Raw genomic sequence first — 140859 nt, 5'->3', positions numbered from 1 at the left:
TTGGCATTTTTTACTACCAAAACTAGTAGATGTCTCAGTGTCTTAGTCTCACCCCTCTCTCCCTCTGCTCCATTTTGCAGGGCTGCAGTGAAAATCAACTCGTTTAATATATGATGCGAACCCCGATGCTGTAAGCGTGATCTCAAGAGAACAGCCCATAAAGAGATTATTGAGTCTCCGGGGAGACTCTGGGCAGCGTGCAGCAGGTAAAGGATACGGCCTCGCTCTGTGAATAGCAAGGTTAAACCAATGTTATGCCTGCGCCTGTCAGGCAGTCCCATCCAGCCCAGCACTAAGTCAGGTAGGAAACCAAGGGGGGAAAAAGCATGCTAATGAACTCAAGTCTCTTTTTTTATTGCCTCCAGTATCGGTTGCTATTCTTCTAGCGAGAGGAATTCAAGCTATTTGTTCCTGGCTGCCAGACCTTAGCTTCTGGGCTGTTGTCTCTTATTTGTTTTTAGTTGCCTGGCTCCTCACAGTGATCTATTCCTTCCTGCGTATTTCAGCATTCCACCCCATGGGCAACGACCTCCCCTTTGGCACCACAATATTGCATTAGCATACCCCTGGGTTTTCTGTGCTAAGGTTGTTTTAAAAAACATGACACAAGAAAAACAGCAGACTGAAAGGAGTTTCATCCTGTCCTCCTTTCAATGCTGCCTGCTACCGGCTCCTTTCTAGTCAGGCTGCTACTCTTCTTCAGTGCTTGCACTAATCCTCAGCTGTGGCTTAGCTGTTAATTTTCCACTAGCAGCCGTTTTCTGTGAAGTCCAGATAGATGAGATCTACGGCCGTGCCTTTGTCTAGGCAAGTATTTCACCAAAGCAGCAGCATCTGTGCAGAACACAACTAACCTGTTGCAAAACCCACCTTGCATCTGACTTTTTATTGACTTTTTGTCTTCCATCTAGGCCTTCCCTTCACATAAGCTATGCAAAGCTTTAGAGCTTATGTGCTGCCCGTGTCTGTGTATCCATCACATGCTGTTCTTCAGTCTCCTAGTACCAGACCTCTTCCTCCTCCTCTGCTTGTTAGATCCTTTAGAAATTTCTGCTGCCAGACCCTTGTTTTATTCAGACCACTCCCTCTGAATTTTGGTCCGGAGCTTGTCTGGCTGTCCCCTTCACCCAGCTAAGAACACCAGCCTTTCACTGGAAATGTCCACCTCCAAGTTCTCATCCCTATCAACCTTCACACCTCTCCTCTTGTTCCACATCCTCCTCCTCCCTGAGAACTCAACCAACTATTTCTTTCCTTTGAGGTCAACTCTCAGTTTTCTTTTTGATAAACAGAATAATTTGAGTGTTTTGCATGTCTTCTGGAAAGCTTTGGGGGTTTTCCCCCTAGAGCACTGAGATCATTTGGTGCCTTTCTATACCCTCTTCTTCCAGTAATCTTTTCAGAGCATTGTCACCGCACTAGAGGCAGCGAGCTGGGATTTGTCTTGCTAACGTGCATCAAAGGTGTATACAACTCGCTTGCTCATTATTCCCAGAGCGTGCATCTGTTATCACCCTCTTGCTACAGCTTTATGCTGTTATAGTTCATATTCTGTTGTGATCTTCAAAACCCTTTGCAGAGCCTCTGCTTTCCAGACATGGCACCCTAGGAGTGCCTGGCATTCCTTATTCCAGGAACAACTTTTTTGCAGTAAAACGCCACTTCTTATAAGTGGGCTTTGCTCACTGAGCTGTAGAGATTGCTTTGCATGGTTGCCCTGTGCTCCTCATTATTCATCACTTTGAATCTTTTTGTCATTTGTGCACTGTAACAGCCCTGAGATTTGCATTTGCTTCCCAATGATGAAAATACTGGAAAGCGTTAGGCCTCAAGCAGCTCCCCAACAAACCCTGCTAGAAACACTCCCCTCTGAAGATGATTCACTACCGACAATTACTTGTTGAGATCTGTCAGCCAGCTCTTAATCCAGTTAACATGTGGTTCATTGATATTATACACTGCAGATTATTTTTTTAAATCAGAATGTTGTACATTTGAATGTCAAATGCCTTACAACAGTCCTCCCTAAAGCTGACTCGGAGTCAGCTTTTGAGTCGAGTGGTAGGTGTGATACGTGTCAAGTAAATGTGTCATCTCACCAGAGAAAAGCCACAGAACTAGCGGGGCTGGTTGTTGAAACATATTCTTACCCTCTGATTTGCCACCATTTGAGACCCACCATGAAGCTCTCAGGAGCTTCATTCCAATCTCACGGGGCTTGTCACTGCCTTGCCGTGTGCCCCTCGTGTCCTTTGGCGCAGAATGAGCTTTGCTGCCCTCTGAATGAAGCTGTCCCTTTCTGCTGCTTTCCTCTGTGCAGCGTTAGTGTGTGGCCATCTTCAGTCAGGGAGCGTGCCTGATGCTCACGTCTGGGCAGTGCCAGGGGAAAATTGGATGTGCAGCATGTGGTCCTCAGTAGTCTCTGTCTCCAGAGGCAGTTGAACATGTAATTATTCATCTAATGCCCCTGCTCCTTCTGGTGTGTGCAAGGTGGGGGAGTGGAGAGGACACCGAAGAGCACTCAGGCCTACAGGATGATGGTCCCTTATCCCTGGACTAGACATCAGGCTGATGCACCCAACCAAACATTTCTCCTATGAAAAGACTAGCAATGCCACGTGCTTCCCAGGCCCATGGTGAAGCCTGGAGAGACCATGTTCTGCGGGGCTATGGGGGTGCAGGGGTGGCCGAGGGACAGGCGATGCTCTGAGGACCCATCCCCTCCTCTCTGCATCACCATCAGACTTGTAACTACAATGCACTGGGCTTAAGTCAACTGGTAATAGCATATGGTGATAAATAGTAAGAGACAGGAGTTCGTCACAAACAAATGAGCCTCCACTAACCTCATTTTCTTTTTTGACAGGATAACAAGCTTAGAGGATAAATTCTCCCCTGCCAGAATTTTTTTCTTTGCTGCCAGCCACCTCGGCAATTAGCAAAATCCCATCCTTCCTCTTTGCTAACTTCCAGGCTGCTTAAAGCAAAGGCGAGTTCGGACCATTTTCCTCAAGTTTTGGATTCAGCCTCACAAGCTTTTTCCCCGCAGGCTGATGTAGTTGTTCCCCATCCTCCCACCCCCTCCTCTAGGGATGCTCAAGCTTCCCCACCACCCGCAGCGGCCAGGTATGTCAGGTTCTCATACTGGTTACTGGGCTGACTGGGCAAACTTAAGCAAACTCAGCCTGAGGCATGAAATCTCTCTGATTTCTCTTTGGATGCTGTACGGTAAGGTGGGGATGCTGAGCTGAGGACCATGCTAGGGAATCGACTCCCCAAACCTTGCTCAGGCAGAGCTCTGGGGCAACGTGGGGGCAAGACAGCATGGAGACCACGTTGGCTGGAGACCCTGCGGTAGAACCTGGGGGACATCAGCAGCAAGGAGTCTTTTTCTTATGAACCCTTGCTGGGTGTCGGAAGAGACTTCTCCCAGCGAGCTCAGCAGCACTGGTAAGTAAATTTTCAAGAAAATGATGGTGCTTGGGATCTTCATGTATCTGTTGGGTGTCGCTTGGTTTTGAGATAGCTTGTTGGTCTTGGACACTTTGGAAGTGTCTTTCCTACCCCTCTGGAAGCCATGAAGGCTCTCAGCTGTGTGCTGTGCTTCCTGACACAAAGAAGCTTTCTTGGCTCAAAGGAGGTTTTTCTTGGCAGAACTTAGGAGGCTACCAAGAGCCAGAAATATTTAACATACATAGCAAAAAACCCCCAGATTTGCAGAAATCTGGGAAGACCCCTTGGTGGCTAAGGGGTTTGGGATGCTCTGCCTGTGACTTGGACAGGTTTTGGAGTGCCCATATCCAGCACCTCTAAAAAATGCGTCTGTGAGATGCAGAGCAGCAGGTACACTGGTGTAATGCTCCAGTAACGGGCTGTTTAGCAATAGCCTGAAAGGATCTTCTCCTCCAGGCTTCAAGTGCTGGGCATGATGCTTATCTTTGGTGGCCCTAGCCATGGTACCTTTGTGCAAATAAGAGCCAGGACTCTTACCTCCTCTTAGGTGAAAGCACTGTATAAGAGGATATAGTTAAATAATTTAAAAGCGCTTTTCTCTACTAGTTGTCATTGTGTCGCGTCCTTGCAGAGCAGTTGTGGGCGGTGCTAAATGGAGCCCTTTGCCAATTTCTCTCAGCTGGTCAAGGGTCTGAAGAGTGAAATCAGCAGCATTCAAAACGAAGCAAAAGTCTGCCAGCATTAGGTTTTGTTACGAAAGTCAAATTTGCCCATGGTTTATTTTGAGGATTCGTTAAGGTGCGCAACCTAGGCCCAGATCCAAGTGGTGCCGGCGGGATGGAAATCCTCCCCGCGCCACGAAGGCATACATTTCTGGGGCAGCATTTGCAATGCGGTGGTCCCTCTGCATAAGGAAAATAGCTGCCCATTTCAGCGTAGGCTGGCCTACCGCCTGCTTAGAGACTTACACGGCCTGCCTGTCTTTCTCCAGAAGTGCTGAGCATGTACGATTCCCGCAGACTTCTTTGTGGGCAAGCTGTGGGTTTGATGGGTTACACCCATAGTTTTGGGGGATTTTGTTCACATTTAGTGACACCTGAAAAACAGCAGGTGAAAATACAGTTCAATCTTCACCCTGTCTGCGTATTAGCATTTTAACCAAGTTCCCACCGTGCTGGATGAACTGCATCAGAGCGTCTTTCCATACAAGAAACTGCCACTTGAGTGCAACTCTTATGCAAGAACAGATCAATCCACTCCTTTAGATTGCGGTCACTCTGAAGTTGTGGACTTGTCCTGAATACAGAATTCAAAACAAAGCTTGAGAGCTTTGAAAACCTGTGTGGACTGAGAATAAGGTTTGTGCAAACTCCTGCCAAGTGATAAGGCAGCTCCCCCTGGCTCTGAGAACTGAACCTTCCTCCCCAGAGATGCTCAGGTGTGAGGGGAAGATGGTGCTTTGGTGACAATGCTCAGTCCTGCAGCTCTGGGTTAAGTGGAGGCTCTCAGAAAGTGCTGTGCTCAGTGTTTTTCACCCGTGGTTTACCAGTGGGAGGGGAGGCAAATCAACAATTTGCTCAAGAAAATATCTTTACAATTCAGCATATTGGTTATCAGATGTGTAACTAAAAGATGCCGGGTCCACTGCTTGGCAGGTACCTGGGTTTTGCATATCTCAGCTTGGATTCTGGCTCCACTGACACAATGTGGTTTTCCCAAAGCTTTTTCCTGCTGTGTGTTTGCCTTGGGCTTAGATGGGTCACTAGGGCTTCGGATTGCAAAACTCAGATCGGATGCTCCTCTCTTTGTTTTCAGCAACAGGGACAAACTTTGCCCTTTGCAGTGCCTGCAGGGCAGCAAGTAATGAATGTTTATGGGAATATTGGTTAGTTCTGATAATAACCTGCCTGACCTTGCTGGGGAGAATCCCTTCTGCCCTTGCAAGTCAGAAGTGAGTCTCCATCTCTGTAGCTGTGAGTCACCTGCCTTCAAGGCCTTTCACAGCAGAGGGCATGGGGAGATGGTGCAGGCGGGGGTGGCTCTTTCCTGCTCAGAGCTACAAACATGTGAGCTCTGGTGGGCTTGCTTGCTGCTCATGTACTGCTATGAGTACAGACATGACAAGTCCACAGCCTGTTAGCCATAAAAAAATTTGCTTTAAACCAGGTGATTTCCCTGTACAGCTGGGAAAAAGTTGTGCTCTATCCTGCTGAACCACTACCCGAGCACTTGCTTTCAATCATGCTCCTAGCTGGTGCCTATCTTGTTGCTCCTGCTCTCCTGCTCAGCCGAATGCTGCCCCTCTCCCAGCTTCGGTGATGCTGTCCCTGCTGCAGCAAGTAGCCTCTTGTCATCCCTGCAACAGGGAACTGGAGGCTTTCAGCTTCGGGGCACAGGCTCTCCACCCCGGGTCTGAGGGACTGGAGACAGCCCAGCTTCTGTTTCCAAACTCACTGGGCATGCCAGGGGCAGCTTCTGCAGGAGGAGCAGGGAAAGCCATAGGTGACTGGCAAGGGTGTTTAGGCCTTACCAGCATTGGAGGGAGCATAGCACTGGCTGGGAGAAGAAGAGAAATCCAGCATGTGCTTCTTGTTTGTCTCTCAAGGCAGGGCTGCCATCCCACCACCTCTGCTGCCTCTCTGCCTCTTCCATCTTCTGCGTTGAACAGTGCCTGTACATCTGCAGGATGGGTACTGCAACGCGTCTCCACACCTTCAGGGGCTTTTGGGAGGTTCTCATGGAAGGAGAGGGGGTTGCACCTGTAGCCCAGTTTCTCATTCTGAGAAGATGAAGGTCTTATTCTGAGCTGCTGAAGGTCTCCCCGCTGGCAGAGAAAGTAGGAACTGGTTTCACAGGCTGCGTGTGTTCATTTCCCGCTAGCCCCTGGGATTTAATTTTAGGACTCCCTTCAGGTGCCTGGCTTGCCCGTCTGCACAGGACAACATCACACTGCATCAGTAGCTAAGGCAAGATCTGTGACAACAGGCAACAGAGCTGGTGTCTTTTCTCATGGAGTCCCTGCCACTGGGCTATCACAAGCTAATCAGGTGATCAGAGCTGACAGATGAATAAAATATTACCCTCCAAAAATCCTCCCCTTGTCATCTTCGTGCACATCTCGGTGCTCTTTGGGGGTCTGTGCCACCACACGCTGCTTGTGCACGACAGCCTGTATAGCTGAGCATGCTTCTGGTGCGGCTTGTCCTCCTCTGTTCTTCTTGCTGAGCCCTCCCTCCCTGGATCTGATTGACTCGGAGACCGTTGATTGTAAATAAGGTCTGGGGGGAAGGTCTGACGGGCTGTGCTCTGGTTTTCCACAGCAGGCTTTGGGTTCTGCTTGGGAGCCGTTGAGTGCTGTCGCTGCGTTAGATGATGGTCAGTGACAGGAATGCAGTCACCGCTTAATACCCCAAATTGCTGCTTTGAAGTGGGCAGGATTTGGCTTTTGGCCAGATCCCTGTGCTCCTGGCAGAATGATTCATTACCTCGTTCTGGCAAATGTATTTTCATCTGCTAGTTTAAATCTGATTTCTAGTACTCTGTGTGGTTCTCACAGCTGAGGAATTTCCTGCCCTTTATCCGCCTGTTTTCTTCCAATCTAGGCTAAAATCAATACACTTAAATAAATAAAGCCATCGGGCTTGTGAGTACCTCCTGCTGTGTCAGCAACAGAAGTAAAGCTGAGTGACCAAAGATTAGTTAAGCCATTTTCTTCTTCTTTAAGTAAATTTGCTGTTGTTGAAGCACGCCAGACCACAGCAGGGAGAGTTTACCAGCCGGCAGATCCGTGAGCGTGCCTTGGCTTCCCGCTGGTGACAGCTGCCTCTGTGGGGAAGGGTCCCCGTCCTGGTCCATCACCGCCCTTACCCCTTAGGGTTTCATTTGTGCATGGTTTTCTGGGGTGGATGCTTTGTGACGGGGAGGTCCTGACACTGAGTTCAAGAGGATGAAGGCCACAGGGTGTAGCCCTGTTCTTAGAGCGCTTCCCAGGTGTCTCTTTCACTTCGGCTCTTCCCCGGTCTGCTGCTTCTGAGAGAGTTATACTGTGCACGGCAGACTCCTTCCCACAGCTCTTGTCTGTCCTGCAGAGGGGGATGCTGGCAGGAGCATCCTCCACCAGGATTCATGCGTCCCTTTCTTCTGAGGCCAGAGGAAAAGGTGAGGGTGGCATGAAAAAAAGTCTTCTCTTTTCTCCCTAATATGCCAGGAGTTAAACCTGAAGCACTTTGTTCAAGAATCAAGAAGCAGATTTGGGATTTCTGGACCAAGCCTTAGGGTTTCTGCAGCCCTGCTCTTGTGCATGGGGCACAGAGAAATGGGGGTCTTGTTGTTGAGCAATGGGGTACATTCCCTGCCCGGATTCAGTGCACTACCATACCCTGGGCAGGGAAGATCTCCGTGCAGAGGAAGACAGATCCTCTCCTGCCTTCCTGGGCTGAGTCCCCAGTTCTCAGCAAAGCTCAGCAACTCAGCTTTGTGTTCATACAAAGAAGAGCAGTCATGCTTTCGGGCCTCTGAGTGGTGCCAGCTTCCAAATCCCCGTGTAAACTCTGCTCCGAAGGTCCCCCTTGACTTGGGGCAATTGTTCAGAGATGTCTCTGCAGTAGCTGTGATAACATGTTTAGGGATGGAAGGAAACTTCCTTTCTACCATTTTTTGTTCATGCTGGTGGTTTATGGTTTGTTTTTTCAAACAGAAAATTATTTTGAACTAAACTGAAAATGTTAGTGACAAACATCAAACTTTTAAATTCCCCTCCCCGCTCCACCATTTGCTTCTTAGTTTTGTGAGGAAAAACTGTTTCATATATACACATCCCACTTTTTCTGCCCTTATCATTGACCCAGCTCTGTCTGCTACTCGCTCTGGGGGAGCAAGTAGGATGTGTTACGACCCAGCGGCTCAGCACAGGCAGGGGACTGAAGTCGCAGTGCCTTCCCTCCCTCCTTGCCAATAATTGCAGGGCCTGGAGATGGAAGCGATGGGGTGTGCAGCATCAGCCTCTTGGCACAGAGCGAAGCTGGATGCCACATCACTGCTGCGATCTTACAACTCCCTGCCATGATGGTGAGGTTTCCAGAGCCTGTCGTCCCCTGGTCTCTCTGGGCTGGGTTGGGATGCCCTCGGATGCCCGAAGTGGTGAGGGCACTATGCAGGGAGTCATGCTGACTTTGGCAGGGCTGCCCCGGGGAGTTCCTCTGAAGGTGAGTACGGGTATCACAAGCTGTGCCCCGAGCTGGAGAGGCGCAACCAAGTGGAAAGGAGACTGGCTCTGTTTACACACAGATACCTGTGCAGCCAGCAGCGTTAGTGAGAGAAAACAGAAAAGGACATGACAGTTACACTGGGTTTTCATTAAATATTAAATGGAGGGAAGTTTTCCAGAGTGTGTCTGGGCTGTTTTCAATTGTCTGTCTGTTGGCAAGAGAGAGAAGCCAAGTGGGTGAACCCAGGGTCTGGAGGTGCAGGGCTCCCTGCGCAGGAGCCGCCACAATGGGCATTCTTGTGTGCTGGGCTGCCTGCGCAGCTCGGCTTGTTTCACCCAGAGCAGCGAGCATCTCCATGAGCTGTCCCACCACTGGTACGGCCCACAGAGGAGAGTTCACTCTCCCAGGCATCTCCAGTGAGAGATCAGGGAGGGAGACAGCTGAGGTCCTAGGGCCAGAGCATCACTGGCCCAGGCTGGAGCAGCAAGTGCAAGCAGCAGATGGCTCCCAGGTGGCTAGCTGGGGAATTAACCCCTCTTGTGCCCCTTTCTGCCCAGGTTTAACACAGAGGAGACTTCCCGTGCATAGGGAATGTTAAACAACCGCTGTAGCTCCTTTTCTGTGCTTTCCTTCCTCTGCTTTCGCAAGAGCTGTGCAGCCATGACCCAGCCTGGGCACAACCCTCCCATCCCTCCCCATCCCACTGCTCCCCCCCACGTAGCCTTGCCGTTCCTTGTGTAGGAGCTTAGAACGGCAGCAAGAGGAATTCTCCTAACTTGGATTGGGTTAATAAGTTAAAATGCAGAGCCTTAATCCCTGCTGCTAAATCAGAATGTAATTCAGCTTATAACCACAGCCCAATCCATGTGAATTACAATCACTTTAAATACAGCCAGGGCTAGCCGGGATTTAACATCTTCCCAAGAGATCCGGGAAATGAAAACTGGGACACAGCGCTCCTCCGGGTGAACCTGCCATCAGAGGGAGCCAAGGCAGTGGGGCAGAGGGATTTTGTTACCTCCTGGAGAGGGGGACCCTTGGGTGCGACTCTTGGTCAGGGCACATGGCAGGAAGATGCGTGTGAGACTCAGGCAAGAGCTTATCCCCAGGGAGGGGGGCAGAGGCTGCCAGCAAACCCACAGCACTTTTATCTTTAATTTAGGATGTTTATCTCAAGAGATTCTTCAAGCTTTAAGACAAATGTAAGGAGATCTTTGTTTGCCTGGCAGCATCTGGCTTCTGAAAGCAGGCACATACAGCCCGGCAGCAGGGCTGGTAGTGAGGGCTTGTTCTCTGCCTCCTTCCTCCCAGCTTTAACCTCTGTTGGGATGAACTTTGCCCTCCCTGTGCCTGCCCCAAGAAACCACTAGAGCAAACGGTCTTCTTACAGTTTGAATCGACAGTGTGCACCTGGCAAGTGATTCTATAGGTGCCTAGGAAGATCTCTTACTGCTTTCGCTGCTATATTATTCAGTCCCAGCATTCACAGGTTCGTTACTCATTCCCGATGGGGAAAGAACAATTGTTCATTGTGTCCTTGCACTGCCCCAGCCTGGGGAAGCAGAGGTCTGGGAGCCTGCATGGCAGCAGCCAAGTCCTTCTGCGGCCACTGACCCACAAGACTTCCCAGGGAGCCTCAGGCTTTGCAGAAATTGAGGGTCTTGATGGATGGTTTTCCAGGCATTGAACTGGAAAGTCCCTGTGGGAACAGGGCGTTACTCTTGCGGGCTGCCAGGCATAGATACAGAGTTCAAGAAGTCCAAACTAGGTGGGGAGAGGTTAGAAAATAAGCTCTTCTTCCAAGACTGATGCCTATGTTTGGAACTTTTTAGGAAGATTCTGATGGCTTTATTTCACATCACTGTTCTTTGCGATTTCCTTATATTTCCTCTTTTTCCAATGGTGAAAGGCTAGTACTGTTGTGCTAATACCTAGCCAAAACGAGAATTCACACTAATTTCTCAAAGCCTGGCATGTAAAGTGCCTGGTGTACTGGGCTGGAGAGCTCATGAGTTCTCTGTGGGTGTGATGAGGGAATGGAAATGATCTGAGTTCTTGGGTGCTTTCCCATACCCAAGCTAGCCAGTTTTCTATGTTTAGATATGGTTTACTTAGCAGCGCTGGTACAGTAGAGAGGAGGGCAGAGGGTTTTTGAGCACTGGCAGAACGTAACCAGAGTACTGTGAGCTGGGATAGATCAGCAGTGGCATAGCAAGGACCTTGGGTGTCCTCCCTGAATGGCCACAGGGGCTTGCTGAGAGGTGAAAGGAGTGGTGGAAAGGGCTCTGAATGGACCTCAGGGGGTGCAGCCCTTCCTCCCTGATGAGAAGCAGCGTACCCCAAGGACACTGGGAGCCCCCCCAGGCCTTTCTTCCAAAGCTCCTAGTTAAGAGCTCCTGAAGCCTTTCTTCGATGCCATAAAGGGTTAAGGGCTACCAAGTGTGACCTGTGCACAGCAGGAGAAGCTTCAGAAACCTGAGATACCAGAATGAGTGTATAGACAGCAGAGAGAGGAGTCACAGAGCTCTGGATGTTGGAGCAGAGATGCACCTTTGTTCGCCTGACCTGCCCAGACAAGCAGCGGTGGGAGAGGGGTCATAGCACGTAGGTGGCCAGAGCAGAGTGCAGACCAGGGCAGGTGTGAAGGGCTGCTGTGTCCACTCTCTGGAGAGCATCATCTCCCAGTGGGAGCTGTCTGCAGCCACCCACCTGTCTATGCCTTAGCACAGACCCATCCCATCTAGGGAAACATGGCTCTAAGGCCAGCTGCCTCTCAGGCACTGAGATTTTGAGGTCTTAGACCAACAACGCTTTCTGGTGCAGCCCAAGACTGTCCCTGCCCCAGCCAGGGCTGCAACAGCCCAGCCCTGGGGCCCTGGGCTAGAAGAGAGTGAACTTCCCAGCTCCTCAAACAAACCGTGGCTATGGCTCCCATCTACACTGCTCTTGGCTCCTTACAGAAATGCACAGTCAGCTGATGAGTCTCTTGCCAGGATGGCACTGCCTTCATTCCCGAGGCAGGGGGTCACACCGCTTGTTGCTGGGGCTGGCCATCCATGCGCACCGCGTGTCTGGAGGGAAGGTCTCATCCCTCTATGGATGATCCACCAACCGTGCTTTAAAATGAGGGTGATCCCTGGACCTTGTTCTGCGTGAAAAGGCCAAGCGGACCTTGAAACGGGTTACACTGCTTGGTTTTGGCTCATGGTGCTGCCTTTTTTTACACGGGTCCCATCAGCAGGGATGTGTCTGTGGCAGGGCAGGAGGTATGACAAAGACCCAGATGGCAGGCTGATCTGTGCAGCCATCTGTCATCATCACTCCCTGTGACAGCTTAGGGCAGAGGGATGCGATCTCCGTGCTGGGTGGCTTGAACTGACCACACACCCCTCCTGCACGTGAGCCGGCTGCTGTGCTGGGTGCCCACGGTAATTAGGGCAGAGCAGCTCCCCACCTCGGACAAGAAAGCTGTTCTCCCCCAGACCCCCCGCAGCAGGTGACGTCCCCGCAGCCGAGCCAGGAAGCATTGCTGTTCCCACCTTCCAGGCCTGCATGAGGGAGGGCATGCTCGCTCCTCCCAGGGGATGGTGGCATCTCACTCAGTCAAAACATTTGCTTTCAATGGTAATGCTGCCCTGGCTGGAGGTTCACACTTCCTGGGGAGCTCTATCATACGGGTCCTGACAATTATTTCTGTATGAGATTGCTGCTCCTATGCATGCCCAAAGACGCCCAGCTGGAGAACAGCCTACAGCGGCCAAAGAGCAGGTTTGTTTGCTTGTTTTTTATAGATCGTTTTGCTAGGCTGCTCACTTTAAAGTCTCTTCTAGTTAGGCTTCCTCTCTTGGAAAATGTTAGAAGGCACCTTTTCCATCACAAAGCTGCCCAGCCCCACCAGCGGCAGAACTCACAGGCTGGCAGCGGGCAGGCCAGCATCAGAGAGGGCAGGGTACAGCATCCCTGTCACAGAGCATGAAATTATCCCTTATCCCATGTGCTGCCATACGCAAGTGAGTAATGACAAAATAAGGCTTCCAAGTGATTCTAATAGGTAATTACAACATCTGCTCCGTCCTTTACACAGGCTGCAATACTGGGAGGACTAAGCAATTTCATGTGAGTGTCTGGCCCCAGCTGCAGTTTTTCCTGTGCTGGCAGAAACATAAAGGCCACAATGAAGATGCCAAGGAGATCATCCTAAAAGAGAAGGAGGTCAGAGATAGCAGGGCCACTGTGTGTTCATCCCCTCTCCCTACAGTGGAGTGACTGGAGCAGAGGGTAATGCCAGGACAACCTGAACTCATGCTCTTGCCTTCCCCAAAGATGACTTCAGGACCAGCGCTCTCTCATCAGCCATCACAGTGGTCCCTGCTGATACCTAGACAGGGGTAGGTCCAAGAGTGGCACAGGGCTGGCTTTGCTCTCCTCTGCTCTGGATGCACCTCTCAGCTCGGTCACCGCTCAGCACCAAGATGCCATTTGAGAATAACAAATAACCAAAATGCTTTGTCAGCGTGGAAGCCCATCGTGCCAGCAGAGACTGTGTTTGAAATACAGGAGCAGCGCGGTTTTTGCTGAGGACCTCCCCCAGAGACAGGCAGCTCCTGCATTATTAACAACAGTGCTGATGAATCCCTGTTAATGAGACGCGCTCGCTCGCTCAGCCAGCCAGTCAGCCAGCAAAGCGGCCGTGGCTCTGCTGCTCTCAGCCCCACGCTGCAGTGCATGCCTTTGAGAGCAAGAGATGAGTGCTCGGGGGAGCAGCTGGCAAAGCTGTGCTGTAAGGTTTGGCTACTTTCCTTAAAATTTGATCATGTCCTGCCAGACTTGAGCTAGGTAGACATGGAAATCCAGTGCTGGTTCTCTGGTGGCTGTAAAAAGTGAAATAAAAGGCTGCTTTCCCAGTGGTATGGGCTTGTGATTAAAGAAAAAGATCTGTTTCTTGGTGTGTACTCTCTGCTCCAGAGAGCAATGTGAGCTGTATCCTCTATTCTACTCTTAAATGGCTCAACCAGGGGAGCTCCTTGTTCTATGGCTCAACAGATTTTGCTGTTGTGGGGGTTTTTCCGTGTTTTTGGTTGGTTTTTGTTTTTTGTTTTCTTTTTACTTCATCTTACTCCATTTATCAATTCTCCTTTTGGTTTCTGGATGCAATTACTTTCCCACCTCCTAGGATACTTGTAGAATGGTATCTTATATACCCTTAGCTGATGTTTGGCCAGGAAAGTAATCTTAAACTCTTTCAGTTCTTGCTAAGCCTAGTCTTCTCCAAGCTTTCCTAGCGGTATAATACTTTTCTGACAGTATAGCACATTGGATGGTATTTAGCAGCCTGTGTGGATATAGAAAGACTGGTCATCCTATATCATCATCATATAATGCTTCCACAGTCCAGCACATCATTGCCCGTTGCGCTAGCACAGTGCAAGCAGTGTCATTCCCCAGCAGTGCTGCCAAGCCACTTTGCTCTGCACTGCAGACACTCTGATGCTTTCCAGATGTCACAAACAATGTCAAGCTCCTGATGTCATTGCCTTATGCAGAATAAATCTGACAACCTAACATGTTCATGCTACACCTGTCTGTCTCTGGATGGGTTTCTCTGTGAACGGTGTCGACCTCCGATGTTTGTCTGTGCAAGCAGAGGGCAAAGCAACTGCAGGAGCTAAGAGGGATGATTAAGATTGCATAGGAGTAATTAGAGTAGCTTTTGGGGTTTTGTTCTTTTTCTGTTAAAAGCAGAACTTCTTTCCAATCTTGTGAGCAGTCTGTGGATTAAGGACAACGTGGAGCCTGTGGAATTGGGGCAGTGAAGTGAAAGGGGCAGTGCTGGGAGGGCACCAAAGCTCCCAGCAAGGATCTTGCTCCCCCAAAATGACTGACAAATTGGAAAGACTGATGTTACCTCTCCTATACTTCCAGTTTTTAGGGATGTGACAAGAAGGGATGCTAAGGTAGCCTTTAGGCCCTGATTTTGGCAGGAGAGTTTTGCAAATGTCCCTCTTCTCTGCATGTGAAGTGGTGCAGCCTCAGGTAAAACGTTACTGGTGTAGGTGTTAAACAGACCAGAAGTGCAATAACTTAATGCAGAAACAGCATCGCTAATGCTCAGGCTGCGAGAACAGCACTGCACAGACCCTGCCGTGCTCGCCCCCAGCGCACCGCCTGTCCTCCAAGGAGTGGTGAGTGCATCCTCAGAGCAGCCCAGGGACAGGCAGGGACAGTTTCCTTGCAGCATGGGGGGAACAGAGCCTGAAAAGGAGCTGGGAAGTTCCTGAGTGTGGGGTGGGGAGATGGGGGGAAGCAGTCTCCCCCGACCAGGAGACCGGCTTTCCTCCTTGCTTGCAGATACTGCACCTGTAATGATAGTTTGTGCTACGGATTGAAAGCCCTCTGCAGAATGGAAATACCTTGCTAATTGGTGGCAGCAGGTTACGCTATCTAAATTTTGCAAGCCTACTGATTGCACATTAATCATCCTGAAAAGGGAATAGGCTAAAGTGAGATGAGGTGTACCACTCATCCCTGTAGTGCCCCACCAGGCACCTCCTCCAGCACCCCAGCTCTCTAGTTATCATCCCCCCTGTGCTGCAGTCATCCTGGCAGCTTTTTGTCGGTGTGGCAAAGCATCTTGAAAAGCCCCACTGAATTCCTCCTAAAAGCACCGTATCACCAGAGGGAGCGCGAGACGGAGCTGTGCTCAGGAAAGCTGGTGCTGACCACCTGGGTAACCCAGGACATAGCCTCCACCTCTAATTTAGATATTGCTACCCAGCCTTGTGCATCTTGTGCAGTGGGGCCACTGCCTGCCAAGGGTCACTGTCCCTGCATTGTCCTCCCCTTCTTTTGGCCCTATTCCCCATGCTTTGCGCTATGATGGTCCTCCCCATTGGGTCAGGTCATGTTGTGGGAAAGCAACCCTGGTCCCCAGCACATCATCCACGAGGCATGCTGTGAGACCACCCGGGGTTGCCAGGAGGATTTGGGACCCACGAGTCCTGTCAGTGCTGCTGCAGCTGGTTGGGGAGTGAGCTCTGGTTGCACCTCACCGGTGAGGACCACAAGCCTGCCGAAGCAGTGACAGTGCCTTGAAGTGACAGTGCGGAGCCCCTGTTTTCAATTAGCGTTGCTATTTCGGAAGGGAATATCTGCGGCGCGGAGGTAACCCATGGCAACCATCTGCTGAACCGTGTTCCTGCTGCTGGGGCTGGTTGGGGTGGGGGAGTGAGGGTGAGATGGGGGCCAGGGGCAAGGTGGGGGGAACCTCGCAAGTATTGGGCTGACAACATCTCCTCCCTCCTGGTCCCTCTCCTGCCTCCACCAGCGCAGGAGTGGCAGGCGGTGGCTGTGAGCCCCTCCGCATCCCACGCAGCTGGATAATTTATGGGCAGCAGCAGCTCACCGTCGCTTTGTTTGCCATTTGCCTCTAAATATAGCTGTGCTTTAAAGGAGGAAGGCGAGCTCCCACCCGCCCATCTGCCCACATCTCCTGCTCGCTAATGAGGGGTCTCTCCTTGCCGAGGACAGTAGGGGACGACGGGCAGACTGTGTCAGCATGGCAGCGATGAGACCCGAGCCTCCTTGACTGGTGGTTAAACCGCAGCCCAGCCTGGCGACAGTGTCCTGCCCAGCTGAGGCTGGCAGCTTGCCTGGGTGTGCTGAGCCCAACCCCTTCCCAGAGAATCCGGGAAGGGAGGATTTTGTGGGAGGATTCCCACCCTCCCCCTGGCTTTTTTTTTTTTTTTTTTTTTTTTTGTAGCAAAAAGTGCACTAACTGCATTAGTCCTAACAGAGGTGTAACACCAAGACTGGTGTAAGAGATTGCCTGCAGACATCACTTCAGCTAGTTAACATGCTAAAAAAAAAATGTTCTCGTTATACCCCTGCTGCAGATGCCAGCGTCAGCATGGAGCGTGGCTCAGGCCACCCGCCGTGGGCAGGGGTACAGGCTGCAGAGCACCCCGGTGAGGACAGCAGGGTGGGCAGCTCCCAGCTGTGGGATGGGGTGCCCTGCAGCAGCCGTGGGGCCGGGTGAGAAAGCCCAGCCTGGCACTCCTCACCTGCACTCATGCAGGTAAATAAAAGTAGGGCTCACCTTCCCAGGTGACGTGTTACCCTGACCCCTGTGTTACCGGTACCACTGTTGCAAGCCACAATTTTGACTCAGGCTAACACATCAAGGGGTGAACACAACTCCGAGGTGGATGGGAAAGGAAAGGCACTGAAGTGCTGACAAGGCATTATAATAAGTAGCGAGCAGAAATAAGAACCTACTTATGTTTTAAACATAACATTAATTAATAAAGAAAAGGGTACACTGTAGATACTAAAAGCCCTCAGATACTGAGGAGAAAAAAACCCTCTTTCTCTTATAATTTAGGAACTGCCAGACATGGTTCCCTAGACCTGGATAACAGCAGCTACATGTCACATGGGGGGAGAAGACCCCTCTGCAGTGGCACGCAGACCAGCTCTGCCCCACAGAAAAAGAGCTTTCAGAAAATAGTGTGAGGATAAAAGGAAAAGGTCATTTTCAGACTGCACCACTCCATCACATCAACATTAATTCATGTTGGTCCGTTACTTTGGATGTAACCGAATGCAATGAAAAATTACTCCGTCCCAATCTGGCAGTACACTTCAGCAAACCTATCTAATAGGTTTATTATAGTTTATTGAGCAAGTGTTAGCCCAGAGTAGATCAGAACAACTGCCAAAATGCTAAATGGCCTCAGGAATGATGGCATTTTGGGAAGAATTATTGTGGCAGGATGGGTAACTCAGTGTCTAAGGCCCCATGCTACCTCCATCCCTGTCAGAAGAAATAATGGCCAAATTTCCTTCTGAGCCTCATGGCCCATTGGACTAATATATAGGGGCCAGCCTGTCCAGCACATAGAGTACCTTCAGCTCCTCCAGCCTGGAGGATCCTTTACAGTCACTTTTTATGAGCAGGTTAGTCTCAGCATCAGAAGCCATGCTCCTGCCTCTCCTGCTACATGCCAAAGGAAATTCCCTTCTCCCAGTGCAGCAACGAATATTACTGGGCCCCAGTCCTTGCAGGAAGATGTAAAACTTGTGTCCCAGCTCTTGGGAATGCCACAATCAGCTCCGGCTGGGAAAGACTTGGAAAACACTTTGCTCTTCCTGAAAAAAGATCTCTAAGCCCTGAAAAAAAACCCAAACCCAAAGAAAAAAAAAAAAAGGGAGCTGCAGATCTGCTTTACAGAGAAACCACATTTTATTACCAGACAGAGTTAATAGCAAGGTTAGTTTACTATAACCAAAATAAAAGTTCAACACCTGACTACTATCTCTGGAAACAAGGATAGGGAAAGAGAAAACTGCAGAAGGCTCCACCAACATCTGCCTGCAACCTTAACTCCATCCTGCCGGCCATATCCATATTTCTTTGATTCAATGCCCAAACTGAAGGTTTGTTCTAGCAACATTCTCCCTGGCAGAGGGAAGTTTCAAGGAGCCACCCCTCCTTTCCCCACAGTCCATTATTTATGTTCCTATCTTTTCAGAAGAATTGTAGAGTGAAAATAGAGCACTGAAGGGTATCCTGGGGATTTTACAGGGATTCGTGATGTATCAGTGCAGGTCTCCAGAATCCCCTTCTTTTATGCTAAATTAGGGTCTCTCTTTTTAAAGTGGCATTGCTTCAGCCATCTGGCATTTGTGAGACTACTAACGGAGCACTTGCAAGCTTATTTGAAAATGGACCGCTCTGCTGAGAAGACAGACTCTGCACTTCTGATTCCTCAGCCTCTGCTTCCATCTCTTCTCAAAGTCAGTCAGTTGAAGGGTACTCATAAACTTCCACTGCACCATTTTTCAAGTTACTCGGTATATGAGTTCTTCAGCATCCTACATCAGTTTCTCTTTTGGATCTTCTGTTCCTCAGCAGAATTACTTGCAACATGCTCTCTTAAGTGATTTCATAATAACCTGCAGAAAAATCCTGTACTTTTTTTCTGATTCCAGTCCCCCTCCTGCACAATTAATGCACTATTTTTGACACCCACAACCTGAGTTATCCAATGGCACCCCCACAGAGACAGCACCAGACACATTAATTATGCCTCTGACTGATTCAGCCCCTGGCATAGGACCATCTCCCCCTCTCGTCAAGTTACGAGGAACAGAGAGTTCCCTCGCATTGCATCGATGGACCAGCTGTCAGCATCAGCCTGGAGTGAGCTTTAAACTCACAGTCCCTTTCTGTGGCTGTCTCCCTTTCATGAAAGCTCTCATCATCCCACCTTTCCCTCTCCCCTCAGGTCCCATCTTTCTCCCAGCCTTTTCACAGCTCTGAAAGCCACGGTTATTCACAGCTATGCCCCAAGTCTTCTCCAGCAGAGTATGCCAGCATTCAGTTTCCTGAAACCTAGCTGTGATACCCTCCTCCGTGCCCCCACCCCAGCAGGAACGCAGCCCCTTTCTGTGGCGTGGGTACAAACACCACTGCTCTGCATCATGGCTCACACACACCCCACGTTGCATCCCACAGGCAGACAAAGAGGTGGCCCCTAACAACATGCAATGCCACCGTGATGTCAAATAGGACCACGTAATTTTCACCTTCAACGGAAGACCAATGTGTGTTGGTCCGGAGGGCAGAGACAATCTTGGCACAACACCAGTCTGGATCTTCCACCAGCTGAACGCCTGTGCTTTTGGGAAATTCCTCCCTGACGCTCCCAGTGACAGGGACATGGTATGTGTGTGCTACCCAGGAGGATATTTCTCTGCCTTGAGAAGTTTCCACTGGAAATACACCAAGATCAGACATGAGTGTACACTAGAAGAAATGCAGAGGATGGCAGAAGCATATACACAGCTCTATAACAATCCCAGATAATGAACTGGCCAGACAAACTCAAATGAGATTTGTGCTCCATGATGTTTCTAAGGAGTGCTGCTTCTGCTGTTTGCAGAACTGGGGGTGCCAAAATGAGGGGTGTAACTGAACTAGAAGTCTCTGCTTGGTGTGCCAGACCTTGGTGAGTTATTCCAGGGAAGTGAGGGAGAGGGAAGATGGCCAGAAGAAATCAAACATGACCATACTTTTTCCATATATGTGCATAAGCATTAATGTTACTTGAGTGATCTGTTGATAGCACAGGGCCTGATGACTTCTGGTACGACCCTGTGTTAACAATTAAATTAAAGACCTTCCAGCCTTGTCTCGTTATCCCTCACGTTAGCAGCTAAGGGTCTCCTTCCCCTCATCCCCATTTTTGTTTTTTTCCTCTGGGTAAGCAGAGGAATTGCCTTTTCACTTTGTTTTAATTACAGGAGCTGTGTGACCCTTCCTGGAGCAGCTGTCAGGGACCGTACATCTGGAATATCACCAGGCCAGCGGGCTCACAGAAAATATGTAAGTAGGCTACACAGGGGCGGGGAGACCATTAAACACAGCAGGATCCACTTAACAGAGCACCTGTTTGAGGAACACGAAGTGGTGAGAGGATGAGTCGGGCAGACAGGGCAACAACTGTGCAGTTTTACTCTTTCTACCAAACCCTGGCTAGGCTCAAGGAGGAGCGCGTGAAGCTACAGTGAGGGAGGCTGGGAGAGAAGGAGCTGAGGGTGTTTTGATGCTTGCTGAGGCTAGTGCTGCTAACAACTGCTTACCAAATAAATAAATCAGAGAGCTCAGACATGCTCCTGTAGTCGTTGCTCTGGGCTGGCTGGCAGGCTCACGCAGCTAATATCTTTTCTGCTGTTGGTAGAAAGCCTTTGCTCTGCTCCAGCACAGTAACCCCATCCCTTCTGCGTGCAGAGCCCAAAATGTTCTTGGGGTGGAGGAACTCTGCCTGCACGTTCTGCTCCTGCAGATACAGGGTGGCAGTGGCTGTTTGGCCATGTGGCACATCCCTCCCCTCCTGGCTGGGACCTGGTCCTCACAGCCCCGACCACGCTCTGGGCTCTGTGCTCTCTCAGTGTTTCCACTGCTGTGGCCAAACCAACACACTTATTCAAGCAGCCCCATCTGTGTGCCATGCCCAGGGTTGTCACCTGCTCTGTCCCTTGCTGCAGCCACCACAGGAGCCAGGGCTATGTCCCCACCAGCTCTCCTCCTCCAAAGTCCACCAAGAACACCCCCAGGCAGAGGCTGAGGCTTGCCTGGTGGCTAAACCAGCTTAATGCTGCCTCTGAAACCCACCTGGGTTTCGTCTGACCTGGCTGGGACTTTGATCTAGCAGATAAAGACCCCTCAAAAAGCCAGCGGACATTTTTCTGGGGGTTTCTTGTAGTGAAAAAAGTCAAGGAAGGAGCCAAAGAGGTGCCTCTGCCAGGCAAGCTTGGGGGACCTGGACAGGCAACACATAGGGGAGCTCGGGCTGCTGCATGTGCCAGAAACTGCAGCTGCTGCTGGTGGCACGAGGTTAAGAACAGATTTGTGTTTTATCCACGTCATTGTGCCTGCCTGGAGGAGAGTGTCCCCAGGGCAGGGGACAGCAGCAGCGAGGGAAGAACAGCACACTGGTTTTAGACCTAGTCTCCTCTGAGAAGGCTTTCGGGGAGTTCAGGCAGATTTAATCTTTTATCGCAAAATATACTTAAATTCGAAGTTATTAAGGGTAGTGCTTTGACATTGCCCTAAATAGATTAAGGACTGTCTTTATCTTTTGGAGAGAGGTCCCTCTGGCCACCTGGAGAGCATCTCCAGCATTTGACTAGCCAGATAATGTCTTCCTTTTCTTGACCAAGGGTAAAACTCCACTTGGTTATATTTCAGTATGAGGATTTTTTCATCAAACCTTGTATTTATATAATCTGTCTGCTGGAAGATATACCCATATCGAACATCTAAATAGGATTAATGCAGACAGCTTATTACTGGCTCTTGAGGAGCACCAGGAATTATGATTATCAACCATAACAGTGAAGTTGGGGTGTCTGACCCCTACAACTTATCCTTGAAAAATACTACACATCTGAGCCAGTGAAAAGTAATTTCATATTCACTGAATAATAGAGAAAAGTGCAAACTAAAATAGCCAGATCTGAATATCAGAATGTATTTTGGGTTTGTTCTTGGTGACAGGAGGATGAACATAATCATAAGCGAAATAAGTGCTGAGCCATATTTTTAACCCTCTCAGCACTCCAGCAAGACCAAACATAACCGTTTCAAGCTTTCCAAACATAAAAAATTGCCTTTCCACAGAAAGCAATACACTGTTCAGTTTTGGGTCCACCTCCCCTATCGTAAGAGAAATACTCAGTGATGTCTCCTGCCCTTGCATGGGATTTAGCTGCAAAGCCCAGTGAAACCTGTGCAAAAGCTGCCTAGATGGCTCCTGGATGGTTTCCAAAGAGGCAGGTGGGGTGATATGCCCAGGGCTCTCCAGATCAGGCTTACGGCTGGATGTGATGGTCCTGTACGATTTTGTTCTAGGGAACGTAGTGTACAAGGGCATGGTAACAGATATACATTTTTGCACTCCAGATGGATAATTCAAATTAATCCTATGGATACAGTGACTGAAAGTATAGTTCTTGCCTCCTGATGGTCACCAGCAGCCTGTCTGGACAGTGCTGATGAGTCCCATGGGTGTTCTTGATGGGCAGTGTCTCCATCTTTTAAAATCATCCTTACAGACAGGTGATTAGTTCCCTTACTGGCACTTTCACCTACAGAAATGAGAACTGAATGGGCTGGATGATCATTTTGCACAGTAATTTATGCATGTAGTCCAATATAGCTCATATTGAGGATCTATTCCTCTGTTATAACTGGGACAAATTCCATCTCTAGAAGCTCTTCTTCCAAGAGAGGATGAATTATCTAAGCCATCACCTGTCTAACACCATTCAGCTGCTATTTATTTCTGACATGTTCATGTCAGTAGAAGGCTTTCCAACCTCACAGAGATATTGGGAGATTTCATTTATACAATACTGTGAGATTGTCTGATCAAAGGCATACAAGTGGAAATCATTACTGTTATTTTCAGACATGACTTTAATCATAGATTCTCCCTATTCATCGCAATCATTGCAATTGTACATCAGAAGTGGGTTCCCTCACCACCTGGCCACTTGGTGCTCTTCTAATCTCTGCCTATTGCCTGTACAGTGAGATTTCTCCTGCATCCCCCCTCCACCTCTCCGTGACGCAAACCTGTCCGCTAATATCTGCTATGATAGCTTCACTTTATGTGGATTTGTTTCTGCAAACAGAGATGATATTGAACTTTCTGAATCTCTCCCACTAGGAAATGAGGATAATACTTGGAGCTGTCAATGCAGGGACCATTCATGGTGCGTGACAACCTTGTGAAATGACTGAATTATATTCCTATCAGCAGAAAGTATGAAATGAGTTACAGTTACTTAAACAAGGGACTAGAGGAATTTGCACTTCTAACTACAGAAAGGAATAAGCTGGTTAATGCCCTGTCTTCTTGACAATGTACATCTTTTTGTCTTATCATACACTGGGTCCCAGTGTCGTAGTAGCTTCAGGCCAAAAGAACTGAGGTGTCTGCTTTCTGTTGATTCTGTGGGATTTGGGCACCTGATATCATGATAGAGCTGGTCTACAGTCTCTCCCAAAACCAGTCACAGGATCACAGATTGGTCGGGGTGGGAAGGGACCTCTGGAGATCTAGTCCAACCCCCTGCTAAAGCAGGGACACCTGGAGCAGGTTGGACAGTCATGTCCAGGTGGGCTCTGAATGTCTCCAGAGAAGGAGACCCCACAGCCTCCCTGGGCAGCCTGTGCCAGGGTCTGTCACCCTCCGGGTAAAGATGTTCTTCCTCATGTTCAGATGGAGCTTCCTGGGCTGCAGTCTGTGCCCGTTGCCCCTCAGCCTGTCACTGGGCACCACTGAAAAGAGCCTGGCCCCAGCCTCCTGACACTCGCCCCCGAGATGTTTGTGGCCATTGGTAAGATCCCCCTCAGCCTTCTCTGCCCCAGGCTGAACAGCCCCAGCTCCCCCAGCCTTTCCTCATAAGGGAGACGGGCCAGTCCCCTCATCACCTCGGTAGCCCCCGCTGGCCCCTCTCCAGCAGCTCCCCGTCTCTCTCGACCTGGGGAGCCCAGAACCAGACACCGCACTCAACCCCCAGCCCGTGCTGGTGCCTGGGGCTGCTCCTCCCCAGGGGCAGGACCCTGCGCTGGCCTGGGCTGAACTCCATGAGGTTCCTCTCCGCCCGACGCCCCGGCCTGCCCAGGTCTCCCTGAATGGCAGCGCAGCCTCTGGGGTATCGGCCGCTCCTCCCAGCCTGTCCCACCAGCAAAGGTGCTGAGGGTGCCCTCTGCCCCTCCACCCAGGTCGCTGGTGAGTAAGTGGAACAGGACTGGAGCCAGCACTGGCCCTGGGGAACCCCGCGAGCTACAGGCCTCCAGCTGGGCTCTGCGCCGCCGGTCACAGCCCCCTCAGCTCTGCCGTTCAGCCCGTTCTCAGCCCACCTCACTGTCCCCTCAGCCCACCCGCACTGCCTGGGCTGGCCTCTGGGGATGTCATGGGAGACGCTGTGAAGGGCCTTGCTGAGGCCAAGGCAGACAGCACCCACCGCTCGCCCCTCATCTACCCAGCCAGTCGCTCCATCACACAAGGCTATCGGGTTGGTCAGGCAGGGTTTGCCCTTGGTGAGCCCACGTTGACTACTCTTTATAACCTTTTCCTCCACATGCTTTGAGGGGATGGAGATGAGGCTGACGGGCCTGTAGTTTCCTGGATCCTTCTTCTTTACCTTTTGAAGACTAGAATGACAGTGGCTTTCCTCCAGTCCTTGGGCACCTCTCCTGTCCTCCATGACGGTTCAAAGACGATGAAGAGTAGCTTAACAAAGCACATGCACTTCTTTTTTTCTCCCATCTCTGTTTCATCAGTAAAGACTTCACGAAGTGTGGCAGGTGAGGGTGGAGCACCTGCAAAAAGGTCTTGTGAAGGAGGCTCACTAGACTAGTCTGAGATCCCTGTTGGGGATTCTAGACCCACTGGATCCAAGGAAGCCCATCTACTATGCTCCTGGGTTTTGTTTCAGAGGCTGGATCTTTTATTCCCAAAAGGTCACAAGCACACAGGGTGAGGTGGCTTTGCCCAGTAGCTGAGGTCAATACTGCTTGAAAATGGCAATGGAAATCTGGTTTGGTTTTGAGCATAGTGACTTGGGGTGCTGGAAACCATGAGAGTGCCAAGAAAATGGTGTTGCTGGCCGCCTCAAGTGACAGCAAATCCCATGCACCCCGACCAAGGAAGAGCCTTCGTTCCAAGGGCTGAAGCTACTGACTCTGTTTCCATATTTATCTCACTTGGCTTAAATCCCCTGTGTAGTACCTGTTCCTACTTTTATAAAAGCTAAATTGTTTCCCAGTTCCCATGCCAGGGAATCAACAGCTCTGGAGGAGAGAAAGGTGGAGCCTTCCCATCTGCAATCACAAATTCTAGTCTAGGCCCAGGTCATCTGAAAGTTGTCATCACCTAGAATTTCAATCTACTTATATTTGCCCTGCATGATTAAATATTCATGCCAGGATATTCTGCCATGCACGGTGAGAATATTCAATGTAACCTCACTGGAAAGACTGTGTTGCAGATGTAGTCAATGTCCTGCTGCTTTCTGAAATGGATTCTGCATTTGTCAGTTGTCTAGCTTCCCTCTGACGGACATCAGACTAGTCCCACATGTCCACATGATCATCCCATTCTCAGAGACCGACTTTTTTTTACACACAGACACAAAAAAAGCCTTCCTTATCTGGCCTGATAAGGCAAAGGGCATAACACGTAACTCGTTGAATAGCTGCCTCACTCCCAGAGGGGGGTGATCCATTTGAGAACCAAGAAACTGTAGGGGAGCAAACCCTCTGCTAAGGATCACAGCACAGCAGCTTCTAGTGCAAGTAGCTGATGGCTAATTTGTTTGGGACTGGCAGCCTGGTGCTTTCAACAGCCTGAACTTCACTTAAAAAAATTATAGTGATTAAGTAAACACAGCTATAATGGAAATCTTTACTCTGCATATTACAAACCAAAATGGCCATGAAGGGAGCAATTATGAAATCTCAGGACTGTGGTGAAGGGAGGAATCATTTGAGCTGTGCTGTTGTTTGTTTTTGTTCATCATTTATTTCCCCTGGGAAGCTTGGCTCTGAAGCAGTCTCTGCTGCATTGAGAAATTCTTTACATTTTTGTTAACCCAGTTTTCCATCCAGTCTTGAGTAAGATGGGAGGAAATATAAGGGTTTTACATAAAGTCACAAGACGACATGATGGACCACCTTGGGGAAGGATTCCTAGATCCATTTCCGATTCCCATCATAAGCCCACAGCACAAGCTGCACATCAATCGCTCGCTCTCTTTCTCTGTTAGTCTTCGGTGACATGACTGATTTTGCAAAGACTTAAAGAGTGGTGAAGACAACGCAGGAGTAGCAATGTTAAAGCTGTGTTAAGGAGAATTGCAACGACAACTCAGAGACAGTGATCTTGTTCCCCTTCTGGATATATATGATTCATCCTAGTGGATCTTTGGGACTTGCCTGACTCAGGAAAATTATAGCATAAAGCAGCACCAGGCTTTCAGCTTCAGCTGATTGTTGCTGATGTTTGTTCAAGACCAGAGGGCAATTAGCTGGTGGACTGGTCGGCTGTTAGTAGAAAATTGATTGAGAAATGGAGAACGCAGCAGAGAAGCAGCTGGCGAATGATGGGATGAGTGGTAACTCCTAGGTAGCAAAAAGATCGATGCGATCCAAAAACCTGATATACTTCTCAAATGTATATAATACAAGTTCAGGAGCTGCTTCAAGGGCGGAAACCAACTTGGAGACATTTTCCTTGACTGAACAGGCTTAACCAAAGAAAGAGAGTCTAGCATTTCCCTTTGAGCCCTGCTAAAGCTACAGATCTGTCAGCACAAGCGCTCAATGCTACAGCCGAGTGATGTACGGACATGATAGCTATGCAAAGCAACTGGCTGCCAAACCATGATTGTTCAAGATCTCCCTACGAGGACAAACACTTCTGTTAATGGCTGAGCATCTTTCAAGAATGGAGAGCAACCCACATAGGCTTGAAAGAAGGGGACAGAAATGTTTGGTAATTCCTATCACATGGCTGCATATCAGCTAAGGAAGACAACTGCCCTGGTAACCATCCAGACTTTCCCCTGGTGCCATGGTGAGCACATCCCAGAGAGACACTGTGTGAAAGAGAGGACAAATGTTCCCCTACTCAGGCAAAACACACTCAATTTGTGTACAAGGCCTCAGAGCTCAGCTAGCTGGCTGCCAAGGCAGTCTGAAACAGCAGCAGAGTGAGTGGTGTCTAGGGAAGAAGGGACCAAGTTTGGAGGACGAGGGGCTGAGGGCTGAAAGAAGGGACTGAATTCGGAGGGATAGGAATAAGTACAGCAGGATTTTGACAGCAGGCTACAGCGATCGCCTCAGCAAGCCAGCCGAAGCAAGGGAACCTCAGCACACACACACACAAACAAAAGGAACTGTTACTATTACTGCTATTCCAGGGTAATGATCAAACACATACCTGCAGGTTGGACTGAAACCACCTCCTCTGTTCATCCTCACTTCTTCCAGAAGCCAATTAAGTCCTTCCCAAAGAGATGCTACATGAAACAGAGCCTTTTCTGAGATTGGTAATGGTTGTCACCCCAGCAATAATCATAATGAATCACACTCGGGCTCCTGTTGAGCTCGTATTTTCAAAGAGATGTTGGTTCTCGATCCATTCATTAATATTAATTAGCATGGAGTCACGTTTTATTTCACACTTCTGTGTCCAACCTGCAGCATCCTTATGTGTCCTGTGCTAACGAACCAGATGCCATTTATGGCTGGCACAAAATAATTAGTTAATAGTTGAGAAATACGTATCTGAAGTTAGTTAAATATTTATGCCAGACTTTTTCCATCTTGGCTCCCAGCCCTCATCTGGGGGTTGCAGTGCAATTTAGGGAGGATACGAGAAAGTTTTCACAGTTGTATGCAGCAAGCTTTAATTATACATTCTCCATATGGATGCAAATGTTTGATGTTATACAGATGTTGGCAACGAATTGACCATCAGGTACCAGAGTAGAAATAGCAAACTTCAGCAAGCAGATCAAAATCTAATTCCCTTGTTGTGACTGGATGCTGCATAATGTAACAGTCACTCTTTCGCTTCTGATCCAGCCTTTTTTGCTCAGAGACCTCTGCTGCAAAATACTTCCAGGCAAATTAATAGGAAAAATGGCCAGGGCTGGAGAGAGGGCACACATGGCTTGGAAGTAACTGGAAGTCACGTCCTGCATCTTCCCTAGAGCTGATTTCTGGCAGTGGGAGAGGTGTCTGCCTTTCTGAGCCTTCAGATTTTGTTTGTACCGTCCCCAGATCCTCAGGCGTCCCCACGTCTTTTGCTTTGTCCCCTCTCACACAGCCCTGTGTTGTAACGTGCAAGAGCCAGGGCTATGAGCCAGGACCACATTATGAGAAGCAGAATAGCCATGCTCGGGGATGAGATGATAACTCCGAGCTGTTGCGTGGTGTGTTTCTGCCAAGCCGCTCTTGTGCGGTAGGTGTTTGGTACTGTGCTGCGTGAAGCTGTTGGCCAGAGAAGCATGCTGCACTGAAAATTAGCTCCAGCAGAGACACTCACCACCCTGCTCCTGCTGGCCACTGAAGGAGGCTGGGATCACAGAGGCATCATCAGGAAAAGCAAGGACATCCAGTGCTCCTTTGAGTTGTATGGGAGCTGGGACTCCTGGTGTTGGGAGAAATCAAGGAGCATATTCCCCCTTCTGACTCCTGGTGTCATGCGAAGATGTGCCTGTGTGCCCTGTGTGCCTCCTGCCAAAGGAGCAGAGAATGAAGCTGGCAGGCAGGGATGGCACAGGGCTGTTAGCTGGATTTCTCCTTGAGGATATGCACAGAACATCTACTCTGCTTACTAATTTATACATGAATGACATTGATGTATTAGGTCCCACTGAAGGTTGATTTTTGCCTAACGGTACCTCTCCTGTGTCCTGACCTCCCGCTCTTACCAGCATAGAGAGGGTTTGCATTTGCCAGCTCAGACACTCTGAACCCCCAAATTATCTGTAATGTCTTGAGCACATAATTATATTGGGTTAATCACTGTGATACCTAGGCACTTTCACCTTACCGTGCTCTCAGTCAGGCGCAGTCCCTGAACCAGCTTCGGTGGGGATACAGTTCTGCTGAAGCTTTCATTTTCTGGAGCAGGTTTGGGCAGGGAAATGGTGGGGGGAAGGGGTAGTGTTGGCTAATGCTTGGGTTAGAAATAATAAAGTGCTTGTGATTAGTTCTCACATGAGTATCACACCCTTTAATAAGGTAAGATTAGATGGCTGCTTTGTGAGCTGCATCTGGGTCATGCAAAGGAGCAGCGACTCACACCTTCCCTATTTCATCTGCAGCCCTCGTGCTCCTGCCTTTGAGCTTGCCCAGTTTCACAAGTAAGCAGAAACGGGCTTACTCACAAGGTAGATGAAAAGGCTTCTAAGAAATAAGTGGGTACTCCAGTAGGTAGTGTTGTGCTTCACTAAACAGAGCCCTTCCCTTTGACTCAGCCCATGCTTTGGCGATCCAGCATTTACAGGCAGATTTTTTTTTTCTTTGGGCTAAATTATGAAAACCGTGAAGGATTTCTCAAGGTTCGAGTTAAATTGCAGTTTTTGCCATTCCAATCTGCTGTTCCATCTCTGCAGGCAAAAAACAACTGCATTTTCCCTGCCACTCCTTCTGTGCTGTGAAATAGCTGTCATGCTCTACCCCAGAGTTAGCTGCATTGTTGCGGGGGAAGAAATGTTTTTTCTGTCCATGCACGAAAGCGAACAGATAAATCTCTGGAGATGAAGAGGCAGTTATTTTGTCCTAAAGAGTGGGAAGTGGATGGAGGAAACAGAGAGGAGTCTACAGTGAGCTACAGCTTAAGAATCAGTGCAAGTTATTTATTCCTTGCAGAGGCAAAAGAGAGCAGTCCCACAATTTTTCTTCTCCTAGGTCAGGAACACAGGAGTGACACCACAGTAACTCACTTCTTCCCCTCTTGAGAGATGGCTGTAAAGGCAGAGGTTTTAACTTATTGTATTTAATAAGGAGGTGAGAGACAATAAAGCAACAAAATGAAACTTCTGCCCACAACATAGCAGGAAGGGGGAAGAGGCTAGACAGGAGTCCAAATGCCAAGTCTGAAAAGTGGAAAGCAGGAGTATACTGGTTATAAAGCACTTACTCCACAGAGCTGGCCCTCAACACGATGGATGCACTCTCCATGGTCACTTACAGCTAACATCTCTCCCATTAAAGTTTTCTGCCACGGCAGAAGAGCTCTGCTCTTTGCGTTGCAATGCAGAACTGCTGGCGGAAGGAAGGAGGAAACCAAAGCAGTCTTGGCTCAGGTGTGAGGTAGCCCTGCAGGGTTAAGTTCTTCTTGGTTTATAGGTCTTATTATGTCCATCAGTAATTTGCAGAGCCTTGCTTGAAAGGATGCTTATGCTGGAGCACTCACCAGGGCAGGGAAGCGATGCACAGGAAGAGCTCCTTGGGCCTCGAGAGCTATTCTCTGGATAAGGAGGTAGTTAAAGAGTAGGGAGTGGAAAAATCTAGGAATGCTGATAAGGCAGCTACATGCTTTTCCACTGCTCTATAAGCTTTCGTAAAGGTGCAATGTAAGCGTTAGCCACACTGCACACAGCATAAGGGGCCAGGTTCTCGCTTGTGTTGAGGCTGACTAAGGGCCTCTGCAAGTTTCTGCTCTCCATGCTCTATGCTCGAGGGCGGAATAGCTGATCTGCAACACCAGAATGCTAACGAAGAGCCAGGAGGGAGGTTTCCGAGGGGTATGTGCCTTCCCTTCTCTTCTGGAGAGTGTCTCCTTTGTTCTTTGTTAAGGTGGAAAGAAGAAAGCACAGAGGGCCAAAAAAGGGAGGTAAGCAAGCCGCTTTCCAGTGAAAGTTCCCAAGTAAAGGAAAAATCCTCTCTCACAGTCTGGTGAGAATAACACACGGTGCTCTAGTTACTGGGGGCATGGGTGAAGGGAGCTAGTGAGGATGCCAGAAAAAGAGTACAGCAGGCGTCATTGCATGGTGGTGATCTACTTTCAAGTGATACCAGAAAAACCTATTAAATATATAACCTCAGTGCCCAGAAAAATGTGTTAAGAGGTTTATTCATGTAGGAAAAGCTTCATCTTATAAATATAGATAAGGGCTTCTTTTTCCCTTTCTTCTTCTTTTGGTTTTCCTATACAGAAAACATATTTGGACTGTAATTTCCCTTCTGGGAAGCTCTACCTAGTTATGCTGCTTTCTGTCTGGCAGGACCGTGAGGTCCAGGCTGCAAAGGGGATAGCTCAATGTGATGAGTCCTTCCTGACATGTATCCTACTCCATCCTGTTCCAAGCCCCATCCTGCAAAACTTCATGCACGTGCATGTCAAACTACGCGCAGGTAGTTTGATCAAGCAGATGTAGGACTGCTGTGTCCTGAAGGTGGAAGATAGCTTCAGGGTGTACCTGCCATGGGGCCGCTACTGACTGACCTGCGAGGGAGGGAAAGATACGCAAAACGTGGAGCTGTGGATTCCACTCTTGTAGTTTTTTCCTTCTCTCTCTCAGCATAGGTACTTCCATTTCAGGCCCTGCAGAGCACCTCAGCTGGAAATGCTGTGGTGGAGATTAAGTAAACCCGCTATCCTTCAGGTTGCCACCTTCCTTCCTCAGTGAGTCTCTTTGCCTCTTCGAGCAGGTATCACCAGGACCTGTCTCTGCTCCCCAGCCTCATCTACCAACAAACATGCGACCACTACCTTTATGCTGAACATGTCAACCTGTGTCTTGTCTTTACACCCATCTTCTTTAGTCAAAATTAAAATCTAATTCTGTTTCTTTGTTGTTTCTTTATGGATGGCTGTCAAAAGCTCAAGCTCAGCAATGCTAACAGCAGCCCGTTCTTGCCCACAGTCCTCCCCACGGATGCCTTTCACGGTCTCTCCACACCACGCCACATGGCCTGCACTCAGGGCCACCACGTACCTGGTCCTTCCACCCTGTCTGCCTTGCTGTCTTCCCATCCACATGACCTTGGCTTGTATGACATTGCTGATGTGCCATCTTCCCTAGCCATCTGCCCACTGAGCCATTCATCCGGACTCTTGACATCTCACAACGGCTGGTGCCCTTTCCTCCGTCCTCAACAGCAGAACTCTGAAGAGACCCCTCAGAATGATGCTGGACTGGGTCGTCTGCCTTGTGCTTGGCTTTCTGTCTCCCTCTTGTTTGCCTTGACTTCCCATACCTTCACAGCTCTTCAGCTGTTCCTGGGCTGCCCTTTTCCGAATGACTTGGGAGGCATGGAGACCTGTGCCAGCATTCCCTTCACAGTTCTTCAGAGAAACATTGTTGGGTTGTACCTGTACGACCATTCTGGCAAGGGAGGAGCCCGCTGGGGACATGCACAATACTATGTTGTCATCCCTTCTCACACCTCCTCTAAGTTCCCGTCATGTGTGTCTACAAACAAGTAAACTAAATAACTGCAAATGTAGACACTCTTGTGGCTTAATCATGATAAGTAACGTTGTCTCATGGCTTCTTTATGCTCCTCTATCCACATCCATCTGCTGTTGCTTTGCTTACCAGTCGATAACAGTGAATCAAGGTGGTTCCTCTTCCCTTCCCCACGGGGCCCCCAGTCCATGCCCGTTCCTCCCAGGGGCTATGACAGCTTCTAGCACCACCCCATTCCCCAGGCACAGGGCAACTCAGGTCCTGCTGGTACAAGGAAGCTTCCTCTTATGAATGTTAAAGACCATCCCATCCATGTGAGTTGTGAAATAACACAGTGACACCATGCTTGCGTTACAATGGCCGTTTTATTTTACTGCTGAGGTGAAAGCGGAGCTAGCTTGTAATCAGGTTGCAAAACTCCTGCCTTGCTCCTTCTTGGGTGCTGTTGCAGATCTGTATCACGCTTGAAAAAACCTCATTTTGCTCTATTTCTACCAGAGTGCTTTGGGTATTTTTTCTGATTTTTTTGGGGGGAGCATCACGATATCAAATCTGGACTTTCTTGGCTTTGTTGAGGCCTCTGAGGTGGGGTCTGTCTCTGTGTCCATGCAGCCTGGTCCAAGTGCTCATGCAGGTACTGGCAGCTCTTCCTCTTCTGGCAAGGGTGCTTGCCAGAAAATTCATGAAACACTGCAGTGAGCGTTACTTTTTCCTACTGGGGTAGAAACTGAGGCAAAGAGGGGTGCAGTATCTAGCTGTTTATCCTAAAGCAAGCCAAGAAGAAAGCCGAGGTTAGAGCGCAGGAGTTGGGCTTCTTCCCTGCTGCTGGGGCCGGCTGCTGCCATTTCTGTGGCCCTCCCTGGGGTGGGGGCTGGCGCTGGCAGACAAGCAGCAGATGACACTCCTTCCTCAGCTCTGGCCGTCCGTTGCAGCGTTAGCTTTGGCTTGAGATGCCTGTGTGCAGAGGAATTTAAACAGTACTTGAAAGAAAACAAAACAGAGCAAATAGTTCTTCTTGAAAAGCAGCTGGTGAACTCCACTAGCTAGAGCCAGAAGCCTTTTTAGGGCAAGTGAAGGTTCCCCTTCTCCCCTGGGGAAGAAGGCTCTGCTACAGCTTATCTGTCAAGGGAGGTTAGCAAGGGAATCTAGCATATGTTTTACTGGAGCAACGTTTCAGATTTTCAGTTTACAGCCCTGCTCTACATCACATTTCCACGTGGGTGGGATGGACCCAGTGTTGCAGTTGAAAACCTGTCCATGCTGGCTGGCCAGGGTGATTTGGCTGATAGTGAGTCAAAGTCAGCATCCCCTGGGTGTTTGTGAGGGGACCACAATCGGGTCCTGCCTCGGGGGAACCACGACCTCAGTTCTCTGCTCTGTCCCTTGAGCTGTCTTTTCCATTGGTGTAAATTGGGAGTAAGATAATATCCCCAGGATTTGGTAACCATCTGTATCACAGCCAGCTTTAGTCACAGCAGTTGTTTTCGGCAAATTGCTGAGGACAGCAAATCAGCCTGGCAATAAGCATCCTGCAAACCTGTTGCCTCTTCTCCCAGCTTCGCCCTGCTCCCACCTTGTCTCCAGCGACGCAGCCGCTGCCCGGGCAGGAGACAGAGCATGGGAAGGGCAGCAGCAGAAGGCTGCCTGGGCTCCCTCCTCCCCACAGCCAGGGCCTCTGTGAAGAAGTGACAGGGTGCAGGAGGGGGATGACACCAAACAAGCTTTCAGACACTGGAAGTAATTTTCTCCTCACTCTTGAGCAGCAGATATCACATCAGCTGCGTGGCAGAGGAGCTTTTCTCAGCATGCAAGTGAATGGCACTGGGAAGTGAAGAATGGGCACAAAACCGTGCGGCTGTGGACGTTCCATGGGCATGTTGCTGGCAGGCTCAGCCGAGAGGGGTGAGGAAGCCCTGGGGCAGGATGGCTCCTTTGCCTCCCCAGGCACGATGGATGCCTCTGGGGGTGCGAGATATTGTCAGGTGGGCAAGTTGGAACACGGTGAACCAAGGTCACCCCTGCTCCACAGTGAAAACAGTGGCTTTGTACCCAATGCTGTTTCTAATTTGCACAGAATTTAAGGGGTTAAAGAGGAAGGGGAGAGGTATTCCTGGTTCTCCAGGAAAGGCTTTTGACACCATTTTGTTCTGAAGGCATAGGTTTGCTTTTCCAGCTGCAGGCCTGCCTGCTCTATTGTAAGGGCGGCACAGGGATGCTTGGGCAAGCTCCTACCTATAGCTCACCACAAGGAGACCGGGCAGTGCTTGCTCTGCCAGTGCACTCATTTGAAATACCTAGCTGCAGCACTAATGCACAAAACCTGTTGCTTCCCTCAAGAGACTCTGGGAACTGAAAAGTTGGAGGCAACGAGTCATTTGCAGTGTGGCAGAGAAGCCATTCATTGCCTGCTTTTGCTGCAGGCAGGTATCTGGCTGCCTTTGGTGTGTGCTTTCAGTTTGGGTTGGAAGCAAGATAGCAAAGCTTGCCGTGTTTGGGACTAGGGACCCCACGGAGTCGTGCTCCTTGGAGTGGGAATGGAATGCGGAGGGAGAAAGAGAGCAGGCTGGTGGAGGGGATAAATGGGAAAGCAAGTCTTGCAATTTAACATTCAGGTACCTCAGCAGAAGGTGAGACTCCCAGGCTTTCATTCCTGTTGTCGTGAATATTTTAGGGTTTATATAATGATTCTTAAATGTAACATGCAAAACAATCCTGGGAATAAGGGCATGATGTCCTGGGCTTCCCCCTCCTAGATGAGTCCCAAACCATTTGGTTATTACATAAAGGTGACCAATGCCCACAGCAAAATACAAGCAGAATTTCCTCTGCCTTCCAGTATCAGCTGCTATCTTGCTGTCAGACCAATATTGAGAGAGGTATGAATTGGCTTCAATCACAGAAATTAAGGTGTGGACTCTGAAGCCTAATGATTACATATTTCTTCCACAGTAACAATCAAAGTGCTTATCAGAGCTAACTGGATGAAAGAAATGTTTCAAGATAAATGACAGAATGACAGCAGCTGAGAGGCTTTTTTTTTTCCTTGCACAGTCGCTCAGGACTGTTTAGAAAGAATTCAGACACACCCAAGGAGTCTCACGTTGTTAGATCAGGCCAGGAAACAGATTTTCTTTCCTCAAAATGGAAAAATGGAAAAATGTGAAATGCGATCAGAAAAAGAGTGTCTTGTATGGGAGGCTAAAAGTGTATTTGGCAAAGGAGATTTCTTTTTCTCTTTTTACTGCTGAAACACCCGTTTTTTTGCTGGTTGCCATTGAAACAAGTTGATAATGGAAATGTCCATTTGCCCATTTTTCTATGTCACTTTTCTTCCCAGGGGGGAAGGCAAACAAAGATAAACTGCTGCTCCATCAGCAATCATGGGGCTTGGAGTCAACCTCTTACTCACTTGTCTTATTCCGGCACATGCTTAGAGCATAGGGAGGTCTGAGTTAACCTGCAAAACATCACAAAACTGGGACTTGAGCTTGATTTCGGTAGGTGGGATTAGAAAGCAGAAAAACAACGTGTTCATTTCTGTGTGTACTTCAGGCAGAGCCTACAGAAGCTTGGAAGGTCCCAATAGCAGCTGTGGCTCTGGCTGGCCACAGAGCAGAGCCTATAGCAGCTTGCTGAGGAGTACCTGGGGCCTTGCCTGTGTCATCTGTGCCTAATGAGCCCAGTGCTCCTGCCACCGAAGGGCTCTCTGCCCCTGTAATTTGTGCATTGCCCATGTCAGGACAGAGACATTTTACCACTGTGGCACAGGACGATAGTCTCTTAGCCTGCGTTCTGCCTTCCCTTAGCAGATGAGCGATGCAACAGCTGAACTCCATAAAACACAGCGTTTGAGAATTAAATCAGGAGCAAACAAAGCTTTGCATTACTCTATAGCACTTTGATCTCACGGATCCTGAAGTGTGCACCAAGTTGCGCTGTTGCTCCAGCTGCATCTGAGGGGACATGTGGGAGGACTTCTGCAGCTCTCTAGCAGGGGGTCGAAGCCAGAGCTGACCATCAGCCCAGCACTGCAGCACCAGCCCTCTCCCTTGCACCAGCTTTGCCCAGCCCGGGAGCGAGCTGGCAGGGGTGTTGGAGAAGGTGGGAGCACTGTGTCTAGTCAGGTAGTTGCCTTGCCTCTGGCTGTCTTCATCTTCAGGAAACATCTTTTGCTCTGACATACTCCAAAGCTTGAATCTGCCGCATTTTTCTCAGCAAGATGTTTCCCTAATGTCATTTCCCAAGCTGGTAGTGTAATGTTTTTCCTCACAGATAGATCATAACCTCAGGCGGAGTGCAACTTCAGACATGGGTACATTTATGAAAAAATTGGCATACTCTTCTGTCAAGCAACAGTTAAAAGAAAATCTGCAAAGGGATTAGCTGCCATACACTCTGGGGCTTGCTGACAGATGTCCTGAAAATCTGGAAATGTGTCGATCTATCTTTACACAGGGTTGGGTTTTTTTTGTTCTCCCTCCTTCTCCCTCTCCTCGTCCTTCTGCCCAGGGCACACAAATGGGAATTCCTTCATGTCCATGGGGCTGCCTGGGAACTGCCTTGGTGCCATCTGCAGACCGGCATACTGGTCCTGGGATGCAACCTAGGCTGAGCTAGACCCAAAACCTCAGTCTAGTTACAGATGCCAGCTTCCCTGCAACAGCAGCACTGCTGCTTGTGCCAGGGCAGTTAGGATTTTCTCTCTGTTCCAAATGCAACCTCTCAGCTCATTTTAAAGGAACTTAAATGTTGGCCATTAAATATAAATGTCTTCTTTCTCCTCTGGGTGAAACTGATGTTCAAAACTTCACAGTGTAAATAAGGCCTGGAGAAAATGTTTTATGCAATCTTTCCATCAAACTAAATGGCTCTGGCCATTCCTCCCTGCTTTATTGGGAGCTCTAGGTGTGCCTCCTCCCCCTTTCAAAAGTGGTGGAGGAGCTCTGACCTTCCCCCAAGCCCATCTTCAGGCTTGGCGTAGCCACAAGACCCGGAGTTCTGTGGACTGTGTGGCGTGTGATCTCGGGCAAATCACATGGGGTGATTGTTTTTGAAAGTGCTTTCTGTTACTGGATGGTTTGATTCTGCCTGCTCAATTTGAAACGCTCAGGTGGCCTCTGAGAGGAGGGGGGTGCAGATGCACACCTCCCCTCTCCGGACAATCCAGCTTTTTCAGCTGTTCCCCAGCTCTGGCTGGAGTCACTGCCCTCAGGGAGGGAGTCACTCCCACAGCTGCAGTTAAATCTCCCCCTCCTCTTTTTTCCCATCCCTCTTTTCCTCCTGCACAGGAAGGAAATCACTCCCCCTGACTTGCGGAGGAGTCAGGAGCCTCCTGCTTTGCTGAAAACAAGACAGGGGCCTGCCTGGCTCGGTTGGGCCCAGACCCCTCTTTGCTATACTCTGCAACCATTAGCCACGCAGGTCACTGCCTGCTCCAAAATCTAAAGGTTGCAAATCTATTTTGTGCCTCTCTCCCTCCCCTGCCTGCTGATCAGAGGAGTGGGGTAAATACCCACTGGGTCCAGTACTTGGAGGGTGTGCAGCGTTTTGACCTGAAGAAGGACCGGCATTCTTACTGCATAACGTACATATGATGTATTTCTGCCAAACTTCTTTTCTTTGAGGGCTGGACAATAGTCTAACTTCACTCTTCACCTGTGGGTCAAGGGAAGCATGTGCACGTCACACAAGTTGCGTGTTCAGAGTCTGGATGTTGATGTCACCTTGCTTCCCTAGGGCAAAGGATGCAGCGCTCAGTCACAGCTGTTGTATTACAGTCAGCGCCGGCAGCCCAGAGGTTTGGAAGACTCTACCCCGGTGGCCCTTGGTCACACACCAGCACCTGTTGGTTGTGCTTCTCCTGCTAGAAAAGGCAGGGACGATGACGGGAAGCACCCGTGACTTGGTATGAGCAGGAAGCAGCTCAACAAACAGCGGCACACGAGGTGGTTTGCCCCCTGCCCCAAGAGCGAGCTCCCGCTGTCCAGCCTCTATATCTGCCTGCCAAGGCGAGAAACGGGGAAGCAAGCCTCAGCAGACTGCTGGCAGTGACTGAGCAACAAGAAAGGTGGTGGTGTGGGTTGTGACCTAATGTATATATCATCAGCATCGCTTGAGTCACGCCCGTCTGCCTCCAGCTATTACAGCGAGCCCTCTGCCAAAGAGCAACCGCATGGCCTGACCAAAATGATCCGACTGCTGCTGGGGATGGCGCTCCTGAATGACTCAGTTGTGCTGGGAGTACAAGGCAGCCCAGATCTGTCTTCCTGGAAAGCTGCTTCGCAGCACCCTTGTGCTTGAAACAGTTTTGTCTTTGCGGCAATTGTGGCGTTCGTTCCCATTCAGCCACATGAATAAGCCACGTGGATGGACAGACATCCGCAGGGAGTCGGAGTCCCACCGCAGGAGCTCGAAATGCTGGAGTCAAGCCTGAGGGAGGGCTGGATGCCTCCCTAGGTTTGAGAAAGTCTCCCTGCCCGAGCCTCAGTTTCCCCACTGATGCAGGAGTAAGGCCAATGTTTTCCTCAGAAGACCAGAGAGTGTTTGGGAAGTCTCTGAAGAAGGGCACTCGTGAACACCAAGCTATTTTTACTATTGGGGTCAGGGAGGAGAACACGTGCAAAGGTGATGAAGCTTTTGAAACACAGGTTCCCATTAATAGTCTTTAGCACACACAGTTCTTATTATAATCTAATTTGACTGCAATTGGATTAATCTTATAATGCTATAATGTCATTTCCATGGTCTTTTTATATTTTTATTGTTACTATGCATTAATGCAATACCCTGCAAGAGCTCTGAGAAGAGGATGTGAGTTTAGGGAATCTCTGATAACATTTTTGCAGGGCATTTTTATGCTTCTGTTAGACTCGTACACTGTAAAGTCACGCAGTGCCTGGAAACAGCAAGAATGCACCTAAATTCATCTTGAATTATCTTGTGACAGGCTCCACTGGCAAAAGCGATGTATTCAGAGCCAAGAAACCAGCAGTCCGCTCCCGACTTGTCCCTGACCTGCGCCAGGAGCTCACCTGAATCATGTCAGTGTTTTCCTCCCCATGTCTTCAGATGGAGATGGAAATAATTTGTCCATATAGGAATATAGTGGGTCTGTGGTCTATATCCCTTGCCATCTAGAAAAGCCTTATATTACCAAGCTTTAATGCTTCCTTTTTATTGAGCTTATCCTGAAAAAAAGCGTTTCTTCCTGCCTGTGCCCTGCATTTCTTAATTTGCCTTTTTTTTCTTTTGCTATTATTTATTTCTCTAGTTATACATCTTTTGAAGCATTAGAGTAAATGATCTTTATCCTGCATCCATTTAAGGATGCTGGAAGTTTACTTCGAAGTAGCCCCACAGTGCTTGCTCTAAATACTCATGGGCTTGTCTGTGAGGACTTAGAATAAGAGACTGCATGTGAAAAATACTGAGTAAGCTGAGCGATATCACACTGGGTGACGTTTCAGCCCTCAAATCACCTAAGAGAAAAGGCAAATAGACTGGTATTTTCTATCAACTCTTATCATCACCTCTGTTCCTTTTCCAAGTCTCACTTGAAGGCAGTCTTGATGTAATTAAAGCTTAAGGGCCAAAGCGTGAGTTTCATTTTCAGTGCAAATACAACGCTAACCCTTTCTCTCCCACACGTCTCTGGTTATTCTTTGGCTCCTCTGTTCAGGGAGCATGACAAAGCTGCAAATTAAACCTCCCACTCCGAAAATGGCGTGGCTTAACATTATTAGCCTGCAGAAACAGAATTTGCTGGGTCACCAGGAGCTGGCTACCAATGCATCTGCCACGACAGCCACATTGGGAAGCGAGTCCATATGGTAATACAGACAGCTTGTGACTTCTGCTGGGTACAGCTTCTAAGGACTTGGCATCTTCTATTAGACATCCTGGGTTTGTGCTGGTTTCTGCCTTTCTGTGGCACAGAAGAGTTGGGTTCCTACACCTGCACCACCAAGACTGCATTGGGGGCTCTGTGCATAGGCAGAAGGGTCTCCTGAGAAGGGTCCTTGCAGGATCGGAGCACTAGAAGGGTACCTGACTTGCCATTGCTGTCACCCCTGGCCTCTTTTCTTATTTGTCTGAGCAAACAAGCAACTGGGGGTTTCGTTTGCAAGGACATTTGAACACCTGCAGCCTTGAGAAGGGCTTTCTCATTCATCTTTTATTTACAAACAACATCAACCCCAGTCCCCAGCATTGCCATATTTACGCATTTCAGCGTTTCTTGGATGTACTTTTGATGCATTTCTGCCGTTGACACATTGCAGTGCTGATTGCCTGGGCAGCATCCCAAGTGCAGCAGTGCCTGCTCACTGGGGGGGGATCACATCTGGCAACCGGGCATTAACGCCAGCCCTGGATTCGGGTCTCCGTTACAGCGCATCGCAGCGGGACGGTCACGAGTTGGTCAAAACTTGGAAAGCCCGGCTGTTATTTTTGGTTTGCATGGGAACAAAAGCGAGCGTTTATGCCCGTTCCCAAGAAGCCGGGTTCCCAGGAGCGCCCGAGGACTCGCTTCTTCCCTTAAAACAAAGGAACCCGGGCTTATCCCTGCGCTCTTTAACGACCCCGGTTCAGCCGCGGCCCCGCCGCCCCACGGCACAGCCCTTCCCGAGCCGCCCCCGGCCGGGCCGGAGTGTCCCTGCCGCCGCCGCGGCCGCGCAGCGCCCTGCCCGCCGCCCGGGGGCTGCCCGCCCCCCGCGCCTGCTGCCGGGGGGAGCGGGCGGCGGCGGGGCGGGGCGGGCCGGGGGCGGAGTTTGGCGGCGCGGAGGAAGCGCCGGGCACCCCGCGGTGGCGGTGGCGGCGGCAGCGCCAGGCGGGCGGGCGGGCGGGCAGGTGAGGGCGGCGGGCCGCGGCAGGCCGGGGGGCGCGGCGCCCCGTTCCCGTTCACAACTTTTCGGGGTGGGGTCTTTTTGTTGCTGCTCCGTGCCACCCCCCTTCCCCGATTTTTTTTTATTTTTTTTTTTTCCCCCGCTCCGCGGACGAGGCGATTGCTCCCCGTCCTCCTGCCTCACCCCCGGGAGCCGTCGGCGGGGAGCGGAGCGGCGGGGAGGGGAGGCGCGGCGGCCGCCCCGCTGCGGGGGCGATGCCCCCGCCCGCCTTGGCGCCTCCCCGTGCCGGCCCCGCCGCCTTCCCTTTGTGCCGCCGGGCCCGGCGCGACGCCTGCCCCGGGAGCCGGCGCCCCGCGGCGCCCCTCGGCGGGAGGTAAGGGCGGCCGCCGCCCCGCGCCCCGGCAGCCATGCGGACCCTGCGGCCGCAGCTGGCCTCCCTCCTCCTCCTCCTCGGTAAGTGCCGGTGGCCGGCGGGGGCGGGACGGGACCGGGGGTCCGCCGGGCGGGTCGGGACGGGACGGGACCCCCGGCGGGTGCGCTGCCTCCGGGAGGGTCACCCGTGCCGAAATCACCCAGCGCCTTCCCGCGGAGTTCTCGCCGCCCGCACTGTGCCTGCGGTCGGAGGTGGGGGGTGGGATAAATACATACGTATATATACGTACATGTACAATAAAGCAGGGCTCGCTCTCCACCCGCCGTACCCCGGTGACCGTTCTGGCCGAGCCCCGGGGCGCGGCGCGGGCTCCGGCCGGGGCTGGGAGCGGAGGGGACGGGCGGCTCCGCTCTGGGCACCGGCACCAACTTGGGGGGCAGCGGCCGGCGCGGGGCTGCGCCCTGCCGGGGTCGGGGCACGGCTCGGAGGGGAACCGTGAGGGCTGGGAGTTACGGGTGGGTGTTGAGCACAATGAAAGCAAGAGAAAATGCCCGGGGTAAGGTGGGCTGCAGAAACAAAGTCCTCCTCTTGGCTCTCGAAGAGTACGTTGAAACGTAGAGGGGAAGGAGAAATGCATTTTGAATGCTTTGTGCTGTCTCTGCGAACTCCTCCTGTACCCCTTTCCCCTCCTGCCGGCGTTTCATACCCTGCGGACCGTTCGTTCGGCGTGTTTGTGTCCCATCCCGCGAGTGCCTGCCCGGGGGGAAACGTACGCGGTTCTGTAACGTCCTTTGGGACCCCGCTGCTGGGTGAGGGGTGCTGGAGCAATGCAAGATCCCTTACTACGAATTTGGGAAAAGCCGGACACCAGACAATTAGAAAGCCGCTTAGGGTTTTCTTTGAGGCAGCCCGATGTGCCTGGCTTAGTGCTGGTGGAAAATGCAGCGCGGCACCCTCATGCTGCTCTCTGCCCGGGTCTGCACAGGGCAGCCTCGGAGTTGTTTTGATTTGCCTTTTCGTCGGTGAGATTTTCTGCTGGCTTGAATGTTATTGAGGAAAGAAGCAGCAAGGCTGGCATCTTTACTGTCTTGAGAATTGTCACATGCCTGCTCTGCCAATTTGGAAACGTCTTTACTTGAATCAGTTGTGCTTCCATGTCTCTTAATTTGCTTGTGTGTGTGGTTTTTCATGCTCTGTATCTGTCTTTAGGAAACAGAAATGACTCTTTGAAATGGTTTGGGAGGAGGTTCAAACTTAACCAGTAGCTTTCTTCCTTGGGTTCCCTGGAAAAAAAAAAAAAAAACAAACCATCTTAAAGCTAAGTTTATCCAGGGTGACTTTGCTGCGTGAGTACAGGCAGTCTGTTGTAGCCCGCAAGATGGGTGTAGACGAACGGCAGCCTCTTGCTGGCTTGGCTTCACACGCTCCATCTCTCCTGTTGAAGAACAATAACACTATTCTGGATTAACTCTTCCTAATATGGAGCGGGCGAGCTGTCGGTTGCCTGCACGCCACTCGGGAAGCGCACCCGGCTGCTGCGACGGCGTAGCAGCAGAGGGCATCCATCGTCTCGCCGAAGGCTTCCCGCAGCCGTACAGAAGTGGGACCCGCCAAGCCTGCGCTGTACACCCCATGTCGGGGCGAACCGGGTGCCTGGCCGGCTGCCGAGACCGCCCCCGACTCTCCGCTTGCAGGAATTGGCTCTCTGGGTTTGACCTGAAACTGGCTCTTCCACGTGCCTTCACCCTTCCCCAGGGGGGATGAGCTGCGAGGTGTCTTCTGTCACTTGAAGAATCGGTTGCTTTTCAGTGGTCCCCAAATCCCACGGATGTATCTAGTTTGTAAAAATGGTTTGCTGGCCTCCTTGTGTTAAATGTGAGCTGTTTTTAACAGCAGGCAGCGTACCACGTGCATGCTTGGAGTTAGTTTTCTTTTGCTGTTTTTCACCTGGATTTCTTCAAACAGTTCATCTGCGTCTGCCCGTCTGTTGGTTTGTAACAAAACAGGGATGAGTGATCAGTCTGAAAGCCTTGAGTTGCAGAGAAGTGCTTTACGTTGCTGTTAGTAACACCGAGACATCGGTTGACTTAGTGGGGAAGAGGCTGGAATAAAAAGCCTTATTTTGTAACGTAAATCTCTGACTGGCTAGAAGAGGACTGTTGCTTTCCAAACAAGTAATGATAATGCTAGACTATACGGATAAGGTACTATGGCTTGGGTATGCAGAAAAAGAAATACAACTCAATTTTTCCTTACCCTTTTGCAAACTCAGGAGAATCGCTGAAGGAGGAATTGTGGTTATGGAAAGAGCTGGTGGATGATTTAATATAGTATATATCAAGCATTAACTAGCTACCAGAATCCAAGTAACTGCAAACCCAGGGTTTGAAAACCCACATCTGGCATGTGGGTGTAACATTTGTAGATCTCTGCTGTTTTTTCCCTTCTTGCTGCAGTGTGTGTTACAGGGTTCTTTTAAACAAGTGGCACTTCATCACAGCAAGTACAAAATGGGAAAATAGAGCAAGTGCCGTAAATAATACTGATGCAGCGATGAGACCATTAATACTTGTGCCAGCCAGTGCTAATCCTATGTGTAGTTTCAAGATTTACCTTCTTTTTGGCGGGGATGCAAAGTCTGATACTCCCCATATTTATAGTGTAATATATAGGAAACACAATAGGCTTCTGGGGAATGCTGAATTCATTCACGTCGGTGACTGGTTTATGAATAGTTCTGCTTTTGAGTCTCCTGCAGTCTCCAGAATACCACCTGTGAATGCAATTTACAGCTCTTTGTGTTCAAACATTGCATATGTATATATGTACATAGGCTCATTACCCTCTTCCTCTCTCTATTCATGCATAGTAATTGGTGATTTATTTGCGATTCCTAGAGGGGAGTAGAGCCTGGGTGTAAGTTCTTGAAACTGCAGCTCACTTGTAAATGGCACGTCGGAGTGAAATAATGATGCAGAGGTGACTCTTGGAGAAAGAAGGGATGATCATGAAGGCCTGTCTCCTGGAGGGGAAGGGGTGCTGGCTGGGGAACAGCAGTGTGCAGTTGACTGCTGTTGGAGTGCTCTGCTGTCGCACCCTGCTGCTCTCCTGCTGCCTGCCCAGGCACCGGCGCCGAGGGGGTCGGTGGCTGGCGCGCAAGCCTAGGTGCGCTAGAGCTGAAGGCTGCTTGGCTGAAGGGGAGCAGGCGGAGAAAATGGCAGAGTGGATGTTTGCACACACGGGGTTTGGGGTTGTTTTTGTTTACCAAAGCTAGCAGCCCAGGAACGTTGCCGGCGCCTCATCTGCTCCTCGATGCGTTGTTAGCAGCAGTGGCCAAGATCGTGCTTTCTCCATCTGCGTCTGCCCGAAGTCCTCCGCCGCGAGCTTCGTTTTGCCAGCTGATTGTGCTGCTTTCACCCCTGTGTTTGCTGCCTCTGGATCGCTGTGGTGTGTGGTGCTGGACCTAGACTGATCCCGGGTGGGCTGTAGCTCGGCTTCTTTTGGGGAGTGTGTTGGATGGGGTCTCTACAGGTGTCCCTGGCTGTTGCCTCATTTCTCCACGCGGTTCAGCCGGCCCTCTGCGTTTCCTGAGCGTGATGGGAAGTTGCTGCAACCGTTGGTGCCAGGCTGGCAGGCTCTGCTCTTGCACATCCCCAAATGTAGTTTTTCATGGGGTGACTCCCTCCCTGCAGTCTTGGCCAGACCACCTGACATCCTGAGGCTCCTGCAAATCCTGTTTATTTACACAGGAGGTTTTGGTTTATGCGAATGGTCGTCTTTTAGTTGACCTTCCGTCAACTTAGATGTCTTTATTAAAGCAATTTTTATTGTAAATCGAATGTGTACTTGGAACACTTTTACCAGACCCATTATACAAAGTGGAAGGTAGAATAAACAGCGCTGCAGACCACAGGGAGAGGGGTGAGAGAGACCGTGTCATAGGGAGAGCATCACTTCTGTGTTGGGAGGCTTATGGAATTTTTTGGACCAGGAAACCACCTTTTTTTTTTTTTTTTAATTCTTTTAAAGTTCTTGCTTTTGGTCTCTCTTGGCTTCTTTCTTACCCCTACGTAATCAGTCATGGATTCCGCCATTGACCTAAAGGTCATACAGTTTAGTACGAAGCCAGAGATGTTTTAGTTTGTTGGAAGTCAGATGAATTGGAGTGCTGTGACCAGAAAGAGTGCTCCTCGCTGACTGTTAGCAATCTGCAGACCCTGCCCAGGAACTTGCAGCACCGGGAGAATTGCCTCAAAGGAAGGGGGGAAACTTTTCAAGCACAATTGGGTTTTCTTCTTGTTTTTAGGGTTCCTCTGCTTGTGATTTGACGTGTGTACTAGTATCAAGGACATTTAGGCCCTCCAGCCAGTGTCTGGAAAACTGCAGTATTGTGATTTGCCTCTGGCTTTTAAGTTGCTAAATACTCCTTAATGATAACCTGCTAAATGGGTTTTGACTCCATTTTTATATTGGCATCTCTTTCCTAGTCATGTAAAATCCTCTTAAGGAATAGTTTTCTGGTTAAATGTTAGGAGACGTTTAGCATCTGTTTCTTATCAGCTATGGAGAGACTAAAATGGAGCCTTTCCTGACAAAGCGGGTTTTGATCAAATTGCAAGGCAAAGAAATTGGGTCTGCAGCTGCCTTTGGTGGGTCTAGGATGTCTGCATGCATATATGTCATTTCCAGCTCTAACCTGTTGCTCACCTTGTCTCTGTCAGTGTACTAAGAACATGTTTCCAGTGATGTATGTTAGTAAGCTTTTTGTCATTAGAAGGTTTAATTAGCAAATGGCAATGAGACAAGAGGAAATCTTGCCTTTCTAGCTGCTGCAAAAGTCACATTTCAGTAAGTAATTGAAGATGAGCACAAAACCAGATCATCTCAGCTAAGTGATGCAAAGCTTTTCTCAAAAAAGGGAGAGTCTTGGACACTCGGGGCTTCTGCTGTTGCTGCACAGTACTTGCACAAATGCAAAAAAGCAGGGCTGCTCTTTGAAAGGAGTTGTTCCTGCCCAGCATGGGGAGGGAAGGGTGTGGGCCAGGGTGCTCATATGAGGAACTGGTTGGGGGGACTTGCTCGGTCTGGAAACTAACATGGCAAACCCAGTAAGTACATAGAGGGATTGGGGGGCTTGTCTGACTTGCAAGTAGATCCATTTTTCACGTGATCCTCGAGACGTTTATGGGGCCTGTGGAAAGAGGGGTACTGGGGAGGCAGGTAGCTGGAGGGCGTGGGGAGTTCGTTTGGCTGGGTTACCCCAGTCTGCTGTTCATGCACCAGGGCCTTGGTACCATGGGTCCAGGGTGTGCAGCCGGTTGCTCAGCCCTGCCAAACGAGTGAGTTGAACCCAGTGTTTGACCACAGCCACTGTCCTAACTATTACCAGCTTCTGACAGAGGCTGCCCACTCTGCCCTGCATAGCATTTAATCTGCGGTTTCTGCCTGGAGCCATTGCCTGTACACTCCTAAGGCTCCTTCTTGCTGATTTTACTCTGCTGCTGGTGGTTCCTTGGTGTTCCCAGGTCCTTTTCCTGCTCTTGCCGAGCAGTGGTCCTCTGGGAGGGAAGAGCTGGCCCACTGTTAATTGGAGGAGTAGGAAAAAGGTGGGCCAAGGGAAAGTGTAAGGAGAAGGAAGGTGAAGAACCCAGCTGATAAGATAGATGAGAACAGGCTCTGGAGGATGGATCTTACCAAATGCTAGGCCTTCCACCGCACACGCATCTTTTAAAGCATCAAAGACTCCCAAATACCAAAGAAACTGAGATAGTGAGGATCTGTCTGTATTTGTTGTCTTGTTCCTGAGCAGCGTACCTGCCACCCTTCTTGGCTGCCTTCTGCTTTCCTACCGAGCTATTGATTCCATTTGGGACTTGAAAAATTATCTAGCGCCTCTGTCTCTTCTGATCTTGGCAGCCGTAAGAAATCTTTGCCAGTCAGAAAGGACTGACACTGCTGTGGAAGTGCAGGAATAAGGAGATTCCTCTGCAGTTTCTGGCAACAAAGTTGGCCCCGTCAGGGTAGCAGAAACCATCAGGTTCCACAGCATATGCTGCAGAGCCACACGCGCAGCAGCTGCATAGCCATTAGCACCGCCGAGCGTTAAGAGTAATGCCTGTTGGTTGGTGTCCTGGGTTTTGTTGCAAAACAGCTCATTGGGGTCTGAACAAGCTTGGAGGTGATTTTGATGTACAGCTGTGGTGGCACTGCTAATTCTTCGTTTTGTTTGAGCTAGTGGCATAAGTCTGGAGTTGGTGTCATTTGGTGTTCCCTACCCTGTGCAAAAAAGTAGATAGCTTTGCTTCCCAGCAAATGCGTTCTGCTCTGGAGTCACTGTGGTTACAGGGGAATAGTGGAGATTAGGTGATGCATCTAGGCTTTTGGGGGATTTTCTTGTTTGTTTTCTTGGTGATTGTTTTCCCCCTGCTGCTACATCCCTGAGTTCTCTGCCTGAGACACTCTGTCACTTTTATGGCTTTTGGGCTTTTTATGGAAATTGAGAAGCTTGTTAAAGGGAGCTGGGAACACAGGGTGAGGTAGATGTGTTTTTCTATGGAGTCTGTATTGTTAAATGTTTGTTCTGGTTTTGAGAGTATCTTGGCACTGACCCAGGCTGCTGTGTGAAATGGATGGTTTCTGAAGCCTTTGGAGAGGTGGAGTCTTGGAGATGAGATACTGAGCCCCAAAAAAGCAAAAAAGTTTGTCTTTCAGGGAGAGAAGGGCTCTGATCTCTCATTACAGCGTGGATATCAAGTTTTGAATGCTTAGAAAAAGGTTTAGCCTTTCTTGAGGAATCTTTCTATCTCCATTCAACATCATTGAGAGACGCAGGAATCTCCCCAGGTTCCTCCAAACCTCTCTGAAAGTGGAGCTGGGCCTTGAATAAGAGTCACAGGAGAAGGGAGGTGCTTGTTGCCAGAAGTCGTCCAGAAGCTCTTCACTCCAGAAAACCGTAGTGCTGGAATCTGGCACTTATTAACTCGTGTTACCCGGTACCTAGGATCTAGCCAAAGGGCTGTGGCTGGCTGCCAGGCTGAAATTACCAACCTGGGTGTCAGGCCTTGTTGGTTCCTTCTTGCTAGCTTGAAATAGGAGCTCCCAACAAGCATGTGTGCCAGCCCTTCTCCTAGTCATGTTTCTTACAGCTTTGTAAAGTGTTCGAGGTAATTATAGTACTTACTAATATTTATTCTCTTCTAAGCAATTATCTGAATGCATTTATCTCCGGTGTGCTTTCAAAGTACTCTGCCCCCTCTCACAATATCATTTCATCTCCCTGGCTCGGTGCGTTCTGCTCCCTCCCTTCTCATACAATCCTTGGGCCTCAGCTTCCTCCACCTCCTGAATATGCTGTCAAGCTTTGCTTTCCTCTACTGGAGGTTCCCGTACCCTGTCTTCCTACTCTGCTGTCTAATCCCGTTACGGAGGAGGGATGTTTGCTAGGTTTTGGAGGGGATGATTGCTTAACCGCCCTGCCAGGTGCTAAGGCGCTTTGCAATGAAGGGCATAGATACCAAGAGGAACTGGGCTGGCGTCATGCCATCTCCCAGCTTTCTGCTGACTGCTTATGGCCTGCAGACAATATCTTAAGAGCTCCTGCTGAAGGGTTTGACCTTTATGCCTGCAGTGTTATCTGGCGCCTACAGCTGGAGTCACAGCATGCAAATTCCAGTGCTTTCTTCTGACTTGTGATACGATTGTGTAGGCAAGTCACTCCGTCTCTGTTCTTGGCCCCTTGAAGTAGAGAGAGTGGCTTAAAAGGTGTCATGGGATTTTTACTTTTTTTTCTCAAAAAAAAAAAAAAAAAGTGCAGTGTTAAGGCTGAGGTTTTGCTTGCTGTTGTTGAGCGAGCAGGCTGCTTTTTTCTTAATACATGTTGGGAGCGTAGCATGGAAGAGATTGTTATGCCCTGATTGATTTCACTCGTGGTGTTAGGAAAAGAAGAAAATTGATTTGTACTTTGAGCTCTATGGTGTTACCCGCACAAGCTTTCTCGCTTATCGTACACTTATCGTATGTGAATGGGACCAGCCTCTTCTTGCCACCTTGTTAGGCTCGTGGGGCGTAGCCCATGTGACTGTAACTTGGAGCTGTTGTGATTCATTCCAGCCATCAGTGTTACAGCAGCACAGTTAATCTATGGGTCACTGGCATGTAAGGAGCTGTTACGTCTAATCAATCCCATGCCATGAGCTAGCTGGCAGTTAAATCTAATCCAGAGTCTGTAGCTGCCAAATGCTTTAAGTTGCCAAGCTCTTGCTCCTTTCTGCTGTAAATCAGGCAGACTTGAACAAGATCGGCTTCAGGTGCCCTGCCTGTGAGCAGGGATCAGAGTTCAGCCTCAGATGCCTGTATTGCAGAGGGGCAGAGGTTGTCCAGAGTCTGAAGGGCTGCAGGGTGGATGTAAATCTACCTGCTCATCTTCATATGTAGCTATCAAAACGCCTTCCTTCTTCTCATCTTGCATCGCTGTTTCTCCCACCTCCTTCCCCTTGCCTGGATGTAAAGAGTGGTGTTCAGAGGTGGCCTCATGTACTGCCATTGTCATTAGAGCATACAGGGACCCTGCCTGTGTTCTTGCATCTCAGGCAAGGCTTAAACACATGCCTAGTTTTGTTGTCGTCTTTCCACTGCTCTCACACTGCACCCACTCCTCTTGAATTTCCCACTTGTGCACATAGGGTCCCTCTGCAGCTGCAGGTAAACCCCCTTTCCCTCCATAGCAAGAGCTCTCCCATGATGTGCTTGGACATACACCTTCTTCCACCGCTGAAAGTGCAAGAGGTGAGTCTAAAAACCTGCTTCCTCTGCTTTTGTGGGGCAAGTCACGGGACATCATCCCATTTATCTTTTAAATAGAGTAACTTGGCAAAAGGAAAGGATGCAGGCTGCCAGTTGTTATACACATGTGTTTGCCATCTGTTTGCTTTGGCTTGTGTGCTCCCAGGGAGCTTGGCAGGGGACACTTGCTGCCCCGCAACCACCATGCGAAGGAAGGGCAGCGCATAACTGCAGCGGTTATTCAGATTTGTGCTTGGGCTGACCTTTTTTTCAGCCTTCGCAGGGGAGAAGGTGGCAGCAAATGTGTGGTGGGAAGGAGGCTGGTTTCCTTCTGGCAGAGGAAGCCATCTGAGACCACCCTGAGCTGAGTGGGGTGGTGTAGGGTGGGTGAAGGGGTCTGACTCAAAGAGGTCTGTCGCCTCCTCCTGTAGGCATGCCCATGCTGGGCTGGTGTCAGCCCTACTTGTGGCTTTCATCTGGATCAAAAAGCTGTGTAGTTCAGTCTGCCCCTGTCTTTTGGCTGGCTTGTTTTAGGGAGGATGTAGGGATGAGAGGGGTGAGCGCGAGCAAAGATTTACTGTGTGTCAAATACCTAATAGCTGCTCTAGCAGATCCACTGGGATGCGTTACTAAAAGCATCCTAATGGTCTTGATGTAATGGGTTTGAGCCTTGGAAACCCGATTGCTGGGAAGGGCGGCCCAGGTCTTTGTGCTTGGCTCCTGGAGGAGGAGGTCTGGATTCCCAGCAGGTGTCAGGGCAGGCAGCAGGAGCTGGCTCTTTGGGGTGCCAGTCCCTCCGTGAGATGGAGCTGGAGGGGAGCCATGTGCAGCACTTTGGCATGGCAAAGGAATGACTTGGGAGGCTTGGCCAAGCACCAACTACCGCTGTTACCTCGGAAATGTAGATTACCAGTGATTGCAGCTGTGTGGAGGCCAACTAATTCCCTAAAGAGATGTAATCTGAGGAAAGGGTAATTTTCTTTACAGAGACATCTGGGTGTTGGTGGAAGAGAGGGAGATGCACAGAGGAGCGTGGCCGTAGCTGAGGCCAGCAGCCTCTAAGCCTGGCTGCTGGCAGCACTTGTGGGAGGGAGAGGTACTGGGGGATGTGGCTCCCACCCCAGCTGTAGGAGCGGTACCCAGCTCTGCTGCTCCCATATTTTCTAAGCACCACTGTTCCTGGCATCATCCAACCTCCTCCTCCTGGTACTGGCAGTGGCCTGGGAAGGAGGTGGGCTGTTCCTTGCCTGCAAAAATGATGGAAGCAAGGGTCACGTGAGAAGGGGAGGGTTCATCAGTCTTGGAAGATGCCAGTGGAGTCATGAAGACCCCTGAGATAGCAGGGGGTGATAAAGAAGGGGTAGAAATGAGGGCAACAAGAGATAGCAGCAATCCAGTTTTACAGTGGACGGGCAGATGTGCATATATGTTGTCCTGAAAGCGCTGCAGTAGAGGTTCGTTGTAGTTACTGGGGTGATCGGCATCAGTTTCTAAATCCTTCTCTGTATGTGTGATGTGAGTCTTGAGTGTGGGTAGGGTGAAGCGAGGCTTCTGGGGAAGTATGCTAGTGGGAGGCCAAAAATAAATTATCAAAAGAAAGAATTGAGAAATTAACAAAGCTAAACGGATGTATGCAGCTCCAAGAAAAGGGTGTCATGTTTGAAAGCATATTTTTGAAAATCCATTTGCTTAGTCATCTTACAGATAACTTCGCTATTTTTACCTTCTTTGCTCTGATGACACTTTGCTGTCTATATCATGGGTTTAGCATTAGCATTCTTTTCTAGAGTACAGGGAAAAATGTATCTGCTAATTTTGAGTTGGCTTTGTAGAATTGCTCTACCTCTTGGCTGTGAAATAAGTAAAATACTGTTATTAAATTTATTTTAAAGGAGCATAGCTGGCATTATTTCCCTCCTAACCCATTTTTTTTTTAACCCATCTCCCATGTCTGCAATCACATTTGAATAGAGAATATATTCTCCTGCCATTTCAAGTGTAGTAAGTGCCATTCCTTCAACTCCCCCAAACAGAAAAGTAGTGATGTTTGGGTTCAGCACAGTAGTCTACTGGGGAATGAATGCAAGATCAAGGACATTTGCAGATTTTTATGTCTTTGTGTTTGCAGGGGCTGTGGCATTGCTAGCAGGTTGCTCACAAATGGTGGCTTAGATTACCTCTCTTGCAGGCTGTGAAGATTTCATCTTGCCATTCCTATTTGATCTGCAAGTGGTGATGAGAGCTGTATACTCAAATTCAGAATTTCTGAGTAGCAGTCGGCAGTCATTAGGGCAGTGCTTAGACCCCAGAGGCTTTTTCTGTGTTTTCATCCTGTTTCAGTAACTGTGTCTCTTGTTATCTTGTTCCTGAATATTTTCTCTTGTAAGAGGAGACTGTTTGTTGCAACTGTTAAACCTCAAATGTCTTGAATCTCCCTTAGGGAAGAGGAGGAAAAATTGCTGAGGTTTCTGCGTAAGTAGACTATAGAAACACCTACGCGTCTTTCCCAAGTATACAGCCAGGAGGTATTGTTGGTGCTGTCCTAACCAGCCGATGGATGCTGGCTGGTTCAGCCTGTGATTCTTCCCTCTTGCTTGCTCGCTGTGTCGAAGGGGGTTTAGCGAGGGAGCTGGAGTTTCTTTTTTCTGTGACATGTGATGGTACTGGATGCCTCTGGTTGATTTTGTCAGAGCAGTGTAGCTAGGAGGTGTCAAAGGAAATTATGGATGTTTGTTCAGTCTCCTGGCTGGATATAAGCATGCGGGTTTTAGTGAAATGTGCGTTGAATAAACATTGGGTAAATCTCCTAAATGGAAACCGGTGTTGGGAGCTGTGCTTATCTTCATGGCAGGATTTTAAAAAAATGTTTGTAATGAGAAGAGTTTTGCACCCTGTGTTTGGTTCCCATTGGTTCAGTGGTTTGTAATGTTCCTCCTTGTGTTCCCTTTAAAGCCAGCCAGCCAGCCTTAGGAGAGGATTATCCAAGTAAAATTATCCGAAGCCTATGTTGCCATCAGAGTTCCTTCTTTCCCCTTCTTCCGCGGTGCCGGTGGCTAACCTGGGCCCTGGCGTGACCACTGCCATACTAATGTGCTGGGGTCCCCCCGGCCTTGCTGGAGCTCCTCGGTCCCACCTGAGGAGATGGGCTGGGCGAGTGGGCCTGGCTGCAGCAGAGAGCCGGTGGGGCTGGAGCCCCCAGAGCCCCTCGCTGGCAGCCCTGTCCCAGGAGGAGATGACTTTGTGCCTCCCCTGTCACGGCCTGGCCTGAGATGGGGATCTGTGGCAGGGTGTGCCACCATCCCCCCACTCCCGACGCCCCCTCGGGTTGTCCTACCTCCTCATCGGGAGGCCCAGGGGATGCGAATGTGGTGTTCCACACATAGGGCGGCTGTGGTGGGCCTGGGGGCACTGCCCCAGCCTGGGACATGGCTTTGGGCACCGGGGTTGGCTTTTGCGTGCTTTGGGACGTTTACCAGGAGCGGCCCTATTGCAGTGGTGCCCCAGCCTTGCCTTGCCGGCTTGTGCAGGGCATTTAATTGCACCTCTGCGCACGGAGGTGGTATTTCATAGCTGCCACGGGCAGGTGCTTGTGAAGCTGTGCTAGTGGGTGTGTAATGCAACCGGTGTCAACCCTCACCGCTTGCAGTCCGCTGCAGTAAACTGGGGCGGTGGATGGCATCACAGCTCCTTTGGGAGCTCCTCTACCCAGCTTCCCGGCCCTGCCTGCCTCCCTCCCTGCTCCCTGTCTCTATACTGGTCTCCCCCAGCTCCATCAGTCCTCGACAGGTCTGGAGCATGTGTGGCATTTTGGTGTGGTTGGTGTATCTGTTCAACTTGCATCAGTCAGTCGCTGTTAAGGCTTATAATCAGGAGAAAATCTCTGGGGCACAGCTATTTACAGAAAAAAACAAACCACCCTTCCAGACTTGCATCAAACAAGAGTTTTATTCTCATTAATTGAATTCCTCTAGAGCCTGATAACTTGGGCATGTTGAAATCAGATAAATAAAAAGCCTCCCTCCCTGGTAGCTATGTAAGCCTTTCCTTAACTCCCTGATCAGAGGGGACTAGGCTTTGCTAAGTAAGTAGCTGAAGATCAAAACTTCTGTGTACGTCTGCTCATTGGGAAGTGTGGGCAGGAGGATGCTCAGTGTGGTGTATCGGCAGAGGGTTTACCACCCCCACCCCCCCTTCCTTTCTCAGTTAATTGGAAAAGATTTTTTTGTTTAGTGACAAATGCTGTTTAGTCACCCTCAGACACGTAGTCTGTGTCTAGAAACTGGGACTGTGCTTTCTTCCAGACCTTCAGCTAAACCTGCAGCCCTGCAAAGGGGCGAGTCCGCTCTTGCTGAAGTTGCGGTGTCTTGCCTTTGGAGCATCTCTTGGAGCCACGCTGCCCCATCTTGTCACATGGGTGACAAGATGTGTTGCTCTGGGAGGCGGGAGGGCGTTTGGACTTGTGCCTGAGGTGTGGTGTTGCTGAGCTGATGCTGTAACCCTGAAAAAATCCAACTCGCAGCTTTTTCCAGACTCAATACATCAAGTGAGACTTGCAGTCATTAAGGTCATGTCCCTTTCTCCATCACATCTCTTGCGTGTAGTTCTTGTCTCTGTGCCAAGGGCTGGGGCCCCTCTCGTTCAGCAAGTGCTGTTGGTTAGTCCAGGGTTGTTCCACCCTGTGCCTAGATCACCCGTGCCATAGCGAGGTACCTGGCTTGCCAGGCAGGCTTTTGCTTGTCTTGGTTTTCAGCCAACACCCCTCTCCCCCTTTGGGGTCTTTTTGCTTTTCCCCTCCCCTGCCACCCCTGGTGCCACCTTTCTTCTTGCACCCTGGTCTTGGATTTCCTCCCACCCCTCTTCTTTTGTCAGCATTTCTGTCCCATAGCTGTTTACACCACTGATGCAGTGGCATCTGCCCCCACCCCCCCGGGACACTTTTTCCGCCCTCTCTCCCATCTCCTGGCCCCACCATCTGCTGCCTCTGCTCCTGCTGTCGTGCAGTGCCATGAAGCCGGCATGAGCCCTCTGACCGCATCGACCTCCCCGTCTGGGAGTGCTCAGCTCCTTCCCTCTGCCTTGTTCCTATAAACCCTTTAACTTCTGCTTTGCTGAATGCTGCTAAGGGTACTTTCCCTCCCCTCCCAGCCTGGATAGCCCTTTCTCCACCTTCAGATTTGCTCCTCAAACCTTAGTGACTCTGCAAAGAGGACTGGCTTATAAATAAGGGCCTGCCTTTACCTGGGGGGTTGCCCTGTACTCTTTTTCCTTCTCTGTGCTTTTCACAAAGTTAGATTTTTCTAACCTTTTTGCTTGCTTAAGGATCCCAGCTCATTTTCCCTTGTCTCTGCCATTTGCTTTGCTACTCATAGCCTCTCTCCCTCAGTGCAAAGCTGCTTTATCCCCTCCTCCTTCAGCAGCTGCTCTGTCCTCTGCAAGCCCCATGGGATGCTCTGTCTGGAGTTCTTGCCTCCCAGCTCTCCGCCAGTTTAGTCTGTCTCTGTGATTTACTTCGCAGGGGTTTTCTTAATAGAGCCCGCTGCTCTGCGTCTGAGTCGTGATCCAGCGTTACCTTCCTTGTCTTAGCAGTTGCCCTTGCAGTAACTGGGTTTGGTCCCTTTTTGGAATGGTTTCCTTCGTGTCCCATTGTGTTTGTCTTCTCCTGCTTCTCTGACAGAGCCTTTTTTACATCCTTATAAACATACCTTGTCCAGCTTCAGGTTTGGGGTTGGGGTTTTTTTGGTTTTTTTTTGGGGGGGGGGGGTTGTGGTTATTAAAGTGCCTATTCTGTGATGCTGGCCACCTCTTTGTACAGTCCTTGCCTCTTGATTTTATCCACTAATAAAAATTGGACTGGCTTCTCTCTGCTGATGTTACAAGATTGTATTTCTGTTCAAATTAAAATCTTGACCTCCATCTCTGGCACGCACTTGGGCGCATGTGCATGCACCTGAGTCTGCTTAAGAAATGTAAGCTGCAGCACTTCCTATCCATCTCTGCCTCTGAAATTTGTTCGGTTTTTTTGGTTATCTGCTCATACCCCTAAACTCTGAAATTATTTCTTCCTCCTCTCCCTGCCAAATGCAAGATGCTTGTCTTGCCTTTAAAAGCTCTTCTTAGCCTTGTTCTACCTTGTCTTTTCTAGCACTTCATCCCTCTGTGTGGTGTTCGATTCCCAGCCTCTGCCTCTCCTTGGCTTTCCTCAGGCTGGGTTCCCAGGGAGGGGTTATCTGATCGGGCTGCCTCATCTACCGCCCCTTCCTGGATAACCTGGCAGCCCTTTGGCCAATTCCACGCAAATTTGATGGGAGTAGAGAGCTTGGAGATAAACGAGTTCCAGCAAGTCTTGTGAGGACTAGGTAGCTGAGTTCGGGAGGTGGGAGGGGGGTGGCAGGGGACTGACGGAGGCCGTTTTCCTCAGGGGCTGTAGCAGTGCCTCCGAATGGCTGTGCCAGCTGTAGGAGAAGCTCCAGCTGAAGCTTGCGGTCTGGTCATTAGTCTCAGGGACAGCCTCCCTCCTGAAGGCATAGGAAGCTAGGCTTCATTAAGTCTCCTGTTCTTCAGATTGTTTGCTACAAATGGTGGCTTGGCACCCTTTTCTTCTGACTGGGAGGTGCCTGCAGCACTGCTTCACCTGATGCCTTGCCACAAGGCCTGTTAGAGACCCCCCCCATCAGGATCTGCTAGCGGAGAGAGACCACGGCACTTCTCACATGCTGCCTTGCTCTCCCCAGCCCCCCGGCCTCCCCTGACCCATCTGCTGCCTGTCTGAAGGTGCCGTTTCACAGTACCGCTGAGCTGGTGGAATATCCCAGCTGCTTATGAAAAGGGTTGTTTTCCTTCATCCCCAAACCCCAAAGGAAAATGTGTTCTTGTTGTCAGAGTGGAAACAAGTAACTCTTTCCTTGGGTCATTCTTCTTTCGGTGCGTAGGGGGGTCAAGCATGGGGAGAGGAATGCGTATGTTGCCAGGAATAAAGGGAGTGGGAAAGCAAGACTGCTTTTTTTTTTTTTTTCCCATCGCAGCTGGTACCTAGATCAGCTTAAGTGCATTGTGAAAGCACATTTCTAAACTGAATTTCCTGAGATGAGGGTGTTTGTGCTGCTGTTCATTCTGCAGGGGAGTGAGCGCAGTGAGGCTGCTCTGACTAGGTGCTTGGTGCTGAGCTAAGGTAAATAAGAGCCTATAGCGGTGGTGAATGCAGTCCTGTTGAAATGTCCTTCATGGAGCAGTTGAGGTTGGAAGGGACCTCTGGAGGTCACCTGGTCCAAGCCCGCTGCTCAAGCAGGGCCACCTAGAGCAGGTTGCTCCTGACCATGTGCAGACAGCTTTTGAGTATCTCCAAGGACAGAGACTCTACCACCTCTTGCGGTAACCTGTGCCAGTGCTCAGTCACCCTCACAGTTAAAAAAAAAAAAAAAAATTAAAAAAAAATATTAAAAAAATAAAAAGCTTTTATTGTACTTTCCAGCTGGTCAGTCCCCCCTAGCGCATGGGGTTGTGCCTCCCCAGGGAGGGGAATCGTATGTATCTGATTGTCCTTCTTACTCGTTGCTAATAGTAATGCGTTACGTTCCCTCTATGCACACTCATTTATACCTTACTATTACTCTCAGTCTGGGAGGAAGAAACGCAAATGCTTCTGCATCTCTCTTTCTGTTTTTTGTTTTCCTTTCCAAATACCAGGAAGTATCTGTCCTCCCATTTGAAATGGGAGCCTTGGTAATTTCGTGACAACTGCTGATAGTCTCTGTAGCATGTCAAACGAATAAATTACAGTGTAAGGAGACGAAGAGTTCTGACATCTTAATTAGCAGTAAGAGGCAGCAGGTAGCTGAAGAATCTCCCTGGATCTGTGTCTCTTTTTCAAGGATGGTGTCTAACTGAATCACAGAGGTTTTGAGAGGCAGCATCTTGCTGGTGCTTAGTGAACAGAGGAGAAACCAGAAGAATCTGGAGCGGGGTGAGGATAGAAACTGTCTGCTGTTGCATGGCCATGCTTTGTATTCTTGTGGCACTTTATGTTGGGGTGGGAAAATTGTTTTTAGAGAAATGCATGCTTTTAACCAATACATTTGACTTCAGGGATAACTTAATTTGCTGTTTACCTGAAAGCTCTTTCTGCTGAAGAAGAGGTACATGATGGCAGCTTTGCCTTGCAAATTGGATGTTCTCCCATGCTAATGGCCATGGCTGACAGGCGCAAATGTTTCTTCAGCTTGCCAGAAGGAAGCGAGAGAGATTGCTCGTGGCTGCATTCATTTGTAGATATTACACTTCATAACTTCTTGCAGTGCTATTTTTATAGAATGGTGTGCTCAAAAGGGGGAGGGGAGCAGGTGCAGAGCCCATGCCTGAGGGTGCAACTGGGGTGCTGGAGGAACAATGTGCTTTGGGAGGCAGGGAGGGATGTGCGACAGGGCAGTATGGCATCAGCTCTTCAAACCTGTCGGCATCTAACAAATTCTTGTGAAGTCTCTCTCCTTAGAAAACAATTGATTTGGGGTTAAGCAATTCATAGATGGTAACTCAAGAGTGCTAATTTGAGGGTTGAAAAGGAGATGCTCTCGCCCAGCCCAGAAGAAAAAGCATGCAAATGAAGGTCCTAGAGAACGCTGGAGTGCTGAACTCCTAAATGTCATCCTTACCAAAGTAAGGGAAAACCTGTAGTCATTCGGAGGAAGAGGAGAGAAGCCAAATAAGCAACTTTCAGGAGTATGGAAAGATGGGCCTGAACACTGGAGTTTCTCTTTGAAGGTGAAAGGAGGCACTTGGGCATGCTCCCTCCCTCCCATTTGTTTCAAATGCGGAGAGCGAGAAGCTTTGCTTTTCTTAAGGAAAAGCAAATTTTAGGGAAGGCAAGGAGCCAAGCTTCTGTGGATCAGAAGTATTTTGAGAGAACTCTTCATAAAGGCGAAGGAATTCCTTTAGTGACAGGCTGGGTAGTAAATGCTGTTGCCTTTTGACAAGGATAATGTGAAGGTGAGATTTGGGACTCTATACTCTTCTCTCCTGGGAGAATATTTTAAGCATCTGGGATGTTACGAAGTAAACTACAGCAGTAATAGGGGCATTCAGTTGTTTAATATTTGGAGGGAGTGCAGAGCATGCAGGAAAATGAAAAAAGAAGTGACATTAAAACATTATTGACTGTGAAACAAAATGAAGTTTATTATTGTCTGAGAGTGAGTGATCGCGCAGGGAATAACATTTGACAATTCTAAGAGTGAGCCTGGCTGTTGAACATGTAGGACCTGAAGACTAAAGGATGATAATAAAAAGAAATACAGAGGCTGCAGGGCATAATGAACTATGTCAGAAATTTCCTGCCTAGCTTTGTCGCTCAAACAATTTAATTTCCCCTCCTCTTGATAGGTTGGGAACACATACCAGCTAAGAGTTCAGCACTCTGAAATTGTGGTGATGCTTCGTAGCTTTGGTACTAGCATGACAATGCTGAATCTTTTAGAGGTTTGGGAGCAGTACTAGAGACACCAGGGTAAATGGTGTGTCCACACATGTATTTTAAGGGCTAAAAGAACAGAAGAAAAAAACACACATAGGAATCTTGGGAGACTTTGCTTTTTGTGCAAGTCTATACTAAATCTTACAGTGAGTACCTGTGGTTACAGCTTCAAAGCTCAGGCTGGGAAGGCAGTAATGAAGCCATCACTGCTTTTCATTGGAAAATATAAAACTAGGCATCGCCTTGGGCATTCCAGCAGGCCACTGTAAATGCTGCTGTGTGTTGTAGTGCTTAACCAGACCTGGAACCAGCAGTAGTGATGTAAGTCACTAGGGCATGTATTAAGTGGGCTGTAGGAAAGAAGAAACTCCTGAGGATAAGACACGAAGAGCAGTGCAAGTTAGAAGAAGTGCGTGGGCAGACCAACACTTCCTGCCTGCATATTCCCAATATAAGTATAATCTGCCAGGGAGCTTCTGCTTGTGTATTTTTTCCTGTAATGATAAGCGTAATGATGGTATGCTATACGAAGTACACGCTGACCTGAGAGTTGGAAAAGGGCTGGGAAGGTTCCGTTCTGACCTTGGAGGAAAAGAAATAGTTTATCAAACAGATTCACAGGATGGGCTCTATCTTAAGTACAGAAAAGAGAAGAACCTGTGGTGCTACTGGAGCTCTGTGCTGTTCTGTGGGGTTAGTCAAAACTGGTATCTCCTTTGGGAAATACAAGGATCTCGGATTATAAGGGACTCTTTCTCTCAGGATCTTTGCAGGAAAATAGTCAAACTATAATAAGCAGTAGGTGTGTTGCACAAAGATTTTTGAGCCCCCGACAGTTGTTTACCATTATGAATCTGAACCAGCAGGACAGTCAGCTCAGTCTTTCCCTTGTACATCAGCATGTGTTGTTATTCACCTTTTACATCAGGTACACCTTGATCCCCCCAGCTTCTCCAAAGCCTGTGTGAAGTAAGGAGGCTGAGCACCACAAGCTGCCGAGCTCTGGGACCTGTGTGCAGAATGGTTGCCCTGCTGCCCTGCCATCCTCCTTCCTTTTGTTAATGCAGGGTGGTGGTCTTTTCTCTGACCAGAAGTGTGGCTGGCTGACTTCTGGATGCTTGACTCTGTGGTTTTTTGGTAAGGCTATAGCAGATTAAAGAGTAGTTACAGACTTTAGTGCAGCGAAGTAACTTCACGTTGCTTTCTAGTGGGATGATGGAGAACTGTAGAACTGTAAGAACAGGGAGATCTTGTGTCATGCATCCCCTGGGGCAGGTTCGACTCCACCTGTGGTATTCCTGAAGAGGGTAAACGTTTGTCAGAGGGAGCTGTAGCGTGAGAGAGTTCAGTCTCACAAAGCAGTCTCTCTGGTACCTCATTTTCCTTGCTGCTGGGAAGTTAAAAATATACCTAGCCCCCATGTCCAACCTGAATCTCTGTCGTTAAAGTCCAAGCCTATTGTTTCTTGTCTTCTCAGCGTTCAACGTAGATGATGCATTATTCCATCCTCCTGCCAGCATTTTTAGAAATTTAAATGTTGTGGTAATGGAGATGATCCATGGCTCAAGGACAGACCACTCTAAGGTGGCGTTAAAACTAACGTATTCTAACAATGCTTAATTGTAGACACAGAGAAGGAACTGTTAGAGGAATGTGATATCCATGTAGTATGAGGCTTGCTTTAAAAGAAAGGGAAAAAAAAATCACAAGGGTAGATAACACTTAACACTGTGCAGCTGTAGAATACCAATGCCGTACTGTGGAAAGTAAGGAAGTCGTCTGTCAGTATAAGGACCAGATCTGAGAAGAACCAAAGGATGAAAAATGGCTCTGATCTTGGCGAGGGGGTTGGATGTCTGACTGGGTGCATAATTATAGCAGAGGTACAAGACCTCTTTTGCAGTCAGTACTTGGGAAGCAAGTCACAGGCCACAACAATCTATGGTGATTAAAAGAAATGTCACCTCTTTCATATTTATTGAAAACATTTTTCTTAAAAGACAGTAAACATCTGCTGTGGAAGTGAGCGGCTGCGAGATGGAGCAGCTAGCAGAGATGAGTGAAAGCAGTTGTGTTGGAAGAACAAAGAGCTTCATTGGCGGCTCCTGTCTCGTTTGCCCATGCTTTGATATTTCCCCACTGATTGTGATATTTCCATACCAATTATTATATAAATTGTTCCTGGCTGACCTCTCTACTTAGCCATCCTTAGTTGGCTCAGCAGTGGGAGGAATTTGAAGGAGGAATGAATAGCTTTTTGAGTCGGTTCGGGAAGGACAGTCCATGATGCTGAGGTGGTGGGATGGTGGCAGGAATGGAGGAGGAGGAGGAGGACAGGGGATCAGGCACCCTTGGCAGCACAACATCAAAGCAGAAAGGTGGAGGATAGGGACAGAGTCTTTCTGCAGGTGGCTCCAGGCAGCCTTTCAGTACAGTGAACTCTCTTGGCATGACAAAAAATACACCAAGCACAATACTGTATTTTCCCAGAATGAGGCTTTACAGTAATAAGGGGGGTGGTGGTGGGGGGTGGTGGTACCACATGTTTTCTTCTGATAGCATTGTTTTTTTCCATCTGGCAGCAGGTTGCAGTGTACAGAGATTGTCCCTGCTGTGACTCATTTATGCAAAAATTAAGCTCAAACCTAGTTTTTATTTGTGTGCGTTAACAAGAGAGTTCACGGGATAGCAGGTGCATGTTGCTAGAAGATTGTTTCTGTTTGGTCTTGTCTGTTGGGGCAGTCTCCCATAGGGATTACATTCGTCTTCGGCCGATGAAAAGTAAGACAGCTGCCTGGGGAAGTGTTCTTAGTGGTTGGACAACGGTGGGCTTGGAAGAGCCTTCTTGAAATACAGCACTGTTTTGTGGATATCAATCCCTGCTTTTTTTCTCTGGATTCCACAACAGGGCTAAGTAAGGGGCTGGTCTTGGCAAGAGATGCCTGTATGCTCCCCAGGGGACAGAAGGGAGAGAGGAAGGGCCATCCTTTGGGAAGCATCATGCCTAGGGGAGACTGAAAAATTAAGCTGAATTAAGATGGAACATGAGCTTGGAGGATGTTAACTGTCCCTGAGCAACTCGCTGGAAGCAAAGACCTGTGCAGGGCATGATGCTCCTGTGTTGGGGTAGAGGAATGGAAACACTGAGGAGGAGCAGGCTGCAGGGGAGCCCTGCTTGCTGGGCCACAATTAACCATATGTGCCCTGTTACTTTGTGAACACAGCCAATGCACGAACTGCTGCAGCTCAAAGGCTGCTTCTGCCTGCCCTGCTGTTCCCCGTGGCCTGCTGCCCGTGAGCTGCAGGTGGTGGCATCGCCCCGCAGTGCTGCCATCCTTGGTGGTGGTGGGTTGCGAGTGTATGGGAGGCAGAAGGGAAGGAACAAATTAACAGCATCAGCTAATCAAGCAACAGAGCCCTTGAACTGGATGAAAATACTGTTCCCTTGTTGTGGGCGCAGCATCCTTTCCTCACCCCGCAGTTGGAGTGGGGTGCAGGTATGCCTGCTGCCTCTATGGCCCTGCTCCAGGGCTGAAGGCGCTGAGCACAGCCGGAGGAAGACTGTGCTGGCACCTGCCTCACCGCAAGCCTTGCGGTGTCTTGAAGAGCAAGGGCCAGCCGGGTGGGGAGCCTGGGCTCCTGCGCTGCTCTTGCCTGAGCAAGCCCCAGACCTGCTGGAGGGCAGCAGTTGCCGCAGCCTGTGATGCATTTGGCGCCTGCACCTGCTCTTGGGTTGTGTGTGCCCAGAGCATCTCTCAAGCTAGGAAGTAGACGCTTTAGCATAACTGCTCTTTAGCACTTGTGTCTGAATTGTCTTCATTACTGGGGACTTTCTGCCAGGTCCTGTGGTCTGCTGCAGATGCTCGTTTGTCATAGCCAAATAGGATTTATGTACATTCCCTTTCCCTTCCCTGCACGCAGGCGCAGGCTCCCGCTTCAGTTCTGAGGGTATTTTGAGGGAACCAGTTCAGTTGGCCACATTCACATCGTGGCCATGCTTCTAGAGATGGCCGTGCTTCTAGAGAAAAAGCCGCAACGGTGCCTTTTTTAGCTTCTGCTGCAGCGTAGCCAATGCGTAGTGTGCAGACCAGATGTGACCTTGTGGCTGAAGAGTATAGCCTGCAATGACAGGTTGCGAAGATGCATGAGGACAGCTGTACCAGTTCAGACTAAGGTTCCACCACCTTGCTCAGTATCACATCTCAGAAAGCTGTAGGCAGACAGCTATGAAATTTCGGAGCCTCCCGAACCTGATATGGTCTATCTATTTAGTAGTCCTCTTTCAAGTACTTGTCCCACTCACATTTCAATTTCCCATATCCACAGCATCGTTCAGCAAGGACATCCCCGGGTCTGCTGTGTGCAGCTGCAAGAACTGCCTCACTTTTTATAAACCTGGTTCTGACCAGTTTTGATTGATGGCTCTTGGTTTTTAAATGGTAAACTGTTGATTCTTGACCATTGTCTCCATGGCATGCATATCAGTATAGGCCTTTACTAGCTCCTCTTAAAGCCATCTTTTTTCCAGGCCAGAGTCCTTCCCTGCTCCGTTATTTCTTACACAGAAGCCATTCCGTAGTGCTTGTCATCATTGTTGTTCTTCTCTGACACATTCTCAGAGGCACCTATAAATGGAACAAACAGTAGCAACAAAAAGAAAAACCTGGATTGTGTGCTGTGTATTTGCGCAAGGGACAGGGAGAGGGATCTCTGTAGAGGGATCTCTCTGGAAGTGTTTTCAGTCTAATAACTGTAGTCAAGGGCACAAAGTATTTTTTAAAGGAAATTTAGGATTAGTATTGTCAGTTATTGACAAATACTGCTTTAGAGCTTCTGAGGGAAGGAAAACTGCTGTAAAGCTGCAGGAGCAGAAACAGCCCCTCAAGCTATGTAATCCATTTGGTGTTCAGCACTGTCAGCCCTACGCTTCTGGAAGATATGGAAAAATAGAAAGACTTCTTTTTAAATTGCTCTCTAATGATTAGAGACCCACGATAATACTCCTAAGAGCTCAAGTTTCTCTTTTAGATTAAAGGTCTACTGGCAGTGATTATTGATATCTGAGATTACTTGATGCAACTTGCTGTGGTGCCTTTGGGTGTGGTGCAGGCATAACACACACTCAGAGATGGGGAGAGTGTTTGCAAGAGGTTTCTTGTCCTTCTGTCTCTAATTTTTATTTATTTTGGTGTGTCAGTACTGTAGCAGAGTTGCTGGGTGCAGAGCCATCCTTTCTTCCATTACGCTCACCTATCCCTTGGGATAAGCCTTGAATCAATATTCTCAGATACGATTTTGCACACCTGTTCTTCTGAAAGAGACTCGAAGGTCCATCTCTTTCCCAAAGAGTAGGTGTTCAGCACTTCCTGAAATGGGGCATCTTCGAAGTGTTTCAAATCCGGCACCTGAAATGACCACACGTGTCTGGAAAACCTGAGCTCTGAACGTCTCCTGGTAGAAAAGTCAGATCTTGCTGCACTCAGCTGACATTGTTGGGAGTGTGCAGATTTTGCAAAGATGAAGTGTACTTGGAAGCTGAGCTATGGAACTCCTGGGAGAGATGCCTGGCTGGCAGGGATGCTTGACATCCTTCCTTGCCTGTAGGTTGAATGGAGAGGCATTGAAGTCCTGGCTGTGGTGTGCCAAGGGAGACGCGAATGGCTGGGTGACTGACGTTGCATTTCCCCCTTGCCTTTCACCTGTGTTTCAAAGCTGCTTCATGTGATGTTTGCCATGGCCCTGAAATTTCCTGGGTGGGCAGATGTAGGGGGGGTACAGGGACCAGGCATCTGCGGGTACCTGGGTCCTGCACAGTGCCTTTGGTGCATGGCCTTGAGTCTTAAGGGCCCAGCTGCACCATCCCATCTTGCTGCTGCTGCCTCCTCTTTTCCCCACGCGCTTCCTGCCTCCCAGATAGGACCTGGGAGATGGGTAAGCCAGCGGAAGTGTGGAGAGCTGCCTGGCTGTTGTTTGGCTTGCTCTTTGCTCAAAAGGCTGCTGACAGTAGTCCTCAAGTTCTCATCTGTAAGTGATCAGGGAATGCTTCCTCCTTACTGCGGGGGATTTGCTGCCTTTTGGAAAAAAACAGATGCACAAACCTATCATTTCTTATTAATTTTAACGTAGCTCTTGGCTCACTACCTCCTCTGTATCAGCCCTTGCATTGTCAGTAAATTATATTGGATTTGCAATTAAAAGCCAGCTGTGCCAGTGCAATACCAGCCAAATGCCACCATAACTGTCTCCTGGGCGTCCTAGGGGAGGTGTGGAGCATACAGCTCTCCTCCAGTGAGCTCTTCTCTCACTTCGAGAAGGCAAGATAAGAGTTTGAAATGGCATCTCAGGCACATTATTTTTGTTAATCAGAACACTTGCTTGCTATGAAGTGCAGATCTGTTCTTGATACTGCATGTCTGTGGATAGCAATTCCCAGAGCTTGAAAACTGCCAAACGCCCTTCACCGTGTAAAAAGTTAACTGTTTGAGGAAAAAAACCCTTGTAGCGGGGAATGTCTGTCTTAGGCTGCTTGTTTTTCTCCTTTCCTTCCTCAGTTAAAATCTTTTAATGGAGAAGTATCTCTGCTTCTGCTGCGTGGTTGTTTTGGTTTGGTTTGGTTTTTTTTAAGTGGTGAAGAGCATTTGTGCCCATCTGTGTCAGAGTAGGAGTGTGTGGCCAGGCAGGGGGAAGACCACTGCGGCTGTACTGTTCCCTGCCCCCCCTGGACATCCACCCCATGCAACCAACAAGCAGTAACTTGCTGCAGGTTGTAGCAAAACCCTGACTGTTTTGTCTTCCTTCCGTGCTGGAGCTGGGTAGGGCTTTTTCTACATTAGGTTCTTGGTCCCTCAGCTGTTTGGGCTCCTGGAGCTAGAAAGGAGAAACAAAGAGCTCTTTGGCTCTTACCTTTCTCATTTTTGCCTGGATCAGGAAGGTGTGGCGGTCCAGGGCAAGAGGGAATATGAGAGGAGGGATGGGATGTAGAAAGTGGGTCTTTTCCGAACCTGGAGCGGGACTCCAGGTTGTAGGTTTACAGGCAAGGTCCCAAAAACTGCCGACAAGGGAAGAAGGAAGCCCACGTTAGTGCTGGCCATGAGTGTGATAGGATTTGACATCTACCAAAAGGCTGTGTGCATCAGGGCACAGAGATCAGCGCTGTGGGTCCCTGAGGTCGTGATCTCACCAGCGAGCTGTGGAAGGGCCAATATGTGTCTCTGATAAAATGATGTATTTCAACAGGACAGATGGAAAACTCCTTAAAAGAATTCCTATGTAGAAAAACCAGCAGTGCATTAAAAGCCTGCAAAACAAGGTCATGCACTCAGCTGAGAAATACCTGAACAAGTGTTGTGTGTGCAACTTTTAATTCCTACCATTGCATGTTTGCCTTGTGGCACAACTTTAATTGTGCCATTGCGTGCAGGCTATCTGTATGCTGTAGCAAGGCTACATGTGCATACAAAAATTGTATTATGGGCTGTCTTTAGGTGTGCAATAAAGATCTTGCCCTTCTTGCTGCTGTAAAACCAGTTCACTTTAAAGGCTGTAGTATTTGCTTTGGCCTTTGGCCTTTAAGGGGTGAGAGAAGAGGCTGTCTGCACCTTAGATGTGTTAGTTGTCTCTAGCGGTATCTTTCCTCAGGATGAAGAGATTGGTACAGCAAACAGTGGGGGGAGTGTTGCCTCTGTTGTTCCTCTCCCTGTTCCTTTTGAACACGCTAGCTTTCCCTGTCCTCCCCTTAAATCACATTATTTCATAAAGAGTAAAAAGAAACATAATTTGGAGCAGCAGCAAGCTGAGCCCAAGTTAATAGTTTGAATTGCACTCCATCTGTTCAGCTGCACGGCCTGATGGATGTGCTGAACCCATTTTTCACAATTTGTTTTAAGCTGGTAAGAACCATCTCTCCTGGCTCCGGTCCAGGCTGGCTGTGGAGAAAAACTTCCTATCTGGACATCCATGTCCAGAGGGCAGGATTGACTCAGTAATCCCCAGATGCTGGGCTACCTCTTCCACCCGCAAGCTGCTAGTTTTTTGAAAGGTTAAATTCTTCTCTGGACTTGAACGTTGTCAAAAATTAGAGAGGAGGGGGGAAAAACCCCAAGGTGCGCGCACACACACACACATACACAGAGAGGATGAAATTTGCAAATGTGATTATGCAGGACCCGCTTTAAATCGGCTTATTGCTGTTTTATGATGGCAAGCAAGCAGTCACGGAAGCCAGGGTGATTGGCCTCGCCATTCGCGCATGCTGCTGGTAACTCAATAACCGATGAACACCCACCGTGGTCTCCAGACCTCGAGCCTTTGATGTAGCAACAAACAAGATAGATAGCTGTAATTTATCTGGCCCCTGGAGGGCTGTGCTGGTAATGTGCCATGAGCCCAAGGGCCAGCCATCCATAATCGGTGTAAAAAATACAGCAGGATCGCAGTCGCCGTGCTCTGGGATTGTCTTTGTTCTGTGCCACACGAGTCTGTGTGTGTACAACGTGTTGTACTGGGTCTTGATTTCCAGCAGCCAGGAGCGGTAAGTCTTAGTGTAACGTGCCCGCTCCCTCCCTTAACTTTAATTGGTTTTGTTACGTACTGAATATACTCCTTCCAAGTAGACTTGGGAACGCAGTGCCGGAAACGTGGTATTTCCCCGCATGCCTTTACAAGCGAAACAGACTGGAGAAGGTGTGCTGGGTTTGGGGGGAAAAAAAAGGGATTTTGTGGTAGCTGGAGTCTCCGGCGGGTTTGCTGATGGAAGGCAGGTGCTTACGGTGTTGCAGTTGGGTGGCCTGGAAGCCAACGGAGAGGGAGCATAGCATCCTGGATTGCATGTGGAGCATCCTGGATTGCAGGTGGGTCTGTCTCCTGGTGCAAAATATTCCCGACTGGGCTATGCCGGGAGAAGAGGGAGTTGCTGCCCAACCAGGGATAGTAGGTAGGGTTTGAAGACCCTAGTGATAGGGTTGGAAAATAGGAGTAGTACTGAAAACGAAGCTCTTGTCAGCTTGACTCTCTGGTTTGTTGCCATGCGATGCGGTACATTTTTGTGCCTGGATTCTTCCTGTTACCGAAGAAAGGTTTTCTGTTACCTCAACACTGGTTCTTTCACGGGGTGTTTTAACAGACATTTCCCTTAAGCCAGCAAAAAAACCTGCAACGTGGCTGAGGGGGTGCTGTGCCAGACTTTAAAATGGGGTGTGAGGGCTTGCCTTGCCGAGCACGGCTGTGGGAAGGGGTGGGATGGGTACATCTGGGGGGAGGCATGGAGGCTGCCTGTCGGGAAGTAACACTGGACTTCTCTCCTCCTGCAGGCATGGCCTTGGCCCAGCGGCAAGTGGCGGTGCAGGAAGGACCCCTTTACCGCACGGAGGGGTCTCACGTCACGCTGTGGTGCAAGGTGAGCGGCTACCAGGGCCCGACAGAGCAGAACTTCCAGTGGTCCATCTACCTGCCCTCGGCCCCTGAGCGGGAGGTGCAGATCGTCAGCACCATCGACCCCTCCTTCCCCTACGCCATTTACACCCAGCGTGTGCACAGCCGGGGGATCTACGTGGAGCGGGTGCAGGGGGACGCCGTCCTGCTGCACATCACCGAGCTGCAGGACCGGGATGCTGGGGAGTATGAGTGCCACACGCCCAACACCGACGAGAGGTACTTTGGGAGTTACAGCGCCAAGATGAACCTCGTGGGTAAGCTGTCCTGCTAACGCCTGGCTGGGGCAACAGGGTGCCAGCGTGTTGCACAACACATCACACACACACACACCTCCCCCCATGTCCAATGTAGTCCACATAAGCTGTCGGGTTAGGGAGAATAGGAGTAGAGAGCAGGCGACACGGTGGTATGAATTGCGGGAAATCACCGTGTAGAGACATAGGAGATACCAAGCTTTGTCTGCTAATAAGGCCCTTACAAAGTATTGGCACCAGGCAGCATAGCCAGGGAGAAGAATGTTTGAAGCCATGGCTGAAAGCAAGAGGGGTGCGGAGCTGATTTGCACAGCAAGAGTGGGGTAGGGAGGCTGCTGCAGATGACACAAGCTGCAGAGAGAGCTGTGTGCCAAAGGTGGCAAAATAGTGGAGCCATAACAAGTAGCACGTGAAGCGAACAGGAGAGACGGTTGTTTTCAGGGTCTTAACAGAGGGTAGTGCTGCTGAATGTGTCCTGGAACCAGCACACTGATCAAATAGAGCTGCAGATGAAAGGGGGGGGGGGGGGAGTTTTTTGGTGTTGGAGGTTTTTTTTGGTCTGTTTTAGAAAAACCAAAACCAGGTTCTTTAAAATCTGGGGTATTTCCGTGGCACACGTCTGGCTAGCTGATTTGACCTTTTCAAGCTTCAGCTTGTTTTCTGTATCTCAAAATAGGATTGAAGTCTCTTAACTCTAACAGCAGTGAAATAGCTTCCATCAAACTCTTTGGGTGAAGGACTCCTAAAAGAACTTCTCTGCATCAGAGATACCCCTTAAGCAGATTGAAGCCCACTGACAGCAAGCTTGCTTTCCTTAGGAGACATTCATGAGCCTACAGGTCTCTGGTTTGGAAAACACTTTGGCATCATCCAGACGTGCTAGCCAGTTAGGGTGTTGCCAGTGCAGGCCAGTGTTGACACAAGGAACCTGTTGTGAAAAGAGAGGAGGTGTACGTTTAAATCACAGTAGCCCTCCTTTTTTGGGTTGTGCTTCTTGCCTCCAGTTTGTGTGCACCTTGACTCCTTCCCTTCTGAGATGCCAGCCCAGCCACTCTCCCAGGTGAAGCCCCACAGCCTGGATGCAGGTGCTTATTTAGGTGCCACCTTTCCAGCTGATGTCCATGAGCAGTCAGGATGTCTGAATACTCTTTTCAGGTTTGATTGATTATTTTTTTTTGATTTTTTTTTTTTTTTTGGTGTAGTTCTGTGATTTGCTTCAGGTGTCCAGGTTTGTGGTTCCCCCTTTAGTTTAAACAAGACTGAGTCAGTGCTGCTGCTGTAAAGTCATCTCAGGGAGCAAAGCCCACTGAAAACCAACACGTGGTGAAAAACAAGTGCCTGGGGGCGTGGTGGGGTTGTGGCGGTGGAAGATCCCAGTAAGGAGCTGGGATCCTTACAGGAGAGCCGCTAGAGCAGGTGAGAGTACCTGCATTGGCTGCTGGTGTGGGTGCACTCGGACCGGGATGCGGGCGAGCGTAGCCAGCGTGCCTGATGGCTGGGCAGTGGGAAGCTCCTCCGTTGCTCTCCCTGGGGGCTGGGGAGCCAGTGCCCTACTGGTTTTAACCATAGCTCAGCAGCTGCTTCCAGTGGCCAGCCCAGGGCTTGCTGGGTTTAGTGTGCTCTTGCTCTGTCCTACCCTTGCCACAGCTATAAGGCAGGTAAGATGTGGGACTCGGCAGACACCCATGTATAGTGCTTTGAAGACACCCGTGAATCATGCTTTGAGGACATTGGCTTCGGGGCTTGCTTCTGTCGGGGATGCTGAAGAAAATTGATCTAAAGTAACTTTTAGTGGATTAGTTAAATCACATTATGTCCCTTCATGGATGCTTGCGCTCAGAATTTGGGGCCCTAATTTGGTTTAGCTTAATTCATTTCTGAAAAGTCATTTCAGAAGCGGCTTAGGGTCACTTGCATTTTAAATGTGTGTATCTGCGTAGGTGTTTTCTGTGGTTCTACCAAACTGACCGAACCTGAATTTTTCCAGAGTGCCCCCTGTAATGACCTGCAGACCACAAGCCCTTACAGTGGGCCTCCTCTCTGGCTCCCATTCACATGAGCTGGTGCTGACTTCAGCCCCATCGGACCCTGAAGTCCTGCCAGGAAAATGGGCTCCTCTCGTTTTTTCCCCCTCTCATTTTAGCTGTAAGCTACAGGTCATGGGTTTTCAGGCAGGCTTTGTTGCAGCAGACTATGCAAGAAGAGGTACACGGGAGCCAAATGAGAGTTATTGTTCTCATTTTCTCAGAAACAGAACCAAACTTTTTTTCTCTTTCATCCAGTTATGAATTTTTAATTGACTCATTAGATTGAGTGGCTCTTGTTTGGCAGCAGAAAAGCCTGGAGGGAGACAGGTTTGTTAGCATCTCTATTCTCTCTGTTTATGTGTGAAATGGATGGGTTTGAAGCAGTGTTGATTTTAGACTTGCTGCTCTGGGAGCTTCGGATTGTTGTGTCCTGTGGTTTGAGGGAAGAGCTGAAGCAAGAGTTTCTCCCCTTTTCACCCAGGCGATATGGCCCTGTGATGGGGGAGCTGCATGGGACACTGGTGTCTGCACTGGGATGTCTCAGCTTGCAGCAGAGCAGCTGGGATATGTCTTTGCTCCTGCCATCTGAGCACAGCTCTGCAGCTGCTCAAATGTGGTCTTGTCAGGTTCAAAGATGTGCTGGTTGGGCTTGAAAATCCACTTCTATCCACCTCATGAAGAGCAAGGATGGTTGATTGTCCCTCTGCCATTTTTCTGTCTCTGCTGAACATTACGTTTTCTTCAAGATCTTGCCCAAGATCGAGTAGTACCAAGTCTGAGAACGTGATGTCTCTGATGGCCTGGAGTAAGAAGTGCTCCTCAGGCACTTTGTGTGGGACTGTTATCTGAACTGAAGGATGCAGCACAAGCACTAATCTCACTGAAGCTAGGAATAAGGCCAGTAGTGTGGTTCAAGGGCCTTCTGCATTGGGGAAATGTGTATCAAGGCTTAACCTTTTTCACTGGTCTTCAGTTTCCTTCAGTTGCTTCAAATATGAGTCTGTCTGTATCGTGCTGCCCCTCTTCTCATCTCCTCCTGAGCTACTTCATTGGGAAGGGGAAGTTACACCTGGGCTGTAGAGATGCGTTAGGGGGAAGAATTTAACTTCTCAGTCTTGAGTTGCAGGTGCTGAGGGAGGTGGCAGAAAAACAAGATGGGTGCAACTCTTCAGGATGTTGTGGAACCGTGGCCTTGTAATTGATTTATGAGAAAGGATTAGCCCATGTTCAAAGTGTGCAACTCTGTTGTTTGCCTTTGGAGCTCAGTTCCCTGAGGCTGACACAAAAATTGTTGAGGCTAGTTCGTGCTCTTTTGCTCAGGGTTGGGAGAAGAGGTTTTTAGAAGATCGCACAAGTGGTTTCCCACTAACACCAGGCATGTTGCCTAAGATGTTCAGGCACTATCTGCCATCAGAGGACAGAAAGGGACAAATCTGGAGAGCAATCCATCTTTAAGTGCGTCCTTCTCTAAGTTGGGTAAAGAGGGAGCCTAGATGTTAGACTTGGGCTGGGCAGCTGATGTTGAGTGAAACTAATTCTTCCAGTAGTGGTTAAAGGCTTGGCTGCTTTGGGAAAGTTCCCCCACAGGGCTTCTAGGCAACTGATGAAAATTTTGGCTTTGTGGTTGAATTGGGAAGACACTTGAGCATACTGAAGAGGGGACTTAAAGAACTGGATTGATTAAATGGGGATCTGAGGACCCCACACACACCTGACTGGCAGCTGGATCAGTGTCCTGGCCTGCTTGTTGCTGGCTGCGAGAAGTACATGGGCTGCTCCTTCGCTTTTTGAAGAAGTTAAGGACAGCAAAGAATTTGCAGGTGAAAGAAGACAGCATCCCAGTAACATAGCATCAGCAGTGGCAGGACAGCAGTATTTTCCAGGCTGTCAGTGGAATTATCCCTTGTCTTAATAACTCTTGAAATACGGGCAGAAGAGGAGGTTTCTGTGCAGTAATTTAGGTGATGAAGCTGCAGGGGTGCTGTGCAATCTGAGATGCTGGTTTGTGCTTCTCTTCTTATGTTGATGGGTAAACAAACTTGTGTTTTGCTGTAGGGTAGAAGTGAGCACATGGCAGTTACTTCAGAGTGCATGAGTCACTGCAAATTTGTACTCCACTATATCTCTGCAAGGAGTCGTTTGCGTGTCTGTACCCTTACTTAAGATAGCATCGAAGAGGCCCAGTTCTAACCTCTTCAGAAGCTTCAGACTTTTATGTCAGTGGTTTTTTTATCTGTGCTCCCAAAACTGTGGAGCTCTTTTTCAGAGTAAGTCATTTGAGAGAAGAAATCAAGCTTTGAGGTTTTTCTTAAAACAGGTAGTGTCAGAGCAGGAGAAAAGGTTTCAAAGCACTTGAGGAGTGGCAGCTCTTGCACTCTTTTATTTTTGGGGAAGCAGCTGTACAGCATCAGTCCTAAACAAGTTAGAGCAAAAAAATTAAAGGGGTTTGGATGGAGGGAGAGAGCACAGCCTCCACTGTGGTACCACAGAGTGGGAAGGAGCAGTTTTGGTGCAGACTTGAGAAACCAGCAGCACTCACAGGGTTGTCTCAGTGCAGGTAGGAGCTGCTGTGGAGCTGGTAGTGCCTGCAGTGATGGTCACTGGTGTCTCTTTCCTGCCAGGCTTAGGTGAAAGGGGGGCAGAGAGGATTCACACAAGCAGGTGCTATTCAGTGGCTCCCCTGTCCACCCTCTCAGCCCTGCCACGCTTCTGCTTTCTGCTATTTCTTACTGGCCTCACCTTGCCTGGGTAGGTCGGTGCCTTGATCCTCTGCCCTGTTCCCCTGGGTCCTGCCTAGCTGTGACAGCTTGCAGGGGCTGAGGGTGTTTTTCTTTTTGGCTGGCAGCCCCATTGTGGCAAAGTTTCAGCATCGTGCCTGGCTTGGGAGTGATGGTGGACAAGGACACTGGTGGGCTGAAGCACCAGCTGCCACTCTGCCGGAGGTCAGTGCTGGCTGCCTCTGAGCTTGGTGGGGGACTCATCTCCAAATGCTGAGCTGCCTGAGTCACTTGCAGCTCTCTACAGCCCAGAACTCTGCCCACGGGTATGTCGACCATGACATTAGGAGTGTGTCTTGTAGGGGTCCTCTGTGGCCTTCAACTATGGCAGGTAACTACGTGGCTAGCTGCAAGCCTGTGGCTGAGATGGGAGGGGTAGCTGGAGGATGTATCTGGGAGGCTTTGGTGGCCCAGGAGGTAGAAGAAAGATTTATGCGGACTAGACACTTTGCACTGGAAGGGAAGGAGCTGTGTGTGTCTCAGAACAAGCGTTCAAGAGAAGAAAACAGGCCTCTCTTGTTGCACTTGCAACTAAAAATCTCTGTGGAGAGCTAAAGGGCATGTAGCAGACAAGAAAGAACAAAATGAACTTTTATTGGCCCATACCACCTGCTGCTGCTTGCTGCCAGCAGCTTCTCCTTTCCTTCATCAGGTGCTCCCATACGTGATCTGTCTGTGTGCAGAGCAGAGGAAGAAAGTCACGTCACAGGTTTGCCATGTTTGGGAGAGCATCATCTGTTTCTGGGAACTTGGGGGTCTCAGGATGAGAGCAGTCATTTCTGCTCACGTGGAGCACGTAGACCTCGGTAGCTGCAGGTTTGTTCCAGCCATCAGCTGGGCTGAAGGTGGCTTTGCTTGAGGGAGTTGGTGAAGAGAGATGGCAATATTGCAGACAAGGATCTACCAGTTTTGATAGAAGTCTTTGGGGGCTCTTCTTTCTGGGCTACCTCTTTCTCCTGAGAGGCAGGGGAAACTGTGTCACTGTATGTGGGCAAGCAGCTCGTGTCCTGGGTATGCCAGGCTTTTTGTAGATGAGCAACAGCAGGCAAAAATGGAAATGAGAAATCCGTGCTGCCCTGCGAAGTTGCACAGGCTCCATCTCTGGGAGGCTTCAATACCCAACAGGATCAAGCTCTGAGCAGCCTGGTCTGACCTTGCAGGGTCCCTGCTTGACCCTGTATTTCAGCTACAGATCCCCGAGGTTCCTTCCACCCTGAATTGTCCTGTGATTCCATGATGAACTGCTTGGCTGCTGTGCAGCAGGAACCACTGTTAGGCAGCATTTTGGCAGGAGGGTGTTTAAGGGAAGGTGTAAAATGTGGTGATGTCAGTGCTAAATAATGGCATAACGTTGGTGATCTCAACCAGGTGAGAACAGCAAGGACCTGTTGTACATCCCCAAATTCTTTTTTCTGGCACATTTTTTGTATTTCATAGGTTTCTTATTTCTGTAGAGAATGCAGGAGTTTCTTTCTCTGCTCTGGTGTATGAAGGTAGGATTTTGAGATCCTAAGCACCGATGTTCTAATCACTCTGAGGCTATCTCAGCAGCTTTGCTACCTCTGTGAAGGATGTGTATGCTTTATTTGGCCAAGCTGTCAGTTAACCAAAGTGAGTTCTAGGACTGGCGGTGTTGAAATTCCTGCTTCGTGAGTTACATTCATCTTTGCCTGTTTGGACCGTGCTTGTTGCAGTAATTAGCTCCCCAGAGGAGTAAAATGTCCTTCACTTTCAAATTATCCTTCAGCTGACATTAAAAAAAAAATATATATTTAAAAATCAAATACCTTCTCCTAGGTGGTCCTTTGCAGCTAGACAGAGGGTATTTTGTTCTTACTGTCCTCCTTTACATACCTAAATCTGTAGTAGCCTTGAAAAAAAATTTGACCTATGCTACTCTGCTTTTTCTTCCTGTTCCAGCTATGGATGGAGAAGGCAGTGTTTGCCTGTTAACAGGGGAGGAATGAGGAGGGGTAAACACATTTATCTCGGGCAGTTTCTATGGGCACAGGCTGGGGAATTGCACCAGCAAACCAGAGTACCCGGTTTCTGACGTTGCCTGCAGTCCCCTGCTGCTCTGCATTGGGTCCTATCATGCTGCCGACCCGCTGCATGTCCCTGGGTACAGCGCGCTCTGTCTCCCTCACCGTTTTCCAGCTGGTAAAATTAGGGATAATAGCATACAAGCCTTTCACAAAGTCTGAGCTAAATAATTGTGAAGTGCTTTGAGCTCCTCAGATAGCGGGAGTTAGAAACAAAGGCTTATATTTCAGCTCTGCCTGGTAATGATGCTGAATAGGATTCATCTCCAGCCCTGCTTAGCGGCTGAGTTACCATCCCTGGCGGCATTTAAAAGACGTGTAGATGTGGCACTTGGGGACGTGGTTTAGTGGCGGACTTGGCAGTGCTGGGTTAACGGTTGGACTTGATGATCTTAGAGGTCTTTTCCAACCTAAACCATTCTACGATTCTGTAGCTGCCTAAGCTCACCCCGTTTTGCCCTTGCAGAGGCTGGGGGGCCAGGCGGTGCGGGTGGTCTGCGGTGCCACAGGCAGCCCTGTGGCTGGTGGCTCTGGAGCTGGCAGGGGGGCTGCGTCCTTACAGCCTGCTGCGGCATGGGGGTGCGTTGAAGCCAGTGCAGAGGCTCCTTGCCCCTTCCACATTTAAAACTCCTCCTGGTAAGAGGAAGGCACTAGGACCCGTTTAAATTTCCAGTCTTTTTTATTTTTAAAGTTTGGCTTTAGTCATATGCAATCCATCAATGAATTGCATGGGCTAGTTATTCCTTGCGCTTTCTAAAACTCTTTTTTTGTAGACAGCATTCAGGTTATTACTGAAAGCTTCTAACAGAAATCTCTGCACGTGTCCTCGCATTGCTAGACAAGGTTCATTCATTATTTTGTGCATCTTTATCTCATCCCGTTACTATATTTTCCTGCTGAACACTTCCAATTATTCCTGTTTTGTTGCCGTACACCAGCTCCTATTCTTTCCTGTTGGAATTGCTTGCCTAATTTTTACTTTCTTATTGTTGTATTACATGACATCACTTCTGCATCTCTATCTGCACCGGAGAAATGGAACAAATTTTAGGCAGATCATGCCTGAAAAAATGCATAATCCATTGTATCTGCTCTTTCCCTTTTTAGCCATTTTTTTTTCCTCCCTCGCCTTCCTACCCTGTCCCTCAAAACCATGGGTAACTTGGTGGCATGACATGCTTTGTGGAGAGGGCTCTCAACTGTGGAACTGATTCTTTCCACCACCCCCCCTCTGTCCACCTACCCATTTCTCAAAAACCTGGCGTTGGACACATTTGGGACGCATCACTGTATTCCATGGTTTTCCTACATTGTCCCTTTTGAGGTAGAGGTACTTTTTTAAATTTAGCTAGCCTGTGGAGAATTACAATAAGAATACGTGTCCTTTTTTTTTATGCGTGTCTGTACGCTTGTACCTATGCATTGTAAGGAAAAAAAAAAATATTCTAAAATGCATTTCTAAAAATGTAAATGAATGCAGCCTCAGGCAGTTGCTCAGCCCTCTGCTCACCAGTCTAGGCTGGTCTTTAAAATGAGCCTGCTCACTTCCAGACTTTCTATGTCCCTTACTTGTCAGGAAGGGAGGCGCAGAAGCCCAAATGCTGACTTGCCTTCAGACTGTGAAGAGCTGTAGTGTTTTGCTTGGGTAGGTTTCTGTGCAGTGCCGAGCCTGCATAGTAAAATAAGACCAGTCAGTTAAAATGATCTTTGAAAACTAAAGCTGTCTTTCCTGCAAAAGCCTGTTTGCTGAAGGCTCGGAGTCTCGCCCTCTGGTCTGCTCTGTCACGGGCTCCAGCCATGCTTGGCTCTGCATGGCCGTCTGTCTGGTTGATGGGACCGTGGCTCTTGCTCTTCTGCTGAGCCCTTTGCCTCTTCGGTGTCGGTGGGGCTGGAGGCTGTGAGGCTTGGGGTCCTCTGCTGCCCTGAAAGGAGTGGCTGCCGAAGCAACACTGCTCAGCCCACACGTGCCTTTCACTTGTCCTACCAGCTCTGCTCCTATGCTTTGCCAATTCCTGGTAAAATGAGGTATTTGGTAATCTTGAATGTCTTATTGATTTATAGGATGCCTCTCAGTCTGTCCCTCTGAGACAAGTGATCGATGGTGTAGGCTGTTTGTGTATATTCTCATAATGTCTGGGTGTTACATGCCAATAGGAGGTAAAGGATGCAGAGGTTTTTACCTAGGATAGAAAAATCTTTAGCCGGAGATCCTGGTGCATGTGAAGACCAGCTCTATCACGAGTGGTTTACTCACGACCCTTGGTTCAAATGTTGGGGGCTCCATCCTTTCCAGGAAAGTGTACTCAGCATGTGAGGCAGATCTTCCAGGTCAGGCTCTGCTTGTTAATCATGAGAAGCAGAAGGTTGTCTGGTACTAGAAACAGTCTGATGCCACCTCCCATCCTGAATTTAACATTTCTTCCCAATCTGCTCCAGGCAGCCCCCAACCTTTTGGTGTGTGTCCCCCCCCCCCCCCCCGAATGATTACTTTTTCACTACATGCATAACTGAGAGAATCTCTGGCAGGTGGAAAAAAATTACGGAGCACAAAAGGAGAGCCAGAAGGAGCCAGGTTGGGTCAGGCGAGCAGGTGGTGGAGTCAGTGGGCTGTAACGTGTGCTGGACGGAGCCTGGTACCTGCCTCCTACCTCCCGCATGCTTGGCAGCTTTGCAGGGGCAGCCTTCCGGCTGGCCGCCTCGCAGGAGGGCGGCTGAGGAGCACCCATCTCTGCCTCCTGCGCCTCCCCATTTGGGATGGGTACCGGTGGGGCCAAGCGGCCAGCACAGCCTGGTGGCTCCCTGACATGGGGACCTGCTTGCTGACTCGTTGGCAGAGCCTGTTGGCATTTCTGGCAGCTTTGCCGGAATATTGGGTGGCGGAGGAGAGGCACGAAGTATGTAGGTTTCTCTGCTTCTGTGCCTCCAAACAGTCTCTCAGCGTTAAATGGGGAAAGCGATAACTGTGAGCGCAGCTGGTAACATATGGCACCCGTCCCCTGCCTTAGCAATTGCTCAGTGAACTCTGAAAGTGGAATACGGTCCCCGTGGCTCCAGCCAGCTGCAGCGCTGAGAAATCCTGCAATGGAGCAGCCCGTTATTCGATTACCAATGAAAATTTCACGTTCCACGTTGCCTATTTTTCCTGCTGCCTCCCTGGGGAGGTTTTTGCTATGCTTACTCTTTCCTCCCACTCCTTTTTTTTTTTTTTTTTTTTTTTAAAATTGTTTCCCCTGGAGGATTGCTTTATTTGTTCTTTAGTTCCAGCCCCCTAGACTTGGTTGCTCTGCATTTCTGTCAGTCTGCTGCCCTGAGAGGCAGGGGCAGCTGTTTCTGCTGTGGATGCTGATGCTTTTCTCAAGTTGTCTTGGAGAACAAGTAGGTCTAGTGGTGAACGATCGAGTCCCCGTGTAGCAGAGGGGAAGCGCAGTGCCCGTTGCTGAGCCAGTCTGCTTCTGTGCCACAAAGCTGCGTGCTCGCTGTGGTGTAGATGCACGTCTTTTTGTTGATAAATTACAAACCAAACTGGGGGCCAACACGCAGGCAAACTGCAGAGCAGCAGCAAGCCCGAAAGCCCCTAGCAGCATTACCGATTGTACATCAGATCCTTTTTGTCCTGTCAGATAGGATAGCACAAAAGTTGAGAGCCTACTGCTTTCCTCCCACCCCTGGGAGGGCTCAGAAGCATAAGTGGGTCCCCTCTGATTTCGGCTCCTGATGTGCTATTTAGATGTGTTGCTATTGAGCATCCCAGCCGGGGGGAGATTTCTGGTTTAAAGCATCAGAGAGGGTCTTTGCCTTGCTTCTGCTCCCTGCTGGGGGTGGGGCAGGAAAGGGACAGCAATGCTTTGGTGCTCCAGGGGTAGGCTTTGGGTCCCAAGGCAGCCTGTCCCACCTCCTCCTTCAGCCCAAAGCCCTGGCAGGACTGGCCTTTCCCCCACCCTCCAGCTCCTGCCAGGCAGTGCGGGGTTTTGCTTTGTGTGCTGAAGGAAGCCTGACCTACACTGGGAAAGAGCTGCCTCTCAGCAGGGAGAAGCTGGGAGGAGAAATTTTCCATCTTGATTCTGCAGCTGCCCTATCAGTTTAGCCCTATAACAGTTTTACAATCTTTATCTGATACAGGTTTAAGAGGATTTCCCTGGGCACAGTGGGATTATTATTGAGTCAGAGAGCAGTCTCCAGCTGATATTGCTTCGGCAAGTATTTATTTTAAGTGGGTTTAACAGTGTTTAATTTTAAATTATTTTTTTATTGCATGGGTTATAAGTAAATTGTTTATGTTATAAGAGAAGTAGAGCCTGGATAAAACGAAGAAATGTATTATTGCGTTCCAGGCTGGGGGTGGTGGAAGGAAAGCAGCAGCTGGAGGTGGGGAGGAAAGAAGATAAAATAGTAATGTTGAGGAAAATGTAACATTATTCCACGCGGCACTGATTAGTAATACTGCCAAACAGCTGTTTAGAAATAAGAGATGTAATGGGAAGGGGAGCTGGAAGGAACATGAGAGTGCTGCAGGCAGCACTGGCTCATCATTTGAGGAGAGGGTGGCTTCTATCAACCATGTATCTGCCCCTGAAGGTACCACAGGCTGTGTTGCTGCACCCTCCACGGAGCATGGGGGGCTAGGGGTACGTGGGACACCCTCCCCAGCCCTTGTGGGATGATGCCCAGTCAGGTTTACACTAACTAAATGTAAGGTTTTCATGCCACCTTCAGAAAAGAAGAGCAGTGGTGACCATTGGCATCGGGAAAGCTGTGCCTGTAGGAGGAAAGTCTCCTTCTGAGCCATGCCCAGGCTGTTCCTTTATCCTCTCCCTCCCTCCAGCAGGCTTTATTGACAGCGAGCGGCTCTGGGGCTGGATGTGTGTGCGTACACCCAGAAGTTGTGCTGGCTTAGTGAGAGCCGCCTTCTGGCCACCTGCACCCAGACAGCGTCCACAGTCCTTGGAGTATTTCAGAGGATGCTAATGGGATGGGATTAGCCGCCCCACTTGCCCTTGCCGTCAACAAGAGACATTTCCAGAGAGCCTACAAAGAAGAGCAAAGCCAGAGCCAACGGGGTGAGCCTGAACAAAGGCGCTTTTGAATGTGGAGAGAAGCATGATTTTACCTTCTGGCCCTGTGGAGGCGAGAGGTGGGGCTGCTCTGCTCCCCATTTGGAATCTGAATGAGCCTCTGCCTTAAGGGATCGTCGCTGGCCGAGTTGGTACTAATGGGCTGGATGTCCTTCAGTGTCCCTGCGCTGTCCTGCTCTGGTTCCCTGACACTGTGTTTCAACATACTGTGCCCTTTAGGGCTTTATTCCTTACTGTGTACCAGTTAAAATGATAACTTAGGGCTTGCAAAGAAATGTAGCTAGAGATGCCTGCCTTGGGGATGTGTGTCACAGGGGGCAGGGTTTTCGGGACGGGGATGCCTCTGTCCCAGGCGCTGTGTGCTCTGAGCGCTTAACTTTCTCAGACCCTGTTGTTCTTCAGTTTCAGCTGCGTGTTCAAGAAAACAAGATTTTTAGAAAGCGGTTCCTTTACCGAAAGCATTTCAGGACTGTAACTTGTAATGCCATGCTTACTGGGGGTGAGAAGATTTGGAGGGACCAGCTTTTTTACGGCATTGTGCTGCTGCATGGAAAAGAAGAAAAGAGATCCCAAAGCAGCAGGTTGCTTGTCGGAGGGTTAATGTTAGGCTCTTGAGCTTTGTCTGCTGAAGAATTGCATCAGCATGCCACAGATGACCACAGGCACTTTGGCAGTCTGTTGTCACCTTTTGAGCTCTCTCAGGTGTACTGATGCCACCTGTCCATGGATAGGACTCGTTTCAAAACCGCAGGTGATGGTCGTGTGCCAAGGGTGGCCCACCTGGCAGCACGGCTGGAGGGTGGGGGCACTGGTGCAGCAATGCTAACCTATGGAGAAGGGAAAGCTGGTGGGGAGGTGGGGTTGCCAGAGGCACGAGAAAGTTTGTTTGGAGAGACTCTGTGCTTCAGAAGAGCTCCCTGGCTATGGGTGCTGGCCAGAAGGGCCACCCTGAGAGGGACAGCTGCTCTGGCACAGCCCAGAGATGTACTGTGGCCACAGGGATGCTTCCAGCCTCTTCCTTCTGCAGTGATATCCTGGGCCAGGGTATCGCTATCAAGGGATGCTGCTCAAGCCACACCTGTGCGGTGGCACTGACGAGTAAAGTTAGGAACACTGCCTGTCATCCAAAAAGCCCCACTCGAGGTGTGCAGCAGCTGAAGGTACATGATGCATGAACGTACCTGGAGGACACAGTGGCTGGCACAGGTGGCCCTGGGGATGAGCATCGCTTTGCGTGAGGTGCTCTGGCTTCCAAGCCAGGTCTTGGGGTGTGGGGTAAGCTGAGCCAAAGATGGAGCCCTTTAGCTGCAGTGTGGTCGGGGGGAATCAAGAGGCTCCTGCCCTTGCTGAGGAAAGGGAAGGTTGTGATTGTCCCAGTGCTGGACAGGGCAACGGGAAGGGGAGCAATTGGAGGTGTGCGAGGCGGAGACTGGAGATGAGGGAGTTAAACACAAAGCGGGGGGGGGGGGGGAGGGGGAGGGAGAAAGAAGGTTAAAAAGGGAGCAGGAAGGAAAGCAGGAACAGGAGCACCGGGAAGGCAAGAAGGAGGAGTGTGGAAGTGGCAGGTGGAAGACTTTGGACAGGAGTTTGTGTTGTGAAGAGCAGCCGGACATGTAGGAACGTGGCATCCTGGAGGTGCTGGAGCAGAGAGAGCTGCACGTGGGGATGACCGGTGAGGGACTGTGGCTGGGGTGGTAGGAATGTCCTTGCTCCCTCCTGCAATGGGAGGAGGCCCCAAAGCTGCCAGAGACATGGGTCCCAGTCTCTTCAGCTGGCTGCCTTCTGCAGGGGCCTTGTGGGAGCTCTTCTCCCATTCTTTCCGTGTGTCCTTCAAGTGCCCTAGATGCTGTTTCAGGCTCTTGACTCCAGAGCAGCCAGTGGGGATTTCAGTGCTTTCTTCCATCAGGGCTGTCGGGGTGCAGTAATTACCTTTGTGCTGCCGCCTCCTACCCTTTCTTCCTCCCCCCTTGTGACTGGGAAGTCGGAGGCAGTGATGGTGCTTTGAGAAGCTCCTTTTGAAGTGACTTTGTGAGTCACAGGGGCTGGTGAGCGGTGGGGGATGAGATGCCGGCGCCTGACACTCTCAGATCATTTCGGCTCCCTTGTGTCTGTGGCCAGAGCAGCGCATGCTGCGTGGCCGTCCTTGGGGACACCAGGCTCCTCAGATCTCGTCTGTTTTGAGAGGCTCCCGCTGAGGATCTGATGTGGATGGAGGGAAGAGGAGAGGAGGAACTGGGACAGCAGAGGTGCGCGGGGCTGGGCAGCAGCAGTGGCTTTTGGTTGTGTCCATGGGGTCAGGCTTAGCCAGAGCCTGTTGCTGTAGGTACGTGCAGCGCCAGCTCAGGGTGCTGCATGTGTGCTGAGCTGCCCTGTGGCAGCAGCGGGATGAGCTTCTGCAGGCAGTCCTGTCGCAGACCCTTGGTACAGGAAGATTGACGTGTCATCTGTGGTATGTTCGTGCCACAGGATGCTCTGGTAGGGCTAAGTCAAGCTGAATAAATACGGACAGTTTGCACTAATAAGATGGTTTAGATGACATGTGTGCTCCAGGAGCCACCCGAGAAACTTCCGCTCCTTGGACTTCTCCCCGAAAGGCTAGATGATGCTTTCTGTTGCTGCTAAAGCATAATGGGTTTGAGCCAGCCACCACAGTCCCAGTCCTATTACTGGTCCACCAAGGTGATGTCCAAAGGGCCATCCATCCTGTCCCTTCTTATCTGCTGGTTGAAGTTGTCATGGCCAAAATGCGGATCCTCCTGTTGACTGCCAGGGTGTAGCACCGTTGTTGAGTGTTCAGGGATGCTGTCTGGAGTGGCAGGACAGCCAGCCTGCCGGTGAAACCCCTGTATGCCAGCCGGAGAAGAGCCTGATTAAGCTTATGAAACCTGACAAGATCATAGCCTAAGGTGGTATTGCTGGAGGCTGCTTGACTGGGAACTGTAATTCCCGCTGCAGCAGCACAAGCAATGAGCGATAGGGATGTGTCACTTGAAGCCTGTCATGACACACGTCTAGCCGTTGAGTAGGGAGCACGTGAAAGTCTCTTGCAGTCGTTAGCCTGCCAGTAGTGTGCAGAAGAGCTGCCTCCCAAAGAGACACTGGCTGCATCTGCCTGCAAATGAGGAGCAGCTTCTTGTTCTGCACTGGGTGATGCCCCATCTCAGCTTCAGATAGGTAGTCCCCTGAACAAACAAATGCTGGCCAGGACACAGCTCCTCCACCTCTGCAGGTACAGTGACCCTTGCAGCCTGGCTGGTGTGTGTAGCCCCCAGAAATAACCAGGCTCTGCCACCTGCGAAGGATATCCCCATAGTCCTGCTGCTCCGTCAGTAGCCTGCGTTGCTTTGACCCCAAGCGAGGAGCTGTTGCCCCTTTGTCAAGGCATGGCAGTAGGTGCCCGAGGGCTCTGCGTGCTGCCTGCTGTAGGTCTGGCAGCTGGTGGACCAGGGGCTGGTGCACGGGGGCCCTGCGACCTGCTCACCATCAGCTATAGCATAAACTCTAAAGCAATGCATCCTACCTAGGTAGGAGCCTACCTGGCTCACCACCTCTGTTGTAATAGCTATTGGAGGGGATCTTCATGCTGTTTGTTGTGGATCTGCGTAAAATCAGAGGCTTATATTTCCTAGCAATCGGTGTTTCTCATGCAGGTGCTGCCCTCGTTCCTGCTGGTCAGATTTGTGTTTGGGAGAAGCAGCAGCTTCTTAAGCAGACCGGCTCTTATGCCTTTGTTTCCTTCAGTCCCACAGGGTTAATCTCCTTCTTGGCGCTTGATTATTTGCTGCTGCAGGGAATGCACATGGGTTTGCCGGGTGTGTGTTTGAAATTCTCATTTTCCTGGCTTTAATCCCCATCTGGGAGCTGTGGCCAGGTCCCAGGGGCTGGGGGCAGGTTAATACCTGAGCCCCTGCAGAAACCCGCTCCAGAGCAGCTCTCTCGCCTCTGCCTCACCCTGCAGCTGGTATCTCCGAGGGAGGTTTTGTAGCGAACAGAGCACTTCCCAAACAGTTACTCAGCATTTCGTCTTCCTTGTGAGGCTGGTGAGCATCAGTATGGCCGGCTTAATAGCAGGCCAGCTGAGAGACAGGGATGGGGGTTTGCAGGGCTCTGTGGTCAGGCAAAGGACAGAGCTCCCCTTCTCTTGCTGCTGCTGTGAGCTCCTCTCCTCCACCTCTGGAATACGCCAGGCATTGGCACAGCTGGCACAAACATTGCTGTACCCCTGTGAGCCACCAGCTCCTCTCCCCTTCCTGCGGCTCCAGCTATTTGCACAGTGCTTCTGTTGGAAAAAGTCCCCAAAACTTTTCAGACCGGTTCTTCATGTTGCTGCCATCTCCTTCTGCCAGGACCCCTGGAGATGTCCGCAATAGCCTTTTCAGCATTCCTCTGCTGCCCCACTGCATTGCTACCTGGGCAGGGTTGTCACACTGTCCCTTTCCCCTCTTCCAGCACCCTTGCTGCTGGTGGGGCAAGGCAGGACCGTTCCCGGTGGAGCTCAGGATGCTCTCTGTCCTCCCACCATGCGTTGCCACTTCTCCCCCAGCCCCTTGGTCTGGTTTCCCTAGCTCCTGCCCCCCCCCCCCGTAAGTTAACCATTGGTTTTTAGGATGCTCTGTTTCCTCTTCTTTTTTCATTTCCCCCCGCCTTCAGGTGCTTTTGTCAGTGCGTAATTAGCTGGCACGGCACTGAGGCGTCAATCCCCGGAGTGCTCTCTCACTGACATTAGCAGCAGACGGTGACTAAAACAAAGAGACAGCTCAGCGCGCGCCACACGCTCACTTTGTACGTCTCGTCCTCCTCGCTGCTGTTGGGAGCTCAAAAGGGATTGCAGATGTGGAATAAATGGGAGCTCTTTGAACAAGTGGCACTGTAATCCCTCCCTGCCCCCGCCCCTCTACCCCCCTGTTTGCAGACATTAGTTTGATTAAAATTGCATGAGCCCACACACGGGTGTATTTTATTTTATTTATTTATTTCCTCCCGGCGAGAGGCTGGTTTGAGGTCTGCCTTGTGGGCAAGCAGCCAGGGGGGTGCTGGGGAATTTGGGGGGTTTTCAAAAACTTTCTCTCTGCGGAGCTTTACAGCCAGGTGCTGCGAGGCTTGTTGTACTGGCAAGACCTGCTTTTCCTGCGGGATGCTAAATGTGAGCACCTTCTTCCCTGCGGAGCCTGAGGTGCTTGCTGGAGGTGCAAGGGTGTGTGCTGGGCAAGGGGGGGGCTTTCAGCGCTGGCAGGCGGCAGCAGCATCTGGAGGGGTGCGGTAGGCTTGCTCTAGCAAATCTTCACCCCAGGCTTTCCAGGTTACTAAGGGCATCTTCACGGCTGAGGGCAGGCGTAAACAGCCAGCGTAAAACCTAGGTGACCATGTGGCAATTAAATAAAAATACTGAGAAAGCAAAAATTGGGGTGGGTTTTTTTTTTTTTCAGCCAGGTTTGCATACCCAAGTTGGCAAGAGGTGAAGTGTTCACTACCATTTTGCAGCAGCCTTCCATCTTCTCTAGAAATGGGGAGATGGCATGGAGAGTTAGATTACTTTGTACGGCAGTTCTGTGCTGCTCTGCAAGCACAGTATTTTTGCCCGTGCTGTGGCAGTGCTATATCAAAACTGTCATACTCCTTGGTGGGCACTTACAGGATGGGCTCTGTCTTACTGCCTCACCCAGGGGCATGTACAATTCAGTGTTTGCATGTTTTCCTCTGTTTTGGAAAAGGAAGATGCTATTTTCTTCCCTTTGGGAGGGTTTACTTTTAATGGAACATTTGCAAAGTACAGTATAACTCTTCAGCAAGGGCTCTGTTATACACCAAGTGTGATTTCCTTGTCTGCATCCTTGCTGTGCCCTCCTTGTGCCTCTGCATTTTTCTCCAGGAGGAGCAGCGAAAGGAGCTGATGGCTCCTGCACTTGCTCATCCCAGGGCACTGGGAGCTGTGTGTGGGTTTGATCTCCTCAGACATCAGTGTGTGACACAGGGCTCTGGGGAGCTGGGCACGGGGACCTGGCATCCCTGGCACCAGCTGGCTGCTCTGCCCTGAACTCCTCCAGCTCAGCTGCTCCGTGAGCTGTCAGGTGCGGCTCACAAGCCCCTGTGCTTTTCAGTAGGTGGAAATCCAGTGGGAGCTGTGCCTTGCCAGCAGGAGACAGCTTCCAGCTTCCTCTGCCTCCTCCTCCCTGCCCTCAGGGGTGAGAGAGTCGATTGTGCTGCTTGGAGGATAGTGAGGTCACACGCAATAGAAGTGCAAGACCCTGGATTGCTCAGTGCAAGGGATTCAGAACCCCAGTGGGTCCCCTCTTAAGGCCACAGGAGCCCCCAGCAGCCCTTCTCATCAGCTGGCGTGCGATGTAACCATTGCCTGGTGTCCCCTGGCGCTGAGGCTGGGCTTCAGTGAGACCCCCACATCTGTCCCTCTGTAGGAGTGGACCCTGCTCGGTGATGGGACGAGATGTGCCCCGCAAGAGGTGGTGCCAGTGCAGCCTCCGGCGTGTCTTGCCACAGGGTGCAGTTCTCCAGGTTTGATGGAAGTGTGGATGCTTGCCTGGGCACTGACTGGAAATTTTAGGCCAGCCTGAAAAGGTTAACATAACAAAGTGGCAGGTGAGAGGGAGGCATTGAATTTCAATAAACCAGCAACTGGAGAATGAAATCTCCTCGCTTATAATTCAAGCTCCTGGCTCAGGCGTCCCTCTCGCTTACCTTGGAGCAAATCTGCTGTAATGCATAGGAAACAGCTCAGCAACTGCAGTCCTGGCTGCCATCGAGGTGGAGGCTGAGGTTTGTTAAAGACCTGCAGAGCTCTGTAAAAAAAAATAATAAATTATGATCTGCTTGGACTTAGTCATTACAAGTAAAATATTTGATTAGGTAGGGGCAAGCGTTTTGCTGAAATTGGATGATCCCTTTCATATTTATGCTTGGTTACGCCTACTCCAGATGTATTCAGATGCTTGGCTGGGGGCGAGAGGGAGGTGAGGGATGAAAGGGACTTAGTATGGTGGGGGAAAACAGGAGCAGGGAGAGATTAGAATGGAGAAGAAAGCAAAGGAAACAATTGAAGGTTAAAAATAATAACAATTAGGCTGGGGGGACTGAGAAGAGGCAGAAAAATAAGCAGGGCCTTTGAAGAAAAAGGGAATAGACAGTGAAGCCTCTTATGAAAATTTAAATGGCTGAGTCTGAAGATAAATGAGGAGCCTGCAAAGAAACAATGAAAATAATAATAATAACAAAAAAGCGGAGGACAGGAAGGAGGGAAATATATAAAAGGAAAATGAGAGATTTTTGCAGGTGTATGCTGTTGAGCGTGTCAGCAGAGATGCTCCATAATGTCCTCTTAATAATGTGACAAGTACTGGGGGCTTTGTGAAAACAAACAAAGCCCAAACCTTGCAATTATTTTTCCAGCGAGTGGAAGTTTCCTGAGCATGTAAAGCTGACAGTGTCCTCCTTTTGTAGGTCTCCCTGGCTGCAGGTTACGATCCAGCCTTTCCTTCCTGGGGGGAACTAGATGCCAGGAGCTGCCGCTGTCGGGAGCAAGCACAGGCTCTCCCGGGGCACCGGTGGCTTTCTCTGCAGATGTGGGGAGACTGGAGAGGCAGCAGTTCAGTGCTTGCCTGGGGTTGCACAGCCAGCAAGGTGCTCCCCGCCAGGCAGCAGAAGGAAGGGACTGTGATCTTACCTTAGGGAAGATGCTGCTGTTCTCCACCCAGAAGCGCTGGCTGCAGGGGGCTGTTCGTCATGGTTTCGTCTGGTTTGCTGTGTCCCAGCGGAGGTGGTTGGGGGGGTTCAGAAAAAGGAGCTGTGGTACCCTGCTTGCTAAGGAGGAGCCAATGTCCTGTTGGGCTACCGGAAGGATCTGTCAGAGGGTCACCTCTTCTGTCACTAGTTAGTTCCTTGGCACTGCGGGGAGTTTCTTGGCTTGGTGGGACAGGGCTGTGATAGGTGAAGATGTCAGACCCTGCTGTGGGGAGGTGTGATGTTGCTTGTCTTTGTGGGTGGCCTGCCCTTAACCCATAGGCAGCCAGGTAGAGGTTGTGTTTGCTCCAAGCCTGCCTGGCATCTTCAGCACTGACAGACTCTGTGAGTAGTTAGGCGCAGCGAAATGGGGAAAAGGCTTGAGTTCACTGGCCCTGCTGTCCCTCCTCCACCGAGGTAATGCTCTCAGGAGCGAGCTGGTGCTGCGTAGTTTAGTGGAAAGTCCAGTCTCAGAACCTATCTGAACAGTGCGTTAGTCAACAGCTGGGTAAAGACCACAGCAGTTGCCATGAACTCTAGAGGTGGAAAGCAGATATATGACTCTTTTCCTTAAAGGAGAAAGGTTGAGTCATAGGAACCTAATTGACCATAGCTTAAAATAAAAAAAAAATACAGGAGGAGACCGATGTAGGTGAAACTCGGCAAGCCAGTCATCACTGTTAGCCCCTGTTAGGCTGCTCATCCCCCCCCCCCCCCCAGCTCCACTGCTGTGCTCAGGGTGAACGTGGTACGTTGGTCGGGGACGTGGCTGCCTCTTCCCCACTCTCTGCCTGTGTTTCCAGGGTGCAAACGTCTCACGGGCCATGGGAAAGGGCTCCTGCATCAGACTTGGCTGAAGCCCATGGAAGGCCGTGCTCTCAGCGTTCCCAGCGTGGTGGTGTGCACCTCAGCAGCTCTATGGGTAAAGGACGAGCATTTGTCAGCCTCCTAGGAATTTAATCTTCACATTTTTGTCGTGCTCTTTTGGGGCAGTGTTGGTTGAATTTGCATCGGTGGCATGAAAGGAATTGGTTTTTCACTTGCAACATGTGAGGCAGGTAGTTTTGCATTTGGCCCGTGTGTCTTTTCCACAATCTTATTACCCACACACCCCCTATGTGGACACCCTTAAGTTCCTTAAACTGTCAAAGTAAACTGCATGGATTAAAGTCTGCTGCAAAACTGTTTTAACAGGCAAGTATAAGAGGCTGCATTAGTTTTAACTGAAATCACTTTGCATGGATTTTTCTGGCATAAACCAGTCCTTAATAGATCCGGAATGTCGGAGGATGATCGAGTACTCAAATAAACTTGCAATGAATTTTAAGGGGAAATAGCTTTCTGTCTCTTTTATGTTGGATTTTTTTTCAGTGATGGCTAGAAGAATGAACATTTTTCTTAAACAACAGTGGTGGTTTTTTTTCCTTTTTTAAATCACTTCCCTGCTTATTTATTGTGGGGAGTAGCGTGCAGTGTTGCAGTATACGCTTTGCTTTAGAGTGGTGGCATTTGAAAGAACCTGCCTATAGAAGAGCTGTTTGGAGCCTCAGGTGTGAGCAGAGTCTTCTCCCATCTCTGCCAAGGGGCTGCAGGTAGCAAGTCTTTCCCAAGGAAGTTTTTTCCCAAGTGTGCCTGTTATTAGGAACAAGCCAGGACTTGGGAGCTGTAAGAGCCTGACCGAAACTCCCTTCCCTTATTGATTTCCCCGCTCCCCCTCCTGTGCTGTCGTGATTCCACTAGTTCTTCAGTCACCCTTGAGTCTGCCAGGGCACAGGAGACCTGAATACCTAATCTGCTCAAGCAAGGGGGGTTTTTTGGGGAAAAAAAAAAACCAACAATGGTGGGTGGGTGGGGGGTATTTCTCGCCATTTTAATGTAACAGAAAAAAAAACAGGCTAAAGCTCTTTTCTTCTTCCTTTTTTAAGGTCGTGTTTACAGGAATGTAGCTGTTTTCTGAAATACAATAGCCTTTAAAGCTGTCCTGCTTTGTATGTCTGGGTTACAGGGAACAAAATCCTGATAGACAAGGAGGGAGGACGTGTCCTAGCCACGCCACAGAACAAGGCTCCTGAGCCTAGCTTTGGCGATTTTTTTGTTGTGAGTGGGTAAGTGGGTCCCCAGTTTTACACAGGCTAGTGTGCTGATACCAGTGCTGAGTTTGGAGATTTTTTTTTTTTGTAAAAGAAAGAATAAAAAACGTGAGCAGAAGAACTAGTGAAGCTTGGTTTCCTGTGGGTTTTGCGTCATGGTTCAATTCCTAGGTATCTAATAAAGCGTAACTGTTGCTTTTCCTTGGCTGGGGTATCCCCATGGTTGTCTTCTAGGTGATTTCTTTGGTGTCTAAGGGTTGACCAAACGTTGCATTGTTGCCCACAGATAAATATTAATATGTGGTGGATATCTCCTCTGCTTCTCCAGCTTTTTCATGAAACCTGTGAAACTTACTCTGAGACTGCTGTTCATCTCTCGGTGCTTTTTTTGAGAGCTTCAACCACTCTCAAAGCAACAGCCACTTGCTAAAGTTAAGTATGACACAGGCACACACACATGCACTGGAATTACATACCCTTTATTTTGTCAGTGGGGACAGAGATTGTGTCCTGCCCTTCTTTCAGCCAAGGCAGAAGGGCCATGCTTCTGCAGAGCGTGTGGCTTGGACAGCAAGCCTCGTCACCTGGGTGCTGAGCCGTGCACGGGGACTCGTACAGCAGACTCCCATCCCTACAGTGGTGGTCGTAAGAGGGGATCAGACAGGCTGCTTTCGTGTGGCAGAAGAAAAGCTTAAATGGGTTGTGGGTCTGTGCACCTGCCCTGAGTTAAATAATTAATCTGCTCTGACCGTTTGCCATCCCTGTGCTCTTGCGATGATGGCTTGCTCTGACTAATCAGTCATAATTCTGCAGTTGACCTGTCTTGATTTCTGGTTCTACTTGCTTGTAAAAAACCTGCTTGGATCAGATAGTTGTGAGAAGATTATTGCCCCCACAGATGGCACAGAGCGAGGGTGATGCAAGAGTAAGTATCTTATCAGGATCCCAGTATGTTCTTTATTTGCATACCATAGCTCATCTGCATGGGAGATCTTGGGCTTTCAGGCTTTGCAGGTGCTGGTGAGACAAGCGGTTATCTTTGTGCAGGAGAAGGTGAAACAGGCCCTGAGCAGATTCAGCCTGAGGTGCAGGTCAGGCAGAGCTGGTGGCACTTCTGGATGTGAAACGTAGGTGGCTGAAGCGCTACAGGAAAATCTCCCCTGTTGTTGTCTCCTCTGGAAGCCTAAGTATGTGCAGGAAGAGGTTAACCTGCGAATGATACAAAGGCTGATACAGAGGGTAGAGAGATGCAAGAAGGTACTGGCCAAAGATACTGAGGTGCTGAGAAGCCCATCCTGAAGACTCCTGCCTTTCAGCAGGCTGAAAAATCATTAGCTTTGGGTCTTGCTCCTTTATTTTTCTTTCACAGGAGTCCAGGACGTTTAGAAATCCCCTCTTCTTGTAACAGCTGAGAAGAGCTTCCCTCTGCTTCTGCTCAAGAGCCCTCAGCTCCGATGTGAGCTGGTGGTGTTTCCATCATGCTGTGCTTTCCTCAGCCTGTTGCAGACAGCAACCAGCAGAGTATCTGCTGCAGTTCCTGGCCGTGCCTCTCTCGGTGTCTCCGGAGTTAAACTCCACAGCCTGACTGTGCTGAGGGCATTCCCAAGAAGCAGCAGCAGCAGCGCAAGTGCGGTGTTTCATGCTGGTCACTTCGCCATTTACCTGCAGGGCAGGGAACAGCAGCTGGGAAGCTGGCAGCTTGCAGAGCCTTTTGCGCTCCGATGCAGTGGTGACACAGGCACTGACTGGGAGAACTGGGGCTGTCTGGAGACCTGGGGACAGCAGTGTGTCAGCTGTGCTTGGCTCTCAGAGAGGCTTCACCAGTAGGATGGAAGTGCTATAAATAAAATCCTGGATTCTGCTGGAGTCGGTGATATTGATCCTGCACTGGAGACATCATGGAAACTTCCTATTTACGACTTTATTTCATGACTTGTTTACTGTTTTGAGTGGGTTTTTTTAATGCATTAATTTGACACAGCATGTGCCTTTGGGTTAATGATAGGTGCACCAAAAGCATCTTCTCCTTATTTTAATGTAAGAGTTATTTCTTGAACACTTATTTTTAGATGCCTGCTGGCTCCTGCAAAGGATTTGGGGTATCCTGGAAAACTTGAGCGCTGTGCCTAGAAGACATACCTGTGTTTTGCAAGACTTAGACCTTTCCCTTCTGACTGTAACCATCAGTGGTGGGCATCTGTGCTGCTAGCTCTGAGCTAGGCATCTTCCTACGGGGCTGCTCGCCTCGTGGGGTCACTTGGTCAGCAAAACAAGCAGTCAGTGGCTGTAGAGCTGGAGAAAGTGTCCATCTCTTTCTGAAATGATGCCACCGTTTGGCAATTTAGCATGTGTTGTGGAAGACCACCTGGTGGTTTCTCTGTGGCTAGCTCTGCCGTCAGTTCATTGAGGTTGCATGGAGCACTCGCTGCCGGGGAACAGCAAAGCTTCCCCTCAAGAGTCATCGCACTTCCAAGTAAGAAGGTTCTGAGCGCCATTCCAAAACCATTTAGAATACAGTTTGTATAGCAGGAACTATCTGTTAAGTGAATCCTTTCAACCTGTCCGTCTAGTTTAGCAGCTGCTGCCTTAGAGGTGTTGAACAGAAGGGTTTCTGACTTCATGATGGAAAGCCATTGTTTATTTCCATCAACTGATTGTTGTTCACAGCTCTTTCCACTGCACTGATGTGCCCTGTCATTTTCCTCATCTCCTTCAAGTATAGCACAGTTTGTAGGGAGAAGTGGTGGTCCCTTCTGTAGCTGCGTGTGAGGATGCTGCTCAAGCCTTCCAGACAGTGCCCTTCTGCAGGGAGGGCAACCTGATGGTGGCCATTTGTCGTTGGGGTGATAACCAGAGAGGTTCACGGAAACCTGAGAGAAGGTGGAATGGGAGAAAGGAAGGGCGCTGTGTGCTTTGAAATGCCAAGATCAATGAGTATAAAAATAAAGACTTTTAATAGAAGATTTCAATATAAAGGTGCCGGGCACTGTCATGCAGAAAGTCAGTTGGTTGTGTGTGCCAGGCTACCTGTGCCAGACTAGCTGATTGCTATGCTGGAGCAAGAGAACGCCTTTTTACACAGTCTGAAAAGCCCTTCCAAGCACAGCATTTCACATCCACTATTTTTATCCTCTGTCCCCCAAGTGATCGCCACCTAAACTAGAAGAGGCTTGGAGCCTGAAGGTCCTAGAGGAGAGATGACCATAGCCATGTACTTAAGAGGCAAAATTGCAGAAATACAGTGGGAAAAAATAAACCACATCAGGAAAATAGATTTGCAGAAGTGGACGTTACCTGCTTTTGTCTATGGTACATTGATCAGATGGCAGAAGTCTGACAACTGTTTGGCTGAATTTGTATTACTTGTCTTAAATTCTGCTTTCCAGAGTCTCTAGTGCAGGAGGAGAGCAGGTGGTCCTCCTGGTTGGAGAACTTGGACTCCATCCTGCAAGAGCCAGACCATGCCTTTCATTCATCACAAGAGTGCCAGCTTCAGAATAACAGTTCTGAGCTGCCAAAACCTTGTTGGAGGAAGGTAGCTTGGAACTAAAAGAACCAACATCGTTCATTCCAGCTCCCAGAAATCCTTCCAGCTCACGCTGACTTCGTGGCTCAGTAGATGGTTGTTGTCTGGTGAAGGTGAATATTTGTATAATATGTTACGAACAATTCCCATGCTTTAAACAGGACTGACAGAGAAAAGGAGAGTTCCGCTGTCTTAGTTTGCATGGGGGATTTTTTTTGTTCTTGGGTTTCAAACCTTTTTCTCATCTACTTATTAGCCACCCTTTGTCTCTCAGTAATCCGCATGTGAAGAAGATAAAATTCTGATCTCCCCTGCCTGTGCATTGGGATGCCAGCATTTTCACTTTGTCATCCCAGGGGAACTTTAACACCCAGACCTGGGCTGAACAGAAATTTGGGCAATAATAGAGAATAAAGCCTAATTCCGTGCTTCCTTTGGTGCTTTGCTTGTGAGGGCTGAAATGCTCTGTTCTCTTGTGTTCAGCAGGAAGGTGGGTTTTGGGGGGGTTGGACTCAGATTCTCCATTTGGGAGCCTTTTAAAGTCCTTAGTTTAAGAACTGCTGCTTGGAAAAATTGTCTCCCAAGTGTGTCTTGGTCTGTATCATCTGGACCCTGAGGCAAAAATAAATCATTGCTGCTGAGCTTAAGGAGTGACTGGCCAAAAGGGGTCGTTGGAACCTCTGGTCCTGGGCTTTGCAGCTCTAGGGACAGGTCAGGCCCCCAAAAGCAGATGGGAGAAAGGTGCTTGCAAGGACATTATCACATAAATGAAGACAAAACAGCTCTCAGGTGTGCGCCTTGACCTCCTGTGTGATCTCTGCTGAGCTCTTGAAGCAGGGGCACTAATCTCTGACAGCAGCTCTTGCACTCTTATCTCCAGTGTTGCTTCTGGTCTTACTTGTATAGTTGAAATAGAGGAGAATCCTCCTTGAAAATTGATTTTTGAGAAGGGCAACTCACCTGACTATAAAGCACCGCAAACGTTATAGTCCGGGGGGAATATGGCCTGAGATGCGTTTTGATTGTTTTGAAACAATACTACACGACTCTCCCTGTTCAGCTTTGTGTATTGCCTGCCTGTCTAAGTGTGCTAGGTTGAATGAAATAAGGCTTTTAAAAAAATTGCAGAAAAGAGGATTTTCTAAGCTTCCCCCATGTCTATAATTTCTTAACTTCAGCTTCAGAGGTGTAAAACATTAAGTCGGCGTTGCATGCACAGCTTCGGAGAAGCCCAGGCTGCATCAGCTCCTCTGCTCCATGTTTGCTGGGGATATTTTTTGTTTTCCCTGGCTGTCTTGCAGGCTCCAGGAGGCTGTGGCTTAGTAGGTTGCCCGGTGCTGGTTTAAGCCACAGCAAATTCCCACGTCCCTGCTCTTAGCTCACGAGTGCTGTTAAGTAAAACACATCAGCTTAACCCTCGGTGGAAGAGGTGTGTGCTGATGTGTTCTGCTCGCATGTTTGCGGTGGCTTAGGCTTGCCATAAGCTTCAGTAGCTCGCTGGTGGCGTTTGGGATCAGCTGGAGAGCTAAGCCCTGACAAAGGTGAGATCGTAGAAGAGGGAAGGCGGTGGAGAAGGAGGGATTTGTGAGCTGACTCACCTCGGTTTGCTGCTGGAGATTATTGCCTCCGCAGGTGAGTGGTCAGCGCGGTGGGCTGCAGCCCACAGGTGCCCTCCATGGACGTCTCTGCCAGGCTCTGTTTCGGAGGGGGTCGGTGGGGTCCCCTGCAGTGCACTCAGGTGTCACTGAGCCATGCAGCTGGGGCCTGGGGAGGTCCCAGGGCTAGGGACACGCCAGGCAGAGGCCAGCAGAGCTGCAAACACAGAGCCCACTGAGGAGCCGTGGCTGGTCAGGTGTTGGGTCACAGGGCGGGGACGTCCAGGCTGTCACAAAGCACGGGCTCCCCCGTTGCAGAGAAGGGAAAACACGTGTCCCTTTAGAGGGCATCTCTGCCCCCACCTCGTGCCTTGTTCGCTTGCAGGCTGGTTTTCACACTCCTTGCAGCGAGCATCTGCCTGGCAGAGCGGGGTTGCCGCATCCACGTGCGCGTGCGAGGGGGGTAAAGGTTTTCCTCCCTGCGGGGGCTGGGAGGTGGAGGCAGAGGTGAGGCTGGTGCTCTCTGCCCTCGCCACGCACCCGGCTCACCCTGCTCTCTGTGTCCCCAGTGTTTCTGCCCCTCGGGCCGCCCATCATCAGGGTTTGCTCCACCGATGCCCCAGCTAATTTTTGCTTAATGAACAAATTGTGATTCTTACTGCTGCCTTGTCCTTTTGCCATCCCTTCCTGGTTTTTCTTTTTTTTTTTTTTTTTTCTTCTTTTCCTTCTTGTAATGAGGTCATTTGAACTTCTCCATCTAAATTAGCTGTCCTAATAACCAGATGCTCCTGGGGGTGCTTTGGGATGAGGTGGGTGGAGAGAGGAGAAGGAGCTTGTTAGAGGGAGCCTGCCTTCCCCCACTCCTCAAAGCAGCTTTAGCTGGGGGCAGGGGCGTGATGGGACACAATGAAATAGGGGCAGCAGGTGTGAGTGTGCTCTCAGTACCCACCTCAGCGCGTCTGAGGCAGTTGAAGGAAGGGGACCAGCAGTTCTGCAGGAGCATCTGCCACTCGCTGGCAGGAGGAGGCTGGGAGAACTGCTCTGAACAGCACTGTGCTGGTGGGGCTGGAGCCCCACAGTAAAGCGCAGGGGGAAAAGAGAGGGCGAGTGGAGCTGAAGCACTGCGAGCAGTTGGGAGAGCTGTAGCTCCGGTGGGTCTGTCGAGGACAAACTGGAGTCGGGGCTGAGCGCATCTGTTCCCCTTGCACGCCTGCCCTGTGTGCACAGGAAAGGGGTTGCTCGGGGTGCCTGCTGCCATCCCAGTGGGTTCGTGCGGGGCTTGGGAAGCTGCGGGGGGGCATTGCTGCCCCGTGTGCTGGGGATGAGCGCACTGGCTTGTGACCACCCCATCCGGCTGGGGGTCCCATGCGGTTTGGCTGTGAGGCTGCTCGTGGATGCACACCATGGAGCAGGAGCAGGCTGTGCACAGGGGTCCTCTGCCGCTGCCCGGAGGGAGCGTAGTGACAGCCTCGAACAGGCACACGGGGCAGGCTGTGTGTGCGACTAACGGAGCCCGCAGCAAGCGAGAAGTTCAGGCCCTGAGCTGGAAAGCTGACCTAATTTCCAGTTTTTGCGACTTCGGTCTGATTCTCTTTTCCCCTTTCTTCTACAGCAGTTACTTTTGGGTTTTGCTGTGCCCTTTCTCACTGGCTGCTTGAACTCACCCTGTTGCTTTGGGAGATGCATTTCTATCGGCATAATTGTTCCAGCCAGTCGTTAATATACCAACAAGGATACTATTGTAATCGGAGGATTTATTACTACTGCTGTGAAACAACTGTCATGCTATCTTACTTAGCTCTTCGGCTCCCCTCTTGCCTTCTGCCAGCAGCTGAATCAGTGACAAACTGCCCTTTTAAAAAGGTGCAAACGTGCAAACTGGGGATGTTGTTTTATTTTATTTTTATATTTTATTTTCCAGCTTTTACTACAGCATGCTGCAGTGATACAATTGCAAGTGACTTTAGTGCTTCACTATGCATTTCTTGATTGTGCAGCAGCTCAAAGTGACTACATAGTTCAACTTCTCATTTAAAATAAGGCTTAAATATTTGCATGAGGATTAAAAGTATATTCTGACTGCTTTTCTTTAGACCACAGCACAAGTTCTGCTCATCCCTTCAGGAGCTTGAAGTGAATTCCCTGACTTAATTCAGAAAAGTGTATGACTTCCTTTTTAGTTTAGTTAATTAATAGTATTTTAGCTGCTTTTCATTTAAACCTGTCTTTAACCATCCTTAGTTCTCAGTGCAGGTGGGGCTTTACTGAAGGAAAGTAATCCCCAAACCAGATTATTAACACTTGCTTTCTATTTTTCCCGTGGAACCAGGAACCTGTTGCTATACAGTGGTGGGCGAGGAAGAAAAGAGGGAAAAGGTTTGCACAGAGACCGCACAGAGTCACAGCGAAAGTAGGTCTTGGGCTGGTAGGTTTGCCTCCTCGGTTTCTGGTGTCAGGTAGGACCTTGGGCACTGGAGGAAACTTAGAAGCGACAACAACAGGAACAAAGTTTTCCTCTGCCTGTCACAGACCTTGTAGTCGTGACTTAAAAATAAGGCAAGAAAAGGACGCTGCCGGTGGCGTGATCTGCTCAGTTTTGTCTGCTTGCAAAGGTGATGCTTGAAGGTCTTCATCAGTTACGTAGCGTTAACACAGAATGTGTCTTCCTCTGTGCTGAAGGCATTAGGTGAGCTTTTGATTGATGAGGAAGAGCGGGGTCTGGTGTGCTGCAGCACGTATGGATCGGCATGTACAGCTAATTGCCAGGCATGAGGGCTTGCGAGGATTACACTCCTCGTCTGGGTATCTTCCCTGCCTTATCACCACCCTCTTCCTCCTGCCGCATGCACGCACATGAATTTGGATCCTGTAAAGAATGGAAATCAATAGCAGTGTGGGGGAGGGATACAAGGAGCGTGGTTCCCTGAGAGCTTGCAGTGGCTGGGAGAGGACAGGTCCCTTCCAGCTCTCTCTGTGACAGTGGGGTGGCTCTGGTAGCAGACCCTCCCTCCCTCCCTGGGATGGCACAGGTGGCTGCAGGAGGGTTAGCAGATGATGGTGACGGAACGCTGTATCCCTGTGCCTCACACTCCCACCCGCGTTGCCATTCACGGTGCCGCTGGGTGCCTGCCAGCGCTCACCTCTGGACCGGTGGCACTGGCGTTGCAGTCCCTCTTGAGCAGCTCGTTCCTGTCTTGCACACGCATCCGGAGGGGTTGGGGAAGGAGGTTCGTGGCACCAAGCTGGGATCCCTGCAGGGCAACAAGATGTCGTGGGGCAGGTGGAAACATAAGTCTCACACCTGAAAAATCCCTAGCAGTATTTCTCAGCCAGAAGCAGCTCCCTAGGAGTAGGGAACACATGTGTTTGTTCTTCCTAGATAGTTCACATTTGACACTTGGCAAGCTTAGCTCTGTCCAGGTAGTACGAAGTGGGCGTATGGGCGCACAGGGTAGCACCATAGGGTGCCTCTGAAGCAAATCAGTGGGTAAAAGCTGTAACAAAGTCCAAGGGAAGAAGAGGTTGGTGGGTTTTACTTGTCCAACAGTGGCCCTGAGATAGTCCCGTGGTGCTGGGTGGCCTGTGTGAGTTGTTTTACTCCTGCAGAGCCTCCAGTGTAAGGCTGTCATGGTGCTAAGTGATTGTCACAGTGGTGTTTTACCAGCTTGAGCTAGGGAGCCTCTGGCTCCCAGCCTGATGCTCCTCCTGCATTGCTTAACAAGGAAACGGCATCTCCGGCAGGTTTGCTGCCTTGCCTGGGTGTAGGTGAAATATTGGTAGCTCTCTAGTTTGTGACTAGCACATAAAAGCTTTGATAGCCTATTCCCTGGAGATGGTCGGAGTTTTGGATAGCTAAGGGCGAACCATGGGGAAAAGGGAGACACCTGGGTCATCCGACCGTGTGGAGAGAGTTCAGCATGGTACTGGGAGCTACTGGAGATGGAGCTGGTCCTGGGGCTCAGAGGAAAGCCTGTTGAAGGTGTGTGCCAAGTCCAGACCTGGGAACTCCAGCCTCTGCTCCCCACTTGTCTTCTGGGAGTCTGTAGGCCAGTTCCCTGTCCTGAGGTTAGCCTTAATTAGCTCACCAAGCGCACGTCGATTGTGTGTTGCTGAGGTGTGTGTCCATTTGAAGCGGGTTTGACTGGAGCTGTGTGTGCAGGCTTCCTGAGGAGAGGGATGCTCGCTGGTACTGCCGTGGCAAGAGGGGAGCATCTCCTGGCTCCCTGCTCCTCCTCCTCCTCCTCCTCCTCCTGCTGCTGCTAGCCCTGGGACTCTCCCTAGCTGGGTTCCTGACGCCCTCTAGCGGTAATATTTACATTTAATAGCTCAGGAGCTTTCAAAACTTGGCGGGGGTTGTGAGCACCCTGTGCTTAGCAGCCCACCCCCTGCCAAGTACCTGTCCCAGTGCCCTCTGCAGTCGCCTGTGGCTTGGGCGCTAATAGGAAACGATGTATTTCTTGCTGCTTTAAGAAACTTACTGTTTCTGCCCTAAGTACAAGCTCGGTGCTGTCAGCTGCGACCAGGCTCAGCGGACTGGTTCAGGGATGGAGGTAGCACAATAGCTTTGCTCTCAGGAAGTGTTTTTCATCTTCCTGGCCAGTCACTCACTGCCAAACCTAACCTTGATGCTGGAGACACAGGGTTCTGCTGACACCTCCAGGGGGTCATGACAGCTGCAGGGGTGGACTTGTGTTGGAGGACAAGGAGGAAGCAAGGCTGGATGGCGCGTGTAAAAGAGAGGAGAGACAGGGAGGAGCTGGCTGAACACGTGTGCTGCAGCATCCCTCTTGGCTCTGATTCAGGTGCGGCCCTGCTCCCCTTCACACAGTGGTAACTCCCATCTAACCTTACCCTTGGTTTCAGGTGGAGCTCAGCTTGCAGAGTGTCCCCAGAAGCCGTGGTGCTTCCCACAGCAGGCAGCTGCGGGATGAGTGCGGGCAGCTCAGCAGCGTGATGGCTGGCAGCAGAGCCAGCGCTCCCAGCTGAGCGCTGTGCAACTCGTGTCCTGATAAGCAAACTGGTGTCTTTGGAGGCTGAGCAGGGTGACTAGCTTGGGAGGAACTTCTCTTCTGCTAACGCACCTCCCTGCGTGTGGTGCTGTGCCCTGGCAAGCGCCTTTGCGGTGTTCCCTCCTTGCTTTTCTCTCCCATGACTTCCAGGCTTGGTCTGCTCCAGCTTGATGGGCTAAGGTGTGCCTGTAGCCCTCTTGTCAGCACAGGCCAGGAAGGTCTGTGCCTTGGGCTGGTGTGTGAGCCCCTGCAGACCTGCTGCGGCAGTCCCCAGTGCTCCACAGCACTCAGAACAAAATGCTCAGGCTTCTGAAATGAGCTGTGACCTGCTGCCACGTTTGGCTGCCTCTTGAGAACAGCGTTTTCTCCTTCCTCCTACCCGCTTCCCCCGCTCCCCAAACGTGGTACCCAAGGTGCATCTTGCAGTGCAACTATACAGTTGTTTGTGCATCACTGGCCAAGCGTGAGAGCAGTGGTGCGAAGCGCAGAACCTTCCCGCTGGCCCAGCCAGCTTCGGGCTCTTGCCTGTCCCTCCCAATGTCTAATCCTTTGGAAACTGGGATTTTATTTAGTGAGTGGGTCTCTAGTCCTTCTGGTTAGGAGGGTGACACTAACCGAATGTATGTCCATGCCAGGCTGATTTAAGGCAGTGGCCTCAAGGCTGCGTGCAACCTCAGAGTTCTTACTAATGCCTCTAACCAGGAGGATTTTGGTTGAGTTTTTTAACCAGAAGAGCAAGAGGAATGCAGCACAGCGTGTCAGGTGTTACCACAGTTAAATTACAGCCTTTAACAGCGTGCCACCACCTCCTGATTTTTCTCCAAGAATGCATTTTGCAATAGTTTGCCCATGTGGTGTAAAAGATGCTAACCCTCCAGCCAGATTATGACCTGGGAATAAGTCACGGTTCCAGCAGACGAAGCGGTGCCTGTGCCAGCCTCTAACCTGCTCGGGGAGATGTGTGGGAAGCGTTCGCTTAAGGCTCAGCCTTCGGATGGGCTTCCCAGCATCAGTCCTGGGGAGTGGGCAGCTCCAGCGGGGCTAGCAAGCCAAGTGCCTGTCCCCTCCTCGAGTGTGACCTGGTGTCCTGCGGGGCCAGCAGCTCTTGGCCAGAGCGCAGCTGTGCTGCTGAGCAGGGCTGAGGACACGCAGGCAAGTGGTGGGTGCACAGGGCCCTCAGACTGGGGGCGGGGGGGTGAGGATGGGTTCACTTTCTTCACAGACACCCACGTTCACCCCATAAGCTGCTGTGTGGAGGCTGGTGTAGCAGGGCGCTCTGCCTTCGAAGCAGCTCAGCAGGGAAGGAACTCCAGCAAGGGGATGATCAGGTTTAATTTATTCAAATAATGTCAGAAAAGTTGTAAGAGCCCATGCGTGGCTCTGGAAATTATGCAGAAGGGTTTGAAATGAGAAATTTGAATCTTACCGTGCAGGCATTGTGAACCGGCATGGTTAGTTGTTGCTGTCACCACTGGTTTGGGAGTCGGAGGGAAGCGGGAAAGTGAAGCAAGGCGGGATCCTGGCCATGGTCTGCCAAAGGCTGTTGCCGGTGAGCAGGGAATGGGAGCCCCAGCGAGGAGCATGAGAGAAAGGGAGGGAGGAGGAGACATGGCTGCAGGGATGGAGGCAACAGCCTGTAAACGGCTTTACCAGGTACTTTCCCTGTCAGGGGCAGTAAATTCCTTGGGTGGTGAACACGTCGTAGAAGCAAATGCTCCTATCCAGGCTGGATGCGGGAAGGTTTCCCTCTCGTTTACTCTATCTCTTGGCTTTTTTCTTTTCTCTCTTCTGCTTTTGACTTTTCTTCCCGTAAATAATCCCAGTGGTTGTCTTCACTGCAGCTCATTGCTTTCTGTAGCTGTGCCTGAATGAAACAGATGCAGCTTTTGGCAGCTCAGCTAATTTTATCAAATCTTCCAGTGCTGTCAATGAAACCGAACTGAGATATGGTAATTATATTCCACCAGTACGCGGCAAAACCGTAGGCATTAACAGGCTCACTAACGCTGCCTTGTCTGCAGAGCTGGGGAGAGGGTTTGCATTCTTCTTTTCACCTGACGTTTCTTGAGACAGCAAAGTCTAGAAAGGCTTCTTTTTAAGAAAGTCTGTCTTCTGGTGGGAGAACCTCCTGCTAAAATTAAGATGCTTGTTAGCGTCAAGTAGAATTGGGGGGCCGCACTTTTATTTTAGCAGCTGTACTTCTTTTCCTCTAGTTAATCAACTGGAAAAGTAGCCAGCAGTTTTATTACCGGGTGCCTTGACACGGCTGTGTCCCGGGGGCAGGCACTGGCCAGGCTGCAATTGCATTGCTGCCCTCAGAGGAGCCTCTTCCCTCTGAATGCAGAAACCCCTTCATTTGGCCTGCAGGGTTCATTAAAACATGAAACGATATAAACAAAGGAGAGGGGGATTGGATCACCGGGCTTTTTAATGATGGAAGATTAAAGGAATTAAGTATGTCTAGCTTGGCCCCACCGGTGACTGAGGGGCAAAGACCATGCCAGAGCTCAGGGGTGGCTGAAGGATGTGGGCAGGAGGAGGGTCACGAAGCATGCTGCCGGGGCGCGGGATGAAGGGGAGCCCACCCGTGACGAACTGCCTCGATGGGAAGCGGGTGTATTAAGCTGTGCTGCTCTGCAGCGTGACGGAAAACCCAGTGCAGTCACTGGGGCCGTTGAGAGCAGGAATTTAAGCGCACCGCTGGAGTGTGTACTGCAGGTTGCGGTCTTTCCCAGCCAAGGGTTTGGGGGATGATTTTCCTCCTTTGGGGAGGTTAAATGTGAGCTTAACAGGGTTTGCTAATGCTTAACAATTAATGACAATCGTAAAAGAAACCTCTCCCCCTGCTCTCCTTTAATGCATCTAGGCTTTAGGCTCAGCATTTTGGCATTGCTAACACGGGGGCTGTGTTTCTGTCCCCCTTTGCAGTGATCCCTGACTCGCTGCGAGTGACAGCGGTCCCACAGACACTGAACAAAGTGGAGCGTGACTCCCTGGAGCTGAAGTGTGAGGTGTCCAAGAGCACAGCCCAGCACAGCCACGTCTCCATCGCCTGGTACCGGCAGCGAGGCAGCGAGATGCCCGTGGAGATCATCTCCCTCAGCCGCGACTTTGTCTTGCGGGCTGGCAGCGCCTATGCCCAGCGGCAAGCCACGGGGGACGTTCGCTTGGACAAAGTTGGGGAGACCACCTCAAAGCTCACCATCTACAACCTGCACCCATCGGATCAGGGCGAGTTTTACTGTGAGGCAGCAGAGTGGATCCAGGACCCGGACAAGTCTTGGTATGCCATGACCCGCAAGCGTTCCCAGGGTGCCATCGTCAATGTGCAAGCCACCGGTCAGTGTCTTCTCTGCCTCTTCTTGCTTGCCTGGGCGGTGGGAGGAGGCTGGGGCTTGTCTCCCTGCTTTGCCGTGTGCCCCGCTTGGGAGGCTGCTGGTCGGGTGAAGCATGGCAAGGGAGGGCCCAGGCGCTGCCTGTGGGCAGAGCCAATGTCAGCAAAGAGCAACCAGGGGATGCCAGGGCAGCGCAGGGGCTTGTGTGGCAGGCCCTGTCCTCTTGACGTGGTCAGTGGTCTGGGGCTGACACAGGAGCTAAAACATACCTTAAGCGCTTGGTGCTAGCACAGGCAATGAGAATATTGGTAAGGGAGGAGGGTAAGAGTGACACGGCAGAAGATAAAACTAAAAATTTCAGCAAGCGCTGTATTGCACAAGGCCCATTTGCAAATCGAAATCCTTCTCCCAGCCCGAAGCACAGGTTCCTGCTAAGGATCTGAAGACGCAGCTGAGCTCTTTCTTCCTCTGTGATGTGCCCCAAGGCCCTGCCTTTTGACCCTGGTTGAGCTGGGTGCGAGTAGGACTAGGCGTTGGGTCTCATCCCACAGTGCCACTGGATGCTGGTCTCACAGTAGAGCTGCTCCCAGGAGCAAAGGCTGAAGGAAAGCTCTAGGACCGGGGCAGCTCTTGCGTGCTGGGCAGCAAGCTGCCTCTCCTGCAGCACAGCCAAAAACAAAGCCCCTAACAAAAAGCAAAAGCACAGCAAAACCAAGCCCCGAACCCCTTCATCTGCAGATGTGCGTGTCTGAGGGTTGTCGGCCGTGCAGGAGGTAGCAAGCTGTAAATACCTCACATGAGCTTGCCGAGTCTTCTGCTGGGCTTTGCCATGCTGATGTGAGTTGGTGTGTCTCTCCCCAGATAAGGATTTCAGTGTCCGGCTGGAGACGGAGAAGCGGACGTACATCGTGGGTGAGCCGGTGGAGTTCCGGTGCATCCTGGAGGCGCAGAATGTCCCTGACCGCTACTTCTCCATCTCCTGGGCCTTCAACAGCTCCCTCATTGCCAGCCTGGGACCCAATGCTGTGCCGGTGCTCAACAACGAGTTTGCCCAGCGTGAGGCCCTGGGCCAGCTCAAGGTAGCCAAAGAAAGCGATAACGTTTTTGTGCTGAAGATTTACCGCCTCCGCCTTGAGGACAGTGGCAAGTACAACTGCAGGGTGACAGAGCGGGAGAAGACCGTGACGGGGGATTTCATCGACAAGGAGAGCAAGCGACCGAAAAACATCCCCATCGCTGTCCTGCCACTCAGTAAGTAGAGACTTGTCCATCCCCTCCTGGGGCCATTGCTCTACTGGGCAGCTAGCTGGTGAGGCCGTGACGTACCCAGATTTTGGCAGTGGGGAAGAGGGAGGATAAGAGTTTGCATGCTGTGGAGGCTTGAAATCCCAAGTGGAAAGATTTATTTTATTTTTTTAAAATGGGAAGGGGATGATAGAGAAGGAGGGTTATGTGCGGGGAAACACGCACCCACCTTGGTAATGACACCAAGCTGGCGGTTTCGTCCTTGAGCTGAAGGTGCACGTGACAGCCTCTGACTTGCTCCTCACACCTCTCTCCTCGCCCTGCTCTGCGGGGAGCTGGGTGCTCTAAAGTACTCGGCAGACATGATGGGGAGACCAGCTTGGCCTTGGTTTATCCAAAGAGCTGCTAGGGTCCTGCCGTTGAGTGGCTGTTGTTGAGCTGTACTGCGTGAGGGCTGTCCTGGGAGAAGCCAGGGTTCATGTGCTTCTCGAGCCCCGGGTTGCTCCTCAGCTTGCAGCTCTGTCACGGTCACTGTGTGTCTGCCAACCCTGGTGAAAACAACCCTGCTGGAGGCTCGCCTGAATGCCTTTTATGTTTGTCAGGCAAACATGACAAATACAGAAATAACAGGTTGGGAGGACTCCTTCCTTGTTTTGTTCTCTGGAGCTCGGGTCGCTGTGGCATGGTGAGCCATGCACGCGTTGCCCAGGCTAGCCTGGCAGTGGGCTGTGACTAAGCAGAGGGTAGCTGCGAGAGGATTTTGTGCGATGTCTGCTGTCTCTTAGGTTTGTAGGAAGACGCAGCCCTTTCCTCTAGCTCTTTTTTCCCCTCCTCATTTCTTCAAAAGAAATTCTGTTTCTTTTCTCTCCTACTAATATTTGGTCTCATTTGTTTGGCTTTGAAAATTACTCTAGCTAAAATTTTTGCGTTTGACAAATGCCTAAAATGTAGTACTTTTAGGCACAGCCACCTTGCAGACAGATTTCGTTCTTGCCGTTTGATAAATCACCAGCTCTAGGAACAAATGTGATGGTTTTTAAAGGGTGCTAAGCGTCCATAACACTGACAAAAGAAAGCAAGAGTAACGAGCGCTCAGTATATCTGAAAAGACAGCTGTAAAGCCGTACACCTCTGGGAAGCTCAGGATACCGTGGGTTTTTTGATGTTACCAGAATTTGATAGCTACCTCTAGTGTCATTAGCGATGGGAGTTGGGGAGAGCTTCTCCCAAAAGCTGTTGTAGGAATAGACGTGGCAAGATGGTGATCAGGATGACGTGCATTGAAAAGCCCAGGGAGCTGGAAGCTTTTTTTTTTGGCAGAGCCAGTTGCATGTGGTTGATGTTGTAGCAACACAAATTCCCTCAAGTTTTGCTGAGATCCCATCCCGGACCTGCGACCAGAAGATGCAGCAATGTCTCGTGAGCCGTAGGCAGAGAGATTTCTCCCAGCTTTGGCCTACGCCTGATTTGAGTGTGCAAGTCACCAGGAGCAGCTCGCTGCCCACAAAGCTGTTTTTGGATGTGGTCATGCATGAGGTTAAGACGTGCCTGGACCCAAATGCGTGGGCAGTTTCCTGCACCTGGTAGAAAGCCTCTCTGGCCGGCAGCGTCCTTCTTGCAGACCAAGAAGTGGCAAGTGTGTGTCATCTCCCCTGTGTGTATGCGTTTCTCTCCTTAGAGACCAGCATCTCCTTGGAGATTATCAACAATGCCAGCAATGTCTTGGAGGGAGAGAGCCTGCGCTTTGGCTGCAACATACGCTCGGGCTTTGGGCCCCAAAGCCGCCTCTCCGTCACCTGGCAGCTGGTGGACAAGCTGAACCGGCGCAGCGAAATCGTGCGTCTGGATCGGGAGGGCACCCTGCAACCAGGCCCCTCGTACGCTGAGCGCAGCAGCTACGGGGGCATCCAGGTGGAGCAGGTCCGTCCCGGCTCCTTCACCCTGGAGATCTTCAACAGCGTCAAGGCAGACGAGGGCCACTACGAGTGCCGGGTGGCCGAGTGGACGCGGACTCTGGATGGGGAGTGGCAGATGGTTGGGGAGCGGCACGCGGGCACCCCGGTGTCCATCACTGCTCTAGGTGAGTACTTGAGGCGCAGGGGGCCACGGGGCCGTGCTCCCTCTGTGGCCAGCCCCCCCTTCAGAAGGTCACCTGCGAATAACTGGGGCTGCTCTCCGCACTCCAGCCCTTGCTTGCTGGCCAAGTGGAGATCCCTGGCAGCCCACCCGCAGCTGCTGGTAGGTTGGTGCAAAACTCCTGCGTGCCCCGTTGTGTGTGGGGGCAAAGTCTGAGGGGTGGCTGTGGCAGGAGCAGGGCAGGGGGTGGCTAAGGAGAGGGGCAGTGCTTCCAGCGTCCTTCTGAGGAGAGAGGCTGCCAGTCCCATGACGTGTCCCCCCAGCACTGGTGAGCAGTGCAGTGGTGGTGCTCCATCAGCAGCCTGTGGGCACTGAAGCCTCGCTGTCTGCCCTGGGTAAACCTTACCTCCACTCGCCAGGCCAGGAGAGCAAAAAGCTGGGCATCTGTTGGCCCAGCCACCAGAAATGACTAGCATCTCTTGACGGCGACAGAAGCCTGCGGAAGACATGGATCAGGAACGGTCCTCATAGCTTCTGCAGGGAGGCACTGAGCTGCTGGCCTGCAATCACAATGTTGTCCATGCCCAAGCCGAACCAGCTCCCGGGATCATTGGTACTGTGCTCTGCCGAGGGGCTCCTCCATTCCAAACACAGTGCAACCACGTCAGTTTAGGAGAGGGCGGGTAGGGCATTAGGGATTTTGCACAGATTGTGAATTGCTTTGGTCCCGCTCAGGCCTTGCTGTATTAAGCCCTGGACTCGTTTCCAGAGCGCTCTGCAGAAGACTGAAGAAGGGATGTCTGCTCCTGTGAGGCTACTGATTTGCAGAATGCCAGCGCTATAAACAATCTGGGAGCTCTGTTGAAAGGTTGAGATAAGAATTTCGGTTGGTGAGGTTTTTTTGGTTCCCTGCAGTATTAAACTTAAGCTTTGGCAAGATGTGTGAGAGACCAGACTTCAAAGCTGTATCGTATTCTGATTAGAATCTTGCTTTTTTCCTCCTTTCCTCCCCTTCACTTTGGACCTTTCAGAGGCTGTTCTGTCTGGAGCTAGAAATCTTTGCTATATAGCTTCCGAAAGCACATAGGGACATTAGTTTGTAAAGAACTAAAGGCAGATACTTACCTGGTTTTAATGGCACCTTCCTTCTGAGGTCAGCAGCATTTGTCCTGCCGTAAGTTTATGTATTGGCCCTTCTCTCTACTCGGCCACTTGTAGAAGTGTTGAGATTGAGTGCTGAGATTTTAAAATGTATCACTTTTGCTCTTGTTAAAATTTGTAAGATGCTCAGAATTGCCCAGCAGCAGTTCTAGAAGATGTGATGGAAAGGTAGTTGTCCCTGCTCCTCTGCTCCTTGTCCCAGAGAAATCTCCAGCGATTGAACATGTTCTGTCAAGTCCTAAGAAATTCCTAGGTCCTCTTCCTATAACTAGCAAAGCTGCAGTAGCTTATGAAAATTTAGGGGAGAAAATGTTGAGTATTGTTTCGTTGCTGCTGAATCTGGTATTTTTTGTTCAGCGCAGTGGTTTTGAAGTGCCCTGAGAAACTCAAATGGAAGGTGCTAAGAAGGAGCAAGAGAGGTTTATGGCTACAGAAATTGCTAGTAAAAAAAAAATGCAGTAAATTTAGTGACACTCACACTTCAAGTTAAGGTCTAATCGTTTACTAGTCTGCCAGGGTAAGAAACTCTTTAGCTGTACCAGCACAAATGATGTTTAAACCCATAAATCTGTCCACAGGGTGGTTCAGAAGCAATAGCCAGGAGAGCGATGTGACGTTGGATGAGACCAGATGTCCCTGAACTTTTGAGGATCTCAAGTGCCTGGCAGGGACTTAGTTCTTGGCTGGCTGGGGGAAGGAGTGGGCAGGCAGGGTGAGATGGGGGGCTGCTGCGTTCTTGTAAGGAGGTCCTGCAGCAAATCTGCCCCCTTTATGCGTGGCTTCTCTCCTTTTGTACCAAGTCCTGAAGGAAGCATGGCCTTTGTGTGTTAACCTGAGTGCCATGACCATGTTGGTTGAGTTGAGGACATGAGAAGCACACCTGGCTTTTGTATGGCAGTCAAGAGAAATCCCTTCGGGAAGCTTCCTTGCCCAGGGCAACTGGAGATTCAACTTTTAAGAAGTCAGCTGGTCTTGGTGGAATTAAGTTGGCTTTCTAGGGCCGTCGCTGGCTCAGTGATGCTCTGAGCTGGGCCCAGTAACATGCTGGCCAGGACAGGAGGGCTGCTGCTGGCTCTGAAGGTAAGGGCTTATGTGGGGATGAGATGCAGCAGTCCTGCAGGGGAGACAGCCTGGGTCTCACTCTCTTCTCCTGGGTAATCACTGAACATGTCACAAGAGTCTTTAATCCCAAAGATTGACCTGTTTTCTCAGTAGTGACATGTCCTGGAGCTCTGGCACGGTGACGCCGTGGGGCTGCAGAGGCGCTTGCTGGAAGCAGGCGGATCCAGCAGTGTCCGTGCAGCAGCTCTGCGGGTTGCAGGGAGCTCCCGGCTCGTCTCCCAAACTGTAATTTCGAGCCAGTGGCAGGCTGAAGCTCTGTGCTGATCCAGAAGACATTCCTCTTTCTACTGGGCACTGGCAGGGCTCTCGTCCAGCAGCAGCAGCCGCGCCAGGTGCTGGGGTGGTTGGCACTGAAGGGGGAGGGAGGAGAGCTGCCAGCCGGCGTGGGGCACCCCACGGAGCCTCCTGAGAAAGGAGCGCTTCTTGGGGAGGTTCCTGGTAGAAAATGAGGTCCCTGCTAAATCTGCTGGCTGCGCTGAAGTGATTACAAGAGAGGAAAATACTTCTTTCTGCAGCGCAGAACGTTACTTTTGAATTACTAATAGACTGCTGGTTTTAAAGTCCCCTAAACAAGGTGCCGGGGGTAGACAAGTCAAAACGTATTGACTGGCTTAGAGTGCCGTACAGCCTAAAGGATAACTGCCTAAAGCTGTCCTGGAGCTGTGATCTGGAAGAGAACAAAAGCCATGCTGTGTGAAGAACAAGAGCAACCTGTTTCTTTTTTAGTTGCCTCCATCCTGGGGATTTGTAACCACTGCCAGCTCTCCGATGCATGAACGAAGGCTGCTGCTTGTTACTGTCCTCATCTTCCCTTCACCTGCCGCAACCAGCCGCAGGCTGGGTGTGGGGAATGGGGGGGGCACCCCCTGCCTGAGGGGTGGATGTGGACTGCGGGGTCTGCAAGCTGTCAGGCTGATGCTGGGTAGCTGCAGTGCCTGGTGCTGCTCCCTTGCTGCTGCGCTGCCACGTTTTCGTCCGGGGCTGTGGCAGCCTGCAGAGGCTGGCTGCTCACCCTCTGGGTTTAAAAGATCTGGCTTGTCTGGGCAGAACACACCCAAGTGTGTTTTTGCTGCTGCTTTTCGTGCCGCTTTGCAATTGCAAATGAGGAGCCGGCACAATGCAAGCGGCTGATTACTCCATGCCCACGACTGGGTGACCACACTCTAGTTTTTGTGTGCCAACAGCCTGGACTCACTAGGCAGGTGTCTCTTAAAGCCCTCTTCTCTCTTTCCACAGAGGCCGGCTTTGCTGTCACAGCTATCTCCCGCACCCCTGGGGTGACCTACAACGAGTCCTTTGACCTCCAGTGCATCATCAAGCCCCACTACCCATCATGGGTACCCGTGTCTGTAACGTGGCGTTTCCAGCCAGCAGGCAGCACAGAGTTTCATGACCTGGTCACCTTCACGCGTGATGGCGGGGTCCAGTGGGGTGACAGGTATGCGGGTTTCCGGACCCGCACTGCCATCGAGAAGGCTGAGTCCAGCAACAACGTGCGCCTGAGCATCAGCAGGGCGAGTGACACGGAGGCTGGCAAGTACCAGTGCGTGGCTGAGCTCTGGAGGAAGAACTACAACAGCAGCTGGACGCGGCTGGCAGACAGGACCTCCAACCTGCTGGAAATCAGGGTCCTGCGGCCAGGTGAGTGCCAAGAGCACAGGAGAGGGGCTGGGGGTGTGTCATGGGGATGGGGTATTTACCAGTGCTGCAGTGGTCTGTCTGGAGTGAGGACCCCTCTCATGGCTGCAACTGGTGTCTCACACTTGTACAGGTGGAACTGCTCGGCTCTTTGCCCGCAGATGTGTTGGAGCTCCCTTATCCACCTCTGGGGAACCGGGTCCTCTCTTTGTTCCTTGTATGTTGGCCATGGGGCTTTCTTCTGGGAAGTGAGGTGACTGAAGCTCGGTCCAGTTTCTGGACTGTTCCTGTGAGATGGAGGCAGCTTTGAGATTGATGGCTCCATTCATCAGAGCAGACTAACCTGGGAAGGAGGGGAGAGGGATGGGGCAAACAGGGTCAAGGAAGAGAGACATGCTCCCACCAAAGCCTGCATGTGCGTCTGTGCCATGTGAGGTGCCGCAGCTCTTGTCTGGTAACTGGCTGCATCTCTCGCTCTGCTGGAGGCATCTTCAAAAGCAGCTGGCGATCACAGAGCGTGACTTTCATCCCCGCTAGAAACCGAGCCCTTTGCAGCGGGAAGTCACCGAGGCCGTGGGTGCCCACACAGAGTGTGCAACAGCTGGGCAACAAACGCCTGGCTTGGCAGCGAGAGTCAGAAAACCTACAACGTGCTTATTCTCCCTGTGCAGCCGGTGGAGAGAGCTGGGTCTTAGCACTGATACTTTGGTGGTGCCTTCTATTGTCCACAAAGGGTGCGAAGATACGTCTGCAGTCAGGGCAGCTTGGGCCATCGCTGAGCTGAACGGTCCATTGCTGTCTCTGCCTTAGGGCTGGAGTTGATGTGTGGAGCGAGGCTTTTAGCACCTTCAGGACTCTTGGCTCAGGTCCATGCGGTTTGGTAGTCCTCCCTTCATGTTCCCGTGCAGAGGAACTGCTTCCTAAGGTCTTTCTTCTGGCTTAGGCTTTGTGCTTTTCCCCTCGGTGGCCCTTTTCATACTCCCCTCCACCTTCCCCAACCCTTAGTATGCGTTTAGAAAAGTCGGGGGATTCTGTGACTTTCAGGTGCCTCATGAGTTCTCCGTCATCTTTCTTCCGTCTCTCATTCCTTGCCTTCATCTCCAGGTTAATCTTTGCCATTTATCTTGATTATCCTGCCTTGTGATACGTGTTTTACTGCTGGCAAGGTCAGCTTTGTGATGTTCATCATTTTAGCTTATTTCCCTAGGAGGCAGCGTTGACTGGATATGGTCCCTGGAGTAACATGCTTCTTCATGGCACATCTCTGTGCATGCATACATGTGTGAGGGGGAGAGAAAGAAATCCTTGGTAACAGCTTCCAGAAGAGACCCTCTTTGTCATAGCTCAGGGTGGCAAGGAGGACATTCAAAGGACATGTAAACTGTGCTCTGGCAGCCAGTTCTTCTTTACTGGAGCAGTAACCATCAAGTGATGCCTTAACAGAACAAGTCATCTAGGTCTCCATGGTTTTTACCTCTCCCTATCCCCCTGCTGCTCGACAAAACTACTGCTACACAAATCTTAGCTGTCAGTCCAATGAGCCTTGCATAATGTTTCTGGTTTTATGGCTTACAAAGGGAGGTGGAAGAGAAGAGAGGGACTTCACAGAGCGTCCCCAGTGCCATGGTTGCACACTCTCTGTGCTTTGTCTCCGTGTCCAAGGCAGCCTCTGAGAGCAGGTGGTTGATGTTCTCCACAAATGCAATGCCAGCAGTCACACCAGTGACTGCTGTGGTTCTCTCTGGTGTTGCAGGCTGCAGAGGGTCACGTCACATCCTTGCTGGGTCTTTGGCTGGATAATTTCATGATGATTTCCAGAGAGGATCCAGGATGACGTGGGAGGCACCTTCCTTGGACACCTCTGAATGAATATCCTAGAGCCTGCCCAGTCAGACCTGTGCTGGTGAAGCAGGGGCTGGTTTTCAGATGAATATCCAGGGCTTCTTCAAAAGGATTGAACACCTGAGAGTGCTGTCGGTCTAATTCAGTGTCTCTGTCATCACCTTAATCTGAGATGCCTTTGGGCTGCTGTTGGGTATCTTAGTCCCAGCTTTCTCATCCATATGCCAGTGTGTTTGGGGTGAACTATCTCCACTACCGATCCACTGAGGGACGCTGTAAAGGCTTGTCTGAAGGTCTTTTGGCAAATTGAGCCAGCATGTGTTTCCAGCTTGGACGTTAACGCTGGGATTCTAGTTTCCTCTTAAACCTCTGCTCCCTGTTCGTCAGAGCGACCTTTCCATTCGGCAGGTTCCAGGTGCAGATGTGGCAGTTGATACAAGTCAGCCTTTAAAGTGTGTTCAGGTGAGAAAGGTAAAATAGCGGTTGCCTGATTGCTTCACTAGCCTCTTGGCTTTGTGAAATCCCACATCCTCAAGGAACAGGGTGCTGAAGCTTCTCCTGGTGTGCTGGTTTGCGGATGCGGTGCTCAGGCTGGCTCTCCTTGGCAGTCCTGCAGTGGGTAGTGTTCGTAGATGTCATCGGTGCTGGGTGGTAACTGCAGAGGTGGCAGCGCTGGGTTTGCACTGCGTGTGTTAATGTGGCTGCGAAGTCATTTCCCCTGCGGCTGTTTCATGGCCAACAGGTAATGGTGAGGAAACAGCAGCAGCTTGAAACACTCCGGTCCTTTCCTACTACCAGGAAGAAACAAGCGGTATTTGAGAAATGAAACACACGGCTCCTGAAGAAGGGAGCAAATGAGGCGGCAGCATTAACTCAGCTCTGAATACAGGGTCTGTAAGCAGGATGGCACAAGTGTCCTGCTTGGCATCTGGAGCCAGATTTGGCCGTTGGGTGTGACATTCCCGACCTCTTGGGCTTGAAGCCGTTATACAGACTGGCAGTGTGAGGAAGAGCCCTACAAAGGGTGCTGGCTGCGTGAGAGCTGATAGAGAATTTACATATCACGAGGGCACCGGTGTTCATCACCTGCTGGTGCGTGAAACCTCACCAGCAGCAGCAGTAGGATCTGGAGCTCCCTTTCGTGGCCTGCCCTTTGGTGTCATGCAAGCCTGCACGCCTTGGGTTGCAAAGCAGAGGGAGGGTTGTGCACAGGCAGGGACACGCAGCCCCTCGTGTGTGCTTTGCGGGGAGTGAGACCTGCACTGCTGTAGGGCAAGCGCTGGGTTCCAACTTCTGGAGCCTGGGGCAGAAGTCCCGGCTGGTGTGGGGGTCCAAAGGGCAGGATTGTGGACCAGCCTGGCTAGATTGTCTGGGGCTGTTTCATGTCCTTACAACGCAGCGTTCTCCTTTTGACTTTTGAGCTGCGTGTTGTTTCTTTCTCAGTGAGCTCATGTTGCAGCAGAGGGGGAGGAACGATGAAAGTACGGCTCCGTTCATGCCAGCTGCTTCCCTGAAGCCAAAGCTGGCGGGAGACCACACACAGGAGCGCAGGCTGAGCTTGGAGCGAGCCCCAGCTGCAAGGTGGAGGTTTCTTCCTGCCCACATCCGTGTGTTTGGGGCTCCCTTTCTGCTGCGGTACCTGGCCTGCCTCTGACACCCCGATTTTTTCATCCCTGAAAGCTGAGGCTCACCCTTCCTTTCCCCCAAGGCTTCACCATTGTGTTTGCTTCTAGAGACGTTGCCCTGCCCTTTGCACACTTGCCCTTTTCCAGGTGGGGAAGAGCATCCTCCGTGCAAGCTTTACTGGGCTGGTCTGCAAGAGATCAGTCAGGACAGATGTCCCCTTGGAGGGGACAGGTTTGGTGACTCCCTGGCACTTGTTGATCTCTCAGGTTTTATGGGAGGTAGAGGTGCAGGTGGTTCCTTTTGAATCCAGGTGACCCTGGAAGCATTTGGATTTGGGCTGAGCTCTCTGTGTGAGGACACCAGCTGAGCAGTACCCCTCACTGATCTCTGCCCCCTTTCTCCCACAGCATGGAGGGGGAACGGTGCCTGTGCTCCGCGTCCTGCCCAAGGGAGGAGGGTGATAGATAGATGCATGTGGGTCAGGGGGAGACCCAAGGGCTGTCAGGCAGGCTCTGTTCCCAGCCCCTCCTTGCATCTTGCTTCTCCCTGCCAGGTTTTCAGGACGGAGCAGCCGAGGCGGGAAGTGCTGTCTGGGAGCAGCACGTGTCTGTGCAGCCTGCGGGACTCAGACAAGGGCAGCAGACAGTCCGTGGCGGCACGGGGATGATGGGGCCTGCGCTGCAGACTGGGCAGGTTAGGACATCTGGATAGGACTCTTGCAGCGAGGAGGCCTGAGCAGGTTTGTGCTGGTGCATTAAATTGCCATTGTCCTCGTGTGCATTACCGCACTTACCTTTCCCCTGCAGCACAAGTGAGTGATTCAGCAGAGCTTTGAGAGGGCCTGAGGCCTGAGTGCTGGGAGGTCTCTGGCAACAGCAGAATAAAAAAGTAGAGCTTCGCACAAGCAGGAGGTTGTAGCAATCCCCTGCTGAGCACACCCCCCACCTTTCATGCTCAGGCACAGACCTGTCCATCCCAACCTGCAGCGTACCCCCCTCCCCGTGCCCCTGCGCTCTGCCTGCCCCTCCAGCCTTGCACTGTCCCTTGGCCAGTTCCTTCGTGACTAGCACTGGAGCAGGTGCATGGGGAGAAGCTGCAATCGCCTCTGTAAATCTGCCCTCTTGCTGCCTGGTTTTTGACAGTAATGAACATGGGAGGAGGGATGGGGAGGGGCGGCGGGGGATGATAACTGAGCAGACGCCAGGGGTGCTGGGCTCCTTGCTGCTTTTTCGCAAGCTGGGCTACGGCAGATTGATTGACCTGGGAGCTGTCGAGCAAACAAGGCAGTCAGGCTCTTCATTAGAGCATTAATTAGCTTCCAGGGGTTCTCCAGGGGATGCTTGGTAAAGTTTGGTTTATTAGGAGCTGTCAAGTTGAAACCATTGTGGAGGGGGAGGGTGGAGGCTCCTGAAGCTGGCCTGGGAGAAGCTGGGGAGGCTTGTTCCTGAACCTTACTTTCAGAGTGGGGTGAGCCAGAGCCGTGCTTGCCCTGAAACGCTGCGCCCGAGTGGGTGCAGAGCGCTCTGCTGTTCTCCTGCTATCCACAAGAAACCACCACTGGCAGCAGCCTGACTGTGTTGGGCGAGCAGTGGCCAGAGAAACTTAAGGAACGGAGAGCAAAGGACCTCTTCGTTACCTTTGTTACCTCTTTGTCCAAGACCATCCCTGGCAGCCTCAGAGGGACTGCTCAGTATCCCGCTCATCCTTGTAGATGGATGTGAAAGATGCTTTTTCTACAATGGGTGGCCACTGGGGTACTGACCAGACTCCTGAATGGAGGCTCAAACAAGTGTTTGCAAGGGCCACAAAGCGCCTACTGAAAAACCTGACACTTTTTGCGGCTGCCAGCATCCAGCAATGAAGTTAAACAAGGGAAGTTAATGAGCTGGAAACTTCCTTACAGAAGTGAAGTCTGGCAACTGAAGTTTGCTGCTTACTTGATCCCAGAGTGGTTTTGCTCCATAGAATAGCACTGCTTCCCTGCTTTACAGCTGCCTGCTCCATCTGGCAAATCGTTGTACTCTTGCTTGAGTGATGGAGGAGTCCAGGATGTGTGGAGAGACAGGAGGCTGTTCAGCAGCAGTTGTGACTGCGGCGCAGAGCAGTCTCCTCTGCCCTGGCTGCTCGAGGACTTGCTCCTTTCCCTTCACTGCCAGTGGGTTAAGACCTGCTCTTCTGCCTCCGAGCTGCTGCTCTTTCCTGTCAGCTTCCAGCACACTGAACAGACAAAATGAAGGGGTTCAGTGTTGCAGGACCCAGGGCTGTCCCCTTGCGTAGACCTGCGTTAGTGACCCAGCTGGAATCCTTTTTCTTTTCCAGGTAGCACAGGAGGGTTTGCTTCTTCCACTTCTTACCCCTGGTAGTCTCCTACCCCTGCACATTTGCCTTGGGGAGCTCTGTCCCCACACTTGCCAGGTCCTTTGGGTCAGCTTCCCCACTGAGACTTGCTGCCACCTCCTTGGCACATTTATTTATCCTAGGCTGGCACCCCAGGTTGCTTTTCCTCCGCACTTAGCCATCACACCCTATTCCCAACATCCCTGTGCCCCATCTTCTCCGTGTACCATCACTGTCGCACAGCTGAGAGCCTGCTCTTGTCGCTGCCACTGTGGTGCATAACATACCCTCTAGCATTCAGGCACTGATTTGTAAATACAGTTTTGAGGTGGGATGTTGCCTGTGGGCACACACCCACGTGAGGATGCTCTCCCTGCCCGGCTCCCAGTGTGGTGCTTCCTGGCTGACCTTGTCAAACCAGCTATGGTTTTGCACTCACCAGTATCGGAGAGGTGCTCGGCCACATCGCTCAGCCAGTTAGATCTGGCCCAGTGCAGGTCACGCGTTGGCAGGAGGTCACATTGGTGTCAGCAGAGCCGAAGCACCCAGAGCAAATGCCATCTTGATTCCACAAAACGGTTGCCATGTCGAAATGAGCCCGTCAGCGTGAGCAGCAGGGGAAGGAGCTCATGCTGGATGCACTGCAGCGTTCCTGGCCCCACGCTGGGGATGCTGACACTGGACTTGCAGGGTCAGAGCTGTGATTCGCCTCCCCCTGCCTTTGGTTGCCCATCTGGGAGCAGTGATACTTGGCTCCTCTGCAGGTTTGCACGTGGAGTGTTTCTGCTGGAGCTGAACGTGTTGAGCTGATTGCAGTCAGTTATGTTCAGGGCTTCCCCTGGGGCTTCAGCCTGGAAAATGCACCCAAGGGTGTAACGTGAGAAGTTGGACTTTAAATGTATGAAGCATCTCGGATGCATTTCACTAGGGTGAAGGGTGTGGGAACAGATCCTTGCACCTAGAGGGACCTAACCCAGCTCAGCCTGCTCTGTGTGCCCGTTGATCTTACTGCAGGCAGTCTTGCTTTTCTGCCCCCTAACAAGACCGACCACGACAACACCAGGAGACCTGGGTTGGTTGTATTCAGAATATGCTGCTCTATTCAAATTAACTCTTCCTTTTCACAGTGACTTTTTTTAGGAGCAATTTTTTCACTTCGATTTCAAGGCACTCTGCTTCTCTCTTTGATATCTCCTGAACGGTTTTCCACTCCCGTTTGCTGCATGCCTATACAGAGCCACAGTGTCAGTCTGTTTGCAGTCTGTGCACACGCAGTTTCTTTGATGTTGTCTTGAGCGTCTTCTCTCCACACACTTTAGCTTCTCATCGATTACCTGTTTGCTCTCTTTGGACTAAAATACTCTGCAGCAAACAGTACTTAGACGTTGTGCAGCTCTAAAGCTTTGTACGTCCCTCATGTCCTTGAAGACTTCAAAAGCAGAGTCAGCAGGGACAGCCCCCGGGGGAGAGGGAGCACTGGTGATGACTGGGTTTCCAGCCAGGTGTTGACGGCCGCTCTCCTTCCTTGGTCCATGCATGGAGTGCCAGCCCTTTGGCTGCCCCACTGGTCTCCAAAAGGTGAGTGGCCTTGAGGCCAGCGGGCTCAGTGCTGCAATGGCACGATTTTTCTCTTGCTGCATTCTCAGCTCTCCAGTCAGAGAGCGGTACCCAGCCTGGGTGTCCCTCCTAGCATGTCCAAGCAGCAGCTTTGGCTGTCCATCCTTGTGCCTGGGACCTGTACCATTTGTATTTGTCTTGCTTCTTTATCATGTGGGGTGTTTCTCCTGGGATGAGAAACTACGCACGCCCCATCGGTCCTTTGCACAGCCAGGCTGTGTCCTCTTTTGAGAAGAGCCGCGGTAAACAGGCCAGGCAGAGGGGTGGCCTAGCCCCAGTTACTGAAAATCTCCTGCTTCTTGCCTTCATGAGCATTGGTTCGACAGATGGTCAGGGGGTGTCTTCTGCTGGTGGGACACAGTTGGCTGGACACAATGGCTTTGCTCTTCAACATGACAGTGACCTGCGTAGCCAGGTGGTGCAGCAATGCCCACAATAAGGAAGCAACTTCAGTAAAATAAACCCAGCCACTTCCTCCCGTGATGATTTTACCTTCTGAGATTAATTTCTCTGTGTCAGTAGAACAAACAAGGACAATTTTTAGCTGAATGCTTTTCCAGAAGTTTGGTTCATAAGAGGCTTATTATTTGGGGGTTTCTACCTGTTCTGACATTGGTCGAAGAGTAAATTGCTGGGGTCACTGAACCTGCAATCTGCTTCCTTACAGCAAAGTGGCAGGCTCTGGACACGCTGAACCTACGGCTCAGGGTCTTTTATTTTAACACGTAAACATAAAAGTTGGCTCCCAGGGCAGGGCCATCTTACTTGCTTAAATAGGGATTTGAAGCTGTTAAAAGAAAATTCCTACAGTTTTCCCTGTCCCATATAATAGCAAAACAAGGAGTGCAGGTAATGATGGATCTGTAGCCCATCCTGCAGTAATATTTCCTTGGTCCTTAAGAAGTTCAAGAAGACAATTTCTTAAGAAATGACAGATGGTTCATTTAACTTGGGTTGTTCTTCCACACAGTAGTCGAATTCGCCAGTTAATCTATGGAAGCAGCAGCATCATGAGCATTTAGGGTGCAGGTGGAGCTGATCTAGCACTTCGTTGCACAGAAGGAGATGATCCTCATCCCTGGACACATGCTGCTGGCTGCATGGTCTTGTCCCATTCCTTGTGCCAGCATCAATCCCACTGTGCGCCAGCTCAGTTTACTGAACCTGCAGAAAATTAACCCGGTGGAAGGGAGTAGTTAAAGGTGAGTGGAGTGAGCTAGCTCTTGGGTGGATTCCGTTCGGTCCTTCTCAGGGGACTTTTATCTGCACAGAGGACAGCACTGACAACCTGGGGCTGGCAGGACTGGCGTAGGCATTGTCCAGAAGACCTCATGGTCCTGCCTGAGGTCTGTCTGGAGAGCTTGCTCTCTGGACGACAAGAAAATGGCATTTCATACCATTGGCATGTATCTACACAAACCCTACCAAGGATTTATGTTAAGAAATTTGACTGTTCATGTCCAGCCTCCAGAACAGCATAGGAGTTGGTGTGTGGTGCTGCTGTATGTGTTAGAACTTGTTCTTCAGGTACCTTTAATTACTTCTTTTTCCTAATGGACCAAGTGCTCCTTTGTTTGAAATCTTTCTGATGAGGAGTTGATTAAATATCTCAATATGTTATTTTTTTTTTTTCTTTATCCTCGGTGGCTGTAGCTTGGTACTGAATTTATCTTCCAGTGATCCTATCTTCATATTTTAATTTACAAGTGATCAGTGAGCCGTATATTGTTTCCTGACAGCATACACAACTCATGCTGGGAATCTTTTATTCCTCCCGCCCCTCCTCTTTCTCCTGCAGAACTTTCATTCATTTCAGGGTTTGGCAGGAAGACTTCTGGTTTTAGGTTTGCGGGGCATTTTGCTTTGGGGTATATTTGTGTCTCGCTGTCCTTCAGAGAGTTGTGCTTTCCGGTTCTTGGAGAAGGTCTGGCTTTTCCCAAGCCAGTGGCATGTTCCAGCCGGTGGTCTCTGGCTTACCATGGCTGGCCCTTGGAGGCTGCGGGCTTCCCAGCTTTCTCCATCACTGCAGCTACACGCACGGCCTTTTCCATAGATGCTCACAGATGTATGGCTTCTGGGCTTTAAAGAGACTTTCTGGGTCACATATGTATGCTTCCCCGAGGCCCTGCTTGGTGCCCTGCTAGTTCGTGAGCTGCTCTGCCGACTCCGGCGTGACATGGCTGGTAATGCCAGGCTGTCCCCTAGCTCAGCAGATGTCCTTGTCACTGCCTGCAGTCTTCACGCCACAGCACGAGGTGTGCAGCGATGGACTTGACCCGCTGCCTCTGTGTTTGGCAGGGCAGCAGTCTGACCGCGCTGCTTTTGGGGAGCGTGGGGGCACCCAGCCGCTTGTGCATGGGTTTGGCTGACGCAAGTGCGGGGCTGAAGCTGGCAGGGGTGCAGCAGTGCAGGGTCCACCGCAGGGTTTGAGCAGAAATGCCTGTTCCACTTTGCCACAGCACCCCGTGGTTGCATTTTGGGTGCGTCAGGCTGCGCTTCCCCAAGATGCAGGAGGACAGTGTGCTTTAGGGTGCATGGCCGGCCTCGGGGCTGGGCCGTTGGAACGGGTGGTGGTCAGCGTGGGCGTGCGCAGCTATTTAAGTACCCCACTCATCTTGCTGCAGCAGCAGGCTGGGAGGCTGGGGAGCGGTCTGCGTCTGCTGGGCTGTGGACCTGGCGGCAACTTGCTGAACGTACTGAAACGTGAGTGACTTGGTGGGTTATTCCTGGCGTCTTTCTGTCCCTGAGAGGAGGTGGGTCACAGCCAGCTCCTAGGCTTGCTCTGGGGCTGGGGGCACCCACCAGGCTGTGCTGCAGGGAGCACTATTTGCAGCATTCATACAACGGACAGTAAATTCCAGGAGAGAAGTGTCATGTAGCTGATTTTTAGCAAACGTGAGCAGTACTTGCGGGCAGGCTCAAGCCTCTCAGACCCCAGGGGAGTGTGAGTAGCATTTGGGTGGCACCTGGGGTGATGTGAAGGGGCATGGCCTGGGTGGGTGAAGGCATGCCTGCTCCTTCCCGCTCTGCCCAGGGGCTCTGGGAAGGGCCATCGCAGCATCTTTCCAGGGGAGTCTGGCCGGCCAGGGAGAACAAAGTCGGATTAACAGCCTGATGGCAAGCAGACGGTACTGACCCTGCAAGGGGAGAGGGGGAAAAAAGGTGACCTGCATCCATCGAGACTGGCAGTCATTCAGTTTGGTGGCTTGTCCAGGCACCTGTCTTCTCTATACCAGAAAGGAGGCACCTGCAGAAGTGAGGATTTAGCTTTACAAAATGAGTAGGCTAGAGGTTGCAGGAAGACGTGCGAAGATGGGAGAGCTCCAGCTGTGGATCCTTATTGCTGCTGCAGACAGACGTATATTCTGCGTTTGTTTGCATGTCCAACCCAGAGCAGCCCACGTGCAACCGGGACCTGAGCAGTTTGGGGACCACAGAAACTTTCGGCACTGCTCTGAAACCAGCACTGCTGAAGGTCAAGGCGGCAGGTTGGTGTTCAGAGTCGAAGCCTCAGCTCTTTTTGTCTGCCCGCTTGGGAGGGGGCAGCAGCTGAGCCCTCCTCAGGAAAGGGTTAACATTGTCTCTCCTTCCCATGGAGCTGCTCTCGCAGTAATTCAATCATGTCAGCCTGTTTGCAGGCAATAATTCATTGTTATAGGAACACTACAGTAAAGTGACAAGTTAATAATGGCAGTAATAATGACAGGCAAAGTCTAATGCTATTTCCCTTTCTTCTGCTCCTGTTGCACCAGCAGCCTCCCATGTTGGCTAATGCAATTTGCAACCTCGCTAATCCAGTTTCAGGAGGAATTGTGTTCTGTTAAAAGAGAATAGCAGGAGTTGGGAGCTGTGCTGCCATTTCCGTGCTATCTCTGGGGTGGCTGCCCCAGCACTGGAAGTCTTTGTCTTTACTGTGCTGTGATTTCTGTGCCACACTTAAGCTTAATGAGCGAGGTCTTCCTAGCAGCATCTCGTTTTCTTCTCTTCTGCAAATGCCTTTCCGCTGATGCCTCTTCTCTGGAAAGGCTCACTCATCTTTCCCTTTTGAATATTGGTTTTCTTTCAGTTAACTTGGTAAACATGAGTCACCCACCCCTTGCCTTGCTGAGTCCAAAGGCTGGCATGTGCTTGCCTGACTCCGGTTGCCCCAGTTCCCCGCAGTCATTAATGCAGGTGTCCTTGCAACGTGTGTGGAGGTGGAGGAGGCTCTTCAGCCTTCAGGAAGGGAGAAAGGCTGGCAGGGGGCTGAGGGTTAGTGCACGTCTGAGCCTGTGGCAGGGCAGTGAACCTGCGCAGGGGTCTCTTGAATCCCAGGCAAACATCCTCTGGGAGGAATTTGGGCACTGAGTGGGTTTCGGGCCCCAGTCAGGGAAGTAATGAGGCACCTTTGGGTGGTGACTGCAGGCCGAGAGGTCGGCTGAGTTTGTGCCAAAAGCCTGGTCAGTGCCCTTCAGGATTGTAGGCTGAGGGTGCTGGGGAGAGATGGTTTCCTCGCAAGAAGAACTGGCCCGGGGCCGTGTTCCTGGAAATGAGTCTCCCAGTCAGCCTGCTAAGTCGTGTCTGGTGTTAAACTGGGACTGGGTTCAGGCTGGGTTGGCCTCTTTCTGCTCCTTTCCCCGCCCCCCCCCCCCCCCCCAGCACTGTGAAATCCCAATGGAGGCTTTTAAAAGTAGGACATTCCCCAGGAGAACTTTTTGCAACGCTTCATCAGTTCTCTCCAGGCAAGAGCGTCTTCTGGAGGAGCTCTCCCCAGAGGGCAGCAGCCTCCAAAGTGGGACACCACCTCCCTGCTATGGTGACAGGGCTCCCAGGGGACTCTCTGGGCTGCTGGTGGCTGGCCAGAGCCATGGGCTCCTGCAGAGCCGGCTCGTTCCCCAGCCAGCAGCCCTCTCCTCCTTCCCTGCAGGGCAGCTTGCTGGGGTTTTGTATGGGGCTTGTTGTTTTGTTTTTTGGGGGAGGGCAGTGGGTATCTTCGACTGCAGTTAAACATTGCCATTCCCAGGACTTGGTAATAGCAGCTCCCAGGTGGGAAGTAAACTCCTGCTGTTGTTCTTGCTGCCTACACGGGAAGATGATGTAAGGAATCTGAGACAGAGCATCTTTCCATCGCAGCATTTTTAGATACAGATTGCGAAGTGCCGGTAACCTCTGCCTGATGATTAGGAAACAGAAGGGAGGGAGCCAAGTGGCTTCACCATGGCAGCGAGTCAGCAGAAAAGCTGTGAATCACGTCACTGCCTCGGTCCTCCTGCTCTGATGACTGCTTTCCCTTCCCCCAAATATTTGTATAAACGTGCTTACCGCATGCCCAGCTTGAGGAGACTGATTGCCTGCTTGATGGTGTGTGGAAAACTCCTGCCATATACATCAGCCTGTAGAGCTCCTAGCCGTGCCGTAGCCTGCTGTGGCTGTAAGGTGTGTCTGACCTGGCCGCCCCCCCAGCCCAGAGGAGCAAGTTTTGAGGACCAGAGACTGCCACAGGTATCCTGAGACAATGCCTGTTCCCGCAAAGGAGTGGGGACATTTTCCTCAGCCGGGGAATTAGTGCAGAGGGACCTTGATGCAGGAGGACAGTCCGTGATGTGGGGTGTCCAGTATGTGTGTGGGCTTGCTGTGGACACCTGCCACCTGTGCCAGCCTCTCCACCCTAACAGGGCACCTGAAGTCCCCCATGTCCTGGCCAGGCTCCAGCATGAGTCTCACCCATCTAACACCCTCCAGCAGAGACATCAGGATGCCCTCAGTGGTGCAGGAGAGCGTGTCTGTGCCATCGGAGAGCTGACGTCTTCTGTCCCGGCACTGCTTGCCCGAGCATCGCTGCAGAGTTCAGCGCCTGCACATGTTCTTCACACAGGTTGCTTGGCTTCACGGGGGCTGGGGGACCAGGCTGGCTTAAAAGAAATGGGAGGGTTGTAACCGTGACTTGTTGCCAGTGTAAATTGAAAGCCTTAATAGCATATGTAAAGCCAATTACAGCACCTCAAGGTATGATACCCTCTTTACTGGCACCCTCCAGGGAGCCAGGAGACACTGTGGCAACAGGATTATGGTTTGCAGATGATATGCACGATAACTTCACCTAGACATATGCACCTGTTCCCCTCACTAAGCAGATGTTCGTGAGGCTGTTAAGAGAACATCACCCCCTTGACAGCGCAGCAGAAAATGCCGTGTAGCTCTGCCTGTTCACATCACTGCATCCACCACCTCTGCTGCTTGACAGCCCTGCCCTGGCACACTGGAAGCCCAGCCCCTGGGGCAGACGGGATCAACTCAGCGTTGGAAGGCTGAGCCCTTTGCTGGCTCTCTGCCCAGGCAAATCCCCAAGCCAGGAAAGGGAGTTTCCCCTGTGTCAGGAGGGTGAGGTTTGGCTGGCTCGGTGCCTGGGCTGTCAGTCTTCTTGCAATCTCACTCATGCACCAGCAGCATTTCCATGTCGTGGCAGGCATCTTTAAACATGACCTGGCAAGCTGCATGGGGCATAGAGAGACCCACTTTGTGCTGGAGTAGGCTCACCACCAGGAGGGAAGGAGATGGACTCCCAGGGGTTGTATTGCAGTGTTACCATCACCCTGGACCACTAGCTTCAGGATATTTCCCTCCCCACCCCACCCCTACCCCCCTTTCTTTTTTTAAATCATTTTTTCCAAATGTAAAATGAGTCTTTTGGATTAGTTTTCATACCTGATGGTCATCCCTGTGGGAGAGCAGGAGTGCAAAGCTGCCCCACAAAGCTTCCCGTGCCTTAACCAGACTGTGGGCAGAGATCTCTCCTCTGCCTGAGCAAGCAAACCCCCCTGCAGCCCGAAGGTGAAGCTGCCCCAGGGTGACCTGTGTGCCACAGTGTTTCCAACTCAGCAGTTTTCAGCCTGTGGTCTGCAAAAGCCGTGAATTATTTCCATAGGATCTGCAAAAGGTAACGAAGAGGTAGGTGTGCATTTACTACACAGGAGCCAGCGCACCTGGATGGGGAAGCATTTGGCGTTCAGAGATTGGAAAAAACTGAGAATGTCCTCTTTTAATTCTGTGGGAGGGAAACAAAACCTGCGCTTGCATCTTCCGTGGTGTGCCTCTGTTAGGAAAATAAGTCGTGTTAGTTGAGAAGTGCATTGGCAGGGGTGTCATTACCTATCACTGATACCTCTAATCTAGACAAAACTTAGCGCACCATGTTACAAACCTGCACAAGTGCAAGCCTAGCAAAGGGAAGACCTGTAATTCCCTGCCGGGCCCTGCTGCTCCGGCTGGTAGCAGTGGTAGAAACGATCATCTCATCAAGATTTGGGGGACTGTGCACGCGTGGGCAAACTCCTGAACTGCAGTGGCTGCCAGGGAGGGCTTGGAGGGCTGGGGTGCGTGCGTGGAATTTAAGATCTCGGTTTTGCCACTTAATCAGATTTCTTCCTCGTCACCCTCACAAAAGACGATGTCTTCCCAAGTGTTGAACAGAAGCGGGGAGAGCTGCACAGAGGCCACCTGAGAGCCCTGGATGACCTCAGGGGTCCGTGCTCTTCGTACATAGTGAGAATTGCCACGATTATGGTCTGGGAACAAGCCCTGGCTGCTTCAGTAAAATACATCTGTCATGTACGAGGTGCAGGTCTGTTGTTTCAAACACCAGGCTTAAAATTACTCCATGCTTGTCCTCCTTTTCATCTTCTGGAGGTGCCACGATGTGGGAAGAGCGCTGGGAGGAACGCTTGCATCTCAGCAGCTCTGCTCTGTGTGTACCCTGGCTTTGTCTCTGTGTGTGTGTTGATACTGAGCAACCCCACCACACGCAGCCTGTGTATATACTGCATTTTAATAGATATAGGGCTACTGACTTAACATACACAGTTGCTATAGTAACAGAGGTTTCCTTAGTAACGGTTGCAGAAAATAATCTAGTACCAATTAAAAATAAACTGTTTGGAAAGGGGGCTGGGGGAGAAAGGAAGCTGCTGAGAATCACCTTCCCCTTTATTGGTTCATCTCCCAGGGACTTGGAAGATTGATTAATGCTTGAAATAACCTTTCTCAACCGACGGTGAGCCAAAAAGGTGGGATGAGTGTGAGTGCGGTGGATAAGGCTGCTACCCTTGAGCGAAACAAAGGGGAAGGAGTGTCTTTGGGGTATGGCAGAAATACAACAGGGTGATGCTAAATCTCTCCATTAGGTTCAAGTCCCCAGGGAGGAAAAACAGGGGACTGCTTTCCTCCTTCCCTCCCTCCACTGTCTTCCTTCGATACCAGTAACACAGCCCTTGAGTCTTTATTAGCATACTGATTAAAACCACAGGCAATCCAGGCTCCAGGATGCCTATCTCGGATGCTGTGTTAGAGCAGAAAGCGTTGCTGTGGTGGGGGTCCCTCCCTCCCATTTGAAGTTGTTTGCCTGTGCCCGTCCTCTCCCTTGGTGCCATCGCTCATCGCCTGTGCTTGCGCCGACAGGCATCTGAGTCGCGGGCACCCAGGGGAAGCTGGAAGTGAAGCAGCGTGATGCGAAGCGAGGAGCCCGTGCCTCTGCGAGAGAGGGGAAACGATGTTGTTTCCCTGCAAACACAGGATGCGTGGGATGGGTTTCCAGGGTGCGGATGGGCACAGCTCCCCTGGCAGCCTTCAGTGGCTCATGCCTGCAGTGTCACACTTCTGCTGTGCCGTTTGTGCCCAGGGCGCTCACCAGGTTTCGTGAAGAGATTTACCAGTTGTCAGCAGAATCCTTTCACCTGGCAGCGAGACGGCACGGCCCTGTCAGAGGGGAGCTGCCGTGGGGGGAGAGGCGAAGGAGGGGAGCTGGTGGCAGAGCTGCTGGGAGCAGCGGTGTGTCCAGCTGGGAGCTGCTCCTCTCCTTGGGGCTGTAGCCGGCAGGGCCGCAGGGCACGCCAAGCGCAAGTGTCACAGGAGGGCGCTTGGTGTCCTCCCCTGCAGACAGCCATGCCCTGCGTCGTGGCTTGGCGTACACGCAGCAGGGGCTTGATCTCCTGCACCTGCAGGGAGACAGGAATCAGAAACCTCTCTCCGTGCAGTGACAAGAGCAAATGACACCGCTGTGTCATCCCTGCCACTGTGTGACCGCTTAGCTACCTGCGTGGGAACCGCAGCTGTGCTTGGGAAGCCGAGGGAGGTGACGTGCCTGTGGCTTGTCCCAGGCTGTTCCATCCATGGTGGACCTGGAGCCAGATCTCCCGGCTGCTGGAGCAGAGCTTGCTCCCGACTGATCCCTTCCAGTCTGGCGCTTTCTTCTTTTCCAGTTGTGCCATTTGCTCACGTAGCTGTTGTCTGTGGGTTACGTGTCATCGAGACTGCTGGCATGTGACAGCAGTAGAATCTCGTGTAATTCAGTCTTCCTGGAAATGGTTTTCTCTGGAACTGGTCAGCAGCTGATTGCCCCGAGGTGCAAGCAGTATGATTTCACTGTGAAAAAACCCACTGAGTTTGGGTGTAGTCTTCATGCTAGGTTTGGTGCCTTAGATCACGGTGGATTAGGAAAGGACAACTTTGAAAGGGCAAAGTTTGAAAAAACAGCCTCTTGCTGAGGGACACGGTGGGAGGATCCAGAAGTAGAGCAGGCCTTGAAAAGAGGGAGAAGATTTTGTAGGAGAACTTCTAAATGCCTTTATCCTAAAGGTCAGTGCAAGTGAGATCCAGGCAAGAGCAGCTATGCCTGCAGCTGGGGGAGGACCCTCTGGTCCTCCCCAAAACCAGATGAGTTCCTTTCTTTTCTGTGTTAATGACCCACCCCTCCTCATCCTTCTTGGTTCCTCCGTTGCAGTGACCAAGCTACAGGTGAGCAAGTCGAAGCGGAGCATCACTCTGGTGGAGAACCGGCCCATCCCCCTCAACTGCTCAGTGAAATCCCAGACCAGCCCCGACTCGCACTTTGCTGTGCTGTGGTACGTCCACAAGCCCTCTGACGCCGACGGCAAGCTCATCCTGAAGACCACCCACAGCTCAGCCTTCGAGTACGGCACCTACGCGGAGGAGGAGGGGTTGCGGGGCCGGCTGCAGTTCGAGCGCTCGGCGTCGGGGGGTCTCTTCAGCCTGACGGTCCAGCGGGCAGAGGTCCGAGACAGCGGCAGCTACTACTGCCACGTGGAGGAGTGGCTGCTCAGCCCCAACCATGCCTGGTACAAGCTGGCGGAGGAGGTGTCGGGGCGGACGGAGGTCACCGTCAAGCAGCCAGGTACCGCGTGCCGTGCCAGCGAGGTCCTCTTGGCATTGGCTCTTGTGCATGGCTCATGAGCTCGCTGAGCTTTTCTGGGGCAACGGGGAGCCTCTGGTCTCCTTTCCACTACAGATTTGTCACCCCCCTCCTTGCATCTTTGTGCCTGCACATCCCTGCACAGAGGGACATTTTCCCCCTTTGATGTGACCCTCCTGCATTTAGGCTGCACTGGTGTGCCTTTCAGTATTCCCACAGGAAGGTTGTCCATCCCCCACAACCTAGAGGGCCGCTGTATCCAGCCAGGTTTCTTTATCTTCAAGAGCATCACGTAGCAATAGTGTCGACTAGCGACCTACTGAGAGAGAGCGGGTGTGTGCCTGCCTGGGAAAGCATTTGCATGTTTTGCACAGTTTTAATTTTACTCTGTGCCTGTATCCTGGCAGGCGTAGGGAGCCTTGTCTCTTTTCTCTCTGCCGCTGTGCACACGAGATGTGAGTAAGGAGTGTAATGAGATGGGGAGCTGGCTGCCAGGAAAGGAGAAATGTGCTCTGCTGGTGGTTTCCGTGGCAGCAGACATCACTGGTAAAGGTGGGCTGATGGAGGAGCTAAAGATGGCCCCCACAAGCTGGGGACGGAGCCCTCATTTTGTACACAGTGGGGAGGCCCGGAGGCAAGCACCATCTCAGAGAGCAGCCTGGACCCCATGTGTGCTGCTGAGGCAGAGCATCAGTACTTTACAAGGAAGCCTGCCATGTCCCCGCTTGCTCCGGGTGCTTGTTCCTGGAAGATAGAAATCCTTCAGGCAGGAGGGATGCGCCTGGATAGCAGGGCCGGACTAGGATGCCTAATGCCTGGTCTCTGTCTCTGGATTTGGCTGCTTAGACACAAGCTCTGTGGGTGGGGGTACCAGAGGGATACTGAGTACGGTCCCAGTGCGGCATTGCTTGGTCGGGCAGGAGGCACAGCAGGCCACAGCGTGCCACTGGCTGCTGGTCCCAGCTCCTTGGTTTAGTCTGCAAAGTCCCAAGATGGCTGTGGGGCAGTCAGGGAGCAGGGAGCTGTGATCTGCCCCCTTCCTTGCATCGCCCACCTTGCTCTGGGAAGTACGGTGCCTATTGCTTGCTGCAGCGGCCGTGCCAGGGAAGTCCAGACTGTGCCCCTGAAAAGTCATGAAGGAATCAGGAACGCACGACACGTCATTTCACATAAAAGAGCTGATTGCAGTCACCCACCCACCCCCACCCCGAGTATCAATGAAATCGTGGAGCAAAAACCAGGGACATTCCCAAGGCAGCAAAATACTGTGTGTGACTTTGCCCTCATGCCACTTCTCGTTTTGCAGTGGTGCTTCCCTGTATTCAGCTGTCCGTTCTCCGCCTTGCTTTTTCCCCTTTTCCCGCAACAGGAGGGCTTACTGGCCAGGGGTGTGTGACTGGGCTACTGCCCTGTCCCAGGAAGAAGTTGAGGAAAGGTTGAGGTGTCACCTCCCTTAATAAGGTGTCTGTGCACTTAGGACACCCCCCCCCCCAGATCCTACTGGGAGATAGTGGGTTGCCAGTTCCCTGTGCTGAACAGGGCATTGTTGGTGGCTAGCCTGAAATTTTCAGAAGCTCCTAAAAAACACAAGTCCCGTTTTTCTTTCCTCCTCTCTCCCCCAGTCCCTCGGGGGTTTTTTCCTCCCTTTCCTCATTTCTTTCATCCCACCCCGGGATTGTGGCCACGTGAGAAGGGCTTGTGGAGGGAGAAAGGACCATTGCAACCCTCCATCACCTTGCATTTCTAACGGCCTTTTCTCATAGATAACCGCCTGCAGGTGAACCAGACCCACAAGAACATCACAGTGCTGGAGAACCAGTGGGTGACCTTGGAGTGCCTGGTCAGCAGCCGGACCAGCCCCTCGTCCCAGCTCTCGGTGGAGTGGTACGTCTGGCGGCCAGGTCATCCGGAGAAGGAGGTGGTGGCCCGGCTGAGCCGGCAGAGCACCCTGCGCTACGGGGACCTGGTGATGCTGGGTGACCTGCGGAGCCGGCTGCACCTGGAGAGCCCGTCCCCAGGTCTCTACCTCCTCTCCATCCAAAACGCCACTGTGCGGGACAGCGGGGCCTACAACTGCCGCGTGGAGGAGTGGCTCCTCGACCCCAGCGACCGCTGGTACAAGCGGGCAGAGGACCTTTCCGGACTCATCACCCTCACCGTCAAGCAGCCAGGTGAGGAGGATCTCGTGCCAACAGCTTTGAGCAGCACTCTGCCCTCTTGGACCAAACACACGGTCACCATCTGTCTGTCATTGACAGCGAGTCCAGGCAGAGGGCAGGACCGCTGTGCTGCAGACCCTGCTGATGCTTTCTCGCGTATCTTCTTGGGTGCGCCCTTGCTTTTCTGGAAGGAGCACAGAGCAAGTCCTGCAAACACAGCTAGATGGGCTTGGGCTTTGGGGGTTTGTCACCACTGCGTCTGCAAATGTATTTTTTCACAGCACTTTCAGCAGATTCAATAGGATGGGCTTCTGATTTTACTCACAATTCCATTGAGAATGAGATGGGAGAAGCTCCCTGTGCGCCCCACGTGTGTGCCCCAGGGGCAAGGTCCTTGCATAAAAAGAGGGTGGCAGAGGAGGTTGAGACCCTTGCCTGGTGTCCAGAAAGTTTTTCATGCTTCTGCTCCTTGTTGTGCAGGTGAAGAAGCAGATGCAGAACATGCAGCTCTGAGGGTTCATCTTCAGTTGGGATGGGGGCTCAGGCTTCTTGCTGGGGCAGGAGTTGGCTGTGAGGAGCCTGCCTCTGTATGGACAAGGGGTACTTCTGGGCTTCCTGGCCACCCTCTTGCCAGTGATACCGATTCAGGTGGATCCTGCTGCCTAACACCACTGTTTTGGCTGTTCCCAGACACAGGGAGGCAGATATTGGGGATCCAGGTGCTTCTCATTCTTTCCAGGATCTAGTGGGGAAAAAAGTGCTACAGAAGTTCAAACCAGGGAGGAAACTCCAATTTTGGAGAGTTGTGAAGAAAACAGAACAGAACATTTCAGTTGGAAGGGGCCTGCAATGATCACCTAGTCCAGCTGCCTGACCACTTCAGGGTGACCAGAAGCTAAAGCACATTACTAATGGCATTGACCAAAACTCTGACAGGCTTGGGGCATTGAGTGCCTCTCTAGGAAGCCTGTTCCAGTGTTTGACCACCCTCTCGGTAGAGAAAGGCTTCCTAATGCTCAGCCTCAATCTCCCCAGCACAGCTTTGAACCATTCTCTTTGAACCCGTCCTGTTGCTGGATCCCAGGGAGAAGAGATCAGCATCTCCCTCTCCACATCCCCTCCTGGGGAAGCTGTAGAGTGGTGAGGTTGCCCCCTCAGCCTCCTATTCTCCAAAATGCACAAACCCCATGTCCTTAGCTGCCCCTCGTAGGACATTCCTTCCAGCCCTTTCACCAGCTTTGTTGCCCTCCTCTGGATGCATTCAAGGACCTTCTGACATTGTGGTGCCCAGAACTGCACACAGCGCTCGAGTGAGGTGCACCAACGCCGAGTACAGTGGGACAGTCACCCCTTTTGACCGGCTGGTTACGCTGTGTTTGCTGCACCCCAGGATGCAGTTTGCCCCCGGGGCTGCCGGGGCATTGCTGACTCGTACTGAGCCCATTTTATACTTGTGCCTGGTGTTACTCCATCCTAGGTGTGGTATCTAGCATTTGGACTCGTGAAATTTCATCCCATTAATCAAAACCCAGTGCCCAGTCTATCTAGATCCCTCTGCGAGGCCTCTTCTCCCTCAAGAAAGTCAGTAGTACCTCCCAGTTTGTTACCATCAGCAAACTTGCTAATGGTGTGTTCAACTCCTGCGTCCAGATCTTTGATAAATATATGGAACAGAACTGGCCCTGGAATCGAACGCTGAGGGACACCGCTGGTGACCGGTTGCCAGCCAGCTGTAGCCTGGCTGAGGGACACTGCTGATGACTGGTGGCCAGCCAGCTGTAGCCCCATTCACTTACAACCCTTTGAGCCCTGCCCTTCAGCCATTCTTCACCCAGCACACCGTGAACCTGCTCATCCCACAGTGGGAAGGATACTGTGAGGGACAGTAGCAAAAGCCTTACTAAAATCCAGAAAAACTATATCCAGCACCTCCCCTTCACCTACTGGGTGAGTGACCTTATCATAGGACGATATTTAATTTAATATCCTAATTTGTTAAACAGGGCTTTCCCTTTGTGAACACATGTTGACAGCGCCGGATCATTGCATTGGTCTTAAAATGCCTTTCAGTAGTACCCTCCATAATCTCCATATAGTACCCTCCAGTATAATCTCCATCATTTTTCCAGGAGCTGAGGTTAGGCTAACAGGACTGTAGTTTCCTGGATCTTCCCTCCAGCCCTTCCTGTAAACGGGAACAACACTGACTAGCCTCCAGTCAGCAGGGACCTCCCCTGACTCCCAAAGCCTTTGGATGATGATCTAGAGGGATCCTGCCATAACATCCCCTAGCTCCTTCAGTATTCTGGGATGAATCCCGTCAGGCCCCATGGATTTGAGAACTTTCAGCTGATACAGCTGGTCCCTTACAATCTCAGTGTCCACAAATGGAAAGTCGCTGTTCCCACACCCGTGATCTCCGACTCGGGGAACGGGGCAACCCAAGGTCTATCAGTATTATTAAAGACCGATGCTAAAAAAGCATTGAATGCCTCTGCTTTTTCTTCATCCCTAATAGTCAGGTGACGCTCTTCAACAAGGATCATAGTCCAGTGCTTTTTTCAGACCTCTTCTTGCTATTAACATACTTTAAAAAGCCTTTCTTGTTAGCTGACACAACACTGGCCAGTTTCAGCTCTAGCTGAGCTTTGACCTTCCGTGTCTTTTCTCTGCGTGTACAAACCACAGCTTTGTAACCTTCCTGCAAAGCCTGAGATCATGCAATTTCTTTTTTCCTCATGAGCTCCATGAGGAGCTCCCTGTTCAGCCAAGCTGCATTTCTGCCCCGCTTGCCAGACGTACAATGCAGTGGAATTGCTGCTCCTGTGCTTCTAAAAGGTGGTTCTTAATGACTGACCAGCACTTGAGGACTTTTAAGCCGTCAAAAGCAGATTCCCATGGTACTCTGCTTTATTCTTATATTATTTATATTTGTTATTTTTAACAACAGATAAGCTGCAAGGACAATTTACCTTGGAAAATACGGATTCCCTAGTTTTTGAGGTATATGTCTTCAAGATTAAATGCCTGTCTTAAGGGCTGTAAGTCAAATAACAGTTACGGTCCTTATTTGCTGGGTTTTTTCCAGCATGTAAAGCAGCCACTCTGCAAGCCCTGCTGTGGTGCTTTATGCATGCCCGTTCCAGCAAAGGGTAAGAGTCTGGAAAGGTTTTAGTCATCATTCCTGGCGGAGGAGATTGGTCCTGCAAAGGAGGAGCTGTCTCCGGGGACAGCACAGCCCCTATCCGCCAGGTCCTTGCTTGGGAAGGCTTGAGCAGAGACCCTCCCCGGGCAATCCCTGTTCTCCGCGTGCCTGCACGGTTGGGAGTGGCAGCTCTTCATGCAGGCTGAGAATTGCCAGCCCTGATGGAGGGGGGAATGGACAGCAGGGAAATCCCTGAGGCTCATTTTGATTTACAGAGGGATGTGGAGTGGGAAGAAGCGAGTGCACTAATTCAAGATATATTTTTTTTCTAAAAGTGCTTTTTTGTTTGTTTTTCTTTCGCAGCAGCCAGTACTTCACAAAATGACTAAACTTGCTTGTGACTCATGCCTCATTAGTGAGGATCTCCTCATGTTTCAAGACTATAATCATGAGCAAAGGGGGGAAAAAAACTCTCGGCACCTTCAGACAGCAGTTCTCCTCTTTCTGCTTGACCTGCTGAGGTGGGGAAGGCTTTGTGTTGGTTTTGACAAGCCATTTCCTTCCCTTCCTCTTTTTTACCTCAGTAGTCTCCAAAATACCAGTATTTACCACCTTCCTGTTTCTGCTGAGGAGTCTTCCCAGGGAAGATGTGAGCTGAAAACACTCATCTTGCCTACAGCCTGAAGAGCTCCGGTTTTAACGGAGAAACTCCTTATGGAACCATTTTAAAAGTGTCGGGCAGGTGCTGTAATGAGAAGCCCCGTGGGGCACAGCAGCCCCGCGGCTGATGGGAGCTGGGGGACAGCAGCCCCATCCAGCAGCACCACCTGGGCTCTGGGCAGGGGAGGGCTTGCCCAGCCGTCTTCACTGGAGGAGAAGGCACCTCTCTCTGGTGAGCTGTCGGCTTACCCCTCCCGCTCAGCTCCCGTGTCGGAAAGGGCTTTTTAATCTTTAAATGAAAGCTTAGATCTGGACTGATTGCGATCCCTGGAGTATGTGTTCCCTGGCAAGATGACTAAACCAAATGTTAATTGCTCTTGAAGTCAGCCTTTAATCAACTCATCTTGAGTTCTGGCCACTGTATCTCAGTTAGATAAAAACATCTCTTTAGCCTTGCACCAAGCGCTAGAGAAAAAATCATGAGAGAGGGAGACTTCTGGAAGCATCCTTGCTGTGTCTGTGCTGAGGACATCTCCATGGAGGAACCTCTTACCTAAACAACTTCCTGAATCGCTGGAAAAAATCCTCTTCTCTTCTGTCATACTGATTTTCAAGTCCTTTGAGCACTCTCAAAAAATTAGCATGGAGTGCAATGCTCTTTGCACCAGTAGCTGGGGAGCAGCACTACATTGCTCCTCAGCACACACACCAAACCTCAGTGTTTCCTGACGTGTTCTTGTAGCGTGTCTGGATGAGTCGCAGCAGCTTTCTCCTCTTGCACACACGCCCATTAGTTGGTGTGAAGGTCTGCGTGGGCAGGGTGGTACAGCGCGGCGCTTGCAGCCCGCTCCCGTTTGACCCTGCGCCAGGCGGGGTGCGGTGCGGTGAGGATGCTGCACCTGTGGGGTTGACCACAGAGGTGCCTGTGGGACTCAGCAGGCTGCATCAAGCCTTTGGGTTTTGCTTGGATTGCACCCAGCACCGGAGTCACGACAGTTTGTGCCAGGGCAGGGTGGCTTTGACAATAGCATTTTGCTCAGCGCTCACCTCTCCCTGTTGTTATCTCAGATCCCACCTTGCAGGTGGACACAGCCACTGCCAACCTCACGGTGCAGGAGAAGGAATCCTTCCCACTGGACTGCAGCATCCTGTCCCGCTCCAGCCCGGAGTCCTATTTTGCAGTGACATGGTACAACCTGCGGGCCAAAGAGGCAGGCGGCCACGTGGAGGAGGGCACAGCGGAGGAGGAGGAGGAGGAGAGGGAAGCGGTGCTGAGTGTGGGCCCCGATGCCATCTTCAGCCCCGAGGCCGGTCGCTGGGAGGGCCGTCTGCGCTTCCAGAGACTCTCGGCCGTGCTGTTTCGGCTGACAGTGCTGCAGGCTGGCGGTGCCGACACGGGGAACTACTCATGCCGTGTGGAAGAGTGGCTGGCGGACCCCAACGGCGTGTGGTACCGGCTGGCAGAGGAGGAGTCGGGGATGGTCGCCGTTCACGTGCAGGATGCAGGTGAGAAGAGGCAACGACCCTCTTGCGGACATGACCCCGACATCCCCCGCATCTTTGGTTCAACCAAAATAAAAAGGTCAGGGAGCGAATGGGACTGGGTCTTGCCTGCACCTGGGCAAGTCTGTGGTGCTGGTGCTTTTCCAGTTGGCTTAATGGCTCGTAATCCAGCTCTTGCTCGGGCTTAAGCATCCACACTGCACTTAGCTCTGTGCTGGGGCTGCCTGCCCCACAGCACTTACCGCCTGGCGCGTCTCGAGTCAGTGAGGGCAGACATTGCCCCCCACTGGGGTTTAACCCTTGCCTTTGGAAACACCCTGGAAGCTGGCTTAGCTCTGCACAAGGGTCTCATCCAAGCAGCTCTTGAAGCCATTGGATGGTTTACAGGCTCCAGAGAGAACTGGGGTCATGAGAGTTTTGTGAGCCCTTAAGGGAGGTACCCTGGGGTGCTGCCTCTTGTGTACCACCACTGAAAGGGAATCGATTCTTTGTGAGGCTCTCCGCTTCATAAGATCACATAAAATCGGCATCAGGGAGGACTCTTTCTAGCACTCAGGAAACTCTTGGGGGGGATAAAGCCAAAACATGTCCTGCAATAACTTTCTTCTGATGCTCTGTTTTCCAGTATTGCTATTTTTCTCACAGCCCTAGCTCCTGCATTGACACAAAGTAACAAGCATCTGGGTTTTTTACATTTCTAAAGAAGTTTTTAGGCCCTGTGTTGCAGAGAAGCCATGAAATGTGACTGTCCTCTGTCTCTTTCCAGGCTCCACCCTGCAGTCTGTCATCTGCTCCAACGACGCCCTCTTCTACTTTGTGTTCTTCTACCCCTTCCCCATATTCGGCATCTTGATCATCACCATCCTCCTGGTGCGGTTCAAGAGCCGGAACTCCAGCAAGAACTCGGAGGGCAAGAACGGGGTCCCCTTGCTGTGGATCAAAGAGCCCCATCTCAACTACTCTCCCACTTGCCTAGAGCCGCCGGTCCTCAGCATCCACCCAGGAACCATAGACTAAAGAGGCAGAGGCACCCGGGGGGACATGCAGCGAGAGAGAGAGAGAGAAGCAGAGACACACCGGGAACCCTAAGGAACAGAGTGGGTTTTGTTGTTCTTGTTTCATTTGTTTCAGTGTCTGTGCTCCGACGTGGCGGCTGAGCTCTGTGGAGCACCCAGCCAGCGGGGACGGGAAGGTCCGAGGCTTCCTCCAGCACCTGTGGGAATGCACCCCCTTGCCCCGACAGACGGAGGGGAGGGTCCCTGCGCTTGCTGTACATAGCAGCTGTTCCTCTTGGATTAAGTTTGCTCCCATTAGTTGCTGTCTTTTGGGCCATTACTTTTTTGTTGTTTCTTTTTTGGTCGCTCAAGGAACTGTAAGCTTCCCCTGCCCTCCATACAGTGAGGAGTGCCCAGGGGGCATTTGGTCCTGGGATGATCTCTTTGGAAGTAAATGTATATGTTTTCCAAAACAGACTGGTTTTCCTCCTCAGACTCGGTGCCACAGTGAAGGTCTTCTCCCAAGGTGCGCTGAGCTAGCTCCTCCTTCTTCCAAAACAAAGCCAGGTCCACCTCCAGAGGGGTTAGCTGGGCTGTCAGGAGGTCCATCTTAAAGACTGGCTGTAGCCTCAGCATCTTCTTGCCTCCATCTTACTGTTCTCTCAGGAGGGAGCGGTTCACCTTTTGGGAGCGTTCCCACATCTTGGAGAGACTGAATATTCAGCGCGCTTGCGGTCAGGACAAAAGCAACTTAGTTTGTCTCCAGGAACTGAAGAGGGGAATGGAAGGAGGACACCTGAAAGCTCTGACTTCGTGGGTAGCAAAGAGGGTCCTCGTACAGTCCAGCTTACCAGAGTCGCGCTCCTCCCTGGTGTCCAGGCCACCACCTCTGCTGAGGCAGGTGCCCTCTGTGCCCCAGTCGTCTGGGGACGGGTGGCTGGATCCAGTCTCTGAAGACTTCAACATGACCAAAGTAATGACTTTAGGAAGGGGGAAAGGAGAAGCTCCACAGGCTGGGGTTCACGGCCCCTGGGTGGTTCAGCCAAGGACCCCAGCTGCAGCCATGGCACGCAGTGGGGATGTGCAATTAATCACCACGTGTCACGAGTGTGCCTGCGGCTTGCACTCCCTGCTGCCGCGCGCTTGAGCAAGGCAAGGAGCCTGCACCACATCGGCACCCTCTGAGAGAAATTTTTCCCTGCGTGTGTGCGTGCATCTGCCGCTTTTCATTTCTGGGGCTTTAGGAGGAGAAACCGTTTCTCCATCAGCTCCCCCTCCTGGCAAAGTCACCTGCCCTTGTCCGAGGCAGCCACTGTGGCAGGAAATGCTGTTCTTTCTGTGAAAGATATGGCTCTCATGAACCAAACCAGGGCTCTCGCCACGTGGGGCACCTGAGCTCCCGTACCCCGTAATGCCAAGTACCCCTGCCCTGTCCTGTGGAGGAAACCGCCTCCTCCCCCATACGCCCTAAGCGTGATGTCTGGCGGAAGAAAATGTTTGCCAAAAATGGCCTTTTGTTGTCTTCCTTGATGTCTTCCTGGCACATCCAGCCATTTATTTTTCGCAGCGTGGCTGAGGCCAACCAGGGCAGATGGGCGCAGCCACAAGAACCACCCCTGCCTCACGGGTGAGAGGTGCCATACCCACAGCCGTTGTCCTCTTCAGGAGGGTCGGACTGCTCCTTGTGAAGAGAAGGGGACCTCAGCAGATGCTCTGTAGCACTAGTCGGTTAGACCCTGATGCCTTGATGTTTCAGAGGTGGTGAAGCCTCAGGTGTGAGATCTGCACTGCGCATCCTCTTTCCTGACTGGGAGAGGACCCGTGTGGCCACAGACCACCCTGTGCTGGGCTGTTCAAGGTCGGACACCTCTGCTCCTCCACCAGAAAGGCATTGGTTTCTTCTTCTGCTGGGAAGCCCAAATTTCACTTGTCCCTCTGCAAAATCTGCCTCCTTGAGATGTTAACTGCTTACTGGCCCCAGCATATGTGTAATATCCCACTCATATATATATATATATATATATATATATATATATTGAAGTATCGCACACCCGCACACTTGTCTTCCCTTTCTGGATAAGGCGTCTGCAAAGAGAGGAGTGGGATTATAAGTGAATGGAAATGAAGAACCGAGGCGCAAACAGCAGCAGCTGCAGCCAGTGGGTGATGTTTCATAAATGTAGTATCTCCTGTATATACTGCTCCGGGGCAGGAACTGCAACTCATTTCAGCTTTAAAGGAAGAAGACAAAATGAAGTCAGCAGGAGCTGTTCTTCCCTGAGAGCACTGCGCTGCACCTGAGCCATGCTCCTTCTCGCCAGCCTGCCTGCCCTGGAGCAGGGCTCTCCTGGAGGGCTGTCCCGTGGCCCCATCCCCCTGGCTGGAACAGGTCCCTTCCCAGCCCTGCGGTTCCTGCACTGAGCCCAGGTTTTCCTGGGAAGCGGCTCCCATGGCGGTCCCTGAATGTACCTTGCCGGTGACATTTCTCCATTGCTCTGGCAGTGTGTTGCCCAGTCTCAAACTTCTCTGTTTTTGTAAGGCAGACTCTTCCTGTAACAAGTTTTAACACGAAGCTTTTCAAACCACTCTCTCTGCTGTAACTTTCTGTAATGAACCTGAGAAGAAAGAGAGATACCCTATCCATGCATGATGTGGAAAAATGTTTGGGATTTTTAAAAAAAAAAAACAAACAAAAAACCAACAACAAAAACTTTGTACTATGTTGCACTAAAACATGTTTTATACAACACACCTGAGAGCTGTAGTAAACTGTGTTGAAATTGTGAATCCTATTGCTGTTTTTTTGTCGGATCTGGGCTTTCATTATGCCTTTATGTGCACTCCCTGCATAAAGGCGTGCAGAACTCCTTGTTTTAGCAGCCTCTCCCCCTCCCACCACTCCTATTCCCTGATGTATTAACTCACCTCCCACCCCAGTAGCGCATCTCCTCTCTCTTGCAGGCTTGAGCTTGCAGACATCGTGCACCCTCTGGCTTTTCATATTTCTCTCTCTCATCCCTTAATTCATCCAACAGAGG

General features: G+C 50.8%; 1 protein-coding gene across 2 annotated transcripts; it reads left to right on the top strand.

Annotated features, from left to right (window-relative positions):
• The first annotated feature begins 68919 nt into the window (after positions 1 to 68919).
• On the top strand, positions 68920 to 140542 carry IGSF3 (immunoglobulin superfamily member 3). Of its 2 annotated transcripts, XM_037378029.1 has the most exons (9): positions 68920 to 69308; positions 104106 to 104516; positions 105374 to 105763; positions 107436 to 107837; positions 111353 to 111757; positions 128931 to 129341; positions 131123 to 131530; positions 136392 to 136829; positions 137593 to 140542. In XM_037378029.1, the coding sequence occupies exons 1-9, from the start codon at positions 68933 to 68935 to the stop codon at positions 137841 to 137843; spliced, it is 3492 nt and encodes a 1163-aa protein (XP_037233926.1). In that variant the 5' UTR covers positions 68920 to 68932; the 3' UTR covers positions 137844 to 140542. The 2 variants fall into 2 exon arrangements, with proteins under 2 accessions (XP_037233926.1, XP_037233927.1); XM_037378030.1 differs by lacking the exon at positions 107436 to 107837.
• Positions 140543 to 140859: the final 317 nt, after the last annotated feature.

The sequence above is a fragment of the Falco rusticolus genome, chromosome 2, assembly GCF_015220075.1.
Source record: "Falco rusticolus isolate bFalRus1 chromosome 2, bFalRus1.pri, whole genome shotgun sequence".
NCBI lineage: Eukaryota > Metazoa > Chordata > Aves > Falconiformes > Falconidae > Falco > Falco rusticolus.
Note: the sequence above shows the minus strand (reverse complement) of the source record. Positions and strands in the feature narration are given on the sequence as shown.

Coding starts and splice junctions, on each gene's coding strand:
- IGSF3 (XM_037378029.1), top strand. CDS start 68,933: ATGGCCTTGGCCCAGCGGCAAGTGGCGGTGCAGGAAGGACCCCTTTAC. Junction 129,342..131,122: donor GGTCACCGTCAAGCAGCCAG/GTACCGCGTGCC, acceptor CTTTTCTCATAG/ATAACCGCCTGCAGGTGAAC. Junction 131,531..136,391: donor CCTCACCGTCAAGCAGCCAG/GTGAGGAGGATC, acceptor TTGTTATCTCAG/ATCCCACCTTGCAGGTGGAC.